The sequence below is a fragment of the Chenopodium quinoa genome, unplaced genomic scaffold (assembly GCF_001683475.1).
Source record: "Chenopodium quinoa cultivar QQ74 unplaced genomic scaffold, ASM168347v1, whole genome shotgun sequence".
Lineage (NCBI taxonomy): Eukaryota > Viridiplantae > Streptophyta > Magnoliopsida > Caryophyllales > Amaranthaceae > Chenopodium > Chenopodium quinoa.
The window spans coordinates 2,282,595-2,426,773 of NW_018744080.1; the positions used below are offsets into that span (position 1 = coordinate 2,282,595).

The following is a 144,179-nucleotide window of genomic DNA, read 5'->3' on the forward strand; positions in this document are numbered from 1 at the left end:
TCGCTTAGACAGCGGAGGGGGAGAGAGGGGGCTAGTGAGGGGGTCTGCCATGAAAGGGGAAGGGTTGGGCTAGGGCGGTCAACGCCGGACTTGGTGGGTGAAATTCGACTTTCCGGCAAGTGGTCCCAAGTCACAAATTGAAAACAAAATTTGTACCCTCTAGACAACTTTGGTTTTAAAAGGTCCTTTTAAACAAAGAAATGTATTTAAAAGGTCTTTTTTAACAAATTTTCCTATTTTTTTACCCTTGCTATAATTGTATGCCTTTATTTACTTTTGTTTACTTTATATTATTTTTCTTAATTATATATATTCTTTTGATAATAAAAATTAACACTTATTAAGTGTTAAACTTGTTTAAACATGGTAATTTTATTTGTAATTTTTATATTATTAATAAAATATATTATTGAGTTGCTCACGAGCTTATCGAGTCGATTTAGACGTTGCTCAACTTGTGCTCGTTAACAGCACATCTCGAGTCGAGTTGAATTCGAGTCGAGGTAAGTCGAGTCGAGTTTTGACCGAGCGTTGACTAAGTCGAGTTTGAGTTGCTCGCGAGCTGCTCTACTCAATTAGCACCCGTAGGCCTATCCTACGATACTGCTTTTATTTTAAGGTTGAGACTTTAATTTAATTTCCCTTAAGTATCCGTAGGTTTTTTTTTTTTTTTTTTTTTTTTTTTTTTTTTTTTTTTTTTTTTTTAAAATGAGTTTAACAACATTGTAAATTGAAAGTTGTTAGCTTATTCATCCAAATGAAGCTATAAAATCAGATACATAAGAGTCCTTTTCTTGAATATTCGATTGCCGTATAATTAGCCAACTTTTGAAAGTACAAGTGTTGTGTTAGAAAATGATGATTCAGTCAACACGGATTTACTCCATCTAACAATTGGATAGAAATTGGTTTTCTGTTTTTTAGTTTTTTGTTTTTAAATGTATATTATATATGTCACATAATGAATTAAAAAATATTTAGACTTATTAAAATCATGATAATTTTGATAAAAAAATGGAAATACCTTTTTCTTGTTTCCTGTTTTTGGTTTTTAGTTTTCAAAAAAACAGAAAACTGAAAACAAAAAATGATGCCAAACAAGCCCGTTTGTTTTTTTTTTTCAAGCAACTATGACTAGCCTACAAGTACTCATACTGTCATACATGATACATGTCTTATTAGTTATTATAAGATTATGTGGTTACATAGTTAAATGTATATATCCTTTACTCAAGTTTTATAATTAAGAGATTTTATATCCAAAATCAACATTTGACTATATAGTACAATAAAGGAGTATATTAAAACTAAAATTGCGAGCCCATATGGTCCCCGTACGGCGGTATAAATATATTTGTAACATTTTAACTATTTTACTATTTAGATGCTAACTATGTATATATAATTTTTTAAGAATAAGAACTTCGGTTATATATAATTAATAAAACTCGTATACAAAAATTCAAATGATAGTATTGTTTTATATGTTGTTAGTCTCAATATATATTTTTAAATATTTTTTACTGATACAAAATTGCATATATTAATAATTAAACATGTGAATTCATATATGTACATTCTGTTAAATATGGAAGAGAAAATATAGAGAGATTAGGGAAGATTGTTACGTTGTATTTCATATTCCATCTAGTACGGGATATATATAATGTACATTACCTAGGGTTCCATCAATGGATAAGACCAAATACCCAACTCTAGAATATTCTAGATTGTACATGGGATAATAGTCATCCTTATTTAGATTTTATCATAACACTCCCCCTTGGATGACTATATATTGAATAAAACAATAACTAACATGTACTACAAAACCCGTACAAAATAATACACTATAATGCGCATAAGATGCTGCCTCGTTAAAAACCTTACCAGGAAAACCCAGTGGGAAAAACCATGGTTAAGGAAAAAAGAGTGCAGCACGCATTAACTCCCCCTCATGACTACATCACTTGAGATCTTTAAGATGACGCAATCCAATGTCGTAAGCTAACTTTTTGAATGTTGCTGTCGGAAGAGCCTTAGTAAATAAGTCTGCTAAATTCTCACTTGGACGAATCTGCAATACATTTATATCTCCATTCTTCTGAAGATCATGAGTGAAGAAAAATTTGGGTAAGATGTGCTTTGTTCTGTCGCCTTTGATGTATCCTTCCTTAAGTTGAGCAATACAAGCAGCGTTATCCTCATATAAAGTTCTTGGTGCCTCTTTCCCAGATGATAAACCACAAACTTCTTTTATATGTTGAACTACCGACCTTAACTATACACATTCACGACTAGCCTCGTGAATTGCTAAAATCTCAGAATGATTGGAAGAAGTAGCTGCAATAGTTTGTTTCATGGAACGCCAAGAAATGGCAGTACCACCATATGTGAACACATATCCAGTTTGTGACCGACATTATGAGGATCAGATAAATAACCTGCATCTGCAAAACCAATCAAATTTTCTTTGGACAACTTTGGGAAAAATAAACCCATATCCTTCGTACCTTGAAGGTAACAAAGTAAATGTTTAATTCCATTCCAATGCCTTCGGGTTGGACATGAACTAAACCTTGTTAATAAATTAACTGAAAATGATATATCAGGTCGTGTATGACTTGCAAGGTACATTAGTGCTCCAATTGCACTAAGATACGGTACTTCAGGACCAAGAATTTCTTCATCATTTTCCTGAGGTCGAAATGGATCTTTCTCTACTTCAAGTGATCTTACAACTATAGGGTTGCTCAATGGATGTGCTGTATCCAAAGAAAATCTTGTAAGAACCTTTTCTATGTATGTTGATTGATGCACAAGGATTCCATTCTCTAGGTGCTCTATTTGTAACCCCAAGCAGAATTTTGTCTTTCCTAGATCTTTTATTTCGAACTCTTTCTTTAAATAATTGACAGTCACTAAAATCTCTTCAGGAGTTCCAATGATATTCAAATCATCAACATACACTGCAATTATAACAAATCATGATCCAAATTTCTTCATAAAAATACATGGGCTGATAGGATCATTCTTATAACTTTCTTTCAACAAATACTCACTTAGACGGTTATACCACATACGCCCAATTTGTTTCAATCCATGAAGAGATTTGTTCAATTTAATACAAAAATGTTCTCGAGAACTAGATTTTTCTGCTTCCGACAGCTTGAATCCTTCTGGGAGCTTCATGTAAATGTCATTATCCAGTGGGCCATTTAAATAAGTTGTGACTACATCCATCAAACGTAAGTCAAGTCCTTCTCTTATTGCCAGACTAATCAAAAATCTAAAAGTAGTTGCACCCACCACAGGAGAATATTTCTCCTCATAATCAATACCAGGTCTTTGTGAGAATCCTTGTGAAACTAAGCGTTCCTTATATCTTACAACTTCATCCTTTTAAAATCTTTTTCGCACAAAGACTCATTTATATCCCACTGGCTTTACACCTTCATGTGTACGGACTACATGTCCGAATACATCTCTTTTTCCAAGAGATTTTAATTCTGCTTCAATTGCTTCTTTCCATTTTGGCCAATCATTTCTTTGTCTACATTCTTCAATGGATTTTGGTTCATGATCCTCATTATTATCCATAACATCTAATGCTACATTGCACGCAAAAACATCATCGACGTCGATTTGATTTCGGTTCCATGTAATTCCAGACATGATATAATTTATTGAAATTTCTTCATTATCAGGTACCTGAATTTCTTCTTGTATCATATCTAAAGTCTCTTATGGAGATCCTTCGGAAATTTTTTCTTCTATTTGACCATCATCAATCAATGCTCCTTTTCTTTTCCGAGGATTCTTATCTTTGGAACCTATTAGTCTTCCACGTTTCTGGCGTGGTTTAGAATCATTAGCAATTTTATTTTGTCCTTCCGGGACATCTATTTTAAATGGAGCATTAACAGCTGGAATATGTGACTTGGTCACTCTTTTTGGGTCAAAAAAGGAGTCTGGCAATTGATTCGCTAAACTTTGTAAATGAATTATCTTTTGAACTTCCAGTTCACATTGTTTAGTTCGAGGATCAAGATAGGATAATGATAATTCATTCCATTTAATTTCATTTTCCAGCTCTCTCTTTTCTCCCCCTAATGTTGGGAAAAGTGACTCGTTAAAATGACAATCTGCAAAACGAGCCGTAAATAAATCCCCTGTTGTAGGCTCAAGATATTTAATTATTGACGGGGATTCAAACCCAACATATATCCCCAACCTCCTTTGAGGACCCATCTTAGTGCGTTGTGGTGGAGCTATTGGAACATAAACCGCACATCCAAAAATTCTTAGATGAGAAATATTTGGTTCCTGACCATAAACCAATTGTAATGGGGAGAACTTGTGATAACTTGTTGGCCTAATGCGAATTAGTGCTGTTGCATGTAATATAGCATGTCCCCAAGAAGAAATTGGGAGATTGGATTTCATAAGCAATGGTCTAGCAATTAACTGAATACGTTTTATTAATGACTTTGCTAGACCGTTTTGTGTATGAACATGTGCTTCAGGATGTTCAACATTTATCCCAATGGACATGCAATAATCATTAAAAACTTGAGAAGTAAATTCACCAGCATTGTCAAGCCGAATAGTCTTAATGGGAGTATCTGGAAAATGTGCCCGTAACTTAATCAATTGGGCAAGTAATCTCGCAAACGCCAAGTTACGAGTTGATAACAAAGACACATGTGACCATCTAGTTGATGCATCAATTAAAACCATAAAATATCTAAATGGTCCACATGGGGGATGTATGGACCCACAAATATCTCCTTGTATACGTTTAAGAAAACTAATTGATTCAAAATTAATTTTAGCTGGTGATGGGCGAATAATCAACTTGCCTTCCGAGCAAGCAGCACATGAAAAATTATTATGAAGAATCTGCTGGCTCTTCAAAGAATGTCCACATGAATTCGTAATTATTTTTTGCATCATCATTGAACCGAGATGGCCTAACCGGTCATGCCAAACAACAAAATCATCAGTAAACTTCTGGTTTACTATAGCATGAGCTTCAATAGCATTGATTTTTGTGTAGTACAAACCACTAGAGAATGTAGGTAGTTTCTCCAAAACATGTTTTGAACCTTGAGTTATATTTGTGATTTGAAGGAATTCGTTATTTTCTTCATTGATTGTCTCAATATGATAACCATTGTTGCGAATATCCTTAAAACTTAATAAATTTCTTTGAGACAATGGGGAGTATAAAGCATCAATTCTTTTAATTTCAGTTCCCCAAGGCAATTTTATAGTGGCTCTTCCGGATCCCTCAATGATATTTGTACTACCCGATATGGTACTAACATTAATCCTTTTCATCATCAAATGAGAGAAATATTTTTTATTTTTAAGTATTGTATGTGTAGTTGCACTGTCAGCAAGACATAATTCTTAACCATTCATAGCAAATTGAACTTGAGTAATATCCATGTTCTTCATGAAATAAAATACATGTCAAAATATTAAGCATAAAAATAAAGATGATAAAACAAATAAATCAATAAAAACACTCAAATAGTTCATAAATTTATGAAGCAAAAATCCTTATTACAACGAAAGAAATAAACTTAAGTAAATCACTAGAATAAGCAAACATAAGTCTAATACTTAAAACTGACATAAAACAATATAATTTTAATTATCCCCTTCTGGGGCAGTGAAGAAATCAGCAACTTCTAAATGAGTTGTACTGCCAAAATCAAAATTATTCCCTTCCGGGGAAGTAAGGAAATCATCAACATCAAATTGATTGGCATTGCCAAAATCAAAATCACCTTCACCATCTTCAACTTCTCTCCTTTTTTCAATGATTCTTGGTAAAGTTCAATAAGATGCTTTGGAGTTCTACAAACCCGAGACCAATGACCTTTTCCTCCACAACGGTAACATATATTGGTATCACTTTTCTCTTTACCATCCCTACGTTCCAACTTCTGGTGGGAATGTGAGTTTGTGAAATGACCTCCACGACTTCTACCATATCCACGTCCACGACCCCGGCCGCGCCACTGGCCACGACCACGACCTCTACCTCGACCACTACTGCTGGAATGGTCTATGCTTTTAGTTTCTTTCCCGTTATGGGTTGTCACATTCGCTTCAGGGAATGGAGTAGAGCCAGTAGGACGTGATTCATGATTTTTCATTAACAGCCCGTTATTTTGCTCAGCCACAAGAAGACAAGATATTAATTCAGAATATTTCTTAAAACCTTTTTCTCTATATTGTGTCTGCAGGACAATATTATTAGCATGGAAAGTGGAGTATGTCTTTTCAAGCATTTCTGCATCAGTAATATTTTCTCCACATAATTTCAATTGTGAAGTTATTTTAAACATAACTGAGTTATATTCACTAACAGATTTAAAATCTTGTAATCTCAAATTCAACCATTCGTAACGAGCTCTAGGGAGTATCACTGTTTTTTGATGGTCATACCTTTCCTTTAGATTACTCCAAAGGATTTGAGGGTCTTTCACATTTAAATATTCATTTTTGAGCCCTTCATGGAGGTGATGGCGAAGAAAAATCATGGCTTTAGCCTTATCTTGAGGTGTTGCCTTATTAGCCTCTTTGATTGTTTCACCAAGCCCTTTAGCATCTAGGTGTATTTCAGCATCTAACATCCATGATAAATAATTCTTTCCGGTAATATCAAGGGCCACAAATTCAAGTTTGGCAAGATTCGACATTATTCACTATATAAAATAACATTAAAAAAAATAAGTATATATAAATAGTATCCAAAATATGTACTAAACGTTATAATCATGCATAAATAAACCTGATACAATTCATGCATAAATAAGAACGAAATAGAATATGAGAACGTTAGCATGGAGAAAAATAAGAATGGAACCTTAAATTATATATCATGCCTTGTATTCGTTATACATGTTGATATTCCAATAAATAAGCATCAAAAGTAGATAAATGTTAAATTATAATTGTTACGGGCTGCGATCATACTTACATGATAATAATAATATGGGATCTAGATAAATGTTTGGTAATCCTACTCAGTTGACTAGCAATGGTGCTGATAACGTGTTAAATATGGAAGAGAAAATATAGAGAGATGAGGGAAGATTGTTATGTTGTATTTCATATTCCATCTAGTACGGGATATATATAATGTACATTACCTCGGGTTCCATCAATGGATAAGACCAAATACCCAACTCTAGAATATTCTAGATTGTACATGGGATAATAGTCATCCATATTTAGATATTATCATAACACATTCAAATTTGTTGCAAGTATTTTGAAACAAATAGAGTAATATCCACTTGTGTTGTATGGGAGGATTTTTAATGAACTACCACCCAAGCTAATGCTTCCGGTGAGAATCAAACTCGTGACCTTCAAGTCACCGGTCGATCCCTTAGTTTGCTATAAATCAATATTAACTTGGTTATCACAAACTACTTGGGAATAAGTGTATGCGATTTGTATATGCAGTCTAGAGGTGGTTATTGGACAGGGTAGTCCAATGATAATAGGGTCAGGGCCAAGGTTATAGGGCTTTTAATGGAAAAGGCTATTAATGGACAGGGCCCTTATTGGGTAGGGTCAATATAGGCCAACATGTTTTTTTCCAATTTAGTTGATAAAGAAAATGCATAATGTTAAAATAATTATATAGATTAATTTGTATTCATATGTATTTAATAATGGCTTTGTCCAATATTTATTTTAATTGATATTTAGTAGGCCCGTCCATTATCTACCCGCGGCCCGCATTGTCCCAACCCTATATTGACCCTATAAAATATGACCCTCTTTGACTCTGACCCGCAACCGACCCGCACCGACCCTGACCCGACCCACCCAATAACCAGGTCTAATGCAGTCCATATGAGTCTCATTAGGGAAGTCAATATGATAATAGTGCAAAAGTTTAGACTAAATTTTCGTCATTTCTATGTCACTTGTTACAAGAACCTTAGATTTTAATAGTGCAATACTCGTGTTTGACAAAGAACTTGCAAGTAAATAGGAATCTACACTTCATACAAATTCAAATTAAATCCATTTCAAACTCAAATTCATAGTCTTACAAATGTTTACAAGTCCAAATTGACTGTTAAGAAAAGAAAGAAAAGGCGGTATTAACAAGCTAAGATATGATAAATACATTTAATTTGTCACACAGATGAAATTCATCCTTAAGCAATATACTCAGTTTCTTCTGAGGGAGGCAGCAGAGATCAACACGAGTACGATGAAGAGGAAAGCAGCAATGAATGAAGCAACAACAGCTCCACTAACGCGCTCACAGAAGCTGCCAAATTGTTGGCAGATAGCCCCCCAGTTGATCTTGTTGTTACCCTTGTGTGCCAAGTACACTATGGCTGCTGCAGCTCCTGCACCTGCGGATATCAGTGCTACTGCTATCTGAAACAGAAATATTATACAGAGTATCAGGTGTCACACTTCAATATCGTTTAATGAATTAAATATGTAATTTTGTTACTTCACCAGGCCAAGGAACTTGTTTAAATGGAATGGTTTAAGTATTTACCGTGTCGAAGATGATGAGTAGCATTCTCACCCCTGAAGCCTGTGGTCTCACAATGCTGACAATGGAAAATGGCAAGGAGAGAACAAGGTATGCACTTGCCACTGCATTTGCAGCCACAAAAAATCTGCAGTTTTCACCATACATTATTATTATACACTATACAGCAGAAGTAGCTACTACAAACATCCTCAAATAGTATACGTGACTATAAATGTTGTGGAAAGGGTGTATGATACATGAGTACTAGAATGCACTTACGAGAAAGCAGGGAGATCGTCGTATCTAGCATGAAACTGGAAGAATTGAGTGAAGAAATTAAGCGTTTGATCACTGGTTCCCATTGCAATAGCAGCACCAAGAGCAGCAGCTAAAGCAGCCAGTCTTAGAATGAAGTCGAAAACAGCGAGCCCTCTATTCACAGCTCCCCCTCCTGATCCCATAACTTTAACAGCTTTCATGTCCCCAAACTTTCCTCTTGGCTCCGACTTTGGGTCTTGGATGTGGATGGTTGATGATTCGAGGTGCGACATTTTCTTCTGTTCTCTTTGGGATGGATTATGAATATTATGTAAATTTCGGAAATTATATCAAAAATGAAGATGAGAAATGTTGAGTAAATTGCTTATGGAAGAGTGGAGTACAATGAAGAAATATATAGTTGATATTTGATGGTGGGTTAATGGGTTAGTTTTTTCGTTTGATGGTGGCAAATTAGGTGATGGGGCAGCTAGAACAACAGCAGTGGTTGCTCAAACTTGCTCCATTCATAAAATGTTGCTATTAGCCTGTTATACTACTACTCTAATAGTATTATTTTGACATAAAGAGTACTCACAAGTAGAGTAGGTGGTTCCAACCACTTGGCCAAGGTTTCCGAGTTCATGGCGTTCGATACTCCTCGGCTCGTCCTTTGTCCTTGAGACTCCCCCTTGCTATTTTGGCTTAGCTCTATTTTAATCTTATTACTATCCAATACACTTACATCATCCTAGATTGTGGCAAGATCCACATGGATTCAGAAACGATAGGTAACTATGTTTATTTTGTAAAACACTTTTAGTGCGTTGTTTGGCAAAATTTCACTTTAGGCACAGTCTCCAAAGTACATTTGCAATGTAAATATTTCAAATTTTGTTTATACAAAATTTATAAAAATGTGATTTTAAAAACGACCACTAAACGAATCCAGCAAAATTTTACATATCTTCGTCCTAAGAGTTCTTCCTCTTTGAAATCTTGGCAAACAATCTTCTATATTACTCACAAGATATAAAACATACAATCAATATCGTTATGTTAGGTCTTATTTGATTCATCTTAATGAGAAGATTATTAATATTCACTTTTTAAATTTTTTTTTACTAATATGCTATTAAATTAATCTTTAGTAAAAATAATACAAAATAGAAAGAATTTTTAGAAACGAAGGGAGTTCATACGATAAAAGTTTAAAAATTTTACTCACTCACAAAATAGGGATCGAAGGAGTTAATGTTAGTGACATCTTTGGTAAACCGAACCCATTACTCGATATCAATTTTTGGAGGAACTAGAAATGGAGGAAAGTTGTGTATTTACTAATGCATAACATTGATTAAAATATTATAAAAACACATATTTTTTGGTCGGATTGTATCACGTGATAAGGGACCACATGCTGATTGTTCCACTGGAAGTTTATACAGTACCATTGAATCCTCAGTGGTACTATTTACGTATAAATTTAGTACAACTGAATGCATATATAATACCATTGTATGCACATATAGTATCACTGTATATTCAATGGTACCATTTGATCATCCAATGATATCAGAATATTTATTCGTTTGTACATATACATAATTACATGAATACCCTTTGTTATACATTTCTAAATGCCTAACATTCCTCCCTTTAAAATTCCTCCAATTTTTGGTACACAATACTTTTATTGACTACTTACTACAAAGTACTCCGTATGTACTTAGCATTAAGCATTAGCATATTTTTATAACTATAAATCTATAAACGATTCCAAACCAAAAAGAAGCCTCGAGCTGAGCACTAAATTATCTTTGTTTTTTCTTCTTCATACACAGTAATTTGGGAGTATTATGGTCATAAAAATTACTACATCTGTTTCATATTATTTGTAAGTTTGGAATATTTACATCTTATAAATAATACTCAGAGTTGTAAATAATATGAAATAGAAGTAGTATATCGATAATTTTTAGAATTTAATATGCACTAAAAAATCAGTACAAAATCAATATATCTGAGAACAAGGAACTGATTTCTATAGCTGGTTGATCCAAGCCTTCCAAATATGATTAGTAAGTTAATAGTAGAGCTTAATTTTCACTATTGCATCATTCAGTACAAGCACACCTGACTCAAAACTTCCCATCTGATGTGAATTAAGAGCCAAACTGAGCTTAGAATTTTTAGTTCGACAAATTCAAGCTTGAGCGTGAGTTGGTGCAAGCTACAGCCAAGATACACCAAGATTGAGCTCAGATCATCACCAACCGAACTCTTTTGTATTGTTCTTAAAAATAATGAACAAAACATAACCTTGTTCTGTCTGCCTCTCTATATCCTCAAAGTCCCGCATGCAAAATTGCCATGCTGATATGATGCAGCTAATCAAACTTCAATGATTTATCAAGACACCAGCAATTGTTCTTCAGGCAGCATATTACGCCTTTATTAAATATCAAGTCTTTACCCAGATGAGGATGCAGGGATTAGAGCCATTGATTTAAAGGGTAATCTGAAATGCAACCCATAATGACCACTGACGACCTAGTGTTTTGACAAGGTTTGAAGGTTGCGGCTAAGGCAGTGGTGGGATTCCGTGGTGAGTGTCCAAGAAGGCCTAATGATAGCAGTAAGCTTTGTGTGTAATGTCTCTTTCCCTTTTTTTTTTCTTTTCAGGGTTAAATAGCCTATATGAACAGTAAAGGGAAGGAGGGTTAGAATTATATGGTCAGGGTCTCAGGGATGAGTGGAGAACCTGCAGTGATCATCAACTGGTGGAGGAATAGGTGGCAGACACCTCCAAAGCCAAAAACTTGTAAAGTTACAGGGTTTACGTATCGTTGAATAAGCTTTTCACGGATTTGCTTACACATCGTACCAGTCATTTCAGTGAGATACTACATGTCTACACTGAAGAGGGCAAAAGTGACAATAACTTTAACTTCATACATAAAAGATATTTACAGGTGTATTGCAAAAGCAAAAAGATTCCATAGCAAGCAATTTTTCTATTGAGAAGTCAAGCATACAAGAAGTTTCTGGCATACTTGTCTCAACTGGGGTGATGGATCAGAAGTAGATACATGTAGCAAAATGGATCTTGCCTCAAGTAATTTCCCTGAAATTCTTTCAATCACCGCATCATCACTGGCCATAAGGGATGCCATCAGCTTGGCTCCTGCCATTTTTTCCTGAGAATCAAATAACACAAGCATAAGAGTTCTTAACGAACAAGTAAAAAACAGAATCAATGTAATTTTTTTATTTTAATTTTTTTTTCCCTTTGAATAGCCAGTGCCCATTCTACAATGTTCATCATTTGCTGAATATTTTTATGGGCTTTCAGGTAATCCATCCCATATACCTCTTTCGGAGAAGAAATAGGCAAGAAGAATTTCTATCAGGATACATATATATTTATGTACTCTAAAGAGATTAAGAAGTGATGCGGGCGAGTATAAATGAGCAGGCAACAGCATAAACTCAATTGCAGTAGACACTAGACAAGGACATGGAAGAAAATTAATATTTGTTGCTCTCACACTTTCACTGTTTTTTATTTTATTTTATTTTATTTTATCCGATGATAATCTGTGGTTATTATAATGTTTGTTCTCAGACAAATGACCAGAGAATAAGTTCTTAGTACATTGCTGATTACAAAATATAGTGAACCATCTTCAAATATCCTTGAGAAGAGATAGACTAGTTACCTGTTCAGCTTCTTTTCTAAGAGAACTGAATGAAATTTTGAGAAGATCATGTGCATAAGGAACAATTCCCAATTTTAAATGACATGCAGCAGAAAACAGGACCTGAACACAAGCAGCTCTGATCTCTGCATTCTCTATGTCCTGTAATAATTTGTACCAGAGAAGATAGTTTTACCACTTCCTCACAATATAAGTTCAACAAATAAATTGAGAAGAGGATCAACTATTAAATCAAACAAAAAAGCAAACCTGAGTTGAAGAAATGAGACGTGGAAGGGTCTTTCGAGCAAAAGTGTTTTTGACAGATTCTGGCATTTTTTGGCAAGCACTAATGAGGACATTAGCCATGCACAAACGAAATGAGATGGATATGCAAGTCTTGTGTGCAGTATTTTCAACTAGTTTGGAGCGGAGACCAGCTTCATAATTATCCTTGATCAAATTATCAATGACAAACGAAAGGACAGAGCTTCCAGAGATAAGAGCTCCAGAAGTTTGGATCATTAAGGCTGCAAAAGCACAAAAGCCAATAAGGCTGAAATTCAAAGGGTCAAAATGATCTTCATCCCAAAAGTTTTAATTAAACTTAATTACCATTCTGGGTATCAGACGTCTCAGCTGAGCCTCTCACTGTTTTTGGAGCTTGCGATTCCGCGCATATTATTAGGGCTAGACAGTCGATGCACCCATGTTGTACTTTGGAAACTGCAGAAAGGTTGGAATCTTAAACTCGCGTCAAAGCATGTAGAAACATAAGGAAGAAAGTGCATACCTTCATCCCCATCCACAGAAGGCCACAATAGTACAGCTCGCAGTGTTCTTATAATCTTGCTTACGTCGGGATGAGAAGCTGAGTCCCACCCTCTAATCTACCAAATAAGAAGGATGAACTGTTAGCCCAAATTAAAAGTATACCAAGATTCGGCAGGAAGGAAACATTTATTACACTTTCTACCCCATCATCACCCCCACCCAAAAAAGTTAATCAAAGAGTACTGTTAGGGGGACTTGGTCATACATTACAACAAAATGATAAGGTACACAAAAGATGCACAAATGAACAGCAGGCTAAAGTATACTTCCTATTTGAGTAGCTATACATACGTGAAAGCTAAATAGAGCATCAAGAGCAACATTGAAAGGCAATAAAAAGCCTTGAAGATGATTAGCACATAAAATGCGCAAATCATTGAAAGGTTGAGAAATTTTTACCGACAGTGAGGTGCAAACAGCAAACAGACAAGACTTCATCTGCATGGCATCCTTACTTTCAGCAGTGCGTTGCAAATAAGAAAGAGCAACAGGAAAGAGAATCTGGAGACATACAAAGCAGTGGGTACCAGAGATCAGCAGGGGGTCAGCAACTAGGGTAGTAGGGTGAAGGCATCTCTTGTACAATAAAATAATATAAGGTAAGCATGACATTTTACATACTTGGGGATGAATGCGACCACAGAGTTCAGCAGCAAGTTTTCTTACATCTTCATATTCAGTCTGACTAAAAGCCCTGACAGAAATAATAAATGTTAAATTAAAAAGCAGAGATTCCTAAATTTTGGAAAGAGAGAGCCACGAGCAATAGCAAAGCAGTACTGATCTTTGACTGACCTGTTAAAGAGCAAAGTGGCAACACATTCATAATCATGGACATCAATATTATCCGTACCTGGTACCCCACAAATGTTAGTCATGTCAACTAGAAGCTAGACTGCAAGAAATGGACTTAAAAATTTGCAAATGCCAGTACAGAATTCAAACAAAAACTAACTGTATTATTACAATATTACAAATCCAAATAAAAAGTGTTGTTGTCACAAAATCCAATATCAAATTCAAATATCTCTTCATCTCTTTGAGGATTATCAGCTCTTGACACGATAAATGTAGCCAAATACAAATAAGCAGAGAGAATCACGTTTATAAAATAGACCACGTTGCAGATAAACAATGATCCCAAATCAATTCTATTGAACACCTCAAAACACACCAATATGTTGATGACACTACATGCTTCAGCAGCTCAGCGTCATTTCTATTCAAGGCCAGGAAATCAATATATGCCCAGAGCTATTAGTGGCTTTTATGGTACAAATCTACACCCAATCTAGCACTTCTAGCTACTTTTTGTTTGCAGTTTAATCACACAAGAAATGCCACCCATTCACCATTACTGACCCTTTTAGAATCTTCACTGGAGTTGGCACCTAGAAAGAAAAACTAGCTCAGCCAGATGGGAGCATCATGGATGTCTTCAAAGTTAGGACAACAAAAACGGCATCGAAAGGACAAAACTCTTTCCACAGTATTGTACAGCAATTATCTAAGTGGGAGCTATGGCAATAAACAATCTTATTCCAATCAACTCTCACAAAATATGGATGGATCCATAAGTGTTAATGTCAGGCCAAACAGAAACATAAAGCTTATGGCAGGAAAGAATTTATTCAAATTTGACAAGAATTCTTTTTACATTAACAGCACAGATAAAGGAGTACAAGCAAAAGAGGACAAACAAGTGACTTCGCCCCACAACAATTCAAAAGCCAAAGATACGTGTGAAAAGACCCAGGAGTTATGACCCTTCTCTAAAGCCACAAACCCACAATTCCTCATCTGTCTAATCTGGTTTGATAGTTTCTCCTATATAGACCAAACTTAGACTGTATCTGTCTATTAATATATAAGTAAAAACACTATGAAGTAGGGTCTTCTCAGATTTCTAGTAATGGGTTTTTTTCTAAATACCAAATTTTCATATTAGTAGAAAATTCCAAATATTTGGCAATATATAAGCGCAAATAAGAAGATAAAGTCTAGTCTAAAATTTTTGTGGCCTTATACCAAGGACAAAGATGTGTCACTCTAGTTGCCACTTTTGCAACCCATCTATATTGGTGCAACCCGTATTTGCTCTTGATAAATCAATGACAAAAGGAGTGAGAATCATGAGAAAAATACCACAACCAATTTTCCAAGAGTGCAATATTTTTTGGCAATACTTTCCTAAAGCCTAAAATATAAGTATACAAGAAATTACAAAAGAAAGAGGGAAAAATAAACCCATAGATCACTGTCCCTGCCTTCATACTCACATTTGTAGGTAAATTACATAACCACAATCAGATCCTAAAGCAGAATTGAAAACAACCCTAACCACCTTTTTCCAGTTAATTAAACTCTAATTGCCTTTTCTTGTTGTCTAGAAAACAAAGAATAGAAAACTTACCATTTGCAACACGTTGTTTTAAAGCCTGACCGTACATAGTCATACAGTTGAAGTCATCGAAAACCCGCAGAGGAAGCACTTTAATTACAAGTAATGGGCAGAGGCGATCAAACAGCATGTTTTCCACTTTATCTAAGGCATCATTTTTACATGTCTTTTTATCTACTGTAGCATGTACTGATCCAATCATCCTGTTGAGGAGCAAAACAAAAGTTTATCAGCATAGAACACTTCCAGCGAATCAACCTAAAAAAAGACAACAGATCCCAGAATGCACCAAACAATAATGTCACTTTCTGGCAACCATTCAAAAGTATCAAACATTGAGAACAGAACACGCTTTAAACATTATAAAGAAATGGGTTGTTAAACATAGTTGTTGAGAAGCATCAGAAACATTTTTCTTACGGTATTTATTGATTAAATCAAGAATCATTAGGTGTAATTAAATGTTTGCTATCTCTATTGCGGGAAAATGTCTATCAATTAGACAGATCCAAAAATCAAGTATCAAACATAGTCGTACAGTGATGTTACTTGAAGTTCGTCGTCGTTGTCCGGGCATTTCACGATGGGTTTAATTCTGCTATTCTGATCCAGCCATTCTAATCCAGCCAGATTGTATTATGGGGACCACACCTTATGGTCGTCTTGGGGGTAGGGTGATCCCCTTTGGTCCTCTTCTATTTGCTTTAGTTTCACAACCCCTAGTGTGTAAAATCAGACACTTTTAATGTATGTCTTTGAGCTTGGTATTTGGATGACGGCACTATTATTAGGGACACGTCGGGAGTGGGAAAGGTTCTGCAGTTGATTATGGAGGAAGGGCCTTGTTTTGGGTTACATCTTAACATGGAAAAAACTGAATATTGCTCGACCTTTGCGTGGTGTTAAGTTGTTGGTGGTCTCGCTAGTTCCGATTCCGGTTTTAGAGGTGAGCTTATGATGCATAGGGGGACCAAGACCATTACGCTTATGGACAGGGTGACTAAGCTTGATGATCCTCAGTCCGAGCGCTGTTGTTGCTTAGGTCATGTACCTGAGTTTCTAAATTCTACTTTGCTTTACGTACTTGTCCCCTTGGTACTTTTGAGGTGGCACATCTCACATTCGACGAGGCTCTTTGATCTTCCTTGGAGCGTATCGTTACTGCTTCAGGGTTTGGCGATGAACAGTGGCAGCTTGCCACTTTACCTTTTGTGTATGGCGGGCTTGGTGTTTATTCCGCATATAATGTTCGTCATTACGCATTTCTTGTATCTCGATTACACTCTGGGTTACAGACAAAGCTTCTACGACATGCTAGTGTTGTTTGCCTTGGTCGAGCCTTTAAGGATGCGTTGAGTCAGTGGATTTTGACATTTTGAGTAATCCTTGTGAGGTCGCTGCCCGAAACTCATGAAGAAATTGGCAGATATATATTTCACAAAGGTTACAGCTTCTGCAGAATCCACCTTCTCTTTATCTCCTCAACAATTAGCATTGTGGAAATCGCAGCAGAGAGATCACACCTCTGCTTAGCTTCAGGCAGTTCTTATTTTGGGGTTGGGTCAGACGATGAACGCAAAGACTTACCGATGTGTGTTGTGCTACCGCTTGGAGATTCTATTGTTCTATGTCTCAACGTCGTGCTTTACTTGTTCTCGGGTTTTTACTGGAAATAATTTCGGCGAACACGCGGTGTCGTGTACTGGTATCATAGGCATTAAACATCGGCATAATGTTGTTCGGGATACACTTGTTGATATTTGCTATAAATCTGGGTTTTCAACAAGAAAGGAGGATGATTTAGGGTTGTCTGGAGGCAATGACGGGGCCCTCAGACCTGCCGATATGTTACTTTATTCATGGGATCGTGTTGGTGATGTATGTGTCGGACTTCACAGGGTCTTCTCCTTTAACACAAACAGGGTTATCTGACTTTGTTCCTTGACGGGTTGTGGCTGATGCGGCTCATTGGAAACGGGTTAAGTATGAAGCTCGTTGTCGGGAGATTGGATATGGTTTCATTCCCTTCTCCTTTTCTTTACTTGGGGAATTAGGGAAGGAGGTTGTTGCGTTGCTGAAACGGATTCAAAGGTTCTCAACGACGTAAGACATTGAGGCTCGTGCTGCAGCTCATATCTTCACTAGGATAACCTTTGTTATAGCTAGAGGAGTGGGGGCCTAGATTGTATCTCGGCTTTCCACTAATTTTTTTGTAGGTTGTATGACTTTTGTTTTTGAGATATAATAGTAATAGTAACAACAATAACAACAACAATAACAACAAGAACAACAACAATGACAATAACAATAACAATAACAATACAAAACATGCCCACAAATAAGTACACTCTCTATTATGAGTATATCTAGGGCAACGCCTAGGGCACGTACTAGTGAGTATTTAAAGACATTCAAAAATTCCTTCTTCTCCCATTTTACCCTCTAGGCTAAGCAAATCTAGTCAAAGACCAACCAAGTGGAATTCATATATGATATTGTGATCCACAACATCACCTCTAGTAGAATTTCAGCAGAAGAAAACAGATCACCAACAGAGTACATCCAGCGTCATTAATTGATTTTTCAATCAGCACTGATAAAATTACTAGAAGATGTGGTAGGATAGCACTGAAAGCAGTGTACACTTACTAAGCTTTTTTTTATTAATCTGTCAGGTTATGGTGGTATCTACAAGAGTATTAAAAGATAACAGCATTCATATTGATGTTGTTTGAGTTTTAGCAAACAACCAAAATTAGCGACAGAAAGTGATCCTTAAAATGAGGAGTTGAGGATGAAGACAGCTAAATATATATATGGAGTACTTACTCTTCTTGTTCCTGCATTTGTACAAGAATTCGCCCAAGGACAAGGTCTACAGCATCTGCCAGATATTCACTTACACAACTTAAGAATCTAACAAGAATTGCATTTGTTGGCTCAGAAAGCATCTTGTCTACAAGTGGCCCTACCAACAAGTTCCAATCTTGAACCTGTCTCCATAAAAGAATTAAAAATAAAAAACAAAGAAAACAAAAAAGTTTTTCAATTGATGTCTCAAACAATTATACAAAGTACATCATCATCATCATCACTTACTATTACTATTACTATTATTGATGTCTCAAACAATAACAATAAATAAATAGAACTCCTCCTTCTACCCTAACTCACTAATTGAGTGATTCTCCCTCACAATTGTCCATCCACCATCTCTTCCCACATAACGACCTCTCCATTTCTGCCGGAAGCACACCACAACCCATCAATTTTTTATTTTATTTTTTTGTTAAAAAAAAATGCGGCACGACCACCCACATACCTTCCACAAAAACGAACCCTCAACCTTGCAACAACCATCACAAACCCAATCAACATGATGGTCAATCAAGAAAGCTTATTCATAAACCCAATCAACTAATTAAGAAATCATAGCAGATTAAAACCAATCAAAAGCCCCAAAATTATAGCTGCCGGCCTGCCACCACTCAAACCACCGCGGCTCCATTGTCTACTTCCCTGTGATGAATCAACAACAAGCCGCACGGCCACCACTCAAGGTTGTTTGTTATTCCAGTGAAGAGGGGTGGGGGGAAGGAAAGCAGTCTGTTATGGTAATAAACATGGAAACTAAGACAATCTGTTTATACATTGTGAGCTGTTCAGTTTTTCCAGACAACCAAGCACGATTTTTTATAAATAGGATGTCCACTATCTGTGAAAACTTACGGCTTTTGACCACTCCGGAATTAGCCTGAATACTTCATCAGGGTCATATTTTGTTGATTCTGCAAGATTGACAAATGTGTGAACGTCAAAAGGAAAACTTTTGAAAAGCATTTAAACAGGACCAAAAAAAAAAATAGTTATGCATCGAGGGTTAGAAACTAGGAATTAAGGTATGATCATAGTGGAACAAAATTTAGGATACAACAGTAAGTGAGCAGCTTGCAGATAAGCTAGTTAAACCTGGTCAGTAGGAAAAAGCGCCAGATCTAATTAATATTCCTAATTTGTAGTTGGGGTCTCTATATCTAGCACTAGAATTTCATACCACACTACCACAAAATGGTTACAAAATGATACTTTCAAAATAGCACTAGGTTTTCATACCACACCCCCACAGGCAAAAGGGTTACAAAATGATAGGTTTAATAGCTTTAGGCTATAACTCTCTAACAATGGCTTGAGGCCATAACTCTCTAAGCTTTCCCAATTCAAATTTCCGGCTACCCTCTCAATAGCTCTCTTCTATTTTTGTATTTACATTCTCCATCCCTAGGATGATTCTAGACTGAGCATTTGTCTCATGTGCACAGGTGGCATCACTTGATTCTTTGCATATTTTCCCTTATGTACAACAGTTGATGACTACTAACATACTAAACTACCCATAATACCCCTTTCCTAAGACAGTTCATTACATGATCACACAATTTTTACATTTTATGTTATCAATATGCTATTTTTATAAATTTGCCAGCAGATGAATTATGAAAACAGCAGGAATACCTTCCTTCACGCCTCCAGAACCCTCATGATGATTGTATTTATTGTTGAGGTCGCTGAAAAAGGGAAAAATTTCCAGGTATGAGACACAATTAAAGCGTACACATTAACCATTACAATACAACCAATAACAAGTGATAAAAACGATATTGTAATTTCAAGGTTCATCGATAAATCAATAATAATGTCACACTATTTAGCTGCATATAATTTGAACACTGCTTTCAACATAATCTAGAGTCACAAATAAACATCCCGTGACTGTCTCAGTTCTAAATTACCTTAAAGAATCGAGCACCATCCTGATAACCTCAAACTTTGTGTTGTGAAGCCTAAGAACTTGGGCAAATGCATTGATTGCGGCTGATTTCATAGTCCCATCAGTCGTAGAAATAATGCGGACTAGTGCAGGCAACACTAAAGATGGATCTGCAAAAGGACAGAGTTAACCAAGGATCCAGTTTTTTTGAACAATAACAACAATCTCAGTAGGGTCCAGATTAATAAAACAGACCAAAATGCAACTAAAGCTGAAGGCAAGGTAGGAAAAAGTCAAGAAACCTTTACCAAATGTGAAACATCTTAATGAAATCAAAAAAAGAAAAATCTATACCATAGACCATCTGCATCAGCACTAGATTTTCAAAGAGGATACACATTCTAGAGCATATTGTACATCTCTGATCTCATCTGTCATTCAAGTTTCGTTTATGGCAACCTTTATCCACTTTTTTTATCATCTCCTACCCCACTTTTTGGATCCATATTAATTTAATAAATCCCTCTATCACTCTCCTTCTACAAGAAAAAGTATTCACACAGTTCCCCTATGGCCATATTGGCTTGTTGAGTTCTTTTTGGATACTGATGCCGCAGGATTATAATAGTTAGTAAATTTATTTTACATTTATGGCGTACTTTTACTTCCATAACTGTTATGTTCTTAATATTTAGAGAACCTTTTTATATTTCTTACCTTTTGCCTCTTCTTTGAAAACAAAAGGCAAGGTATGTAAACCATGACCTCAAACCTTATGTGAACAAATCCACAAAAGTAGATAGAACTATGTGTAATTCCAATTGTACACCATATACCCTTTGCAGTACATATGCCTCTTGCATCATCAAATTAATTAAGTTCACTCTTACAGTTCAAAATAGAGGCACTATCTTCACAATCAGGTAGTGCCTTCAGCTGTTAACAAAGTGAATACCAAAATCGGTTTCAAAAATAAAATAAGTGAAACCAAAATCAACTTTCATTATCACACTGTCGATTTCACCCACTGATAGGCCATAAATTAAATATTATGTTTCAATTAAGAATGGTAATGTACATCGCCAATAGCAGGAACACCTACAGGGACCCTTTTCCCACACTAATCCAGATTTTGAAAGTCAAGCAAAAGTTCCTTGGATGCAGATACTTTTTACCCTTATATATGCTGCTACAGTACTAGATGCCTAGATGCAATCTTAGTCGAGGAAAATTGACATTAGATGTTGGGTTTCAAGAGCTGTAACAGAACTGATAGTCCTCATCAATGTTAATCACACTAATCAGCACCTAAAGGAAATTCAAAACTCACTTTATCCATCTATTTCGGCACCCACCCACATTTTTACTCCATCACTCTTACTTAATCCACCTTTTTCTTACAACCACTGAAATTTTACATATGATATAATACCTGTATAACTAAAGTAATTCAAAAAAAAAAAAAATGGAGGTAGTATGAGCAAATTAGTATTTAATGAAAAGGTTTATTTTTGCAAGCATCTCCAGGAAAGTGTCATCATATTGCGCAAAAGAACCCTTCAAATTCAACTAAGAAAACTAGGAGTTCATGAAATTGACACCAACCTATAAGTAGAAGCAAACTTGTAGCCTTGGAGCGTATTAAATTATCTTCATCACTGAGGCAATCCAACAGTTGGTTTGCTATGTCTGGCCTAAAACAGAAATTGTGTTTAACCAAAATAAATGCATAAATATCAATAAAAATGCATCACTAATAATATATATTGGCATACCAGAATGAACTGGCAGTCACTTTTGTCGAGTTTGATGACAAGCGGATGAGTTCGGAGATGACATCAGCAGCGTTACTCCTCTGACATATGCTTCCAGAAGCTAATCGTTTAAGGACTTCATTAAGGCACCAATCATCTGAAGTTCTGGAAACTCATCAACACACAACACTTCACAACATAGATGTGGTGGTAAAGTTGGAAACAGACAATGTAATAGCATGATGAGATTATTACATTGAGCAAAAATCAGCAATGAGAGCAGTGACAGCTCTGGAAGCACCATCGCGCTCATCCAGAAGGCCCAGCAATGGCATTAAGAACTCCTTGCAATCTATCGGATCATTGAAATTACTTCCAGCAATCTTAAGGATAACAAACCTAAAGATGCAAACTGCAACATTTACCACATCTTCATCTGCACAGTGAAGCTTCAAGAAGCAGAGAATTTCAACAACTAATTTAAAAACAGTAGAGAATAGGGAGCTGGGTGAGAATGAAGACTTGCAAAGTGCCATAATTTACCCAAAAATTTCAATTTTCAAAAGCCATAACTAGACAATTAATGGGATTAAAAACACAACAAGATCATCCAGAATACTCAGTAGTCATACATGTGGATCAACTTGCAACACACTAGTTTTACCCTTAGAGCCATTAGAAAACTATTCAGTGTAGCTAGTGCTTGTAATGATAATGTAGTTAAGTATGAAAAATTTCATGCCAATGTCATGGTAACATAAATTTATTAGTGTTACAAACAAAATCAGAGCCATGATCACAATGCTGGGATTAGCTAACTGAACAAAGAATTAATATCTTGTAGGCTTCAGTGAAGATCATCACCCTCCATGCCCTTCTAGCCCAATTTCTTTATATCATTCCCAACTCCCTCTCTATCCAAGTCACCTTTGATCTCCCTTGGCATCTTCTAAGATCCCAACTCCCTACTTTCCTTACCAGCGAATCTTCTGCCCAAACCAACGAAATTGGTTCTCCGTTATTTTATCCTCGCAGTCCAGAACTCTTACTGTCCTCCAAGTATTTACATACCTAATATTATCACTTATGATGTTCCCACACATTTATCTCACCACATCCATTTTTGCTACTCACATCTTAATTTGATATCTCCTAGCAGCCCAACAATCTGACCCAAATACATCACTGGTCTACAAGTCGTCCAACAAATCTCCCATAATCCTTAAAGGTATATTATGACTACACAATATCCTAGCCGCTCTCCAAAAACTCAAACTTTACATCTTCCTTGACTCCCTCTAGCAACTAAACGAAATTTCTAGCACAAATTAATAAACATGTCATTATAAATATAATGAGAGGTTTCTCAAAATGAGAAGGATTTTACATGCAAATATTTTGTAATGACAATGCATATATTTTGAACTAAATGTTAAAAAAAAACATTTAACAATGTGCATATTTACTTGTGCAAAATGTACATAAAATTTACCTTTTTCCAAAAAATTAGAAAAGTTGAAAATTAAATTTGCACACTTGGTAGAAAATTTATCCTTCCTCCGTTCTTTTATTATTGCACCATAAGGGTTTGGCACGATATTTTTAGTAGTGGAAAAAAGGATAAGAGAGAAAGGTGGAAATACAAATATGTTCATGTGATTGTACACTCAAAATAAAAAGTAAGTATTGAAAAACAGACAAAGTATATAATAAGTAGCATGGTAAAATAAAACTAAGTAAAATGAGTAGAATAAAAAAATACCTCCAAATGAGGAAGAGAAAACTGCAACGAACTAGCGTGGTGTTGGTATATAAAATGGACGGAAGGTTGATTTGGATAGATAAAGCTCGAAGCTTTCGTACAAACGTCAATGGCTTTAGGCCATCACTCTCCAAGAACTCTCTAACTTAATACTTTCTGCCTAATTTCTCTAGCTACTGCCCTCCTCTATTTAAACTATTACAAGTACTACACAAATGGCCAAAGGCCTTAATTGCTATTTTACTACAGCTTGTCCCGTAGCTAAATTACCCATAGTAAAACTCTAACTAACCAGCCTGCTAAACAGTGGACCGTTGCTGCTATTCTATTGCCTCTGTTGTTTCTGAATCTGTCCCCTGCCGTACACTAAGTAGCTGGTGGTGGGTGCATTGCAATACCGCCCCCCAAAAGAGCCACCTCGTCCTCAAGGTGGGAGTCAAGAATTCATCGACATCGCAGCCAGCAACTCCCCTGCTGCCGTCCCCTCTAGTGCCATCAGCTCGCTTGCGTCATCCATTTCATCTTCCTCCACGATTAGAACGCTTAGACTCTTGGCTGTGCAGACGTGAGTGGGACCCGTCCACCGGCCGTCGCACTTGAAACAAAGGCCTCTCGCCCTTTTGTATTGAAGTTCCTTCTCAGTTAGGCGCCGCACCTCCCCACTAAATCTGGTTGAGCTTGGGTTGGTTCGATTTTGGTAGGAGTGGGTCGGGTGGTTTATCGAAGCTATAGAGGTTTGTGGAGTTTGGGTGGGGTTCGTGGGGGTGGTGTAGGATCGGTTGTGTCGGTAGTGAAAGGTGTTTGAGTTTGAGTTGAAGGGCTGTGCGACTAGAGTTGAGGTTTGAGCATTTTGTGGGTTGGGGTTTGTGGAGTTAAAAGGCTGGTTGTGTGTTGTGTAAGATTGGGCCTAAGAGGGATAGAAGCTGGGCTTCTATTAAAATCAGAATAGGGTCCTGACTTGGTAAAGGCTCCACTAGGGTTCTTCATGTGGCTGACCCGATTTCTCTCTTCTACCCGAATCGCAAGATCCATGGCATCCTCAAGGGTCCGCGGGTTTAACATCCGTAACTCCGCCTTAATCTCCACCTTAAGTCCGTTCACGAAGTGGCTCTTCATGATACCCTCCGGGATGTCAAGTAGAGGTGAAGCCCTTTCTATGAACAAGCGCCGGTACTCCACCACGGTGGTGGTTTGCTCCACGGCAAGCCACTGCTCATGGAGGCTCCCTTCATTCACCGGCCGAAATTGAGTTAAAACCCGAGTTTTGAGATCCTCCCACCCGATTAGTGGTCGGTGTCGGCCTTTCCATTGGTACCAACGCAGCGCGTCGCCGTCCATGGCCACCACCGCCGCTTGGAGCTTCTCCACCTCCGTTAGCCTATAAAACTCTAAGTATTGCTCTCCCCGAAGAATCCAACTGTCGGGATCGGCGCCGTCAAAGGTCGGCATGTCCAGCTTGCGGTATTTCCAGCCACCACGACCATTGGAGTGATCAAGGGGGTGATTCCGAAATCCCTCTCTCTGTCCGGGGTCCCAAGTTCCAAAATGGAGCCCGTTGAAACCACCTGCACCCTGCGACGGTTCACTAAAACCCCCTGCTCCAGATAACTGCTCAGCCTCCTCCTCTGCCGTTCTGGGTGTTTTTCCGTGATTTTTCAAAGCTGCAACCATTCCCCTGATTTCCTCAAAAAACTGCTCTTGCTGATTCTTCATTAAAGCATTCTGTTGGTTCTGGTCATCTCTGAACTGATTCACGCGACCTTCAATTTTCTGGGTTGCTTCGTCAACGGCAGCCGTGTTCTTGCGGTTGGACTCTTCAATGGCTTCTCTATTTTTGCGGGCTGCCTCTTCTTGATTCTTGTTGAATCTCTCCGTCAAAGTGTTTTGAATGGCTTCCATTCCTTCGCGAATCGTCGTCATCAAGATGTGCTGAATGGAGTTCTCTCCATCCCCTACCTTGTCGCTGATTTCCTCTAAACGTTCCTCGAGAGCTGCAACTTGTCCCACGGTCACTGTCGGCGCCATTGGAGGCATGTCGGCTTTGATACCAATTGCAACGAACTAGCGTGGTGTTGGTAAATAAAATGGACGGAAGGTTGATTTGGATAGATAAAGCTCGAAACTTTCGTACAATCGTCAATGGCTTTAGGCCATCACTCTCCAAGAACTCTCTAACTTAATACTTTCTGCCTAATTTCTCTAGCTGCTGCCCTCCTCTATTTAAACTATTACAAGTACTACACAAATGGCCAAAGGCCTTAATTGCTATTTTACTACAGCTTGTCCCGTAGCTAAATTACACATAGTAAAACTCTAACTAACCAGCCTGCTAAACAGTGGACCGTTGCTGCTATTCTATTGCCTCTGTTGTTTCTGAATCTGTCCCCTGCCGTACACTAAGTAGCTGGTGGTGGGTGCATTGCAAAAACTCTTCAAAACAAAAAGTGGGTCAAACAAGAGAATAACGGAAAAATTGATCAAAATAATCCCAACTTTCCTAGGTTTGCTCAAAATAATCCCAACTTTGGATTATTTTTAAATAATCAAAACTTTGAGGGTTATTCGCTCAAAATAGTCTCATGTTACCGGTAACCTTATAAAAAGGATTTTTTTTATTTTTTGGGTATTAGGTACACGTGTCATAACCTGATTAGTTGAAAAAAAAAACTTTTGAAAAAAAACAACCACATTTACTACCAACATTCCGACAGCCGCCTCCTCCCATCGCCCAAAACCCCACCCCTAACCACCGCCGCGCCCAGAACTCCTCTCCCCCGCGCTGACTCCGGCGCTGCCACTCCCTATAGCCCCTAAACCACCAAAACCCCCACCCGAAATCCTCCTCACTCATACCCACAACACCTAAAAAAACGCAACCCCACTGCACAAACCCCCTAATCGGCCCTCTCCCACTCTCGATACGCTAGTCACTAAGGTGGGTTGGACAAAATAAAAAACAAAAAAACCTAATTTAAAGTGGTTAAAATAAATAAATAAATAAATAAAACTCATAAGGAGTAAGTTAATTGAGCAATAATAAGTGTAGTATGGAAAAAATAGTCTAAGCATGACAAAAAAAAAAAAAAAATCCTTGGTTAAGCTGTTACGCAAAAGTTTAATCTTAAAAAAATCACTTAAGTGAGAAAAACAAATCTTAAGCTAAGCAAAATAAATAAATAATACATATAGCGAAAATATGTTGGGAATCATGGAGCCTTAATTTATAAGAACAATAAAGGGCCCACTGAAAGGGGGAAAAAAGAGGAAAAAGGAGATTGAGTAATGCTTTATAATGCCAAATACCTAATACATCATACCAAACATTTACTACCTCCATCACCGAAAGTTCTAAACACAAACTATTTAAAAATAAGGCATTTGGAAAGAGGGTGATGGTGTGGTGAGTGGATGTAAGAAAACATTAGGTCGAGAGAGAGGAAGATAGTAGAAAGGTAGGCAGACATAAGAAAAAAGTAGATGAAGTAAGAGATAATGAGTATAACGGTTATATATAATGGGGGGTGAGTTAGTAAAAGGGGCTTGTCAAAAATGGAATAAAGTAGGGGGTTGTCATCTAATTTGGAGCAGGGAAAGGATCAAATAATCTATTGAATCCACTATCATAATATTTTAAGTTTACTATTAAACTTCTAATATACCCCACTACCATAAAATTTTAAGCACCAAATAAAATAGTCTGAAAATTGTAGAGGCTATTGTGACACTTAATCCCGCCCACCCCCATAGTATTTCCCATGGAAAAAAAAATCGACCGTTTCGTTATGTAACGCCCGCTTTGTAATGGGTTTCAAACTCTCCGTTCTAAAAAAGGTTGTTATATAACGCCGAGTTCAAATTCACACCCAAATCGGCGAGTTGGCCGTTCTGTAACGGTTTACGCCGTTCTGAAATCATTACATTTGCTAGTTATCGTTTTGGGCATGCTGAAATGCTCGGAAACAACCTTCCATTTCTTCGTATCAGTGCTAACATGGCTATGGAGAAAGAAAAGAAGTGAGGGAGCGAGGGATTGGGGGTTGAAGAAGAATGGAAATTGAAGACGGAAGTACAATTTATAAAAAAAGTAAGTAAAAAAGTTGAGACAAATAGTCACATGCTGCCCCACTTTTTGTCTTTTTTCAACATTTTTACTGCAGTTATGACAGCTTTGTTCCATCTTTTTTTTTCACCCATTTATTTATTTTACCTTTATGGTGAGTGTGACCTATTAACTACCCCTCTTTACCCCTTTTTTTAAATGTAGTCTGGGGGCTCTCTACTCTGAATTGAAATATAATGTTTGTAATAGTTTTGGGCATAATATGGTATAAATACAAAGCACGTGAACTAACAAGCTAAAAATTCTACTTCTGTGTTTTTTTTTTTTACAAAAATTCACGCCGCAAAATCCGCAATTTGTTCTATTGAACAGATACATTCCGTTTCCGCGACAACGCGGCCACATTTTTTCCATGGTATTTCCATTCCATTTCAAGTCACGCATACTACAGCACACCAACCACATACCACCACCAGTTCCCTACTAGCCCCATACCAAACACAACCGTCTAACCACTACCACCACCTTCACCAGTTCAGCCCACCGCCACTACCACCATCAACCTCACAACCACTACTAATACCTAGAGGCCACACATAATAAAATAAACCTCCATAAAACCACACCCCCCAAACACCTTGCCACTCCATAGCCACCCTCCCAACCACCCATAAACACATCCCACTCTCTCAAAACAACCTACCCATCCCAAAGTCACCCACCCACCCACTGGAAAAACCTCCCCCTTCCACCAAAGAGGAACAATCAGCACCCAAAACCACAACCCAAAAATTTTGAAAAAAAAGGTGAAATTGCTTAAAAATAGTAACTTACCTTTTTTTTTTTTTGAATCGTTATTAGTGGCTTTAGCCGATTAAATTTGACCATATTTTCATAGACGAATATAAGCATTAAAACCTCTGAGCTTTAATGGTGGTTATGAAACAACAAAAAAGGAGAAAAAAAGGGATGGCCAGGAGGCGGCAACGGGGAGGCCGAAGGCGGTGGTAGCAAAGAAAAGCATCACCATAAGAATAGGCGAAAAGGTGGTAGTGCAATGATGAGAAAAGAAAGAGAGGTGAATGGCCAAACACTATCAAACAACTCTATCAAAGGGTTTTTCTTTCCTTGCCTTTCCTTCCCTATCCCTTTCTTGATTCCATTCCCTCCACCCCGTGGCCCGTGCTAACCAAACACCCCCTAATAGTGTTAAAAAAATAAAAAATCAAAGAACAGAGGTATTATAAGACCCTCTTCAATGGTGAGACTTGAGGGAGTTTTTTTTAGGAGAGAAAGTATTTTTTGCAAAGGATACCAATAAGTTAGTAATTAAACTTAGCAACTCCAAAAAAGTGTGGGCCCTTATCAATAAGAAAGTTGCTACCAACTCCAAAGGATACCAACTCCAAAGGATACCTATAAGAAAGTTGCTAAGTTTAGATACTCAACTTTGAGTCTCATTTTGACAAAAAGTGTGGGCCCTTATCAATATTATAATATGTTTTGTAATTTACTTAAGTTTTAACTTTATTTTTTTGACTAAAAAAAACTTAGAATATGATTTGGTGGTCCATAAATTGAAAGTGACATTAGTATACTTTAGAAAGTCTCACCATTGGGAAATTAGACTTTACATGAGTTGCTAAATTGAGAAGTGGGTTGGGTATCATGGAAGTAAAAAACAACTCATTTTGTATTTCAATAATCAAAGTTGAGTCTCACCATTGGAGATGGTCTAAGATAGAGGAAAAGCGAAAAGGGAAAGGATATAGCAGTTGAAGCAACAATTTAAAATACCTCTCACAAATATAGGGTTTACAACAATACATCTTACCAGTGATAAAAGAGCACGAGAAATCCGTTGTCCATACAAAGAAGTTGTACTTTCCAGAAATTTTTGGTCCAAACGACCCAATAAAAGGGCCAAACAATTTAAGAAAAACTTCATTGTCTCTACACATCTATCTTTGTTTTCCACATGATCCTTCAGATTGTCCTCATTATAAAACTGCATAAATCATGTCAAACAGCCTGATATTACTACAGGTAGGACAGCCTAGAAGAACTAACTGAAGCATGATAAATAAAAAGAAAGAATATATTTTATCCTAGCAGATTAACTGTATATTCTACATCCTGGTTCTGTATACAATGAAGGTTTCACACGCAGAAACAGGATTATGACATTGTGCAGATCATGAAGTCATTACATGTTAATTGCATGCGCACAACATGCATGCAGCCTAAGGAAGAGGGTGCACCATTTACAGGAGAAAGAGTGTATATACTATGTTCTATTTTGATGCTCAGACTTGTCATTTTAACCTTGCTTACAAGTGTTGACCTTGTCCTTTTATTTTGACTAATTAATGGTTATCTAATTTACATTACCAAGCACTCCCTCCGTCCAATAATAGTTCAAAAACTTATCTGCGCTAAGTGATAATAAGTTAAGATGTTATCAATTACAAATTTTGTTTTATAAGAAAGTGAATGCTTTAAGAAACAGGGTATTTTATTTGATCGACAATTTCTTGAGGTAAAATCCACACACACATATATACAAATATCTCTATTCGTAGTATATAAGCCAAACCTGAGGTGATGGTGTCTTCCTAAAAGGCCACAATACCCTTCATAGCCCAATGTTAATGTTGGGAAAAAAAAAAAAAAGTCAAGATTTATTCAAGACGAATTCTTTCGAAGTTCCAAATTATAGACATAATTCAGAAATAAAAATCATGATTATAATTATTGATATGGAAGCAAATAAATATCTTAAAATTGAAAATGTATGAAAGTTTCAAGCTTACAATTTTAGTATTACTTCAGTAGTTATGTAATTTCAATGATTATTACTTCAATTTTTTTAACCATTGCTCCACTTCCCTTTTAAGGGCGTTTCACAAATATAGCACATCTATTTTAAGAAAAGAAATATTTATGTTCACAAGGCACATCCCTAATATAACCTTACTTTTCAACACTTGATTTTTTAGTTATATATACAATCACATGAGCAATTTTGTACTTTTACCACTCTCATATTTTTTTTCCACTACCAAAAAACTTGTGCCCAACCCCTATGGTTTAATAATTAAAGAATACATGATTTAAGAAAATCGATTATTATATTTATCAAACTTTTAGCAAAAAAATTATATTCTTCCTATGTAAAGAGACTCAAGATTTTGCAACATTAGTTTAATTGGCTAATCATTCTTTTTGTTTCTCAATTATAAATTATTTCATGAAAGTTAATGAAGATACCAAGTTAACTATCACATTGAAATAAAATATTTAAACCACACTAAACATTAACCATCATATTTGACAAACACTCAAATTAAATTTCGTAATCTTTGTATGTGTACAAACTAGATACTCCCTCCGATTTTTAAATGCATCACTTTGACTTTTGCACTAGTCATATACAATGTTTGACATTATATCTTTGCTATTATAAAATAAATAAATGTTATCATATAATACATCATTAGATTAGTCACATTTTCTATTTTCATAAGTAAATTTTGTTACAAATTATACTAATAGACAATTACATATATTGTTGGTCAAAATTATATCTCATCTGTTGGTCAAACTAATAATAATAACAATAACAATAATAATAAGGGAGTATGTTACTCCCTCCATCCCATAATGTTTGTGTTTTTCACGGTATTTAAAAAATAGGAAGAAAAGGTGAATAAAGTACAATAATAAAAGTGAAGAGTACATAGACAAAAGTTACAGAGAGAAAGTGGAAAAAAGTACATGTTATGTGCAAAATTCAAGGGTGATTTAAGAACTACAATGAATAAAGTTAAAAAAGTGAGGATATAATAGTCTTTACATACTATCCAAAGATAGAAACAACAACATTTTGGATCTCCAAAATAGGAAAACAGTAGCTATATTATGGGACGGAGGGAGTATTAAATTTTGGTAGCAATTTTTCATATAATGTTATATTATGATATCTTATAAGCTTACACAAACTCTTTCTGGGAATTTATGAGTATAGAAGAACCTATTGTATTTTTACGTTTGTATACTTAGATTTGCAACTACAATAATAAATAGGAGAAATCCACTATTTAACATTTAAATAACAATTTAGACTACACAATATGATACTATCTTCGTGAAATGCAAGAAAAGCCACAAAATTATGTGATTTACCCATAAAAACCACTTAAACAAGGAAATGTAATGTTATACTACATCCGGTCCACTTTACTTGCAACTATTTCCTTTTTGGGGTGGTCCAAATTACTTGCAACTTTTCCATTTATTTCCTTTTTTAGTAAAGTTTTTTATGGAATTTTACCATTTTACCCTTATCTTTATAATAATTCAACTTTATTAAACTACTAACCTTATCAGATTAAAAAAGTAAACTGATTAATTAAATTAATCATTCCAACCAAAATTATACCCCAACCCTTCTAATTCAACAACTCCCCAACTACCTCAATTGAATGCTCCTCATTCAATTCATCTGATGAATTGGTTGGAGTTCATTTATTCTGGAGAATTCTCCGGAATAAATCTCTCCCACATAAACCCTAGTTGTTATTTTCTCTCTCCTCACTCGTCGAATCCCATCCTGTCACTCTCTCTGTCTCTCTTCCTTGGTTTGTTTACTTTGAATTCTTGTGTTCGTCCTTTCTCTGTATCCAATTCTGAGGTCCGTCAATGGCTTCTCCAACGGACAAAAACCTAGATCTAACTTGCCATGAAACCCTTGAATCAAGTGCTTCCAGCCGCCGATCTGGTAGCGTTACCTACAAACCCCAGCGTTGAACGAGTGTCATGAAACCCATTCGCCGTGCTTCTGTGATTGCAAGGAGGCGGATCCGGGGGGCGAAACTCGCTGACTATGACAGCGATGAGGAGACGCCGAAGGTGGTGGTCTCTGCTGTGGCCCATGATGAACCACCGTCTGAGGGTTTAGGGTTTAGGGCTGGTGAGGGTTCGTGGTTGCTGCGATTGTTTCGAGGGTTCTGGGTCGGAAGTCATTGAGGCTTACCTATAGATCTACTACCCTCAGTTCAACCCCCCTCGTAATTGAATGCGCAGCGTATACTCTATAAACCCTAATTTTTTTATAAGCTTATCTATTTGTGCTTGTAATGTGCAATTTGTTGTTTTGAAGTTGTGTGTTGGGTTGTTGTTGCGGTTTGTGTGAGTAGTTCATTTTGTTGCATGACTGTGATTTTAGTTACATGAGAAGTTCATGCATGACTGTTGGAGTAACTGTGGGTAGTTAATTTTGTTAGCCTCTCTGTTTTGGGATGGTGGTGTTTGCTAGAAATTGAATTATGTTTGTGATAAAACTGGTATTTTTTGGACATGTAGGTTGTTTGATAGAAGTTGATTTCTGTTTTGGGATGGTGGTGTTTGTTAGAAGTTGATTTTTGTTTGTGATAAAACTGGTATTTTCTTGGACATGTAGGTTGTTTAATAGAAGTTGATTTCTGTTTTGGGATGGTGGTGTTTGCATTTGTTGGAGTAGTTCATTTGCCTATATGTTTGTTGCATTGGTGGAATTCACAGTTGGTCTATTCTACTTGTTGAGATTGAGTCCCCTGCTGCTTTAGTCAACCACTTGGCATGGAAGTGTTCAATTTTGACCCTTGTATTCTACCTCTCATGCATTGAGTCCCTTTTTTGTTAATGCATATCCTTTTTGGTTTTCCATATGATGATGGGACTCATCTGATAGCTACTTGGGTGGTCTAGATGCTCCATAAACCTTGTCAAACTGGTTTTTGTTGAGGTACCAACACTCACTAAAGCTTTAACTGAAAACACACCCCTTCTGATGGAAATAATAGGTTCTAAAAAATAAACAAAGACAGAATTAAACTTGTAAATGTTTGTTTAATCAAAATATATGAGCTTGACTGATTACATGACTGCCAAAAAAAATAAACCATTTGTATCTAGCAAAAGTACACATAACCTACACATAATCTAACTCAAAAAGTTGTTTGAATAGGAAAAGGTTATGTGTGGCAGTTAATATTGAGTCCCCTAATACTACCCTTCCAAAAGTTATGCACAGTTATCAGTCTGCATCTACTTCCATGTGCCCTTCATCATCTCCTGTAATTGTGACTGTGTCTAAAAAATGGACAACCTGAGCAATGAGATCCCTATCTACTTCAAGTAGTTGTGGTAGTAGACCTTGGCTGTCCAAACTTCTCTTCTTCATGTGTGGGGGAGAGAAGTTATTACCACCTTGCTTTTCCAGTATCTTAATCATGCAGGATTGAAGTGTGATCCATGTGTACTAGTATAGGATCAAATTCTTGAAAAGCTCTAGCCACTTCCTTGATTAAGTCATCTAGATTCCTTAGAAAAGATTGATATTGTAATGATTGAATCACACTAAACAAGCCTAAATTTAAAACATTTGTTCTTTTGGTACCTGATGAGGCCTAGTATTATCCCATTGTATGATGATGTCCTTCGGTAACTGTTGTGGCCATTTTTCATAGATTGTTGGGATGACATGTGTTAGCAGCATCTCCCTTATGCACTCTTTTGTGACACTTTGAATTGTCTTTGTCTCTAGAGTCCCTGCATCTCTATTCTTGCTTTTCTTTTTGGCTCTTTCATACTTTACAAAAGGGAAAAGGCCATATTTTCCATCATGTATCATGTTGTTTTCAGCATCAAACAATGGTTTCCCCATCATTCTCATAAAATTGCATTGATCTTGAACCTCCTTGATTGTTGAGCCCTGTATGGATCATCTTGTGTTGGCAGTAGGTAAAAGGTTCTTGTTTCTGGATTAATGTAGAATCATTTCTCATCTAAATGTATCCATTGTTGCATATCAGTGAATGTTGGGTCCCGTACTGCTGGTACAGGATTTATTAAACTTAAAACCAATTTAAGTCTTGACACTTTGTGCTTCTCTGTCAACGCTGGGTGATTTGTGCTTGTGTGTGTTCGCAGCCTGCCTTGCTGCCTTAGCCTATGCAATGCTGTTTTGGGTATTTTCAGTGCAGCAGCATATCCCCTTTCAGTTGTTCTTTTGTACAATGGTACAGTGTCAGGAACTCATTTGTGTATTCTTTTGCTTTGCGTCCTGTCCTGCCTAATTTTTTTGTATTCACATCAACAACAGTACCTTGTGCTAGAGAATGTTTTATTACCTGAAACCATCTTGTTGTTGTAGATTTGTGCACTGAATGTTTTCTTGCCAAATTGGCTAAAAAGCCTCTTGGCAGTGAGTCCCCCTCCATGTGCAACATAATCTCCTCAACAATTGCTCTTTTCTGTTATCCTGTCATCTCTCTTGTTGGTTTGCAATTGTGTTGTAGCTCTTCTTGGTTTGCATCATCATCTGCATCATACCCATCTGCATCATTATTTTCATGATGTTGGTCTTGTTCCTGATGTGACGACCATTGATACTCTTCTTGGATGAATTGTTCTTCGTTCAAATCATCTTCCATGAGCTGGTCCTCTTGAATTAAATCATCCATAAGTTTGTGTATGAACTCTGCCATGAGTCCCTTCTCTTTTTTAAATTTTTCAGGATTGCTTTTTGGTGATGAAGTGGTGGCTGGTGGTTTTTGGACGGTCTTCAACAGAGCCTATTCCTGTAATTATTGAAGCTGTATCTACTAACACAGCTTTAGGAATTAGGATTTAACTAATTAACTTTTAGCCGGTTGTAATTTGTTAGGGCTGCCTGTATTTTGGATTTAGTAAACTAATTTCTGATTGTACTTGAATTAATTCTCCCCCCTCCCCCCTCCCCAATTCCCCTAAAACTGATCTTTTGAAAATGGGGAATTGGAAGGGAAGCCCTGATTTTATATAGGGAATTTTATTTGAATTGAATGCAAAAATTTAAATTTTGGGGGAAATTGGTTAATAATTTAAAATTTGGGGAAATTTTGGGAGGGAAATAAGGTGGGCAAAAACATTTCCCACTACTTGCTTTTGCTGCCAGGAAAAAGGGTGGGAATTTCCCATTACTTTCACAAAAGTAGTGGGGCTTACAAAAGTCAAAAAGGGGACCACAACTATTCCCTCCAATTTTATCTCCTAATTACATACCCTTACTTTTTCTAATTCACCCCTTGAAAGTTTTGCCTCGGCCTCCGCAAACACCCTCAAAGTTGCTAGTAAAGTGGACCAGAGGTAGTATTCTACAAAGTATTTGCATTGTGAAGGCAAAGTATGATTTCCTTAAATGAAATCAATGCAAAATTTTGTGTGATTTTCGAAAAGGTAAATGTTGCAATTGGCACTATTATTGTACATGAATTATGAATTGTATGAGAGCCCTATAATCTATAACCACAAAACACGTGTTATTGCCATTTCACGCACACGAACACACGCGCACACACTCTGATTATGTTACACCCACTATGTATCATATATGGACAAGATATGTGGCAAGGAGATCAATCCAATTACGACATAATGACATATCATTTTGAATTTATCTACTTAACCCTCTCTCTCATCCTTCACCTAACCACCATGAATCCAATGATTAATTTACATGACTATTTTTTTTCTAAAAAACTAAAACGCTCCCTTTACCCTTTTCCTCTCTACCCATTTTCATTCTCTCTCCTTTATTAGGAATTCTCGCTAATATTAGATATTTTCCTAGGATCGTTTTTAAAGAAAAGAAATTGATGTATCTATGACATGATTCCAATGTATCTACATATCTATATTGTACTTTGAATGTATCAATAATGTTCTTACAATTACCTAGAGTGTTCAAAAAAAAAATATAGCTTATCCAATTTTACAAACCTTTGACTTTGTGAGTCTTGATCTCTAAATTTATCCACCTTTATGTCATCCTAATATTTGTAATTAAAATATTCTAGTAAAACTTTTGACACAAATCACTCAACTAAAGCATCATGAAGACAAAGCATTTGTAATTTTTGACCGACACTACTCATATTATACTACCTTGACTAGGTACTTAATTTTCTTTCATGATTGTTGAAGTTTTGATTTTGGGTACTAATGATTTTAATGGCTTAATGGGTATCACTGTATCATGCTATTGGGAACGAGGAGATATAATTTTACAAATTAGGTTGGAATCAAATTAAAATTAATTTTGAGTTTACAATGTTGTTGGATACTTAGTTATAGCTCCTTTGTAAAATTATTTATTATGCGTAATACTAATGATAATTCTTCTCACCCTTCTCATCTCTACACCTCTACAGGATTTTGATGTTTTTTCATCTAGTTTTGATGTATTTATAGTGTCTTATCATTGTATCCGCAATGTATTTGAGAGAGATCCAATGAGAATAAGTCCCTATGTGACGATGTGAGTACACTTACAGATGAGAATAAATCCAGGAAGTTTAGAATAGATCTAAGACCTAGATTAGCCGTGTTCAATATAGGCAAATTTGTAAATCAATAACATAATACTAAAACAAACACCAGAAATGACACATGTCACTTCTTGGTGTCGTTTTTCCTACAAAACCACTTTCCTAAATCTAACTTGATTTTTCTTTATATTTTTTTTATTGACAGCTTATTTGAGACAATAATATTATATATATTTACTTTATATATTATAATAGAAATTAAAGATTCTTGTTAGTAATATAAATATTACTACAACCAAATGAATTTAATTTATAATACGAAATTTTATAAAAAAAATAATAATAATAAAAATAAAAAAATTATTTACGTTATATTGCATCAAATTGACTTTAACATAGGTCTATAACTATAACTATATATTAAATTATATTAAAGGTGAAACATGGAATGACATGTGTACGTCATCTCCTTTTTAAAAATTTCCTACTCTTTTCTTCCTTTTTTTTTTTTTTTTTTTTTGTTTTATTGTAGTTGTCAATGATTCTTAGAGAATATTTAATACTATGCAATAATATTTCCCTTAATATTTGGTAGTTATACTCCGTTTATACACATTCAACAAAAATATTATTCTTTTAATTAATAATATGCAATAATAGTTTCTTACATGTTTCGTATAACTTTGTGACTTAATGCATGATTATTTTTATTAGTTGTGCAGTTGTGCATGTAACACTCCCATTAATTTCTTTAGTATAATAAAATTTTATATTTATTTTTGTTATTACGAATTTATCATCTATTTTGCAATTAGATAATTTTTATAATTAAATATAGTGTAAAGTTATTAATAAATAGTAAAAATTACCGTGCATGGCACGGGACCTAATCTAGTTAACAATAATTCCATTGCCAAAATTAAAGACTTGGATATATGTAAGTTCATGAAGAGCTTGACGACATCAACACAAATTAAAAAAGTTTACAAATGCAAAACTTTTGATCACATGAATGATTTCAATTATCAATTAAAGAACCCATCACACAACCATACTCTAAATGAGCTATTAAAACCAAGCAAATCTTCCTTCTCATTTAGATTAGTGACGATTTCAGAATACTAAGTTCAGCTTGAAACAGTCATATCAGCATAACCTTTGATTTGCAGCAAAATAAAGAAAGCCAAGAAACAATAAACAAACCTCGATTCCAGATAAATACTGTTCTACTAACTCATTGACACGTTGGTAAAACTGAATGTCTTCCAGAAGAGATAGCATACTGTAATGTTTCCAACAAGAGGAGAGAAGTAGTACTCCAGTTGTTTGAAATTGAGAGCCTATTTACATTTAACAGACTTAGAATCAGATACAACAAAAAAAAAAGCAAATACAAAATATGGAGTCAAAAAAAAAAAATATATATATATATATATATATATATATATATATATATATATATATATATATATATAATGTAAAAGGTTAGAAAGCAGAGATGGTACACCAGACCTGACTCACGACCCTCAAGTCGAGTGCTACTACTCTCTATCTGCTGCAACCACTTAAGAATTTGCCCTAATCCTTTCGCATGTAATGTCCGACTCTTTTGGCTCCACTTCACATATAAATAAACAGCATTGCATCAACAAAAGGCATCACATCACATATATCTATGAACACGAATATTGGACTAACCGACTAAATGACTGCAGTAAACGAAATTGTAGACTTGTATTTATAAAAAAGTCATTACGAATGTATGACCACAATAATGTTCAATAAAAGGTGAATCCCACAATTTAATGTCAGCACGATGATACCTATACGCTGCATGCTAATTTGTATTTCACATTTGTTATGAACCGACTTAGGGGAGGGGCATTATGGGTAGTTTAGTACTGTTAGTAGTCATCAAGTGTATTATAAATAAGGGAAAATATGCAACAAACCAAGAGATGCCACTTGTGCACATGAAACAAAAACTCATTCTAGAATCATCCTAGGGCTTGAAACCATTCACATAAATAGAGAGAGATGAGAAAGGATTAGGCAGGCAATTGGTGAGAGGGTTTTGGGAGTCTTGTTACCCGAAGCTATCGATCACTACCTTAGTATTGTTAGTAGTCATCAAATGTAGTATAAATAAGGGAAATATGCAATGAACCAAGAGATGCCATATGTGCACATGAGACAAAAGCTCATTCCAGAATCATATTAGGGATTGGAAACATGTACATATATAGAGAGATATGAGAAAGGATTAGGCAGGAAAACTATGAGTTTATTCCTATAAGAGTTGTGACCTCAAATCACTATTTGGAGAATGGCAGCCTAAAGCTACCGTTACAATAAATCTTTTGCCTTATAATAAAAGACTCGATCATTCTTCTTAACTCTTCTTAATTCTTTGATAAATCTCAATTGTGAGCTTGAATCTATTCACAACTCACATCATCATAAATAGTCAAAGAACCCACTATCCTCCCTTTTCCACCCTGGCATATTCCCAACCTCCCTCTTCTCTATGGATGCCCCATTCCTTTTACAAAAAGGCATCATAGTTAGCCATATAAGATAGTGTTGGCAAGGAATGAACAAAAGATATGAGGCCTTTAGACACTGCAATTGTGCTTCGTCCACAAGATTAGCACCCAATATTACTTATACAATTATTTCAATCAATCTTGTTGATTGCAGTATTACCAATTTCTTCAAACTGAGAGAAATTTCGTAAGAAGAATACAAGGCTGAGTTGTAAACATACTGACTGAAGTTTCTGAACAAGAACAATGAGTTGATCCAAATTCTGCCAGAGCAACAATCTTCCATCAATGCTGATGGAGGCTTCAAAAGACATATTCTTTTGTTCTATCTGCTTCTCTTCAAAAATGCTGATTGGCCTATTAGGTTTAAATGCTCCTTTTTCATTTAAATTGCCAGACTCCAATAGTTTTTGTGTCAATGCTTCAGTGAGAACTAATATACAATCTGCAGCAGCTGCTGAAAGCCGAGTTGGCAGTTCAAAACCATCCTGCAACACACTAAAGGTGGTATAGTTTAGTGACACAATATGTATACAAAAAACACTATTGTTTTACTTAAAGATTAAAACAACTAACACCGTCAAATTCGAAGGACTACAGTTTAATGGAACTTTAGTTAGCAAGGGAGGTTAAGTGTCATCCCTTAACTTTGGAAAGCTCTTGGCAGTCCACATACAAAATGAGGCACTATAAGGACAGTTAAAAAATTAGGTACTATAAGTCCACACATAAAATGAGGCACTATAAGCTCAATGCGCTTCTTTTAAAGTGGGCGCAATATAAAGCCAGTTAAAAAAAATTAGGCTGAAGTTTGGTTCAGGTGGCGCCTCGTGCGCTTTTGGTGCACTTTGTGTACTTTTTGTGCGCCTAACCAAAAACGCCTCGCCTAGACCACGTTAAGTGCATACCCCTCATCGGCTAAGGCTACACAAATCTATGCTGAGAGATATGGACTCTCCATTTATCAATGAAAACTGATATGTAAATTATGACACCAGCAGTACATTTAGGCCATGTTTTGTTCACCTTATTTGCACTTATTTCAGGTTAATAAGTTCATATAAGAGTTAATAAGTTCAGATAAGGGTTAATAAGTTCTGTGATAAGATAAGTTCAGGAAAAATAATCAGATAAGTTGTGATAAGGGTTAATTAGGACTACCCAAGTTTAATTTATAACTAAAATAAGTTCATTTAAGGGCTAACAAGTTCAGATAAGATCAGATGAGTACAGATAAAGTTAAGTTCAAATAAGTAAAAAATTAGGTGAATAGAACGCACCCTTGATCCACAATATGCAATGGTGAACAACATACCTACCGTTTTTTACCATTACTGAAAGATGTCCAATACTCGATGAAAGGATCTTCAATAAAGCTTGATGGTTAGATTTGAAACCTGGGATGGAGAACATAAATTAATTATTGATTAATTAAAGTAAAGCAATATACAAATCCTACTACATAATACCTCCGATTCAAAATAGATGCAACGTTTAGAGTTTTGCAATATTCATTTATTAACTTTGACTATAGTAATGAGAAGTTTCTTAAAAAGGATGAGATGGATACATGTGTAAAGTTTTTCACTGATTATACTTTTTTTTAACATCAAATGTACAAAATTGGCTTACAGGTTATTAATTTTTTTTCAAAATTTATGCACATTGAATTTGAGTCAAATTTTTTTTTTTGCACGGTTAGTAAAAAAAAGTTGAAAATAAAATCCTTCTCATTTTAAGAAACTTTTTAATAGTAAGAAGGATGAGAAGGATTTTACGTGCATAGAAGAATGAGAAGGATTTTAAGCGCATAAATTACATTTCAATTTTCATCGGTTTCACAATATAATACAAAAGTCAAATCAATGCTCTATTGTGAAATGGATGTGGTATTAATTTTCCAATTAGCTAACCTATAATAAACAAGCCCATTAAAATTTGATTATAAATGCCCGTTTAAATTTGATCTTATTCGTTTACCAAGGCTCATTTATTAAAAGCTTGTATATATTATTGTAGTTTGGCTCAAGCTCTATCTCGAATTAAACGAGCTACTCGTGAGCTAAGCTTAAAAAAAATACCTAAACAAGCCAACATAAATCTCGGTTGAGTAGGAGCTCATCTATTTTATATTAAGTGTAAGTCAAAAAGGCTAATACTCTTCATATAAAGCCTAAGTCCACTATCCAGCTTTTTAACAACCCTAACTATAGCCAATAGAAAATTACATTAAACACCATAAAGACAATTATGAAAAGATGCAAAGTCACACTTAAATATAGTTCTTTGATGGGCCAAGAATGCATCAGCTCCCCTGCCTTTCTCTCCAACTCCTCTGTGAGAATGACATAAAGGCAGAGAAGAATGACAAATTGGGGAATGTAGTCTAAATGTCTCAACTAATTGATTTTCATACATTACAAAAAGCTATAGTTAAAGTTGGAATATGAATATTAAAAAAAGTCAATTTGCGTCAATTATTATGGAAAGGAGGGAGTGAATATTAACATTTTAATTAGCACATAATAGATATAGGATCTAGGATATGCAGCGCTATTGTCATCAAAAGTAAGTTAACATACAACTCAACATCTCTACTATAAAAGTATAAATTTAATGATTCAATTCACTCGGTAAGCTGGCATAAACTAATAACACTTTTTTATGTAAAAAAGACTAACCATTCTTTGAAAAGCTTGTCATTTTTGTATCATACATTAGAAGCGAGCGTACAAGCTTGCACCAACCAAGTGCAATATATCGATCTTTTCTCCTTGATATAATATTGACAAGATCCTTTGCAAGTGGCAAAAAAAGAGCTTCATCTTGAAAGAGCCAGTTCATGAGAATCATTGTCTGATTGGGATGCTTCGACTCCTTGCACCTCAAAAGCTGCACGTAAAATAGGGTAAAGATGAATCAAAGAAACATTTCTAAAGCCCAAAACATATGTGTAAAAGCTTAAATTTTTGGAACAAGTTTGTTACTGGAACAAACACAAAAGTACGAAACGTACACTCAACCAGAACCAACAAACCATAGTTCATAATTGGTCAGTTATTGATCACAGACTCAGCAAATTGCAACTAACCCAAAAAAAAATGAGGAGCCTAAGGACTACCATTAAAATATGTCATTTATAATGCACCAGCAGAACCACCTCCTTACAAACCAAGTGAGCACTTCATTAGTGAAGTAGACTATAGAGAAAGCCGGTCAATCGAAATTCCAGCACTTAAAATTCGGTGCGAGGGTCAACTCCATAACAACTTACACTAGTCACACTCTAATAATCTTCTAACTCAATATTCCAATATTCTTCTCTCACCTAGCATTCAAAATTTGACAGATACAGAGACAAAACATCTCCACTCACAGCAATAATCTATCATTTTCATTTTAAAACTGCTTAGCCTCTTCTCTGCAATGTTTCCCGTTCTTTTCTAATCCAATCCTAAACTCGCCAAACGCAACCCTTAGCAGCAAGGCAACATCAGCTTTATAATCAAACATAACAATCTGAATTAACATTTGCTAAAGCAATCTTTATTTTCATAACTATAGTAATCATATTACTTTCTACCATCCATATGACACCAATTCCGCAACACGAATCACAATTTTCAATCAATTGAAGAACAATTAAAATGCAAACATTAAATTATGGAGATATAAAATGCATTACATTTTCAATCATAGGAATAAGAACTTCGTCTAATCGCTTTTCTTCATCAACAGCGTCTCTCACATACTTGTTCAAAACGCGCAGAGATTCATCTAGTGTAACTGCAACAGAAAATAACAACCAAATCATCAAATTTCATACAAAATTCCAGAAAAAATAAAACGAAATAAATAAATAAATTCTATTAATATTACCAGCAAAGGTTGATTTTGGAGCTTTGCCGAGTTTAACAATGGCGTCTTCAAGTTTCTTCGGTCGAGAGATAAGCAGCGTGTTCATTACTCGACCAACCATTGAAGAGATCATTGAATTGGATTCTGATTGCCTTAAAACTGGTTCGTCTTCCATTGATAAACAGGCAGCAGAAATCAAAGGTTAGAATTTGGAACCCTAATTATGCTGATAGTGCTGAATTTGAAAGCAGCGAGGGAAAGTTCTGGAGATTGGAAGATGGGGAAGGTTGAAGAAAGAAGAAAATGTTAAGTCCGGTGGCTATAATATATGGAATACTTCATAATACGGAGCAACTATTTGTTCAGATTTCAAAGTACTCCTTGCACTCTATACTTCCGTAGAATTTACAAATTTTGAAAGGATTTGTTAACGAATGCCCCGATACGATGGATAACATTGTGGTTTCAGCACCATTTGCAATACTCATATACGAAGTATTGTTTTTGGGCTCATGTATTATGCACATATTAAGTCTTACTTTTGGTCCATATTTGACATGACTATTGTGGCTTCTCTTACAAGCTTTAGATGGGATATCTTGGAGCTAACAAGTGACCAAGTAAGGGAGATTGTAGTTGAGCATATCATACACACAAAATAGAGAAAGAGTGAGGGTTCATGTGAAGAGCTTCCAACTTCAGATTTTTCTGAGCAGCCTATACAAAACTGGTTGTTGCCGGAGTTTTCACCGTTGGATCGTGGTCAAATTTTGACAGCTTACCCCTGACATCAAGGGCTTCATTTTGGACGATTGAATCGTCGTTTTGAGGTCTGGTTTGGTCAGAATCGTTTTTGGACAAAATGGCTATCGTTTGGACAAAAAATTAAAACCAAATCCAACGCACTATTCCTAATTCTGTTTGTCAACCAAATAAAAAAGAATTATAAAGTTTAAGCAAGAGAATTTGTCGCAAACACAACATATTTGAATACTTTGCAAACATCACAAAAAGCAACAGAAACTTGTGATTTTCACAAAACCAGACCAAAGTCAAAAACTTAGAGAAAATAAACAAGGAAAACCATAAAACCCCACATCAGATTCATTTGAGAACTTAGCTAGTAATGCTCAAACCTCTCTTTCCACCTTGCTCTTCACCACCATTTTTACCCAAGAACCCGAATCAATTACACTTCGAGCAACACTACCGCCATCTCTGCGACCTCCTTCTCTCCTTCACTCGCTCTCGGGCGCTTCCGAAAGGTCTCCAAATCCATGCCCACATTCTCAAATTAGGCTTCCAATCCATCCCTCTTGTTTCCCACCATTTGATCAATTTTTATTCAAAAACTCAATTTCCCGCCTTTTCCCGCCAAATTTTTGATGAAGCCCCTTTTAAGGTTTCTACTACCTGGAGCTCTGTTATATCTTCTTTTGCTCAGAATGAGCTCCCTTGTGTTGCTCTTGAGTTCTTTTGCAGGATGGTTGGAGCCGGGTTTCGGCCGGATGATCATACGTACCCGAGTGCGATGAAGTCGTGCGCGATTTTGGGGAGGGTTGATGTGGGGAGATTGGTTCATGGGGTTGTGATCAAGACTGGGTATGAGGAGGATGTGTTTGTGGGGAGTTCTATGGTGGATATGTATGCTAAATGTGGAGAAATTTGGGATGCACGGAAGGTATTTGATAAAATGCCTGAGAGAAATGTAGTTTCTTGGACTGGAATGATTTTTGGGTATACTCAATTGGGTGAAAATGAGGAGGCACTTAGGTTGTTTAAGGATGCTGTAGTTGAGGGTGTTGATGTTAATGATTTTACGTTCTCGAGTGCGGTTCATGTTTGTGGTAATTCAACCCTTTTGGAACTAGGGAAGCAAATTCATGGCTTGTGCTTGAAGAAGAGTTATGATTCGTCGGGTTTTGTTGGGAGTGGTTTGATCTCGTTGTACTCGAAGTGTGGGATCATAGAAGGGGCATATCGTGTATTCGATGAGGTGAAGACAAAGAATGTTGGATTATGGAATTCTATGTTGATTGCTTGTGCTCAACACGCTCATTCTTCGAAGGTGTTAGATTTGTTTCGTAGTATGGAAAGTGAAGGAACAAAGCCGAACTTTATCACCTTCTTGTCTTTGCTTTATGCTTGTAGTCATGCAGGATTGGTTAAGGAGGGCCAGTTTTACTTTCATCAGATGAAAACGTATGGCATTGAACCAGGGCATCAGCATTATGCCACCTTAGTCGATTTGCTAGGCCGTGCTGGAAAGTTGCAGGAGGCGCTTACAGTTATCAAGGAGATGCCCATTGAACCAACTGAGTCTGTTTGGGGTGCTTTATTGACAGGCTGCCGACTACACGGCAACACTGAATTAGCAGCATATGCTGCAGACAAGGTTTTTGAGTTAGGAAATGTGGGTTCTGGCCTATTTGTACAGCTATGTAATGCCTATGCAGCAGCTGGGAGACTCCAAGACGCAGCCAAAGTTAGGCTGATGTTAAGGGATAGAGGGATTAAGAAGGAAACAGGTTTAAGTTGGCTTGAGGAAGGCAATAAGGTTCACACATTTGCTGCAGGGGACAGATGCCATCCGAAATCCCAGCAGATATATCAGAAATTGGAAGAAATAGGGGACGAATTGGAGCGAGCTGGCTACATTGCTGACACTAGTTTTGTACTGCAACAAGTGGATGATGATACCAAAAAACAAACAATTAGGTATCACAGTGAGAGGTTAGCGATTGCTTATGCATTGATCAGCTTCCCACCTGACAGGCCTATCCGGATTATGAAAAATTTGCGTGTATGTGGCGATTGTCACACTGCAATCAAGTTTATGTCAAAGTGCACCGGAAGAATAATTATTGTGAGAGACAATAACAGATTCCATAGGTTTGAAGATGGAAAGTGCTCGTGTGGAGACTACTGGTAATTGTATTGTAGCTGCAAACGTGGCGTTCGTTGTATAGATTTTCTCACTCTCCACATACATCTATAACAATGTTTCAACGAAACAATTGTGGAGTTATTTCAATTAAACAACAGTTCGTAAACAAAGCACCACTGACCATTGTGCCTGCATTACTGTGTTTGTCAAGCAATTGATTTAATTACACAAAATGCATTGAGATGAAGTAGTTTTTGCTTTTATCAATTAAAAAAAAATGAGTTATTTGGTATGTTAAGCATAGCCTAAACCTTCCATCTAGCATAAAATGTTGGGGTTTTTCCCCTACGAAAATGATATAATCATAATATTTTTGGGGGAAAATTGGCTTAAAATAATACCAACTATCAACGGTGTGTGCAAAATAATACAATCTCAACTATTTGTTATTAGTGGCACTACCTTTTTATACTATATGTGCAAAATAGTACATCAATCTCCTAAAATGTATTTTGATGAATATTCCATCTATCTTTATAATTTATTATTATTTTTTATATTAATTTTCTGTTTTCTTTTCAAAATACATAGTATTACGTTAACAATTTTCTTTACAATCCAAATTAATAATGCCCCACCCTTTTGTTAAAAATCAATATGTAATTAATTTTTTTTTTTCATAATACATATAGTAATTTCTACATCACACAATAGTAAATAGAATATTTAAATGCCTTATTATTATGTTGATATAATTAGTTTCAAAATATCCGAAATTTTCCCACATCCACCAACCATAATAATGTAGGGAATTTTTTGGATTTTTAAAACATTTTTTGAAACTAATTAAATTAAAAATACCCTATTTACTATTGTGTGGTAGTCTAGTAGTAGAAATAATCACTACATGTATTTTGAAATAAATTATTTAAATACATATTAACAATTTTTAAAAAAAAAAAAAAAAAAAAAAAAAAAAAAAAAAACTAACAAAGGAGTGGGGCATGCATTATTAATTTGATTGTAAAGGAAATTATTAATACAATATGTATTTTAAAAAAAAATTAATAAAATAATAGTAATAAATATAGATGGAATATTACTCAAAATACGTTTTTGGTGACTTTCGTACTATTTTCCACATATAGTATAAAAGGTGGTACCGTTAATAGCAAATAGTTGAGTTCGTATTATTTTGCACACACCGTTGATAGTTCGTATTATTTTAAGCCAAATTTCCTATTTTTGGATGCTCTATTTTAAAATAATGTAAAATCCATTCTAAATCGGAGTGTAGTTCAAAAGGCTAATTTCTTCATTCAATTAGAAATAACCAAATGAGCATAATATAACCTTAAGTGCACCAAATTCTAGGAGACTAGGTACAATATGTTTATGCTACAGTATGTTTATACTACAAAGAGAACGAGAATACGAAGTCTGTCTTTATTTGATTCTCAATTTTGTCATTTTGAATGCGGTCACATTTCACATTTTCATAAATTTTTTTTTTTGAAACACACATTTTCATAATTATTAAGATACATAAAATGATTTTTATACCCTTATTTTTTGTCCTTATTAAGTCATCTTCCCATTTTACCCTAACATTTGTCATAAAAATGCGTCAACTGTTGATTAATTTAATACTCCATCCGTTTTTGAATACTTGCTTCACTTTCCTTGTGCGGCCGTATTTAAGTATTTGCTCCATTTCCTTATTTGGAAAGCTTTTATAATATTTAATTCATTCTCACAACTAGTGAGACCCAATTTTACTACTTTTAGGTTCTCTCTCCTCCAATTTACCTTCCACTAACCTCACTATCTCTATATTTTATTACTTTCTCCAATTTCTCGTAAAACTCCACGCATGGAAAAATGGAACAAGTATTTAAAAATGGAGGGAGTATTTACACTCTTGAATCTATCAATTTATCTTTCCCATGTACTTTAATTATTTTTTAATTGAAAATGTCTCTTTCCCATGCACTTTTATTACTTTATTAATTGAAAATTATACTTTCATTACTTCACCTTAATTCCCGTGATTTTCCTGTAAAAAGTGACAAACAAAAAGAGATGGAGGGAGTATTATTTTCATTGTCTTTATTTTACACACTTTGACTTTTAACATTTTTCAAAAATTTAACTTTGACTAGCTTTAGTGATGTATCTTTACGATAAAAAAAATAATAATGTTGAATCTTGTGCGTCTCAATTTATATTTTCATAATATCAACTTTAAATAATTTCACTTATTGATGATTGCAAATAGGCAAAAGTTAACGAACGTCCCAAGGGCATTGATTAAGATAACTAAAAGTAAGAATCATCAAATTAAAATGAACATTAATAACATCAATCGACACGTAATTTTGACATGTACTCCCATTAATACCATTTTAGGAAATGTTTTAAATGCTTAAACATCACTTGTCAAACTTGTGAGATAAAAAAAAGTGTGATATTAAAAATATACATAGTAGAAAAGAGGATATAATACTTTGGGAAATAGTAGAAAAATGGAAGACAGTAAAATGTTGGTACATGTCAAAAAAAAAACGAAAAAGGTTCGTTTTATCCGAATATTGAAATTAAAATAAACAAAGAAAATAACAATGAGAAAAACATTTCAGCACCGAAAGTAAAAGAGTTGAAATAGATGCAATGATACTATAAAATTAGTGGTTTCTTTTCACAAAAGGAATGAAGTAATGAGACTAGAGAACGATTTAGAGCCAACGTTTTTCTACCCTTCTTTTTTTCATATCCCTTTTTATAAAGGTGCAAGTTAAGATAGTAGTAGAATAATTCTACCTCAATAGTGAACAACTATCACCTCAATAAATTCTCAGCATTTAACTATGCTATCCATTACCAAAGTGATTGTAAAAAGGCAACAACAAAAGGCACCATCTATCTCGAAGTTTATCTATATGATCGCGTATTGAAACCTCCTCGAAAAAATTAGAGATAAACACACCGTATAACATCCCAACATGTAACAAATCCTATTTCATCCAAGAAGACGTGACTAAACTGAAATGATAAATTCCAAACAATATAGTACTTCATGTAACTACTGGTTGAAAGATTAGATTAACCAAGCTAATGAGATTTTGTAATTTAATCAGGATTAGAAATTGTTTGACCAAAAGAAATATGAGAGAAGACAATTATTTCACAAGATAGCCAAATTATACCAAAGTATAAAGAAAAGAAAATTTTAATTTGTCAATAGGAAAGAAATCAATTGCAATGAAGATGTACAAAAATAGCACCATGTTAATGGTTTACAGAATGAGGCAATGAATTCAATGGAAAAGAGATGGAAGATACATGAGATATATAGTTTCTTTAATGAAACATATTGCTAAGCATACAAAGCAAAATCGACTAGGCCAAGGCCAAGCCTTTCAAAATAATGGCCGAGAAGCACCCTGGTTCATAAGAAACATGGTGCAACAAGATTTTACCCTTTCTAACTACATTAGCAAGAATAGTCAGAATGAATATCATTCAACTAACAAAATAGGAAAAAAAAAATAGCATACTTCTATCTGCTTACCTTGCTCCATTCTTTCTGCTACCTATATCTTGCCTCGTTGCTACCAATCAAAATCCAGAAAGCAAAGGACAAGTAATATTATTCATTAATTAATATCTTTCTGCCATATCCACTACTTCAGCTTGTGCATTCGAATAAGAACTGTCAACCACTGATGAAACGGAACCTCCAACCTTCTCTTTAATGTCAGTAGGTGATTCTTTGACAAGTGACTGAACCCAAGAAAGATCAGGCTCTTCACCATTGTTGCCAAGCTCAAAGGAAGAAGATCTCCTGAGTTTACCCAATTCCTCTGTGTTTGTACCCCAGTCTGGCTTACCGTTGGAGGAACCCCATCTTGACCAAGAATGAACAGGAGAGCCCACAATGGCACCCAAGCTGGTTCCAAGATCCCGAGAGCTAAGACTGCGGAACTGATGAAGCTGTTGCTCCCGTTGAGCAAGCATAGAAGCCCGAGCACTCATTGGGGAGATGGGTTCCACACTTCGAGGAGACATTCTTCCTGACAATAATGGATGGTCAGCAACACCCTTAGGGGAGAAATTTGTATTGATTGGAGAGAGCATGCTTTGCTGCTGCTGTTGAAACTGGTTGAAAACAGCAGATTTATGAGTAGGCGAGTAAAGACATGAACCCAGTCCTTGATCATTGTACCGCGGAGACAAGCTCTCAGCAGAAAAAAGATCATCCAGGTTAGAAGGGTTCAGAGTTTTTGAGCGGTTAGAGCGGTTTAAAGAATTAGGGGTCATAGAAAGGCAAGAAAATTCACTCAGGAGCTGTTGCTGTTGTTGCAAGTCATAATCTTGCAGCATATTATCAAACTCTTCAGCTGCAATATCTCTTGCATTAAGAGATGACCTTAACCTACTGGACTGAAGATTGCTGCCTGGAAGACGCAAAGACGGAACATTTGGCTGTGGCCAAGCCAAGGAAGAATGAGAAATTCCATTAGCAGCTGAAGGTGACATTGATGGAGTGAAAGCAGAAGGAGACATAAGAGATGAGGGAGATCCTGGCATAAAGTTCATAGCAGCAGCAAAATCCATAGAACTAGAAGCGCTTGAGCGGGGTGAGGGAACAGCAGAACCAGTAGACACATAAAGAGGTCTCAGTTCTTCAGGTATATGAGCAAAGAAACAAACTCTTCTAGCGCAACTTGGGCCATCCTTGCAGAGACGTGTTCTATATTGAGCTGGATGGAGCCAACACTCAAAAACCCCATGAGCATATTCACACATATCCCCCCTTCTACAAGCTCCTTTTCGAAAATCAGGACAAGGAACACAGCTGTAATGGTACTTCCGCGGATCTCTCCTCCTAGCATTTTCACCAGGATGAACAAAAGGGCATTCTGTCCAATCATGAGAATAGGCACGAGAACAAGGACGGATCTTGAAGGAGTACATACGGAATTCATCAGTTGCATAAATGCTGTTCTTAATATCAGGTATGGATGGATCAATGGGGTATTCTTTCTTCTCAGCTGCGTAAGATGTAGCTTGGATATCATCAAACTTTGAGTTAATTGGTGAAGGTGGTGAGTCTGAATAAGATGACGGAGATCCGTTTACTGGTGAAGATGAGAGTGGTGGTGAGTTTGAATTAGAAGTGGCGCTTGGCAGCCTCAAAATGCGCTCACTAATAGAGCCATGACCAGCTAGGAGTTCTTCAAGAGCACTTTTGACATCATTTTGCCTCGGTGAGACCATAATAACATCAAAAGGTCGATTTCCATTGGCATCTAGTGCATTATGATCAGCACCTGCCTCCAGAAGCAACCTCACAACATCAACAGCATTCACAGAACCACCAGATGCAGCACAGTGTAGTGCAGTGCTTTTATCCTCACCACATGACCGGTTAACATCAGTAACGGAGAGAGAAATAATCAATTTCAGAACATCCATACTGCCGTAAATTGAAGCAACCATCAAAGGAGTTCTATGCTCATAGACCATCTGTTTCGAGCCTTTTTTCCGGACATACCACAACCCAGGCTCATCAATTCCAGCCGGATCATCTTCAATCAACCGTTTAAATGCTTCCACATCATTATTTGCAGAAACTTCAAGCAGGCTTGAAAATGTATCTAAGGTCTCAACAGTCAAGTTATTCATGTCTTTGACAGAAGTCAACTAATAAAGAGAAGGAAATGCAGGCCAGAATTCAACAGGTTCCAATCACCCAACTTTACAGCGCATGATATGACTATCTAGACCTCCATCTGTAACAATATAAATCACAACCATAATTAAACATCAAACCCATGTACTCGGAAGCATGGAGAGAAACACAGAGAAAAAGTAAAAGCCGAGTGCTTCAAGCAAATGAACCTATTTTCATCCACATATGGAGATTATGAAACATCACCAAAACAATGAATTCTAAGAATTATTTCAGGAACAAACTTTATCCCACAAGAATGTCTCACAAGTCATGTACATACATGTAAGAACAAGAGCAGATGGATAATTAGTATATCGCAAAAATCCGAAATATTAATAAACAATCAAAAGCAACCCTGCGCCCCTTCTTCCCCCTCCAAATATGCAGGCATCAACAAATTGATCCACAATCATGAACATAAAACATTCAAAGAAAAAGCAAAAGGCAAACTTTGCAGCAAAACAAATAGCTTTTCTAGTTTAGGGTTTCACCTCATCTTGCTATCAATTACACTCATTTCAGACAGTGGGTCACATGCAATAAATCCTACTGAAACTGTACTATTCATCAACTATTCAAATTGATGAATTCATGGGTATGTGACCAAATTCTATAATCGGAAAAATTCATAAGCCCTAAAATTTAAAACCCAAACCAAATCCAAAACACTATGCCTAATACTTTTTATCAACCAAAAATTAGAAAAATAAAATTTAAGGGTTTTGGTCACAAACACAAGCATACTTCAATACTCAAATTCGGATGAACATGCAATAAAATAAAGCTTATTGGCCCAAAAATGAAATGGGGTTCTAATTAATTTTCCCTAAAAAAAGTTGAAACACTCAGCAAACATCACAAAAAGCAACAGAAACTTCTGATTTTCACAAAAACAGGACCAAAGTCAAAAGATTAGAGAAAAAACAGGGAAAACCATAAAACCCCACATCATATTTTAATAAATTAATCCAACCCAAAAAAACAGAAAAAATTAAATTAACAGAAATTAATTAATTGGAGAAATTACAAAAAAGCAAGAATAAACAATAAAAAAATCAAATACATGCAAGTAGAGCAAAGAACAAATCAAACCCATTAATTCAAATAAAACCCAGAAAAAATTGGTCCAAGTATAATAAAAATTAGACAAGTAAACAACTGAAATAAACTATCCAAGTAGAAAAAACCAATGATCAAAGGGATGATAAATTTGATTTTAAAAAAATGGGGAAAAAATCAAAGGAAGACAAAAAAGTTACCTTTATTAATTAATATAGTTTTTGTGAAGCTACAGCAGCAAAGAGAGAGATCGCATATGAGTAGAGAGAGAGACGAAGAAGGGAGTTAAGAGATCTAGTAGAAGTAGAGAGAGAAAGAAGAGGGGTTAAGAGTTGAGAGATCTAGTAGTAGTAGAAGAAAGAAGAGAGAGAAAGAGAAGAGGGAAGCACGAAGCAGTAGAAGAAGAAGGAAAATGAAAAAGTTGTGAGTGAAAAAAAAGAGAGAGAGAGAGAGAGAGTGAGAAGAGCGCGTCTTTTCTTTTTCTCTTCTCTTCGTTTCACCATTTCCTATGAACAAGGGCTTATTTAATTTTCTAAAAAAAATTATTTAAGAGAAAAAAGATATATACAGTCCTTAAATAAGAAGCTAAAATGAAAAGAGAAAAATTAAAATAAAATACTCCTATTTACTCGTGAATTCGTGAATTGTCGATTAATTCCCAACTTAATACGGAATACTAAAAAAAAGAAATATATTAAATGCTTATATTCAACTAAAGGGTGCATATAACATTACCCTATTTAAAATCATTTTTTACGAGTATTTTTTTGTATTATATTCTCCGTTTTTTATTAATTACAACACTTGTAGTTACTCTGTATTTTGTAAATTTCTACTCCCTCCATCCCTAAACTAAATGTCTACTTCTAAATTTACACAGGAATTAAGGAACTTGGAGTATCCTTAAAATCTATAATTGGGAAGTACAAAAGGAATTAAAAGACATTTAGGGTCTGTTCTCATTGACTGAAATCAGCTGAACTGAACTTAGTAATTAGTGATTTTTAACTACGGATTAGTGATCTTTGATTATTTATTGATTATTTATAACTTATACATATGTGTATATACATATGTACATATTAAAATATTTATGAAAAATATACTTTATAATTATAATATTTATGGAAAATATATTATAAACATGAAACCCCAAAACATTTTAAACACATATACTATATAATTTAAAAATAAAATAGTATTATGACAAAAGAACACAAAACACTTTGTTGTTTAAATTTTTTTAAAAATAAAATATAAAAATAAAATAAAATTACGTTTTCCGTTGCAAATAATCGTTGCTTGTTGTACTCTACACAATTTTATTCGTTTACATGAACTAGGGATTCCATTCACGCACCAAGTTGAAGTCATGGAGCGAAGAGAAGATCATACTATGTACGATCCTAACAGAAAAGCAGCTATGGATATTGTACGACAAGACATAACTGATCAGATATAGGAGTCAGTTCAGAGGATTGCCGAGGTAATGGAGGAGCTTGGTGGACAAGAAGAAGACGAAGAACTAACCGATTATGAAAATTAGTTTAAGTTGTGTAGTACTCTAATTTTCTCAATGATGAGTTTAACAGTAGAAATGTGTATCAAAAAAATAAAACCATTTGAACAATGAATTGTATTATTATTATTATTATTATTATTATTATTATTATTATTATTATTATTATTATTATTATTATTATAAGATCTTAAAAGAATGAAATTATTATCGTCGTTGTAATAAGAGCTTAAAAGAATGAAATTTGGCTTTATATCATCAGCAATACCATTAGACATAAACTGAACTGAATTTCAACGTATGATAACATGCCCTTATTATTGTCTTTGAATAAAACAAAAAAAATGACATTAAATGCTTGTACATGTCAGCAATCTTTTAAGAATAAAAAGGATCAATTACATTTGTTTATACAAAAATAAAAGAACCAATCAAATTCATTTAATATGCTGCACATGGATTGTAATTGTTCAAATGGTGGAATAAAAATTTAAGAAGAAAAATGAAAATAAAAGGACCAAGATATTATGTGCAACCATTAAATGCCAAAAGCAAAAATGAAATGTTAACAATTTGGGGACATTTTGGGAAATAAATTTGGAGAATAAAGATAATTTGGTAAAAAAAAATAAAAAATACTCCCTCCATTTTATTTTTATTTTTTACATCACTTGGGTTTACACAAAGTTTTGGGAGAGTAATATAATACGGAGTATTGTGAGTGGGTTATAAATTATTATAGAAAAGGTAAAATGGTGGCCATGAAAGAGAAAGTATGTGAGAGAGTATATATTCTTATTATTTAAGTGGGGACCATTGAATAGAGAGAAATAATAAAATATTTTATATAGGGTTTAAAGTAAGAGGGAGAAGTGATAAAATATAATCCCTCTGTCCCTATTTGATAGTCACTTCACTAGTAGAAAATATCAAAAAGGCACCCCCTAATTGCCACTGGTTCAGTCCAAACCGTAGTTAAAAATGTTGTTAACAAGGAAGCTAAAACAGAGTAAAAGGCACCCCCTAATTGATTTTTAAAAACAGGGAAGCTAAAACAGAGTAAAAGGCACCGGTTCAAATCAAACCGGTGCCAAAAACATAAAGGCCATCGGTTTGAACCGGTGCCCTTGTGAACCGGCCTTATATTTACTAAAAAAAACGCGGCTCTCCTCATTCCCCTAACCCTAATTCTTCATTCCCCTCTTTCTCTCTCCTCTCCTCCTCTTTCTCTCGCCGTTTCTCTCTCCTCTCCTCCTCCTTCTTTCTCCTGCTCCCCTAACTCCTCCTTCTCTATCTTTCTCTTTCTCGATCTCCTTCTCCCTCACCTCCTTCTCCACCACGAAGCTAAGAACATCACTTTCACCACCACGATGTCCTCCTTCTTTCTTTGATTCGAAGACCAAAACTTTCACCACCACAAAGTTCATTTTAATCGAAGACCACCACATGCAACACCATTTTAATCGAAGACCGCCACCAATTCGAGGTTTAATCGATTTTATTCCGTTTTCTTTTTTATTTTTTCTTGGTTGTTGTTTTAATCGGTTTTTTAAATCGATTTTTTTTACGTTAATACATATTAATTCGTTTTTTTTTTTCTGGTTTTTTTAGTTTAATCGATGTTTTTTTTATGTTAATCGATTTTATTTCGTTTTTGTTTTTTATTTTCTTGGTTTTTGTCTGAATCGATTTTTTAATCGTCTTTTTTTTATTTTAAATGATTTAAATTCGTTTTTTTTTTCTGGGTTTTTTTAATTTTAATCGGTTATTTTTTTATTTTAAGTGATTTTAATTCGTTTTTTTTTTATATTTTCTGGGTTTTGTTTTATTTTAATCGATTTTTGTTTTTTATTTTCTGGGTTTTTTCTTTATTTTACACGATTTCTTTATTTTCTGGGTTTTTGTTCTTGTTTTTATTTTTTCTTTTTTTTTAATCGATTTTTATTTTTATTTCCTGGGTGTTTGATGTTTTTTTCTCAGTGTTTCGATTTTTTTTAAGGGAATCTGGGGGTTTCGAGTAATTATTTTAATCGTTTTTTTTTTGTTGTAATTGGTGCAGGTATATTGATGCAAGAATCAAGATGCAAGTTTTATTGTGATGTTGTAATTTTTTTTTTGATTTATGCTGTAATTTTTTTTTTGATTTATACTGTAATTTTTTTTTTGGATTTATACTGTAATTTTTTTTTTAAATTTATATGTTGTAATTTATCTATATTGATTGATATTCGATTTACATTTTGTAATTTATCTGTACAATAAAATTACTAGATTCGTATACTTTAATACCAAATACCCAAATAATTTTATGTGTAACAAAATACCAATAATGTAAAAAAAAAATAAAAAAAATAAAAAAATAATAATATTTGGGGGGTTTTTGGCACCGGTTAACCGGTGTCAAAAGTAATTAAAAAAATTTCTGGATTTATTCTTGGCACCGGTTAACCGGTGCCAATAATTATTTTTGCCACCGGTTTGAACCAGTGGCTTTTCACCCAAGTATTTGGCACCCCCACATTGGCACCGGTTCAAACCGGTGGCATTGAGGGGGTTTGAACCGGTGCCAATTACGTTTTTTCACCTAGTGCTTATTCCATTTTTGGTGCCCTAAAATGTTAGTCACATTTATTTTTTTCAAGTGTCATTAATATTAAGTTTTTACCAAAATTCTCTCCAATTTGCAAAAATATTTGTGCAAATTTAATTTTTCCATGTAAATTTTGTTTTCTCATGTACTTTAATTAGTTTCTCTCTCTACTTTTTTGCATACCCAATGTAAATTTACATTTTCAATGTACTTTTGCTACTTCTTATTCATGTTTATTAATTCCTGTGAAAAGATTGCTCGAAAGTAACTATCAAATAGGGACGGAGATAGTTGTATAAAGTTATCATGTTTATTAATTCCTGCTGAAAAAGAAGAGCTTGAAGAAGAAAAAGTTCAATGAAGAAAGAGCAAAAGACTGAAGAAAGCTGAATGTTAGGGAATTAAATAGTTAGTAGTGATGATTTGTCTTTTTTGGTTTAGGGAATTGGGTAAATTAAGATTTTATCTACTTTTAAGTAGTCTTGAATGATGTAAAACTGATTTATAAACAAGTTTTACCAACATAAGCCTACCCTTTTTTATTATAGTGATGATTATATTTGAATTAAAATTCAATCTTTTGTTTGTTTTTACTTCACATACCTTGTTATATACAACCAGTGTTCATTTGAAATATTCGTTCATTTGTTAAATGAGCAAACAGATGCTTGCTCATTAAATGATAGATCAATGAATTCTTGCTCATTTGATAAATGTTCAAAGAATTTCTTGCACATTTGATAAATGAGTAAATAAATGTTTGCTCATTTCAAAAATGAGCAACTATTTTTGCTCATTTAAGAAATGAGCATTTACCCTTTTGATTATTTGCTAAATGAGCAAGGAATTACTTGCTCATTTGATGATTGAGAAAAGATATGTTTGCTCATTTGACCTGAGGAGAGCTGATTTTGGACTGGGAGATGAAACAAGAGTGCAATTGTTCCAAGTTCATATAATAGCTAATTTGCTCACTTGCCAAATGAGCAAATAATTATTTACTCATTTGACAAAATGAGTAGTTAACTATTTGCTCATTTGATAAATGAGCAAGGAATTATTGCTCATTTGAGAAATGAACAAATATTTAATCACTCATTTGAATATGTTCTATTTTCAATTCAACAATATTGCAAAGCATTAAACTATGATTAGTACAAAATTAATAATATATTATTAAATATAAAAATTCAACAAAATCTTATTTGTATATAAAAGTACCATTACACTTTTTTTGGACAATTTCTAATATCATGATGACTCAATTCACCACAACCTCTACATAATCTCTTCTTTTTTTGGTTTTGTTCTACAACCTTTTCTTTTTCTCCCTTAAGCCTTTTTGCACTTCTACCTCTTGTTTCAACATTTGACACATCAATCTCAGTCGCTTTCTTTTTTGAAGTCTCTTCATTTGATACATGAACTCCAGTCCCTTTATTCTTTGAAACTTTTGGAGGTTTGACAATTATTTCAGTTGTCACACTAGCTCCAATCAATAGCTCAATGTATTGCTCTTTGTTTTTTGCACTTCCAGCTGTTGTTTCATTATTTCTTGCAATCCTCTTTGCTTCCAAATCCTTTCTTATTCCTTGAAGATTTATCACAAGGTCTTGAATATCTTCATCTTTGCCTTCTGCCAAACTTACACAAGTGTGTATCTCTGACCATAAATCATTTAACAATTTTTTCTTGTCTATTATATTAGCACATTGCTCCAACAGGTTTCCTCCAAAGTCAAAAATTGGTTTCTTTAATGCCATAGTAGTCCACCTGTGTAGCATATACTGCTCAGGAATGGTTTCAAACCTTTTTGCTTTCCAAACCCAAATCATATGTCTACATGGAATTCCTTGCCTATAAAATAGCTTGCAAGAACATGTGGTGTCATAGTTAGTTGGATTAAACACAACCTCAAATGTTCTAGTCCGATTTCCTTCACTTACTGTTGCAACTTCCTATTCATTTTCTTTCTTCAATTCATTGACACCACAAGAAAAACAAGCAATTTCAACCTCGTATTGAAATTCATAAAAGACAGAGTTAGTATAAAAATGTGAGGCATGTTTTTCTATCCCTAGTGGTGTTTTGCACTCAGGATATTTGTGCTTTGAATCATTATCATTCTGACCTTGAGTGTGTCTCTGGGCATAAATTGCAGCTTCATATCTCAAATAAAACTCAACAAGTGACACATGAGGATTGATAAAGGAGCAGAAAAAGTTGTTTTCACTTTCGGATCTTGATGTTGTACGCATTATTCCTCCAAGGAACACATCTCTGAAATAGGCCGGAATCCACTAGTCTCTTATCTTGTACATATAACCTAACCACTCATGTTGTTCCAAGTGGTATTCAATCATAACCTTGTTCCACCTTTCTTCAAACTCAGCGGGTTCAATTTTAAGGTGCCAAACGCAAGCACATAATTTTTTTAGGAAACCAGTTTCTTCTTGCATGATTGATTTCTCTACCTTATCTGGTAACCTTTTCATTATGTGCCACATACAGAACCGATGTTTAGTTTTCGTAAACACACTTCTAACAGCAATTTTCATTGTTGGATCCTGATCTGTGATCATATAATTAGGTTCATTCCCACCCATTGCCTTGAGCAATGATCTGAACATTCATTCAAATGACACGATATCTTCCTTTGCTATGAAACCAACAACAAAATTAATGCAATTCTTATGATGGTCAACCCTTATAAATGGAGTAAACACCATGTTGTACCTGTTTACACATACAAAATAAAGTTTAAATGAGCAAATAATTTAATACTCATTTGGAAATTATCAAATAATCAATTGCTCATTTGTCAAATGAGCAAATAACTCAATGCTTATTTGTGAAATAAGCAAACAATTCTTTGCTCTTTTGTCAAATGTGCAAATAATTGAATGCTCATTTGTCATATGAGCAAATAACTCAATGCTCATTTGTGAAATGAGAAAACAATTCAATGCTCATTTGTCAAATGAGCAAATAATTCAATGCTCATTTGTCAAATGAACATGCAATTCAATGCCCATATACATACTCTTATCAAAGAATATTATACTTATGGGGATATTCAATTTTCACATAGAAGTAATGAGCAATTAAACTAATTTTATTTAAAACAAAGTCATTAATTTAAGCCATAGCTAGTAATAACACATAAATGAATTACCTATTGGTTTGGTATGTGGTATCAAAGGATACCATATCACCAAATAGAGCATAACTCTTTTTACAAAGGGGGTCTGCCCACAATGCTCTACAAAGGCAATAATCTTCATCCATCTCAAAATCAAAGAAAAAAGCGCTCCACATTAGCTTTTTGTTGGTAAAGTTATCCACGAACATTTGAGCATCGCTTCCTTGAATGTATGCTTTTAAATCTCTATGAAGATTTTTGAAATCTTCCTTAGATGCACCAATGTTTTCATATCCTCCAACAATTTCCTTCATCATTTGAAAATTTGTAACGGGACCAATATTCACTTATTTAAAGAACAAAACAGTTTATCACATGAGCAAATAATTCAATGCTCGTTTTTAAAATGAGCAAACAATTCAATGCTCATTTGTCAAATGAGAAAAAAATTATTTGCACATTTGTCAAATGAGCAAACAACTTTTATTAGAACATATAGAGAATTCATGAAACATAAGAGAATTTGAAACATAAGAGAATTCATGAAACAATTCAATGCTCATTTGGCAAATGAGCAAACAACTTTTATTAGAACATACATAGAATTGATGAAACATAAGAGAATTCTTTTTGGAATAGATTGCAGCTAGGTGTATAAAGTGCATGAGTATGTCCCTCATGAAATTGTGTCACTATGAATGTGTTATAATCACAATGCTTTAGGACAATATGTGCCTTGCACCCAACACGAGTAACGAGTCTCTTCCTTTTAATTGAAGCTTTTTCTTCATTGTTTTCCCCTTCCTTGTTATTTAATTTTTTTTTTCTACAGTAGTCTTTCTTCTCTCTTTGTATCCTTCCTTATTGCACAAGATATACTGATATTTCAATTCTTTGCTTCTTCTTTGTCTTTTAGTTGTAGACTTCCTTGTATTGAAACCAGAAGCAAATGCATAGCCTTTATAAAATTCAAGGCCCTCTTCAAGATTATTAAACTTCATCCCTATAGCTGGTTTCAACTCATTGGGGCATATTGGATGTCATTCTTTTGTTCCTCCAGAAGTGATCAAAGGTGCTACTCTAGGAGAAACTACTATTGTAGGAGTAGTTGGCACATTTGTGATGGTACTTGATTGACTCTCAACTTGTTCGTTGTTGCTCATCATTTGTGAATATGCACCTCCTTAAACACACACACACACACACACATACACTCTCAATAATTAGAACTGGAATCAAATTCTTAAATAAACTTACACACACAGATATAGATACACACTTACACACACACACACACACATACATACACACACACAATAATTTCAGAATCTATAATTAGAACCGAAATCAGTTTCTGAAATCAGCAGAAAGAGGAGGGGCAGGGGGGATAGGTTTGCTCATTTGTCAAATGAACATGCAATTCAATGCCCACAGACACACTGTTACACTCACTCACACTCACACTCACACAAACACACACACATACATACACAATTCTGTATACTGAGTGTTTTTACCCGAAACAGTGAGTACTTATAGATCTTTGAATTACTTATGAATGTAATTAATATTTGCTCATTTTAATTGTAGTTACCTCATTTTAAATGTTCTATTATACATATTTAGGTTTGCTCATTTTAATTTATTTGCTCATTTTAAATTTGATTGAAAATAAGAACATAATAACAACATTCAATTGAAAATAAAAACCTACTAACAACATAATATGAGCATTCAATTGGAAATTTCAGAACATTTTTTATCATAAGTTTAATATGACGTCATTACAATCACTATCAAGTTTAATCTGATATTATTAAAATCTCTATCAAATTAATCAAACCTAAATAATTGATTCAATTCAATCAAATAATTGATGCAATTAAACATTCAATTCGATTAATGTAATTCGAAAATTAACATGTAATTCAATTCGAAAATTAACATGCAATTCCAAAATTTTCAGAGATGTAAAATCAAAATATTTTGAACATTCAGATTAACATGCAATTCAAAATTAAAAGTACGAACAAACCTCAATGATGGATGAAATTGCGACCGTTGAAATTTGCAGAAAGAAACCGTTGAAATTTGCCGAAAGAAGAGCATACTCAGTGAATCGCCATTGATAAGTAAATCGCCATTGATGAGCTTTGATTTGCAGACAGAATAAAGGAGAGAGATAAAGTAGAGGCTGAAGGTTAGTTTGTTAGGCAGGCTTATAATCTCAGCGGTTGGATTTCATCTAATCTAGCGGCCAAGATTTGTCCTCACATAAGGTGTGGGTTCTCACATAAAGGGTGGTTCTCACCGAATCCCGACCCTATATATATATATATATTTACCACCCCTTAAAACATCAAATTGATTTTACCATCTGTTTTTGTTTATTATTTTAAATAATCACCCTTAAAATTAAATAAACTTATATTTCACCACCTCTAAATATTTTGTTCCATTTATTAAAATAAAAGCATAGATTTTCGTGCTAAAACTTAGGGCATGTTCTCATTGGCTGAAATGAGCTGAACAGAACTGAATTGAACTGAAATGAATATTTTATAAGAGAAGGAAATTAGGAACTGAATTGAACTGAACTGAAATGAAAATTTTATAAGAGAAGGAAATTAGGAGCTGAACTGAACTGAACTTATTAGAGCTGAACTGAAAATAATCGTATGAGAACAGACCCTTAGTTTGTTAAGGCTTGGGGTCACTTTGGTCCATTTGAATCAAATTGAGGTCAATATTGCAAAAATGTTAATGCAAAAAATGTCTTGTTTTGTGTGTCGATAGTTACCTCAATTTGTGTGAAACTCTCAAATAAGGTATTTTCATACTTTTTTTTTTTTTTGATATTTTGACCTTTAATCGAAGCCAAAGGTCCAAAATGACCCCCCAAAACCTTAATAGACCAAGTTTCAGCGCTAAAATCGATGATTTTTAGTTAAGAGGTGGTGAAATCTAGAGGTAACGAGTAGTTTTAGCGGTCGAGTAGCGGGCCGGGGTAGCTGTCATGATAACGAGTAGCTGACAATTAGTAGTGAGTAGAGGTTAGCTGTCAAAGTAACGATTGATAGTATGAGTTTACATATATTGTTTAAATAGTAACCAAAATTTGAAAAACGATACCCGCTACTTACGCTAATATTTTAACGTTTGAAAAAAAGCTACCTAAACGTTACATATACCGCTAATTGCTACTTGAACTGCCACCTTACCAAACACTCTCCCTTTTTTCTAATAGTGTTTTGAATAGTCAAAACGGTAACCGCTGCCTCAAAACGCTACCTCAACCAAGTGGTAATTTCTGCTTTTGTTGTTTTAAGGGGTGATTATTTACAATTTTTTCCAAAAAAATTTAATAATTTATGAGTATTGACCAAATTATAGAAATTTAATCTTATTGACAATTGATTGATTAGAGCAACTCCAATTGTTATAGTTAGGGAGTTGCTTGCAATTTTCAAAATTTTCTAGCTACTAGCTTGACCATTGGAGTTAAAAATTAAAATTAGCTTGGCCAAGCATAAGCTACATTGCTTGAGAAAAAAAGTTTGCAAAATTTTTGGAGATTAACATATTAAAATAATTAAATTTTAAAGCTAATTGATAAAATCAAGCTTATTTAATTAGTAAGCTAGTAGCTAACCATTGGAGTACAAAATAGCTACAAAGAAAATTAGCTAACAATCATATGTGGCATGGCAAGCTAATTTAACAATTAGCTTACCATTGAAGATGCTCTTAGCTTTGAAAACCAATTTAGGCAACACTATTAGAGCAACTCCAACGGTTGTAGCTAGGGACTTGCTTGCAATTTCAATAATTCCCTAGCTACTAGTTTGATCATTGGAATATGGGTTACCCTATTAAATTTATTAGTGTTATAGAAATTACTCCATTTTGTTTACTGATAGCCATACAACGTGGTCAGCCTCACAAAAAATGCTTTGAATGTATAATTATATCATTTTCTTCATTCTTGAGGTAAAGTAATGTAATCTTAATTTATATATTAAGGTTTACATATTATTTGGTAGGTATCTTTTGATTAATTAATTTATAGGAAATTTTCACTTTTGCTACTATTCAAACACCCTTATTTCACTTTTGCTATCTATCTAAAATTTTAGTTTATTTTCCTACCACCTAAAATTACATATCTTAAATTTCACTCGGATTCCGTTAAGTTTATTTAAAAAAAAATTAAAAAAAAAAACAGCCACCCTTAATTGCCCAGCCCCTCCCGTCAGCCACCCTCCCTCCTCCTCCCTGCCGATGCCCAAAGCTTCGACCGGCGTCGGCGACCTCACCCTGCTACTCTCTTTTCCCCACCTATGTAGCCCACTCCCCCTCCCTTTCCCCTTCTTGTTGCCGCGACAATCCTTCACATCCAAACCAAGAAACCACCTCCCTCCCATTCACCCCACCAGAATCGGCCCTCCTCCCTATTCCCACCACCGAAATTGACCCCCTCCCCTTACCCTTTTTGGTCACCCTAACCCTAAACCACCACACCGAAACCACCATAAGCGAAACCCTAAAACCTGTTTGGGTGGTTTCAGGCTGTTTTTTTTTTTTTTTTTTTTTTTTTTTTTTTTTTTTTTTTTTACGGTTTGAGACTTTGAGGTGCCGGTTTTAAGGGGAAAAGAGAGTGGGGTCAAGTTGCCGACGCTGGCCAAAGTTTTAGGCGCCGACTGAAGGTAGGAGGGAGGATGGCTGACGGGAGGGGGCTGGGCAATTAAGGGTGTTGGTTTTTTTTTAAAAAAAAAAATAAATTGGTGGATGGTTTTTTTTAATTTTTTTTCCGATGGTTGATGGGAAGGTAGTTAGGGTGGCTAAGGAGGGAGGGGTGGCCGGAAGGTGACAGTGAGGGTGGCTGGATCTCACTAACGGAAATAATAACTGAAAGTGTTAAGTGGTAGTAAAATTTAAGATATGTGATTTTAGGTGGTAGCAAAATAAAATAAAAGTTTAGATATATGAGTAGTAAAAGTGAAATAGGGGTGTTTGAGTGGTAGCAAAAGTGAAATTTTCCTAATTTATATGTTTGTAAACAAGAGAATAAATTAGGTGTGGAAATCCGATAGCCAAATTTAAAAATAATCAAATTATGGAATTCTTATAATCAATTTTATTCAAACACAAATTTTAAAATGGTTTAGACAATATTATTTATTACTCCCTCCGTCCCCAAAAGAACGACCCATTTGAGTTGATTACGCGGGTATTAAGAAAATTAAATAAAAAGAAGTAAAAGTATATTGAAAATATAAATTTACTTGGGGTTTGTAAAAAAATAGAGAGAGAAAGTAATAAAATTACATGGAAAATCAAATTTTTATATAGGGAAGCTAATTTTGCACAAATATTGTAGCAAATTGGTGGGTGTTTTAATGCAAATGGGTCATTCTTTTTGGGACTAAAATTTAGGCCAATGGGTCGTTCTTTCGGAGACAGAGGGAGTAGGTTATAACATCTTTACATTGATAAAAGTATATAAATATGTTGGGTGTGTTATTTCAAAACATTGTCAATATAGACTAGGATTTTGTTGGATACATGTCAATTTATTATTTTTATATTTCTTTTGTAATAAGTATATTGAGATATTCAAGTTTCAGTAGTGTATTGAAAATTATGGAGAAAAAATAAACAAATTAGACAAATAAAAAGAAACAAATTAAGGTAGTATATACAAATAATGTCACAATGTTTATTTTTACCATACTCTGTATTACTCCGTAACTTTTTGTAGTTTCTAGCAACATATTATTAGTGATCAATATTAATCATCAAAGTTTACATTAAAATACCCCTCGTATCTTACCTTTAAATAAAATTATCATAGTTTTATTTTGGTAATATAACAATTTATCACATTTAACCTTAAAAAAGGGATTAGCAAAATTTTGAAAAAAAAAACCAATTTGATTTTTGATTTTTATTTGATGTCGGCATAGCACATAAAATAAAGAATCTTAAAGGTAGAATAATTAATTCCAAATTTTGGATATTTTTACTCCAAAACTCCAAGCAACTAAACAATCTACAAGCTAGTCTTGAAAAATTACTTTACTCGGTAAAAAAAGAAGTCGGTAAGTAGGTCATTTTATGATTTAGTTAAATAGTTTGGTCGAGCCGTTTGATTGGATGTATATGTATAAAAATAAAATAAAATTTGGTTAGTACAAACAACAGTTTTTTAAGAGCCAAAAGTTCTTTTGTTTCATTTAGTTGAATATAAATGGTCTATTGTCTTTCCAATAGAATTAGAAGACATGATAGTTTATGTATAATTTTATATAAATAAATAAAAATTTGTTTAAGCACGTATGCAGTTTGTCGTTGTCGCTTTCTTGCATTAAATTTTAAATCTAATGTGTGTTACTCCCTATATTTTAATTTTTATTTTATTTTCTGGTGAAAATCTAATGTGATTATGTCTACATTCTGAGTTTGTACCAATCACTTGTCGCATGCATGCGTATGATTGAGATAGATTAATTCAGTGGCTACTAGCTAGTTTTCGGCTCCGAGCAATACCTTATATAGTCATATTACTAGTTTAGGTACTGTGCGATGCACGGGGATTACTAATAAAATATATGAAAATAAAATAAGTTTTATTTTATGTGACATTTAACCTAATTTTTTCTATATAATTTTTCAAGAAAATAGACCAGTAACTTATAAATCAAAATAGACCATTGAAATTTGTTAAAAATGGAAAAAAGACCTATTGATTTTTTTTTACTTTACAATGATTTTATTATTTCAATAATATAGAAATAAGATCTTTAAAATTTGTATGCATAAGATATACTACCTCCGTTTTTTTTAAGTTGATACCGTTTAACTTTTATGATAGAGTATATAACATATTCCTAGGTCTCAACCATCAGCTTAAACTTTTGGTTGAGATGGTCCACTAACATTTTACATTATTCACACACTACACTTTGACTCGTTTTTGTGATTTATAGATACGATAAAATATAATCGTGTGGAATATTGTTTGAATCGTCTCAATGTATATTTTATTAATATCCATTTTTTTTTATAATTTTACAATGTTGATAATTAGAGATAGTAAACGTTAAAAACATGTGTTGGCAAGCGTGATAATAGAAATGTGTTAATTAAAAAAAACGGAGGTAGTATATGTTTGTCCATTTGCCATTCTCATAAAACTGTCTTCATAAGCAAATTCGACTAAAACTTGAATAACAAAGAATGTTAACAATTGATTGTATCATGCCACCCAAATACATAAAATGAGAAAATTATATACTTATAGCGGTTCAATTTTGATTATTTATAATCTATTATTATAATTTCATAGTAATAACAAAGAATGTTAATAATGGATTGTATCATGCCACCTCATACATAAAATGAGAAAATATTAGTAATACTTAAAATATTCTTATAGCGGTTCAATTTCGATTAGATTATCTAAAAAAAATCTTAGGTCTTTTTCCCAAATATTCCCTACCACATACAAATACGATAAATATGAAAATATATGTTGAGTTGTTAAGGAAGAAATATGGTTGCAAAGTAGCACAACTTGTTAAATGCAAAGTATTTTCTAAGAAGTCTTGACCCAAATAAATTGTGTGAAAAGATATGTCTAAATTCGTAAATTGTACAATACATTTTTCCAAATATACATCATATACAATATAATATAAATGATGTGAATAATATAAAAGAATATTTAATTTAATATATATGGTTAAAATATATATGTCTGTAAAAAGTAATATAATATTGTGTATATATATGTAGAATATTTTCTCAAAAAACTTGACAAAATAAGATATGTCATATCGATTTTTAAGAAATAGTTATTATATTTTTAGATTCTCTAATATTTGTATCTCAGATCTATTTTTTTTTTTATTTTTTTTTTCTCCATTTGTCTAATTTGCCGGTGTGTATTTTAGTATATAGTATTACATGTTCATTGTTGGTGTGTATTTTAGTATATAGTATTACATGTTCTTCATTTTCCGTTTTCAAATATCATTTGTAAGAGCTTGTTGTGAAATAAAATTGCGCACTTGCTCTAATATACAACATAGCTTATTGCATAATTTTATAGTTATTGAACTTGCGGTTGTAGATTCAATCCTTGTATTAAACCATTACAAATTATAAATTTAGTGGTGTCAAAATACTCAAAAGCTGAATCAAAATTGATTCAGATCCAAATTTTGAATTACATGGACATTGGACATGATTATTAACTTATTTTTATGATCTTAATTGTTCTTGTTGTTTTTTACTAAGATCCTGTTCTTTTGAGCTTCTAGGCAGAGTACAGCAGGAGTCAGCAGAACAGAGCAGAGCAGAGCCAAATCGAGCAGATTTTATTATTATTATTATTATTATTATTATTATTTTATTATTATTATTATTATTATTATTATTATTATTATTATTATTATTAGTAGTAGTAGTAGTAGTAGTAGTAGTAATAGTAGTAGCAATTATTATTATCGCATTATTATTATAATCATTAAATATTATAATTAAATATTAATTATTATTATTATTAATAAATATTATTTATTTATTATTAATAATTATTGTTATCTTTAAATATTAATCTTTATTATAAAATCAATTATTATTAATTATTATTATCATCACCGTAACCTCACGCCACACCCAACCAGCCACCACCCTAACCTACCGACACCACCCAACCAGCCACCACCCAACCTGTAGCTGCCGTGCTACGAGCCACCTCCCCTCCCTTGCTGCTGCCTGTAGGTCACCACCCCTCCCCTACGACTTCTCTGCTACGAGCCACCACCCATCCTCTACTGCTGTCCTGCTACAAGCACCCTGCTCAGCCATGGCCAGAAGCGCAACCTGGCGGCGGGGAACTCCACCGTACCAGCCACGTAGCTTTAAATCTAAGGTTACAATCGTCGATCGTCATTTCCTTTCACATGAAACATTGGGGGCAGACGTCCGTACCCAATAGTTTGTGAAAAAGTTATATGCCCCTAGGTTCAAGATGCATCCAAAGGTATTTTCTGCTCATTTGATTTTTTTTGATTAATTTTAAATATTAAAATGAGCAAATAAAAAAAAATTAAATGAGCAAAACAAAAACTACTCTTGGTTGCACTTAACTCTATGTGTACCCATATATAAAAGGTGTTGGCATTTTCCATTTTAAGAATTCCCCTTTAATGATTACGTTTAAATTATACCTTTGGTTAAAATCATATTTTATTTGCACATTTCTCTTATACATGCAACTTCCCATGCAACTATAGGTACCCATTTATCAAAATATTTTCATAATTTAATGACCAAACATAACCTTATTTTACCTACTTTCAATGCAACTATTCTCATTTTCAAAGTTAATGTTAATGTCTTAATACTTAATATATCATATATGCAGTGGCGATTCTAGTATGGGTTCAGCTGAACCCATACTAGATCTGGAAAAAAACGAATAAATTTTCTATAAAAAAATAATAATTTATAAAGGGTTAAATTTTAAATTATGCGCATAAATATAATACACAACATGTGGACTGCTGGTTAGAGCATTACTTTTAAGGAGAAAAGTCAGGGGTTCGATACCCACAAACCCCAAATCTCGGTTTTTTTTTCCTTTTTGTTTTTTTTTTTTTTACAAAAAAAACTTATCTCAAAATCTCCAATTCCCCCTAAAACCCAATTATACGAAGCATCACCCTCACAGTCTAACACCCTTCAATTCGTGAACTTTTTTTCATATCTTGAAAGTTTGTATCTGTTCTTCAATTTAAGTTTAGCTTTTAATTTTTAATTTTATTTTTAAGTTTTAAATTGTTATTGAATTCAAAATTTGTTATATAATAATATTTTTAGTGATACTGTTAATTAAAAATTTGAAGTTGTGTTGATTGGAATTGTAAAGTTGTTAATTAATAAATGGGTATTTGGGTAAATGATGTGAATTGTGAAAATGTGAAATCAGAATTCGTGAAGTAGAAAGTAGAATGTTAATGTGTATATATTTTGGAATTGTGTTTTATAGTTTGGAGATGAAAGGATTAGAATATTTTTGGAAAGAACGTGTGTCAAAATCGCAAAAATCGTAGAAAGTCGAGTTTAATTGTAATTTTGTTAAACTTTTTATTGTGTTTTTTTTTTTTTATTGTTGTTGTACATGACATATATTGTGCACACTCGAATTAGCAAATGCAAATTTTATTTTGAATTATATGATACTATTTGATATCCGGTATTTGCTTGGAGAGTCCGAACCCTTAACAAGCAATTCCTGGAATCGCCACTGCATATATGTGACATTTAATCATTGCTTTTCATAATCTTATTTTCTTTACCAATCATGAAAATCACAAGCAAACATAATCTTCTTTCAAGAACGGAGGGAGTGGTTTTTTTTAAAGGGTATATGTAAGCCATTAGGGTTATATATAAGCATTAAATATACATTATAAAATAAAATTAAGTTAGGAATTCACGACAAAATCACGCGCAAATTGGTGTAATTAAAAGCTTCTTATACATAGCCTTAAGGGTTATGCTTATAATATCATTTTTCTTTTTTTAAAAGTGAAATTACTTAATGTAAAAATTAAAATTTCTAATTCTCTCTCTCTCTTTTTAAAGAGAATTCTGTTTTCTTAACTTCAGTTCAGTTCAGCTCCAATCAATTCAGTTACGTTCAACTCCTAATTTCCTTCTCTCATACAATAGCTCCCAAAACTTGATTGGAGTATGAACTAGACCCGACATAATTAGACTCAACCCAAATCCTATCCAACGACCCGAATGGGCACCTCCAGACTCGAGCTGATCATTTTGGCCCGACCTAACCAATTTGCGTTTCTACCCCCTCTTTCCTCCATTGAAGCGTACTCTGAATTCTTCATTTCTCTCCTCCATTGAAGCTGCTTCTGAGGTACGGAGCATGATAGTTTATATATCTAAATTATCGAATATCAGTTTCACAATCAGTTCTACACTTTCGTTGGTTTGATTAATTGTTAGTATAGTTAATTTAGGGTTCGGATTATTGAATAATTACCCGACCAATTTAACTTAATTTTTGGAGTTTACTTTGATAACTAGATAATTCATATTTTGGTGCTAATATGGTGTAAGCTTTTGTTGATACAGGCCTTTAATATCAATGTTTTGGTTTCGTTAATTTTTAATTGAATTTACTGATTTGAGTTCAGACATTGTATAATGTTTATTTGATAATTTGTTCTTAATTTTCTTATTATTTTAATATTTTTTTTCGCAATACACTATACACATAATGACATAAATGTTGTGAAGTGGGTAGATTACTCTTATAAATCAAACATCTTTGAATAAAATCTTGGTCAGTTTGGGAGTAGGAATTTCATTTCAAATTATGGATTTGGATTAATTCATTTGTTTGGAAAATTCAAGAATTTGCATTTGTATTTGCTTCAATTCCCTGACATTGAAAATTGCGACAAATTTAGTGGATTTCAAATTCTTTGTGAAATCCTGTCATTTACAAATCTCGTTCCATGAGTTTAATTTAATTTCTTTCCTTACTAAGATGATCTTAATTTGGTGTCAAACTAATTTGTACCTTTAGAAATGATTACTTCAATTTATTTCATTTGTTTTGGCAGGAGATGGCAGAATTTTTCTTCAGGAATACGATAGGTGAAATTAGGCCAACAATGTTTTTGAGTAAAATATGTTTGTGGGTTCTATCACTTGCTTCAGATTTAGTTTCGGGTTAACATGTCCTTTTAGCCCAGATTGCATTGCATTGGTTTTGATCCTGTACTCGTAAATGCCTCACAAAACCCTCGGTACAAAAAAATGTTTTCCAATTCTCTCTTTTCCAAAATTATCAAACAATCAAATTCCTCGTTCTTTCATCATCTACTCCCACAGTTCACACTTCACAGGACATTCATTGATGCCAGAATCAAATGGGTTCGAGATCCATTCCTCGATTTTGCAGTTGAGCGAGAGAAAAACCTCCGCCATTGTTGCTCCCTCAAAAATCTTCTCCTTTCTTCCCCTTCTTACTCTCTCCCTATCTCCCTTGCCTCCCTCCATAAGTCTCGCTTAAATCTCCCTTCACACACCACTGCACTCTACTTCTTCCATCGATACCCTTCTCTTTTCACTCTTTCTCCTCCCAATGTCAAGCTCACCCCTCAATTTCTTACCCTTCACAAGGAAGAGCAGGAGATTCATGATTCAATGTTGCAAAAAGAATCCGCTGTTCAGAGGTTAGTGAGATTTTTAATGATTGCTCGAAGTTGTAGAATTCCTGTTAGTGTTATTGATGATTTGAAATTTGATCTGGGTTTGCCTGATAATTATGTTCTCGATTTTGTTTCGTATTTTCCCGAGTATTTTAGGTTGTGTAAGTTAAAATGTAGGGAAATTGGTGACGTGGGTAGTGATAATTGTGAGAATTTGGGGGGTTTTGAAGTTGGATTGGAGTTGATTAAATGGAGGAAGGAATTGGGGGTGCCGATGATTTTGAGGAAGGAGTTTGAGGATGATTTGGGGTCTAAAAAGGGGAGGGTTGTAAAATTTCCATTAAATTTTCCACCAGGATTTGATTTGCAGAAGAAGGTGAAGGATTGGGTTGATGAGTGGCAATGTTTGCCTTACATTTCACCTTATGAGGATGCATTTCATTTAGCGCCTCGAAGCGATCAAGCTGAGAAATGGACTGTGGCTGTGCTCCATGAGATTCTGAGTCTATTGGTTTCGAAAAAGACTGAAATGAGAAATATCTTAAGATTAGGGGACTATTTAGGTTTTGGGCTGAGGTTTAAAAAGGCAATTGTTCATCATCCGGGGATATTTTATGTTTCAAATAAGATTAAGACCCAGACAGTGGTTCTTAGAGAAGCTTTCAGGAAAGATCGGCTGCTAGAAAACCATCCTTTGGTGGGTATGCGGCACCGGTATATTTACCTTATGAACAAATCCAGGAAAGGAAGAAAACCTGTTAAAAACTTAAGTTCTGGATAAGGCTTGCAGATGAGTAGGTCTGATTTTGACAGAGGCACGAAATGTGTTTCAGAAGAATGAGAACAACATCAACACACGTGACAAATGTGTTTCAGAAGAATGAGAACAACATCAACACATGTGACAAATGTGGTTTGAATGTTGGATTTTGGTTATTGGTTATTGATGACAATTTTATCAACACAGGGGTGGGAGTGAGGTGGAGTGCATAGAGGTGAACATATGCGATGACTGTGGTTTGAATCTTAGATATTGGTTATTATGCCAATGTTATCGCTGCAGGAGTGGGGGTGGGGTGGTGGAGTGTATAGTGGTGACTGACGTAGATAACATGGATGTTACAAGAGGCCTATTTACTTGTGGAGTGTAAGGTGGTAGTCAGTTATGCTATGGCCCTGGCCTGAATTGTTTACGTCTGAAATGGCCAGTTTTTTCTCGATAATAGGGCATGTTACATACCAAGTTTTTGGTTTTGTGCAACCCTCATGCGCTTTAAAAGAAGACCTTGAGTAACAGAGCAAGCATCTAAAATTTGTGATGCAGTTGGGACTTGGGAGAGATACCGCCTAACCGAGGTCAGTGCAATTACACAGAGGTTAAACCAACTAGCGGAGGCAGAAGCCAGAAATTCAAGTCAGAAAATACTTAGCTGGTCCTTGTAATTGCCATAGAGTTTGTAATATACTCCATAACCTAATTTATCCATCATTCTTAGATATTTACTCTTTAAGTTTATGTATATAAATAATGAATTTTGGTCATACACATAATTCTGGCTGACCTAACAAAAATCTGTGCTGGGGATTTACAATTTTCTGGTCATAGATGCATGTCCATAAAAGTTACATTCAATACACAATTACTACCTCAGCTTCTTGTTTGTTGAACTTTTGTACAGTTTTTAATGCACACCTCTGAACACAACTATCTTCAAGTACGAATTACTATATACTAAAACAAAATTAACATTTTGAAAGCAAATGAAGAAAACCAAACATGATTATGTTACTACATTCAATACATGGTCTCTTGTTAGCTTGCTTGCTTGAACGCTTAAATCCCAAAAGTGGGGTCGGCTACATAAACCAACACGAGGACTTTTCAGGATGTCATCCATCCTAGTACTATTCTTAATCGTTGTGGCTCATGTCAAGCGATGTGACAAAGTTATACACTAACTATTAGTGGCTTACCCTCCTCCTTTATTCAGGCTTGGGAAAATTCACTGACGAAGTGGCTTACCCTCCTCCTTTATTCAGGCTTGGGAAAATTCACTGACGGAGTTATATATGGTCTCTCCTCAAATAAAGATAATGGGACAAACAAAGAAAAGAGAAAGTAATAGTGTAATATATCGTTGAAATTATCTAATAAGAATAGCTTTAATTTTTTTTAATTAACCTTTCCACTTAATTAGCACCATCACCATAATACGTTAATGGTAGATATATTCTTAAAATCTCAGACAGTGGAGGACAAATCACTTATGATAAAGCACAACTAGATCTTAAACATTAAGAATCGATCTCATTAAGGTACAAGTACAACTTACATGCAATTAGTAGTTTTTTTTTTTAAATTAAAAAAAGAAAGGAAATTAAAGCATATATTTTTCTTGTTTTGATGATAAAAAAAGTGGCTTTTACTTTATATTAAAATCCATAATCAGTACAGTACTAAAAATTTAGCATACGAGATTACAAGTACACACAATGACTCAATGAGAACTTTATTCATATTGTCAACTTTTCTCAACCGATTGTATGGGGTATATTCTCAAATGAACATGCAAGCCATTCACAAAGAAGTCTCTAGGAAGAAACTACTCAAGAAAGGAAAAAGGTTATAGATAGCCTCCTTTTAGTACACCTACTATATTATTGTTCATAAGGGTGTGAACACGATCAACAATGGAACTTATTTATATGTATGCCCATCTTATTGTACTACTTGCCTCTAAAGCTGAGCAAGGCCGGGGTGGGTCAAGCAGATCTATGTGTTATTCCTAAATAGGCCAAGGACTACATGTCATGTTCATGGTTTAACCCAGTGTGTTTGTGTCAAACTTCGAAAAAACTAGTCATGCACAACCCATGCATAATCCATTGCCGCCGCATGGTTTGTGCTAGACTTACAAATTTACAATGAGTTCATACTAAGTCGAGCTAATTTCTTATTGGGCTAAGTGACCTGCATGCTACTAGCTTGATTCATATCCAACTCTACTTGCCTCGTTTATCATTTTCAATTTGCGTTTACTCCACCTTATTGTCTTATACTTCCTCCGTTCTATTAATATTGCAACAATGGACTTTTTGCACTATTCATCACTCTTGTTTGACCATATAATATGAGTTATACGTTAAGCAAAATATAGTCAAGTGAGATCTTGTTGGATTCGTCTTATTTAATATTTTCACAATAGCAACTTTTTATAATTTTTACTCTTACACAATTATAGATATTTAGCATATAAAATGTGTTTTGGGATGCGTAATTTCCTCCTTGTTGCAATATTAACAGAACAGAGAAAGTATAAGGTATGATAAGTGTTGATATGTGTAAAAAAGAAAATATAAGATAAGATAAGATAAATACTTGCATATATAATTATCACCCTCAATAAACATACAAGTATATATGAGAAATGTTAAAGCTTTTTGGCTATGAAAAAACCCATTTCGAAGAGCAATAACCTCGGCAAAAAAGGTTGAGCAAGATCTAAGGTCATGAGTTAATTCGACTAGCTAAATGGTCACCCAAGTGGTACCTAGTGACTACCCTAACCGCTCTGAGTATGAACAAGCATCTTTCCCTCTAACAAGCTTTTTACAAATATGGAGTGACATCTTTTGGTATGAACAAGATTGGCGTGTTCTCATGCACTCACTTTGTTGTATACCTAACGGTTTCAATAAAAAAAAAATAAAAAAAAAATACAGAAATTCTAAATTATTGCCTAGAGAGAAACATCAATAGACATCATGAGCATACCCAAGAAAATAGGAATCAAATCGGGAGAAAAAGTCAAAAATTGAAAAAAAAAAAAAAAGTTCGAGCGAACATTTTGTGAACTTTAAAACAATCATTCCCTTTTCATTTCTTATCATAAATGGGCATACGACTAGTTGTTTGAAAGCTATCAAAACAGGGTATCTTCTTTATCTTGAATTACCTCAAGATCAGTTATATATAGAGAGATATAAGCATTAAAATCATCCCTTTTCACTTCTTGATTTCAAGTCATAAACAACAATTGGTGACTCGGTGTGTTGGATCAACGGTGTGCTCTAGCTAGGAAAGGCTTGCGCTCTTGTTATTGTCGTGCAAAACCTCTTTTCTTGGATCCTACTAGTCTGAGATCCGTATTCAACAATTTATGAAGGGGTTGTTTAATACTCTAATCTCAATAAATTTATGGAAAATTTGTCAAAAAAACCTTCTAAATGCCACATTCTGTAAGAAAAAACCTTTTAAAAGGATCTTTGTTAAAAAAAAACCCACTGCGATCACAATGTTTTTATTTAATGAAACCTCTCCCCTCTTTTCAGACATTGACTCGAATTTTCAGTCGTTGACCCCTCATTTTCCCTACTTACACCCAGCTCTTTTTGTATTTGCACTCCCTAGTTTATTTCCATCTTATTTTCCCTCAAAAGTTGACGCCCCCTATATTTCTCTCCTTCCTCCATGGATGCTCTCCTCTCTCTCCTTCCTCCATGATTACTTTGCTCTACAATCACATCAATTTGGGTTTCTATATATCTCTATGTCCTTTGGTGCAAGCCATTAATGTTGCTACAGTAAACTAAGGTAAGTGTTAATAACATAATTTGTCAAATTGTTACTGCAAGTAGTGTAAAAATTGTGGCTTTGAACTCACTTAATTATTCACTATGTAAAGTCACATCCGCAATAATTCTTCACCATTTTACCTGCAAAATTAGCAACAACAACACAACTATTGGAGAACAGAAAGCAACGCACAAGAAGAGAAGTATTAGAGAAGAGAGAAGAACACGGTATTGAGTACTACAATGGTGAAGTAAGCACTACAATTGTGGAAGAAATAGATTAAGAACCCTAATTTACCTTTCAATTGATTTGATTTGGGAGAGATTTGCCCTAATTTTTCATTGGAGTGATTTGGGGAGGCTTGCCTTAAGTTTAATTACCCAACAATAGGTTGCAAGTAGGTAAAATAAAGGGTCAACGCCTGAAAAATCGAGTCAATGTCGGAAAAGAGAAGAGAGGTTTCATTAAACAAAATAAGTGATCGTGGTGATTTTTTTTTTTAACAAATATCCTTTTAAAAGGTTTTTTTCTTATAAAATGGGGCATTTAAAAGTTTTTTTTTTTTTACAAATTTTCCTGGATTTATTTATAAAAATAAAATGAAATAATCTAATGTTTCAAATAGCCAAAAAAATCAGTGAAAATTACCGAACATCCAATTTGAAATACCCAAAACATAAATTCAATTCGAAATTTAAAATTTTGAATCAGGCCAACCAACCCACAAATCAGTTCAACCCGATCGACATAATCGTATTTTTTGCCCACCTAGACAATTATGATAGTCCGACCCGGTGCCATATTTACCACGGAATATCGGCCGTATTATGAATTATTCGGTCATGCCTAGTTCAAAGACAGGCAACATTCTTCAAAAAAACAAAAGTCTTAAATCCCTCGTGGGTCTTCGTCTTCATCCTGGGTCCAACTTTACAAAGCTGACAGCTGACTCCTCGAAAGATAAATTGCCTATTTTTTATTAAAATAAAAATCAAAAATAAAAATCAAAAAGTAGAACTGTACTATACTACTACTACTAGACTCTGCTTTACTACACTTGAGTAATAATGCAAGTCGACGTCCTTCATCCTTTTCTCTCTCCTCTCAAATTCACTCCACAAAATCTTTGCTTTTTTTTTTTCTTGGATTTTTGAATAGTTCATCATAATTTCTTATCTGGGTCAAATTTGTATGGTTTGAAAATAAATCCCATTGCCCAGATTTTCGTATTTTTAATTGATTTTTATTGGGTCCACATTATTAATTTCCAAAACCCCAGATACCAAACCCCATCAACAAATGAAATTTTCAAAAACCCAGAAAAAATTCTGTGAAAAAACCCTACATTTTTGCTTCAGTATATCAATTTTTGCTCTAAATTTGCTTCATTTCTCATTGAGGAATTTATACAAACAGTTGGTGGGCATTGTGTAATTAATTACTCCGTTGAAAATTTCTGGGTTCAGATGTCATTTTCAGGCACACAAATTCTTCACCAGTACAAACTTTTTCCTCTTTAGCTGGTATGTTTTTTCTTATTGATTGTACATCTTATTGCCTAATTTATTTTGGAAAAATATGGCCATTAAAACCATAGGTTATATGATTTGATTGGGATATTGTCAATCTTAGTTTGCTCAACATTATGCTAATGAAAAGCTTTTACTCCAAGTACAAATTAAGTGTACAACATCCATTGTAAATCTCAGAGTAATTTGTGCCATCTTAAATAGTAAAATGCTCAATAGTTGCAGTTTTTTGGGTAGTTCAGCATTATTGCTTTGCCTATTTCTTGTGTCATTGCTGTTTTCAGTTGCTGTATCAGAAATTTCTCTGGGTTCAAAGCTGTCTGTTTCTGATTATAGATTGTGGGTTTCTCCAAATGGGGATTTTGCTTTGGGATTTTTCAATAATTCAGATCATGTAAATCAGTTTAGTTTAGGAATTCGGTTCGATTCGGACACTATACCTATTGATAAGAAGGCTGTAGTTTGGGTTGCTGGTGCAGAGCTAACTGTTAGTAATCAATCCTATTTACAACTCACACAGAGGGAAGGATTAGTTTTATTTGATCCTTCGAATGGCGGAGTTGTATGGAAGAGTAACACGGCTGGGAAGCCTGTTGCTTCTGCCTCCCTGCAGGATGATGGAAATTTGGTTGTTTTGGATGGAAACAAGGATTTGGTGTGGCAAAGTTTCGATACACCGTCTGATACACTCTTGCCAGGCCAGTTTTTGTCTGTCCACAAAACTCTTCGTGCTCTGAGTGGAAATTCGCTTTCCAGTCACTATAGTTTATATTTGAATGACTCGAGGCAGCTGCAGTTGAGGTGGGAAACCGATATGGTATACTGGGTAGGTGGAAGCCCTTCAAATGGGTCACTTAGGGCTTCCTTAAGCTCAAATGGTTCCTTCCAACTTCTTGATGAAAGATCTGAAGCTTTTTGGTCTGTATTCGTGGTAGATCACAATGACAATGTGACATTCCGGTTTCTTAGGTTAGATGTTGATGGAAATCTTCGAATGTACTCGTGGGATGAAGATTCAGTATCATGGAGATCAGTGTGGCAAGCTGTTGAGAATCAGTGTAATGTTTTTGCAACATGTGGTGATCATGGAATTTGTTCCTTTGCCAATAATAGCCTCCCTACATGCAAGTGCTCATTTGGGTCAACAATGCAGTCAAACTCAAAGTGTTCAGCTCCTCAGCAGATATGTGACACTAACGTTAGTATGGTGGAACATATGCACACTTCAGTTTATGGAATTTATCCGCCAAACGATACAGTCAGTGTAACCAGTTTAGACCTCTGCCGGAATTCTTGTCAGAAAGACCCACTTTGCACTGCTGTGACATACTTGGAAGATGGAAGTGCACAATGTTGGATTAAGAAAACACGGTATATTACTGGTTATTCAGATCCATCCCTGAGTTCCATATCCTTTGTCAAGACATGTCAGGATCCCTTACCCGCCAAGCCTAACTATCCTGCTGCTGCTTCTCTTCCGCCGCCTTCTTTCTTGCCCTCTAATAACCAGTCAAGTAGAAGCCATATTCGTTCTGTAATTGATGCCGCTTTGGTTAGCTTCTGTCTGTTTTGTATGCTTCAGATAGCTGTTGGAATTTGGGTCTGCAAAAGAAGAGTGGCAAATGTCAGGAAGCAAAATAGTTTGCCTTCTCATGGTTTATTTTCTGCTGGCTTGGTCAGATGGACATATGGTGAAATCAAGGAGCTAACTGGGAACTTCAAGGATCAATTAGGGCCACGCTCATATAAAGCCATGCTTCAAAACAACCAACTTGCACTAATCAGGCGGCTAGAATTACAAATTGAAGAGAGAAAATTTAGAGCAATGGTTTCATTAATTGGAAGCATTCATCATAAGCATTTGGTGAAGGTGGAGGGTTTTTGTTGTGATCCAGGGCACCGATTTTTGGTGTATGAGTTTCTAAAGAACGGCTCACTAGAAGACTTCATGCATCGTCCTGCATCATTCAAAAAGCTTACTTGGAAAAATAGAATGTTGATTTGTCTCGGTGTTGCAAAAGCCTTATTGTATTTGCACACTCAGTGTAGGGATTTTGTAAGCCATGGGAATTTGACTTGTAAGAATGTGATTCTGGATGAAAACTTGGAAGCTAAGGTCACAGAATTTGGCCTACAGAGACTAGATGGAATTGACACTTTTGCTGAGAAAGATGTGGAAGACTTTGGAAAGATTGTACTGTATCTCATATGTGGGCGCCAAGAAGTCCATGAAGACATTTGTGAGTGGTCTTACAACAAATGGGTTAGCGGATATGGATGGAGAGTTGTGGATAAGAGAACTGAAGGTGACGTTGACTTTGACGAGCTAGAACGTGCTCTTAGAATTGCATTTTGGTGTTTGCAAGTCGATGAAAGAATGAGGCCATCAATGAGTGAGGTTGTGAATGTTTTGGAGGGCACATTGACAGTTGATCCTCCACCGCCCCCATTTTCTGACTCTAGAGCTTTACTGGAAGACAGATCAACAGATTCAGAGGTGGTTTAAAGATTATTCTCCTGCCAATTCCATGTATAGCAGCACTAACTTTGTGGCAAGGAAACTGTAAAATTTTAAGGATTACATTGGTTAGGATTAATCTTTGATCACATTTAGGGCTAACAAAATTTGTTTAGTATTTGGTCAGTGAAAGACTGACAATTGATAGCCTTGGTATGTTTTAACACTCATTTTCAATAATGATTTTTGTTTTTGAAATCTAATTCTTTCGTTCCCATTGCCTAATTCCTATGCAGTAGTTTTTTATTCCTATTCTTTTGCTTTGTGTTTCTGTTTGTTTTCCTTTCCCTTTGAATCTTTGCTTTGTGTTTTTGTATCACACGCACAAGCGTGTGCGTGTGCACACACACAGTGTCTATCATTTAGGGCTAATGATCTGTTGTCTATCATGTTGGCCATACTTGATTTGGTTCAAAGAATTAAGGGGTTAAAAAATACCGAGAATGAAGATGGTTGGTGTGGTCGTAGACTGGTGTTTGAGGGAGGAGGTTGGGTGGAGGTATTGTTACCCTTCTCACCAAACTGTAGTTTGCTTCTCACTTAAAATTATGCACTTGTTTTTCAACTTTTAACCAAGTATGTCCCTCATTTGATGGCATCCCTCAAGTTCCATCTGTTGCCTAACAATAAAGCCACTCCAAGTCCAACAATCTTGCCTAATTCAGTTAAGCAGGGTGAAATTCCAACATTATGAAAGGTCACATTTGATAAATGATGTTATGTTTGTGCCTGATTCCTCCTTATTTGCTAGCCTGAATTCCATGAAAACGACTAGTATGGAATCAAAACGATTCATATACAACTGTTGTATACCAATTGCCTGTTGGTGCTATGGTAATTGGAGCAGCAATTGGTAGGGATAATTGTGTGTTCGATCTCCTACAATAAGAATTAAGTAGGGACTGGAACCTTACTATTCAAAACCAAGCCTTGAATCCAAACTAGCCCAAAGGGTAAACCGGTGGAACACTAAAAACAAAAACAATTATTTATGTTAAATGCAGTACTAGGCCGGTTTAATAAATTTAATTTAGTAGAACTAGAAACATCATTATGCGACAAAACTCGTTTACCGTATGCATAATCTATAGATTATAGGCAAGCTGTTGGTCGGAGACCCGTGAAGAGTAGTTCTGTACTGTTGTTGTACTTATTGAGAGTTACAGTACAAATTCTGGTTGATGCAAATTATTGTACTTGTACTAGTAATGTTATGGCTTCGATGATTCTAGTTATTGTACCTTTGACTCCCATTTTTATTACTCTATACTCTATTGGGTAGTTATTTAGTTAAGTTTTATTGAGAGCTGAGGTATTCAAATCATGGCCACAAACTGCTTTTTACTTTGATAGTAGCTGAGCAGCACTAAAGGTCTGATCTAGGGATCACAATGGATCTGGACCCGACTCGGATCCGTGGATCTAGATTCGTTTTTCACAGATCTGGGTCTTTAAATTTTGGACCCGACGGATCCGGGTCCTGTTGACAAAAACGGATCTGGATCTGGGTCTGGGCTCTAGACCCGAATCTAGATCCGTGGACCCTTTTTTTATTTTTCCTATTAAAAAAAAACTAAAACTGTTTGTTTCTTTATTAAAAATGTATCAATGTTAGTAGATTAACCCTTTCAAGAGATGAATTTTGGATGCTCATATTATATACATCAATCGTTGTTTTTTCACTAGCTCATATGTAACATCGTATTTTTTTGTTGTTTATAATTTTAATTCAAAATATGAGTGTATAAGTTGGTTAATTTGGGGTTGAACTTAATAACCAACAACGTAAGTTTGAAATAATTTTTTTGACCCGAACATTACATTTATTGCAAAAAATTAGGCAAAATATATTGGACCCGTTTTGGACCCGGATCCGTTGGACCCGACGGATCCGGATTCAGGTCTTCATTTTCGACGGATCCGGGTCGGATCTGGATCCTATATACAAAAACGGATCTGGATCCGGGTCCATCCGGACCCGGTCCAGATCCGACCCGTTGCCATCCCTAGTCTGATATGATTACTGAACTGAGCTGAATTGAACTGAACTTATTAGAGCTGAACTGAACTAAATTTATTGGAGCTAAACTGAACTGAATATTTTATGAAAGAAGAAAATTAAGAACTAAACTGAATTGAACTGAAAATAATCTAAATAGAACAGGCATTCTCTTCAGCTAAATTTTAGTTCAGTTCAGTTCAACTTTAGTTTGTTCAGTTCGGTTCCTAATTTTCTTCTCTTATAAAATATTCAGTTCAGTTTTGTTCAAAACATACCCTAAGGTCTGATTTATAGGGAAGAAATTTTTTTTTTAAAAAAAAACATTAAGGAAAATATTTGGTAACCATAGAGAAGGTTTGGAGGATTAATAGGTTGATCAGATTAGGTTCAAATTTCATTACAAACGATACTAACCTTACAAAGTAATCCACACTAATAATCACTAACTTCAAAGAGAATCAGTAAAAATAATTTGAGTTCAATAAAATTAATTTCAATTCATTAAAAATAAATTAAATTCAACAAAATAGTTTCAGTTCAGTAAAATTAAGGCAAAGTGAAGATACCGCACTTTCAGATTGGTTTTGATTGGGTTGGGTAAATTCTGAATCATTGCTTATGCTTAGATAGATTAGTTTTGGATCATAATGGCCTGGGTGCTTATTAATTTCAAAATTGATTATTATGATTAATATTTAAGTTATTTTTGACATGACTAAATTGAGAACAAATTGTTATTAAAGGGGTTTTTGTAATGATGCACATGGAGTATATTGAATCAACTTAATCTTACTCCAATTATTGATTACAGGAAAAAAAAATGTAATATATTAAGGGAATGTTAAATAAGAAGCTAAAAAGGAAAATATTGAGAATAATTTAGCATTAATTATGTCCATTGGTTTATAATTCGTTATTTTTTTTTACTTGCAACATTTAATTTATAGCTATTCATATATATACTTCATTTCGACTAATTTTGATAATTTATAATCAAGAGAAAAAAATATACTCGTAGTCTTAAGGAACTTTATTAAATTCGTCTTGATTTATACTTCTATGATAAATCTAATTATTATAATTTCTTTTAAGGTTTTTTGAAAGCTAATAGCTATATAACTCGTCAAATTAGACTCGGGTAGATTTTTTATTTTATTTTGATATTTATATAGCTACAAGGACATGTGATGAGAATCGATCCAAAAATCGACTGAAATCGAGAAGAAAGCCCTAACCATATGAGATATCTTTCACTCTCTTAGGACTTGGGTAGATGGTGCCATGGTGGTACCATTTACATTCAATAAATTGGGTTGATTTTGTCATGTTGGCCATGAAATTAAAGGAAATTATGTGGAAGTAGGTCCGGACAATATACGTATATATTTGGGTTCAAGTCCCAATTACTAATTCAATTGTTGGCAGTTTGATAAAAAGGCCTACACATTTTATGAGCCTTAATTTATACGAGTACTTAAATTGTGATTATAAATCTAACTGTCTTAGTGGACTTGATTTTACGTAATGGGCTGGCGACTCTGATTTGTGTCCTATAATGAATTTGTTCACAAAACAGGAGGCGTTTGGTTTGGAGTTTCGGAATAGGGTAATAAAATCAAAAGGATTCTCAACTCTCAAGTCTCAACCTTATTAAGGGTTTGTTTAGTTTGATGTAATATGATTTCAATGAAAATAAATTTGTTTGGTTTGTAAGGGGTGGAAAATAATTTTCCCACAAAAATGACTTTCCTATTTTCCCTCCCTCCTTTTTTCCTCCGGTTTTCTTTCCTCTCATTCATCCTCATTTTTGCAATTGTGGTTTTTCTCGAAAACATATTTTATCATTTTTTATTCTATTGAAATAGTTTTACGTCAGACTAAACGAAATCTAATATTGTTTGATTAGTTTTATTGTTTTTTTCCACTCCTCTCACACCTAAAATCCTACACGTATTCCCCTTGAAGGGATTTTCATTTTCTTTTCCTAGGCTTACTATACATATGCCAATACCAACACACCCCTAACTATAACCACCAATAATTTCAACCACCCTACCGCCACCCACAACCTTATTACTCTGCTCGCCATCATTATTGTCTATAAGATTGTTTACGAAAGCAGATGACCCTCAAAATTCGAATTATTTAAATATATTCAAAGTTGGATTTTCTAATGTGAATAGCCTAAAATTGAGATTATTTTATACCATTTTTTTTTCCACTTATAGCTTTAGACTTGACACATATTTTTTTAAAAATAAAATATAGGATAAGAAACAAAATGAGGGTTATATTACGCCAAAAAAAAAATAATAATAATAAAATAGAGTGAGGGTTATATGATATAATTAAAAGTAGAGTTGGCCTGTAGGGTATATATAATTGTGAGTGGTAGGGAGACATAATAATAGTGATAGTTGAGTTAGTAGAAGAGAAAATTAATAAACAATAATGGGCATTTACTATATAAAGAAGTGTTGTAATTAATAGAAATGGTAGTACTGCCTTGTTCACTTCACCTCAAAAAAAATATAATTTCAATTCAGTAAAAAACTAAAAATAATATCAGTTCAACAAAGATAATTTCAATTCTGTAAAAAGTAAGGTGAGTCAATAGGGCCTAAAAGGAAAATGTTAAAAACTACTTAGATCTTCATATAAATTAATAATTCATCCTTTTTTTCCTTCATAATTTTGTTGTTTAAATTGATTGCCTCATTTTAATGTGTTCCTTAAACAATACTCTATTGCTTAAATTTGAAGTGAATGAAATAATTTAAGACATATCGAGTTCACACACACACATATATAATGTACCATATATATACTAAGGATCTAGGGCTTTATTTCCGTCAAATAAAGATTTGATTGACTTGATTTTTTGGCATAATCTTAAGAGCCAACGTGATATTAGACTATAAGTTCAAATCTCATTCAACTCAAATTCTTTCTTTAAAGTGGTTGAATCGATCATCTGAAGTAAAAATACTCAACATATATATATATGATTAATATGTATTTCTATTTATGAAGCTCAAAGTACATCCAATTGATCCAAATATATATTGTTGAACATTATAATGACAAACCGAAAAGAATGAATTATGAAGTCTAAATATAGAAGCATCATTTTCGGATAAGAAAAGCAAAAGAATGTGAAAGGGTGGGTGATTCATTGATATCATTAAACCAAAGTGCCCCATCTCCCAAAGCCCTTTTGTAAGTTAGTATGAGGTGTCCCTTTTTTTATTTTATTTTTGTACACTTTTTCTTACTGTTCCCTAAATTAGCATAAGTGCGACAACTACGTGTGTTAATTCTAGGGGTTCATTTTATTTGTCACTTTTTAAAGTATCGCCAATTTTCCAGAACTTTTGGACACGTGTATTCTTCTTTATTGGTTGATCTAATTTTGCAACGACATTGCCATTAACAGCCACATCATGAGACTTACACGTGGGGGCCTCTCAATGGAAGGTTTTATTTTTTTTCATTTTTAATTTAAAATTTTAATTTTTGCATGGACACGTTGCTAGTTTGTTTGCTGATTTTCTATTTAATTTATTCTAGTTACATTTTTTGAGGTTGCCCTAAAGTGCCATTAGGGTTGATAATAACCCTAACCTCCAATCCTTGGGTGGTTGTTAGTTACTTGAGCTCAATTTGACCAAAACTTGAGCATAATTTATTATTATTGTAGATTAATATGTACCTCAAATTAACATCGATGTATACTTATCTCTAATACCGGCTCTACTTTATTTGGTAGGCTTTTAATTTCTTTTTACTCATTCTCCTCCTCAGCTACCGCATAAACTTTAACAGATACTCAAATGTTTTTAAAAGTGCTCATAACATGGCCCCTGATATAGATAGTCGTGATAGTATATCTCCATTATCTATTACAACTACACCGTCGTGCTAAGAGAATAATTGGCTCAAGAAAAGAACGAGGAAAGTCCATTATTTGAATCATATACCATACACAATGAAAAGTAATATCGATCAAACACTTGGACTTCTAATTTTTGATGAATTGAAATTAAAAATACTCTATTGTGTTAAAAATTGACCTATCTAAACTTATATAAAATGATAACTTGTTTTATTTATTTGAACTTGTTGTAGTTCTATATTGGATTCATTGATTTTTACAAAATAAGTTGAATAACATACATTATTTAGAATAATTGTCTTGATGGAAAGCTATGTGATTATGTTTCTATGTACTCTTTGTCATAAATTAAATGACACAATTTTTAAAATTATACTAAAATAACCAAGATTTTTAATATAATTTCATTTTTCGTCCATTTTAGATGAATAACTTTGACACTTGGACATACTCATGAGTGTACATTTAATTAGACCAATCAAAAATATATTTTCATAATGGCTCATCTATTGTACCATGGAGCTCGATCTTATTTTGGTTGACCGAACAAAATTAGTCGGCCAAATTGTTGAATTATCGTCTCTAATTTTCAGAATTAAAACTCTTATGTTTGCAATTTACTATTGGAGTTGGTAGTAGATATTACTACATTTATGAAATATTCCGTATTAATTAAGTTCGAGATAAAAAAGACACCTATAGTTCAATTCCATGAATGTTTTTGATAGGTTGTATTTTGTTCACCAATAATAAACGGTACTTCAAACCTAACTCCAATACTAAACATATAAAAGTTGTTTACTAAATATGAAGCAATTAAATAAAGCATATGTTTGTACTAAGAGTTTAAATTATTTCTTAGAATATGTAAGACGTATTAAATTCATTGACTTTAAGGGTACGAGCCCAATTCATATGTAGCTCAGCTTAGAGCCTTTGAATATAATATTAAGCCATATAACCTACACAAAAGAAGGAGATATAAAACCCGAATAAGAATAGGAACTACTACTTAAAGATTGAGAGAAAATTATGACTCGATGTATAGTTATAATTAGAGAGTTTTAAATACGGAGTAAACAAGAAGAAGGACAGTACAATCAATCATCATATGATCGATCTGATCAAATTGCAGTTTATGTTTCTTAAAACTTATGAAGGACAATCAATCATATAATCAAAACTTTCTTAGTTTCTTAGTTCCTCAACCTTCTAAGCTTAGTAGCCTAGATTAGTGTAGCAAAACTAGCAAAGTGTGTGATAGAAATAGAATGTTGTGGACTCTTAGAGCAAGTAGCAAGTCTTTGATTGTGATTAATCATGGAGGTAACTCTTCCTCCTTGGATTTAATTTATTTGTAATCATCTTTATCTCTACTTTAAATTCTCCTACTTGCTTGTGTTGTATTTCTGTTTAATGATCAATTAATTTGTCTTTGAATTTTTCCTTGTTGCATTGGTAATCATAAATGACCCGTGCACTAACGAGGCCTTAAACTCAAGGGCTTGTTGTATTTTTCATTCATTGACGGTTTAAAAATGCTGTAGTAATTTGATCAATTAATCAAAGAACAGACTTCAGCATTGGAACAATTAAACCTAAGAGTGATTGTTACCAACTCATTATACTATGACACATTACTAGTATATGAGTTTTCAAAACAATTACAAAAAATCACATTAACGAAAATAAATCATCAAGAGATTCTTATATACACTCGAGTTGATGATCAATTGATCATGTAGTATATGCTGCATTCAAAGGTAGTTTTTATTCACTTTAATAATTATTTCTTATTTAATTAATATTAATAATCATTATTAATTAGGAAAGGAAAACATAACTTTGAATGTACATCTGGTTCGTATAAAAATCTTCACAAATCATGCATCCTACAAGTGTAACTTAGGCACCGTATTAACACAATTTATTTATTTATTTTTTTAAAAAAAACAAAGTTTATATATTCTTCTTAAATTTTTTTATTTATGATTCAACCCATAATCAATATAAATATTAATCCAAGACGTCTTTTTATAAAATGACAGCAGTGATGAAAATTAAAAAAATTCGTGGCTAATAACTATCGTTTGGGATTAGAAATGAACTAATGACTAATGAAGTTTAATTTGATGTAATAATGTGTGACACGTGACACAACTAAAACACAATAACAGTGAAGAAAACTCGAGCGTATAAAGACTATGTACGGACATTTCTTTCGGTGGTTCGGCCTTCAATTAATCACATATAACGATCCAAAAAAGAAACACCGTACCATAATTATGTTTAATCTAATAAGTTGTTACCTCAAACAAATAACACAGTAGGTCTAAAATATTAATTATAATAAACTTAGTACTATTTGTACGACAGATAAATATACAGAGTATTTTTTTAGATAAAATAAAGTACCCTACTGAATTAGCATCTCGTTGCTGGAGGCTCAAACTTGTGACTTCAAAATCATAAGGTGAGTTCCATCAAGCAAGCTTGGTTAAAACTAAATACAACTACAATTATAAAATCAACTTTTCTTTTACAAAATTTCATATGTAGTTGGTCACACCGTGATAACACAGGTTAATCTGTTAATTAGAGGTTACTCAATCGGTCAGAGGTTACCCGTTTAGTGTTTTGGTGTGCGTCAGTCGGCCACACGGTGTGGTTGTGACGGTTGTCAACCACATAGAAAACGGGCTGCTTTTCTTTTAGTTTAAATATATTGTATGTATTAAAAGATTAATAATGTATTTCCTTCAAATCTTTCATTTTTTATAGCACCATACCATTTAATTTGGTTGTTAAGTACTTAAAATAAATATTTCAATTAGACTTTTGCACTATTTACATATACATATACCATTATTATTGTTGCTTTATACATAAGAATTATAAAAATCGTCTCACTTTGTATCCTCTATATATCAAAATTTTAAAATAATCTATACTATTTAGTTATTATATTGGTCAAAGTTTTACATTGATGATTGTGTCAGTCAAAATAGGACAAATGTTTAGAAACAAAGGGAGTATGGTCTTTTCTATTCAATTACCAGACATACCCTAATTTTTCAATGGGGGACCAATTTTTACTTGTCGTAATTCATGTGATTTTCACTTAGGCCTTATTCACTTCACCTTTAAAAAATATGTTTAGTAAAATAATTTCAATTCAGTAAAAATAAGTTCTGTTCAGTAAAAATAAGTTCAGCCCAGTAAAATTAATTTAAGTTCAGTAAAAAACAGTAACTTTAAATAAAGAAATATAATAGAAATTATGTAAAAATAATTTCATTTCAACAAAAATAATTTCAGCTCAGTAAAATTAATTTCAATTCAATAAAAATACTTTAGTTTAGCCAAAAAAAAAAAAAGAATTCGGTAATAAAAATTTAAGTTCAACAAAAATAAGGTGAATGTACGGAGTCTTACAATACAATCCACATATATGCATACCTTGCTTTTTTCTTTTGAAATATTATGCCATAAAAATGTTACAGCAAAATAGAAAATAAATTATCAAAAATTTTAATTAATAGGTTTTGTTAGCATCTAATACAACAAACAAAAGCAACCTAAAATAATTTGTAGTCCACACATTGAACTAATTATTGTCTCACTCCTCCAACGTAAGATGAACGTCATTTCCTCACCCTAGCCACAATACCATACCCAAAACAGCCGGGACCATACTTTACTAAACCCACCCCACCTTAAATTAGAAATTAAACACCCCCAAAATACAATAAATAATAATAATATATAAAACAAAAGGTTTTAAATAGTGAAAATAAATCAAGTTTATTCCCTAAATTAAGGTAAAGGTTTCAACGTTGTTGCCTTTGGTCTTTGGAACATCTACACACAATATTAAGGTTTCATCGTTCTTCTTAAGCCGCCGCTTATAGTAGGTTTTCTACTTACTCTCTTAAGCATCTTAATATATTTTCATGCTACATGAATTTAATTTATTTTTGAAGCATAAGATTTGATTTTCATTTTCTTTTATGTATCCATTTTTTGGGTCTAGATTTTACCCAATAGTACATCTTATTTGTCTTTTTTTTTTTTTTTTTTTTTTTTTTTTTTTTTTATTATTATTATTTTTTTTTATTATTATTATTTTTTTTTATTATTTGTACTAATAGGAAGAATGGCTTCCATCCATATAGGATGCGGAGTAGTAAATATCGATTAAAACTAATATAATTCTTATTCACAATAGAGAACTTTAATCTCGATCATTACTTTTACATAATTTGATGTATATCTCTTTACATTACTTCGCCCTTTGGTTCATTTTATCTTTCCACTTTACAAGATTTACTACTTATAAGTATATATATTTTTTTTTTACTTCGGACTCCAAATGGTGTTGATACACCAAAAGTTTGTTATAGCTATTACCCCACTCGTCTTAATTTCTATATGATTCTTACTCTTCATACTGATTATATTTTTGTTTCTGGTTACCTTTAATTACTATACAAGCAACATGATTTATCATTATTATTATTGAACCGAAATTAATTAGTTTCATTACGAGCTAGGCCAAACAAGCTAATTAGTAGTTTTACCATATATTATTGTATTTTCAGGTACTTTATTTCTCAACTAGAACTAGCAAGAAATGAATCAAAAGTCTCAACAACAATACTTTGGCAACAAATCATCAACCAAATCTCATCATCCTCAAGTGATTTGTTGGTCATCAGATAATTTCTGGCAAGATCCTTCATCATCCTCTGATCTTTCAATAGAATGCAATTCAAATCATCATCAATATAATTATCTTGAAGATTCCAACAACAACCTCAAAGAAGAACAACAATTTCTCATGTCGCCCTTAGGTATATTATTCAAAGATTATGTAAGTTTATTGCTTATATTTGTTATTTTTCTTATATTAATTAATTAATCATTTTTTTTTATGTGTATTGTTATTAGTGTATTTATCCAAATCAGTATGTCACATCCTTTCTCTCCAAAAAAATATAAAATGTGTCACATAATCAATCATACATATTTGAATCATATTGTAATCTCAATGATTGATAAAATCCCTTCATTTTAATTAATATGTCGTTTTCATTTTTATTAGTTTTATTTATTTATTTATTTATTTTGATGGTAGATTGCTCTTCTACTATGTATGTATATTGTCGAAAATTGCTTGCATAAATTTTAAGAATATGATTTGAGAAATAATTTATGATTAATTAGTTCAATCATTTAAATATGTAGTGTAAAAGACACTAGTTTAGTTTAAAAACGGAGTTGCACAATAATACAAAAATGGCTCGATTAATTATGTCATTGGTAGGTAAATATGGTGAGCAACAGAAGCAAGAACAGCATGGTGTTTTTCCAATGGATCATCATCAAATAATACATGATTACAACATGCCAATCTCTCATCAAACAGGACTTCCTCAACATAATACTGTAAGTAATTGTTTATTGTGTACAAATTTTTTTGTTTCTAACAAATTACAATTAATTTTTTTTTTGACTAATGAAAGATAATTGGATGAAACATGTAGGGTGTAAATGGTTACCCTTTTATTTTATTTTATTTTATTTTATTTTTTATTTTATTTTTTAATTACATACCATATCATATTAGAAACAACGAAAAACCAATGTAATAGAGGCCACAAGTTTCCTCAATCAATTTTTCATATATTCGAATTTAGACAATATGATAGTTATGATTCACTATTATCTTATTGTTAGGTACAATATTTATAGTACCATCTTACACACACTTTATTATAATTTTCATCCTACACGTGGACGCGATTCAACACCCACTCACTTACTTCCACCTATATTCTTATGCATAGCATATGGAGAGGAGAATGTTAGACTATCTAAGATGAACAATTAACTTTATATCCTAATTAAACTTTTTTTTAACATTTGATTGTGAAAGAACTAACTAGTTGTACAAAAAACTCAAAAGTTATAACTACCTCATACATAATTTGTTGTTTGAGAGGCCCAACCAAAGGTTATATTTTACTTTAATATATTATATGAAGGCCCAAAACCTTTCTTTTTTTTTTTTTTTTTTTTCTTTTTTTTTCACTTGGATGGAAAATTAAGGACAAGAATAAAGTAAAAGGAGCACCAAGCCATATGCTCGAGTCCTTGAAGTATGGATACTTTATGTATGTGCATTCTATCACTCTATGCACATCTAATTATCTTGTAAATGTTCAACTTGTTGGTAACATTGTTATCACCCGTTTGATAGATGGTAATAACCACATACTTTACATCATCAATTTATTTGCTCATTGAGAATGTTACAAGTGAGCAAATAAACCAAAAATAGTCAATTAGAAACAATATAGTTGATGGATCATGGAAGCATGTATTTGAATAGTAATGACAAGAAAAAAAAGGGGATGGAACATTGGAACTATATATATATATATATATATATATATATATATATATATATTTTGTTGAAACTTCATTTTGTAAACATGTAAGTTATGATAATTAGAAGATATCATGTCACAATCTTGATATACTAATAAACTAGTGATAGTACATCATTCTATATATCTCTTATATATAAGTGATCATTTGGTTTTGTGATATATAGTAGTAGTACATCATTCTTTGAATTGGTTTTGTGATAGTGCATTGTTCATTCAATTGGTTTTGTGATCCAGACTCCTCCTCAAGAGTATCTCAAATCTCATTTGAGTTTTTTTTTGTAAAATTTAGCTTGGTATCAGAGCATTTTATGGATCTTTTCTAAAAACTAGGACTTTAATCAAACTTCTAGTTAGGGATTTAGCATTACGTTTGTCATTGATTGATAGCTATTTTGTTTTGCTCTACAATATTATTAAGAGTATTAACAATGTGTAGGAAACATTGTTGAACCATCATATTATAAACATGTGAACTGTCCTATAAGGCTATAAGTACAAGAAGAGACATAACACATCTTATAAGCTTGAGGAGTCGCATACTCTACCTCATTGTCAATTAATTATGGTGAATGAACACTCGTTTAGGTTTGTAAGTAGTCCAAATTACATTCTTTCTTCTTAGGCAATTCATCCATTTCATGTTCAACAATTTTTCCTTGAAGATTTTGTTTCAAATGGGAATTGGAAAGAAATTGAGTCCATACATTACCCTTCATCGGAGCATTATCAAGATCTTAATGTATTAGAGAAATCAACATAGAAGTTGAGTTTAGTATTATAAATTAATTAGCGATAATTAGCATTACTGAGCAATAATCATGATCACAATGCAGGGTTACTATGAGGGAATTCATTCCAACGGAGTACCTCTTCCCGGGGAAGCAGCAAATTATGAGCCCATTTATGTAAATGCAAAGCAATACCATGGCATTATGAGGCGAAGGCAATCCAGAGCTAAAGCCGAGCTGGAAAATAGGGCTGTTAAAACCAGGAAGGTAACCCTTTCGCCCATCCTTTTTTGTACTCAGTTTATTTTTAATCAAAGATTAGATTCAATGACATCTACTAAATTTCACATGAAATATTGAAAATCTAAAGATTAAAACACAAGGACTTTTGTATATACTTCTTCGATAATGAATAAGTTGCATTGTCATGTTGTTTTTAACCTCTAACACTTAAAAAAAAAAATTTAAATTAAGGATACACTAACATCTATCCTTATTATCAAGAACATTAATCGAGTAGTATAGAAATCCAATCATAAATCATCACCTGACTACTCTTTTTCACATTTATAATCTATACAAGTATATAGTAATATTAGGTTATGGATGGGTTGAAGAACATTACATAAGATTTCATTCAGACATTATTTTGATCAATTGGTAATATAGGCAATATTTTATGTAGGAACAATCATTCAAATTGAGGATAGCATGCATACATAATTTGTTTGTTTTTTTTTTTCTTTCTTTTTTTTTTTTTAAAAAAAAAAATCTCCATTCTAGTGATTCTGCCTTGTAAAAGTTTAAAAAGAGTACGACCATAAATATCTAATTACGTATTTGTTCTAGATATATTAGGAGACCCTTTTCATGAGGAAAATGATATACATACATTGTTTTAGTCCTCTACATATATAAACTTGGAAGTGTTATAAAAGAGGGTCTAGTTTAGTTAACCAAATAAGAGGTTATCATTGCTTAAAGCAATGATACATGATATCCATCATCTGAGCATGTCCAAGCATAATAATAAGGCCAGGGAAAATGTGAATATGCAGCCATATCTTCATGAATCGCGGCATCTACACGCGTTGAGAAGACAAAGAGGCAGTGGTGGTCGTTTCCTTAACACAAAGCAATCCGATGGCCCAACGTCTTCCAATTCTAGCAATCAATACTCCTAGCTAGCTCATCTTTGGGATATGCAACAACACTACTAGCTACCGAGTGAGCTTGTATTTCTTTTATTTTCGATCTTTCGAGGGGAAAACAAAGGCTTTTGTGTATATATTAACCAAGAGAGGAACTACCCATAATTTGCTTTCAGAGCTTTTACTTTCTTATGGTAGCTTTCCTTAAACAATCCCATTCTCCATTCACCCAAAAAAAAATGTTTCTTTCTTTCCTTTTTTTTTTTTTTTTTTTTTTTTTGGGAATGCCAAAAAAGTTAAAAAATTACTCTTCACATTATCACATATCATGCATAACAGCATAAGGTTTCAATATTGTATGATTTGGTTGTTGAATGTTGATCAAGATGAAGTATGGTTGTTACCTTTGCTACGATTGTACGTTCATGATTATAAAACACATTATTAATGGATGATATTTTAATATATTTCATAACAAAATTTTCACACTTTCACTAATTAAGTTCCTTGTGTCGCGATTTGATTTAAAATCTCACTTGATAAACTTTTGAATATATAATTTAACGCTTCACTATATTAATTTACTATATATTGATATATTTTACACTCTTCTTACCATATTGCAAAACAAAATTAAGAATAGTGAAAAGAGATGGAGAAAAGACATCTCAAGTTTTATTTGAGGTTAGCCCTTTCAACTAGGCTAAGTGACCAAGGCACATGGTATGCGCGTTTGGTTTATAATTTTCTCAAGTTAATCTCAACCCATCCAATGCACTTTGGGTATTGTTCCCCTTGCTTTCACAAATAAATTAAAGGTGGTCATACTCATCCATAGTAGTATGTGTAGTATTGGACGAGCCATCTAATCGCCACCACATTCTTACTAAATGAAGCTTAACTAATATGGAGTATGAATACTTTCAACCTTATGATTTCACCTAATAAATTATAATAGTTAAATTGCAAAGAAAGGACATGGTTTCTTATTAGGTGTTTTATTTATTATTTATTATTTATTTTATTTTTATTATTATTATTTTTTGAACGAAAGTTTCTTATTATGTTAAGTCAAATAGAAGTATTTATGTTTGAGTAACCAGGATATGATGCCAAATTTTAGACTTTAGGACCATCATCTCCTTGGTTCTTTCATATCTCTTCTCTTTTGTTGTAGTTGGGCCTTACTTTTTTGTTTATATTCTCTAGCCAACTAAAGTATATTTCATTTTCTCTTTCATTGGGCTAGACAAGCTCGTTTTGTGAGAGAATATGATCACTTAACAATACATGATTCGATTTAAAAACAAATTAAACTAGTGTGTGATATGGGCGATGTATCGAGTTTTGTCTTGGATATCAATAAGTAAATTCTAAACTATAAAATATAAACTATATACTACCTTCGTTACAGAATATGTGCAACGATTAGACATTTTCCCTCTCTGCTTTATGTCAAATCATTGCACATAACCTATAACGGAGGTAGTAATTAGAAATAATAATAACTATAAAACTAAATTTGTGCTCTCAAATTGATGTTTTATACAAAGTATTTAGTACATTATAATTGGACATGAAACATAATTAAAAGATAGTAAAGATGGTAAGAACATTTATTCATTTCTTATATCTTGTGTTCAAATCTTCTGATAAACATTTCTATTGCCGTGAAAACATATTTATAGTATAATGAATGATATGACATACAATACATGAGAAAAGTGATGTGACATACTTCTAATACATGTGAATAATGCCACGTGACACATATTCTATTTTAGGAATTCTTATTAATAAATAAAGTATAGATACTAATAGATGGAGTATTGAATTTTATATGTTAGTCATTAACTCATCTTTCATCATCTTTTTTCAATATGAGATGATTAGTCGTAAATTGCAAGTGAGTTCTCCTTAACAAATTGAAGACATTAACTAAGGGCATGTTCACTTCAGCTTAATTTTAATTCACTTCAGTTCAGCTCCAATCAGTTCAGTTTAGTTTAGTTTAGTTTAGTTCAGTTTAGCTCCAATCAGTTTAGTTTAGCTCCTAATTTCCCTCTCTCATGAAATATTCATTTTAGCTCAGTTCAGTTCATTTCAGCTTAGCTTCAATCAGTTTAGTTCAGTTCAACTTCAATCAGTTCAGTTCAGTTCATATAACTTGTTTGTTACGCTTTTATATATTACTTTCATCCAATCCTTTTTTGTTGGTCATTGTAACATCCGGATATCCCTACTTTCTATCTAATAATTAATTAAAAATAAAAGAAAATTTGTAAAAAAAAAAATATATTTACAAGCACAATTTCGCAAAAAAAAAAAAAAAAAAAAAAAAAAAAACTTTTTAGTTAAAAAAATCACTACATTTATTATTTTTGTTGAGTGGAAACCTATTTCCTTAAATACCCTCTATTTTTTTCCAATTAACCTATAACCCACCAAATTACTAAATAATTAGTTTTAATTAATACATACACACACACATATGATATATATATATATATATATATATATATATATATATATATATATATATATATATATATATATATATATATATATATATATATAAAACCACCACCCTACCCCCTCCCCTTCCCTTCCTCTTCCCATGGAATCAACCCCCTCTCCCACCGGACCCGCTTTTCGGATCCCCCAAACAGACGACCCTCCCTTTCCCCCTAATCACCGCCCATCAACCACCTCCTTGATTTTTTTTTAATTTTATACATCTTGATTGCAATTGATGCTTGTTTTGGCTTTGATTATGTATATATATGTGATTCTAGGATGATTTGGAAGCAAATTGCAATAATTTGGACTTGATTTGAGCATGTTTGAGTAAATAAGATCTAAAAATTCGAAGGGAGGTGGTGGTTGTCCGGTCCATCGGCGGTGGAAGTAGATCGCCGGGCGGGTCCGATGGGTGAGGAGGAAAGGGAGGGAGAAGGGGAAAGGGTGGTTGGTTGGTAGTTGGGGTGGTGTTTTTTTTTTTTTTTTTTTTTTTTTTTTTTTTTTTTTTTAAATTTATGTATAAATTAAATCTAATTATTAAGTAATTGGGTGGATTAGAGGTTTAGAAGAAATGGGAGAAAATCAGAGTCTAATTAATTTAATTAAATTATAATTAAAGAAATAGGTTTACTCTCTTGCAAAATAAAATGAACATGGTGGTTTTTTTTTTCGCAAAATGGTGCTTTTAAAAGGTTTTTTTTTCTGCCAAAATTTCCAAAAATATGTAAAGGAAACCTAAATTAGAAGTATCACCGCTTCACTTAACAACATATCAATTACTTATGTTGCAAAGTCTCAACTAATACATCTTAATAAATTAAGTAAGCTATTAACACAATTGTACAAACTCGTTATAACATACTAATCAAAACTCTTGAGCTTCTCTACAGTCTTCTTGGTGCTAGATCTTGATTGCTCACCATTAACAACAACTATGAAATGGATCGTCACAACTCACAAGGCCACCTTAAAGAAAAGATATGGCCATACATACACTGATACACATTGGAAATAATTGCACACAAGGGTAGCAAAAAATTGAGTAAAGTAATACTTTGTAAAATACTTCAATTAATATCAGCGGTTCATTTAAACAATGCAGTTGTAAACTATAAATTACACATATATCTTGAAAGTAAATTTTTTTTTAAAAGTAAAATTAACTTGACTCTCTTTTTATAATTAAAAAATGATCAATGCCCAGTTAATATTGCATATTAGCGAAATATGTTAATATAGTGGCAATATTGCAATTTTGAGAGGTTGCTGCTATTATTTTATTGCTAATTTGTTTTGCTGTTGAGTTGGCAGATAACTTCACGTTATCAACAAAAGTTACGATTCTTTTTAATTTTTTGATCTGCCTGTTATTCCGTATTCACAAACTCAATTGAACCTCGTTGTAGAAACACCATCTTCTTCCGCTCGCACCCCACCATCTTCTTCGTCCTGTTCTACTCACACCCACCATCTTTTTCGTCATCGTTCACCGTTTCGGCGCCTTCGCCGCCGTATTAAGCGAAAAACCCTAACATATATGGAGAAAGAAAGGGTATGGTTAACCCCAAATGGTAGGATTTGTCTTCCTCCTCCACTGAACATGTTTGTGAGCTTCAAATTCCATTGAAACTGGACGACGAAGGACGATGAAGAACACACTATCATTGTACTATTACAACCCCTATTTAAACGCCGGCATTTTGGAAGTTAACGGTCCTCTCACATGTTTACAATTTTGCCCTTACTAAAAAGGTAGAAATTACCAATTCACCCTCATATAAACGAGACTGGTTAATATGCCATATTAACCAGATTTTTCTCTTAAAAAATTATTCATATCAATATATATTTTTTCTGTTTTTTTTATTTGTAACACTTCTCATTATATTTGTAATTATCAACAAGTAAATATTATAAGTATAAATTAGGCCCTGTTCAGTTCATCTTATTTTCACTTATTTCAGGGTTAATAAGTTCATGAAAAATAAGTTCAGATAAGTTGTGATAAGGGTTAATCAGGGCTACCTAACTTTAATTTATAAATAAAATAAGTTCTAATAAGGGATAATAAGTTCAGATAACTTAAGATAAGCTCAGATAAGTAAAAATCAGGTGAATATAACACACCCTTAAATCTTTCCCTCAAAAAAAAAATAAAAATAAAAAAATTCTAACAAGGATTTACATGATTAATTTTTTTTTTTATCCTAGGTATAAATCATCAATATTAGCCAAAGTAGAGTATGTGAATAGTGTAAAAGTCAAATTTTTACAAATAAAAAAAGGAAAAGTTTTTTTTTTTTGGAAAATTTAACAAGGATAATCTTACCTTTGCTTCGTTCTCCCAAAATGCACCAACCTTCAAATTTGCCCAAAACAAACCTAAGTTTGTAATTTTTCTCCTGAAGCAATCCACGTGTCATGTCTTCATTGGTTATTTTTTTAACTTTTAATTTTAAAATATTTTGATTTTAGAAAAAATTATTGATGTTTATCTTATAAAATTCTGATAATTAAAAAAAACCTCCTTTTCCCCACCATTGCTAGCCCTCCTCCCCTACCAATAGCCGGTGCCCAACCTATTTCCCTAGCCACGTCCTCCCCCCCCTGCTAATGGCTAGCCCCAACCCAGCCCCCAACACCGGCGACCCCACCTGTAACACCCTAGATATTCCTTTCCTTTAAATTACTTGTTTTTCTCTTTTTAAAACTCAAAATAGGAAAATATAAGATATTACCGTCACCGTGAAAATAGTTAAGGCAATTACCAAAGACACAAGCGGAAGACTATCTTTAAAAACATTCAAACAAGATGACTTAAAAAGTCAACCAAACGAAAGTAAAGTCAAACCAAAGTCAAACGAAGTCAACCTACAACTTGAAACCATTATAGGCCCTTATTAAAACCAAATGAAACTTAAAAACCTTTGCATTAGTCTCATAAGCATAATAATTTATAATCAATAAAGCAATAAATTAAATCACATCATAGTCTTATGGAAACTAAGCATGATTCACTTTTCACTCATGCCCATCATGAACATGCTTTATCACTTGAAAAACTTCTTTCTACTTGTCCCCAATACTCGCCATTAGAAATGGGTCGTCGTAGGGCCAAAGTAAAGACAAGGCCAAACAAACATATATATACAAACACACAATCAGCAATACTGAGTACGTAAGAGTAAATAAAACACTCTAACATGCTTTCACTCTATCATCACACAACTTACCGTGTTGCACCTGTTTACAAACACATAACATGCGACATGACCATCCAATAAATAACTAATTTATTTATTTATTTATCTTGATTACGCATCGAACGGGTTTTCCCCCTAACCTGCCCCAATAAAGGGGTACTAACACGGGAGCTAACCGTGCCAGTATAATCGAACCACTCGTAAGTGGCGGAATTCGTACGCATAATTAAATAGAAAGTATAGCGTCCTGTACTCTTAGTAGAAGTTATGGTTAAATATAAAACCCCATAACTCCCCCCATATTTTCATACTCAAGGTATATACGTTACAAGAGTTTTGGTGCGTAATATCTTTCACTTTACGTTATTTACATATTATTAGACCTAGTGATGAATCTCAAACCATAATACAATCAATCATAATAATTATCAAACAATTAAATATACCAAATTAATTCTTGAATGGTTAGTGACCAAATAATATTAAATGTTGAACCCTTTTTAATATACCTCGGTGTCAAAGACACTTTAAGCGCATAATGCGCCACAATTCATATCCATCGGTGTTAGAAAAACCTTAAGTGCACTAAGACACCAAAATATAATTTATTCCTTGTGTACAAAGACACTTAAATAGCTCTTTTTTCATGCTTATAGCATCAATAAAAATTATATGAATCATAATAAAATTCCTTTTCAATATTCCAAACCAAATTAAACATTTAGTTTAATTAAATAAATCTTCAAACATGCCAATAATAAAAATATGGTTCAATGACAATATTCTAATATCACCAATTCTAATAAGTAATTTATTTTAACCAATCACGCTTCACAAATAATTCACCAAAACTATTCTCAATTCGATCAATCCAATTCAAATCACCAATATCATTTCAATTCAACCAGCAATTCCTAGCATGACACTAACTTGGAATTAATTAAGTGAATCCTAGCATGTTTCTACACGCTTTATAAATTTCTGAGTACGCGTACGTACTTCAATTAATCCCTTAAAGTGGCCAAATACACTACAACAACCTCTCGAACCAAGTCTCCTACACAAAGGGGCAATAATACTACATTAATTACCCTTGTATACAAAATTTCCAACAATTTAAACTCACTTTAAACAACTTATAATAATCTGAAAATTATAGTAAAACCCTTAATTAATCTCTTCCTTAATGGGTAATTAAACCCTTTTCATAAAACCATCAAAAGTAGTACTTTGGGAAAAATTCCAGCATTATAATTTAATCAAAAACCCATTAAAACTTCATAAAGATTCAATCTTTAAGCTTTATTATCACTCACAATCAATGGGTATATAAAACCCCCAAATCAATTGCAAGTTAGAACCCTAAAAAAATACTTTAATAATCAAAACCCCAACTTTTAATACTTTATAAAATCTGAATATAAAACACTTTATTATCTTAAATTTTCAACCTTTAATCATTAAAACATAATTATAAAATATACTAATCATGTTTAGACCATTAGTAAATTAAAAATAAGGAGGAGTGAGGAGGAACCACCATGGGTGGTGGCCGGTGCTCCACTGACGGTGACGTGTCTACAAGGTGGTCGACGCGAGGTGGCTGCATGGGGACTCATGCGTGGGGTGGGTGCATGGAGAACCATGCGTGAAGTCCCACGCATGAATGAAAGGAAAAAAAGAAAGAAAGAAAATAAGGGAAAGAAAGAAAAGAAAAGAAAAATAAAACTTACCCCTTTTGATTCTTTTGTGGGAAAATTTTAGGGATTAAAGGAGTATTTATAGTGTAGGGTTGTTTAGGGTAGGTTTGAGCTTTATAAAAATTGTGGACTTGAATAATAGAATAAGTAGCCCAAATTTAAAAATAGAATGATTGAATTTATTATGAAGATGGACTATATTCGGATTGAATACTTTTTAACCCAAAATATTAATATTTGTTTTATTTATAATCCAATAATTAAAATAGTTTGACTCAAAATATATTTTATAATAAATAAATAATATATAAAATACATTAAAAATACGGGGTATTACACCACCCCATCCCTTTTCCCATTCCCGTTGCCCTTACCCTGACACCACCTTTTCCCCCTATCGGACGCGACCCCTTCCCTTCCCCCATACCAGGAAATGACCCTTCTCCTCTTACCCACCTAAAATCGTTGCCTCGAACCTTAAGCCACTTTCTCTAAACCACCCTGGACGGGTAAAAATATAACCCTTAAACCATTTTTATAGTTTTTGGGGTAGGCTAGAGGTGGCATTTTTGGGTGGGGGAATGGGGAAGGGGTCGATTTGAGGTAGGGGAAGAGGAGGGGGTCGTTTCTTGTTAGAGGAAAAGGGAGTGGTGGTTTCGAGGGCAGCAGAAAGGGAGGTTTGGGCTGTCGTGGGTGGGGGAAAAGGAGGGGGTAGCAATGGGGTGGGGTGTTTTTTTGGTAAATTTAAAAAAAATAATTAAGGAAAAAAAGGACTGGTTGTTCAGGTCACAACTAACAAGTCATTTGGGTTTACCAAGAGAGAGAGAAATACAAACTTTGGCATTTGGGTAGCAGATTTGAAAGTTACGTTGTTGCATTTTGGGATAACGGGACAAAGGTTAAATTATTCTTATTTAATTTTCCTTATTATGTTAGTAAGAAGAAGGTTCATATTAAATCAATACCTCTCATAAGTTAGTCAGGTTATTTACGCGAGTCACCGCTTGAGAGTTAAGGAGAGAGGTAAGAGAATCCTACTCCTAAGTGGCCAAGTATATGTAGTTGGTTGTAATTTAAAAGTCAAGAGATAAATGCCCTACTCCCTAGCATATACGGCGGTTAAACTAAAACACTTAGGTCTTATTTTTTAGAATTGTATTTGTTCCGGATGAGCTCCGGTTCCGTAAGTCCTTGAGGGTTGGTAAAGGTGATATGTCTATTTTATATAGTATTTTACCCCCGTCCCTTGGTCATAATTGGTAGTGTTTTTGGCTCTTTAGAGCCACTTTTATTACTCATTGGTGTTTTCTAGTGTTTTCGTAGTTTTGGTCGAGTTTTGTAGGGAATTGCACATTTGGAGCATTTTCCCGGGATTTTATGAAGCGATTACGAGCATTGGAGGAGCACGACCGTTATATTGAGGCAATTGGACCGAGTAATCAAGCCCCAAGGAGGAAATTTAGTTTGGGACGATGTAATAGCCAAACCAGAAGTCCAAGATAGCCTAAGTAGCCTTGCCCGGCTCAAGAGGCTCCGCCCGAAGGCGCGCCCGGCCGGGCGGGGCGGAAGAAGAAGAGAAGCCCTCTTCGCCCGATGTCGCGCCCGACCGGGCGCGAGAGAAGATTTGATGAAGAAAAGGCGCGCCCGACCAGATGCATGTTTCTAGAAGAGAATTAAGCGTTGTGTTAGTTCGTTTAAGTTTAGGATTTTGGAGTTAATATAAATATGCTTTTTTGTTAAGAAAGCTTTGGATCTCCTTTCTTTTAGCTTTCTTTTCTACTTAGTTTTTAGATTAGAACTCCCTCATTGTTTTCTCTCTCTACAACTCTACACTTTATTCTTAATTCAGTCCATTATTTCCGTTAACTTTGGTAACGATTTCTTCTCTATTATTTCTAGTAATTTAATTTCTTTATTTCATCATGTATTGTTTTTATTTGCTTTGATTATTTTAGATTTAATTATGTGTGAGTAGTTTTCTTTCTAGGGTTTACGGGGATCCATAAATAGTATGAAGGGGTAATTTATTGTTGTTGATTGTCAATGCTTAATTAATTTCCTGTTGATTGATTTGATGCTATGCAACTAGACTTGCGCAGGTCTATTATGTTTGAGTTTTGCAATATTGATTCGAGATTTGAGAGATGAGAATTGATGTTTAAGCTTAGTTTCAATAGGCAGGTTAATTCATAAATGGTTAAGTCGAGATTCGAGAGATGTGATTTAATACCGGTAGATTAATTATCTGATTGTAATACGTAGTGAAAGCCCTTCATAATCTGATTAATTTATGCATTGATAATTAATTATTGTGTTTTTACCTGGAATATTATTTATTGGTGAACCTATGCCCTAGGTCTTTTATTCATTGATCTCTCTCTACCTTTAATCTTAGTAGTTTAGTTCCCATTCAATTTTAATAATTGGTTACTTAATAATTTAGATTGCTTTAATTAATTAGGAATAGGAAGACCAGTTTTTCTGTGGATTCGACCCTACTTACCTATCTACTTTAGTTAGAGGATTTAGGTAATACTTTTGATTAGGTGATACGACTTTAGCCTGTCAAAAGGTTTAACATCCAATCAAGCACCTACACAGTCAGCACAAATTAGGTAACCGGGGGATTACCCGGGGATAACCGCTCTGATGCTAAAGTTAGTAATATGATGAGAAGAAAGAATGAAGAGAGAGAAAGTATTTTTAGAGAGAGAGAGAGAAAGATTGTGCCTTATAATGAAAATATGCTTGGGTATATATAGGAAGGATACCAAGCTGGTGCCACCTATGAGCATAGGTAGCAGACCAACCTTGTAGGCAGCAGGTGCCTACGTGGTCTAAAGCAGCTTTCCACGTGGCCGAGAAAAGGGTCGTTATGGATGTTAAGCCGGTACGCCAATTAATATACGATTGGTAGCAAACCGCAATTTAATCAACAAAACGTTAACAGTGTCGGCACTATCCTGTACGACTAGCCCTCCAAGTGAGAGTGTTGGTGAAACCGACGTTCTTAATTTAGATATCACAATGGGAAATTTCCGATAGTGTTTAGTGTAGTTTTTTTTAAATTTGGGATTAAAAAAATCTCCGATTTGCCCCCAAAGTGAGCGAAGTACCGACAATACTTTGCTCAATTAAAATTTTTTTGAGATTTAAAAAATCTCCGTTTTGCCCCCAAAGTGAGCGAAGTACCGATAGTACTTTGCTCAATTGAAAATTTTGAGATTAAAAAATCTCCTCTTTGCCCCCGAAGTGAGCGAAGAACCAACAGTACTTTGCTCAATTGAAAAAATTTGTGATTTAAAAAATCTCTGATTTGCCCCCAAAGTGAGCGAAGTACCGATAGTACTTGGCTCAATTGAAAAATTTGAGATTAAAAAATCTCCACTTTTCCCCCAAAGTGAGGGAAGTACCGACAATACTTTGCTCAATTGAAAAAAATTAAGATTAAAAAATCTCCTATTTGCTCCCAAAGTGAGCGAGGCACCGATTGTTTTTGCTAAGTAAGGGAAAAATTAAAAAGAAGTGGTACACTCATCAATCATCAAATGCGGGTTTGTTCAAAAGGCGTTTTTTCCCAACCGTTGTATTGCATGCACAAACTGTCAAATTAATCGACATTGTTCACTGAGGTATAAATACCTTGAAAATGAGCGCTTTTCCTCATTTGCAATTCAATTTTTCGAAAAATTTCTCAATCCAACTTCAGAAACTTGCATTTAGGGTTCTTGTTTTGCGACAAAAAAATCATAATCTCAAGTCGAAGAAACGATTCCGCATCTCTCGTTTGTTTTGGTCCTACTTTTCTAAGATCATCAGTGCAAAAGTCAAATCTTCAAGAGGTAAAAAAACCCTAACTTTTCAATTTAATTTTTTCTTTAGTCTGTCAATCGGTGTTTGCCTTTGCGGTGGGTTTGTTGTTGTGTGTTGTGCATTAAGTTTATGCCTGAAATTGTGAAAAAATCGACTGCGGGTAAGGCCAGGGAGGCTGACCCGTTTGCACCCTTGTCCTCAGCTCCAGAGAAAGAAGTTGAAAAGTCTTGTCAGCCTATTTTCTCTAATATTTTAGAAGACGTTGATATTGTTTGCATTCCGATAAGCATCTGTGACCAAGTTGATTAAGAAATTCATATCTATGAGCACAATTCTAATTTTGGCAAGCTAGGTCATAAAACTACAACGATGCCGAGAACAAAACGAACTAGCTACTAGCCAGAAGAGGCCGAGGCCTCCGAGCGTCATCCAGGTAAAGAACCGATGGTAGAAGAGACGTCCGACATCAGGGGCGAGTATATTAGATCTGTTGAAAGTTCCACATTTACAAGTCCTAGACACACCTACCCAAGTTCAAAGTTGCCTTAGCTTCGCCCTAGACATGAAAGGTTGATACTTTCTAAGGGTTAGGTCCCAAATCTCAATTATTTAAATTAATTATTTGATTTATTATCTTCCTTGAAGTTACTAACATGTGTATTTTGTTATTAGAAAGAGATACGAGGCATCCAAGTAAGTAATTTAACTATTATTATTTTGTCATAGAAAGCATGCTTTGATTATTTTGAGTCCTAGTATCATGTTAGGATGTCTTTATGATTCCCAGTATCATGTTTAGGGTAATAACTAAGATTTCTAATATCATGTATGTTTATATGATTCTTCCTATTCTTTCTTTCTATCATGTTAGTATCATGTTAGGGATAAAGATTTGATCTTTAATGTTTAGTGACATGTTAGGATTTGTTATTAATCTTGTTAGTATCATTCCTAGGATCTTGCTAATGTTATTATGCTTTATTGAGAATATTATGATTATTGTCATTATTATGTTGCTTGATATTATATAATGTTTTTATTTCTTGATCACGCCCTCTCTTGCAGGTTTAAAGGGAATTTGTACTTGTAATCACGCTTAATAAGATAATTAATAATCTTGTTTAGGCTAATGTGATTATAATTTAAGTGATCGCCCATAATAGTTTTGTTTGTGCATTAATATTCAACCAACATAGATTAAACAGGTTTAGGGTTAACCTATTGATTGTATGTTAGTCAGAAAGTGCACATGAATATGATAAGAATAAAGTAGAGGCCTATTATTAGGGCAGGTTCAATCTCTTTTAGGTTAGATTTATACCTTCATCCCCGAATATCCAGTCATTGTTCCGACCACTATGGATTTAGCGATCTCATGGATCATGAAGGGGTGTAACCTTCACCCTGTGAACGGTTTACAAGTTCCTAAAACTTGTTGGCGACTCTTTTAGTCTAGCTTCCTTCCCTTTGGACGCCACCATGCTTAAGTGTATGATCACAGTGGGGCTCAAGTGTGAGATGCTTGAAATATTCCCTACACTAACCATTCAGGATATGTGCAAGGTTCAATAAACCCTGCCGCTAGCAGCTTGTTGACCTCTGCTTGTATAACTTCAATTTTTTCTATCAAGAAATTCCTTTTCGTACGCCTAACCGATCTTGCTCTTCTGTCTACATTCGATTTGTATACCATAACATCTCGATGAATCCCTGGCATCTTATTTGCCGAAAAGGCAAATACATCTGCGCTTTCCCGTAAGAGTTCCACCAAATGTCACCGCGCGTCGACATCCATGTCAGATCCAACTCGTACCACTCTTCCCAGAATTCCAGGCTGCAACTTGATCTCGTCGATTCTTACCCCCGGTAAGGGACGCGGAATTGTTACCGGCCGGGTATCAAAATTCTCCATTGCCAAGTGATGTGTGTATTAGTTCGCTCTCTTTTCTGAGTTGTTTGTTCAATGATGGGTTGTTGGCTTGGTTGTTTCAACGCCGACACATAACATTCTGTTGTTATGGTCTAGCTTCCCTTAACGCGCTCTGTCCTACCAATATTTGATACGTACACCATTGTTAGATGGTACGTCAAAACTACAGCCTCCACGTTGTGGATAAGAGGTCTGCTAATAATGGCATTGTACGCTAACGGTACATCGATTACCAGAAATTCTATCTAACATCCCTATCTTCTACGTCCTCACCAATTCTGACTTGTAAAACGATGTTACCTTCGGGCCTAACTGTGGATCCATTAAAACCAATAACAGGATATGACACTTGTGTCAAGTATTCCCGGCCTATCCTCATGGCATCGAATGCCTTTGCAAACAGGATGTTAGCAGATCTTCCCCCGTCAACAAATGCCCGCTTGATATTGGCTCCGTTAACCGTTAGTATCAACACTAATGGATCATCATGGGGGAAAACTATACCCTTGAAATCAGCTTCCGAGAAAGACACATAAGGAATTATAGCAGGTCGGGGCCGCTCTTCTATTCCTAGTGCGTTCACTATATGTCTGCATTCCGACAGACTCTTCTTTGCCCCGCTGACAGAGCCTCCGTGCACTGGTCCATCGGTAATGACATCTATTTTGATTTTATGACTGGATGGTGCATTTCCCTGTCGGTATACCTCTGTATGGCCTTGTCGGTAAGTATCATCCTGCATGGATGAATCGCCTTGTTTTCGGTACTCAGTTTGCCTTGGCTATGAGGGTTTCCATCGGCTCGATCCTGCCTGAGCTCGATATTGAGATAAGTGACTTTTCATGATAAGGTCATCAATATTTTCTTTCAGCTGAATACATTCTTCAGTATAATGGTCGACGTCTTTGTGAAACATGCATTATTTCTGTACATCTCGGCCCTTGGTTACCATTGGTGCAGGTGGACTCCAATCTTCCTTGTGTTGATTAATCGAGTACTTTGTATATCGCAGCTCAGGGTGTATTCAGCTGTGTTTAGTTTCTATATCGACCTAGACTTTTAGCTGGCCTATTGGCTCTCTACTAATTCTGCTGCTGTGATCTATTTATCCCGTCAGTACGAGTGTCGGGGTGCCATGTTAGCGTTCTGTTGCCGAGAGGGCTCTGAGTCGCTAACTGGTTACTGGTCTTCAAGAGCTCTTCGCTCTTTATATGCTCATGATCTTTGCCAAATGCCACACCCAGGTTCGGGACGGATTTTTGCACCATATAACTCTTAAAGTTATTGTCGCCCAAACCATTCATTAAGGACATTACTGCTATTTCTTGTTGTAATTTTGATATGGTATTGGCCTCGTTGTTGAAACGTCATATGAAGTCCCTAAGCGACTCGTCTTTCCTTTGCCTGACTGCCATAAGCTCCCCGGATGTTCTCTGCCTTGCGTTGTTGCTTATGTACTGGCCTGTAAATAACCCCATGATATTCATGTTTTTATAAGTTATTTTATCCCTCGTCCCACAGTCATTTACATGCATATTTGAGCTTTTCGGAGCTATTTTTGGTACTAATGTGCGATTTCTAGTGTTTTGTAGAGTTGGCATTTGTTTTGTAGGATTTTCCCGGATTTGCCGGTATTTTCTATGGTTTCCCGGCCACTACGAGATATTAGAGCTTGAAGCACATCATGACCGTTGATCGCAGCCCAAGACCGATCATATCGGTGATTAAGGGTTCGGTTCGTGAAATTGGTTCGAGCAATGGACCAAGAAGAGAGATTGGGCCCCCACATTTGAAGCCCAAGGAAATAGAAGTGAAGTTAAGTCACGGCCAAAGTAAGCCGGGCCCGATCGGGCGGCGATAGGCTCAATCGGGAAGCTTCCCAGAAACAAGCATACCTGAAAAAAGGCGGGCCCGATCGGGCGCGTAATTGCAGCCGTTTAGGAAGTTCGATTTGGCTAATTTGTCGAGCTTAGTTTTAATACTCTTTTATAATATTTCTTAACTATGTTTTTCATTATCCTTTTCTCTCATACTCAAACTCTAGAGAGCTTTTTAGTTGGTGTTTTATTCTTAAACTCAAGATTCTACCTTTTTAGTACAATTCCAATTCTCCTTCTTTTGGTATTCTTTCTTCTCTCTTTATTGTTTGTTTTCTTTCTTTAATATTAATCATGTCTTCTTTTATTTCTTTTTTTAGTTTAGATTTATTTATGCATGAGTAGTTTAATTCTAGGGTTTTGGGGGATCCATAATTAGTATGAAGGGATAATTTGTTATTATTGTTTATTGATATTGCATGATGATTTCTTATTGAATTGTTTTAATTCTTTACAATTAAATTATGAATCGAGCAGATGTGATTTGATTGTAAAAGTATAGCAATATTGAATTGATGAATCAAGCAGATGTTAATTTCATATTAAAGACTATTTTCAATAGGAACTTAGATCTAGTAAATTGCGAGAGCCTATCAGATCTATGTTGATTAATAAATTGCGAGAGCCTATTAATCATGTTATATGTGCAATGTTAATTATTGATTGTTATGTTTTATCCCGAAATATTAACTATTGGTGAACCTGTGACCACAAGCCTTTTATTAATTGATTAATCCCTGTTCTTAATCTTCGTAGTTTAATTCCCTTTTAATAGCAACAATTTGGTTACTTGATAGTTTAGATTATTTTAATTAATTAGGAATAGAAAGACTTGTTTCCTTGTGAATTCGACCCTACTTCCATATCTACATTAGTTAGAGGTTTTAGGTAATACTTTTGATTAGGTGATACGACTTTAGCCTATCACCCCACCAGGGTTTCGAAGCAGTCAACGGAACCAGGCTCCAGATTGGAAAACCAGTCTGAGGCGGCCCCCATTAATGTTGTAGGGAATTGAAGAATTTGCACCACACAGTGTCTGTGTCGGTATACAACAACATATGACTCTCGAAGGCTGCCACATAACTCTAGGGATCCCCTTTGCCATCATGAGTGCATGACATCATTTTGATTTTTTTTTTTCCATTTGTTGGTCAAGTACATCCTGGGTGAATGGGGATACTCTCGGTCTGACTACAGTTCTGGCTGAACATCTTGACGGTCCGCTAATGGCCTCTTGTCGATAAGACTCCGAGTCTCCTGCCTACATACCTTGAGAGGCCTAACGTCCGGATGGTACTACTATTTCTTGGGGTTGCGGCCAGGGTTGAGGATGAGGTTGTGGCCCTGCCTGATTAAACTGGATTTATTTCGAGGTTAACGACCATAAGTACTGACGGCGCCCTATTTCCCCCTGCCCTGGCAACTACCGTCTCAGCTTCCTTTCTCTTCCGAGACATTGCCCGCATGACCTTGGTCGTTATCTCCAATTCCTCCGGAGTAAATTCTTCCAGGGGCTTCGGGTTGGTGCTCGGTTTTGTTCTGGTGTTACTGGCATGTTTGCAGTATCTCTCTGAAGAAGGTAAGTTTCTTCTTCCACCACGATCTCGGGTATATTGTTTACGGTTTTACTTGCGTTGGCATTAATAATGCCGCTATCATAATTGTGGTTTTCAATTTATGGCACTGGTGTTGTCATTTCATTGTTTCCTTCCATGACTGCTGGAGGTCCTTTGGACGATAGAAGTTATTACTATCACCTCCTTTTAGCGCCAATTATTCCGGATGAGCTCCGGTTCCGTAAGTCCTTGAGGGTTGGTAAAGGTTTACCGTCCAATTAAGCACCTACACAGTCAGCACAAATTAGCTAACCCGGGGGATTATCTAGGGATAACCGCTCCGATGCTAAAGTTAGTAATCTGATGAGATGAAAGAATGAAGAGAGAGAAAGTATTTATAGAGATAGAGAGAAAGAAGGATTGTACCTTATAATGAAAATATGCTTCAGTATTTATAGGAAGATAACCAAGCTAGTGTCACCTATCAGCATAGGTGGCAGACCGACCTTATAGGCAGCAGGTGCCTACATGGTCTAAAGCAGCTTTTCATGTGGCCGAGAAAAGGGCCATTATGGATGTTAAGCCGGTATGCCAATTAATAGATGATTAGTAGCAAACCGCAATGTAATCAACAAAAGTTTAACGGTGTCGGCACTATCCCGTACAATATTCTTCTGCTCAGCTATGCTCTGAAGCTTAAAAAAAAGGACCTTATTTTGGAACAGATCAAAAATTAGGTTAGATCTCAAAATGATTATCTAACCATCCTTATCAATAGGAAGGAAGGTGGTTGTTTCCAATCCTATGACCTATTAGTACTAAAAGAAGAAGGAAACACAGCACGATACCAACGCACATGATTGCGGCAACACAGCAATGTTATGGTAGAGACTAAAACGTGAGGGTCACAATAGCGGGCTCCACTCCCATCTCTTTCCTTAACTGTGCGTCGTGCACTGCTCCCGTGAGTTTGAGTAAAGACTTGGAAATCTCCTACTAGTAGTTTTTCTTCTAGTACTGGATCTCAATTGGACCAATTCCAAACTGTCAACTAGTTGCTTAAACTTTTTATTTTTATTTTTGTTTAATTTATGAGTTAGATTTTTAAATAATAACAATGAAAATAATAAGCACTGTTTTATTACTCTCCAATTCCCTATTTCGTACTCATATATCCTTCCTACTTTAAAAGCATTTAAAACTACTATACAATAAAATCCTATAACTTTATAAGGTTTTAAAAAAAAATCCTATTACTGTACAATAAACTTAATGTACTTCCTCCGTTTTTAAATACTTGCTCCATTTCTCAATACGTAGAGTTTTAGGAGAAATTGGAGAAAGTAATAAAATATGCAGGTACTGATGTAGAAAAAAGAATAAAAAAATTGTAAAATGTAAAAAGTAGTTGAGAGACTTGAACGAGAGTGAATATGAAATTAATTAAATATGATATATGTTTGGTCCACTAGATAAGAGAAATGAGGTATATATTGTAAAAGCTTTTCAAATAAGAAAATAAAGCTGGTGTTTAGGGCCTGTTCTCATTGAATGAACTTAGCTGAACTGAACTGAATTGAGCTGAATTGAATATTTTATAAGAGAAGGAAATTAGGAGCTGAACTGAACTGAACTGAAATGAGCTGAGCTGAACTAAACTGAATTTCAACGTAAGAGAACAGACCCTTAAAATGACCGGGAAAAAAAATATGGAGCAAGTATTTTAAAACAGAGAGGGTACATATTAATCCTTTCCCTTTTTTTTTTTTTTTTTGACCTATTAATTTGGAAGAACTGATAATAATGTCTAGAACAAATTAGTTTGTCAACCAGTCCGTAATTTAGGGGTTTTAAGTGAATGGATTATTCATAGTCAAGATTCAAGAACATGTATACTAGTAAAAGGCGGCCGAAAGAAAATAAATAAAGGAAGGCGCCTCTTGCTTTTGTCTTTGGTACACAACTTTAGACCTAGTCAACTTGCAACTTGAGAAGGCATCAATGGATAAGCTCCTTCCACCTAAAACGTTAAAAGTACATCATCCTACGGAGTATAATAAATTATAAATATTATTATCCTCGAAAGTGCTAAAATGTCCATTATACACTCGAATATACTAGGTATTGTATATGATACACCGACAATCGATTTATGTTTGTTTAATCCCTCTCAAATTAAGATAATCCTTTTGTTTTGTATGTGGCATTAGGGCCAATGCATTAAGATTTTGAGAGTAGACTTGGGTCTTCAATACTTTTTCCAAATTAGTTATAAGAGATAAGTTATAATAGGATTACCATTTTTATTTTAATAGAAAGATATACCCATCTTCAAATTGCAGAAATTACTACGCGTTATAATAATATTCCCACTAATAAATTTTAAGGCGTATTCGAATTTACCTGAAGTTGGGATAATTTTGAAAGTTATCACACTTTTGGTTTTGACCTAAATAGAGTTATCATGACCCCACAACAATCTAATCTTATGCTACTTAACCAACCTAACACCAAATTACCAACTACTCGTATTACATTCATGAACTTTCAAGTAATTAAAGGACATGTATGTATAATCCAAACTAAAGATTCCACCCAAACAATAGCTTCTTAATGCATCATTACTAAAATCGTCAAACAATAGATGAATGAATGTATCTCAATCGAACTTTCCTAAAATCGACCATTCGAATTCTCGAAATTTTGTGGCAAGACTGGCAACAATTGCCACTCCAATTTTGATGGAAAAGAAAATAATGGTATGGAAAAAATGGCCAAAATTGAAAAAAAAAATAAGTTGGCTGTTAACTTGTTTAGAAGGATGTCAACTCAGCTTTCCGAACCCATTAGCCAATGAGAAAACGGAATATAGATCTAAACCTCGAGTCCGTCCGGGTGCCCCTCCTTTGAGTGAAGAGACATCCAGCACAAACCTGTTCAACCCATTAAACAAAGATTAATCAGAATATTCATGTCTAACATAGCTGAGTATATTCGAATGCAAAAGAGACTTACGAGTTCTTTGATGCATTTCCGAGATCTAACATTGTAGAATTTAAGTATATTTTGTTACCCACTTTTGATACCGAATTCACCATAGGAAAACCAATCTTTGGGACTGCATATAACAATTAAAATATTTCATCAGGCATAATGAGCTAAGGAAGACAGATCATACGAAGCTAACGTATCGATTTGGGAATTTACCAGATTGGTTTTTTTTGTCAGCAGATTTATCTAAGCCCAGGAGATTCTACAAGCCAAAATACTAAATTTAGCATTTCACTATCAACACAAGCTGACTTGAAAGAAAGGGTTTTTGAACCAGGAATAATCACCTTTAGAGTCTGGTAACAGGCCTCAAGATCATCATTGACCAGTACATGATCAAAGAGGCCAGGAGATTTTCCCTGTTCGAGTTCTCCCTTGGCATTGCGAAGACGTTTCTGAAGCTGCTCCTCAGTCTCAGTCCCTCTGTTTAAAAGGAGAGGTAAATTAGAATGAATCACAAAAGTAACTAATATAGGCATCCCAACTGCAAGCAGCTCTAGTTTACCTAGAACGGAGCCTCTTCTCGAGATCTTCATATGATGGGGGGCATATAAAGATAAAGATCGCATCAAGAGAACTAGCCCTCACTGACTTTGCACCTTGAACATCAATGTCAAGAATGCATCTCTGCGTAAAGAGACCAGTATAATTGTCTCAACGTTTTGTAGTATAGACGAGCAATAACTACTAATCTCTTTAAAGACGAATTGTTTACTAAATATGATGTTGTTTATACAAAAATGGGGAAGAAATAGAACATTCGTCCTCACCTTTCCTGCATCAGCAACAACCTCAACAGATTCGACACTAGTTCCATACAAGTTTCCATGAACTTGAGCAAACTCGAGGAACTTTCCGTCTTTTATGTCCTTCTCCATTACACTTCGCTCAGTAAAATGGTAATGAACCCCATTAACTTCCTTCTCTCTGGGAGCGCGGGTTGTGTGGCTCACAGAGAATCCGAACATAGACGGAAACTCCTTCATGAGCATGGCAATCAAAGTGCCCTTGCCCACACCAGAAGGACCACTGATCACAATAGGTTTCCCAGCATACCCCATCACTCCCTTACTCCAAGCCACAACATTATCACACCCTAAAACCTTTTTCTGTTGTCTAACATATGGTGTGTCCACCTATCAATAAATTGCACATTAATTAATCATAACTGCCTCAAATTACATAAAAACAAAATATATTCCAAGAACCATCAACATTGAATGTTACAACTAATATACCCTCTTATATTCATCATTCCACACAGATTAACTCAAATCATCATAATATTCTTCCAACTATATAGGATCCTCACCTCAAGAAACCAAAGATTATCATCTGTGGATGCACCATTCTTGATCACCAAAACCCGATCCTCGCCTAGCGGCAGAGCCCAAAGATCAGAGCTCAGAGATGGCTTTGTGCCCAAAACTGTAGGATATACCCTATAATGTTCATGACACTATGTTATTCAACCTACAAACATAACATAACATAATCAATCAATAAAACAACATTCATTTAGCTTACCAGTTTTCCAAGGAGTTGTCAAAAACCTTAACTCCAATGGACAATGTTGAATCATCATAATCCCCAATTAAGTACTAAAAACAAACCAACAAACAAAAATCAATAAAATCGATACAAAGTGAATTTTAAAAACTATTGGTGAAAGAAACAAAAATCATAGTATGACAAATTCCAATACCTTTGTTTTACCTACAATAGTTGTTGTTTCTCTACCCCTACCAAACAAATCAACCCCATTTCCATTACTTTTCTGCAGATCATCAAACAGAAAAGCTGGCGCTTCACCCTGTCAAAAACAACCCCAGATCAGATTTCTAAAAAATACAGGTAACCCAATTTGATCTCCCTATATTTCAACAAAAAAAATCATCTACTTCAGGTATGAACCATTTTATATTGGCGTCGGTAAAACAAACAATGATGTAGACGTCATTCGATCCCGGGTCTCGGGTAACCCGAAAAAATATAACAAATCTTTTAAAATGAATGAAAGTAAATAGAAACAATGAACTTACCATGGAGTAAATCTTCTTACTCCAACAAGAGACTCAAAACACCCCTAAACTGCAATAAAAACACAAAAAAATAGATCAAAATCAAATTCAATCACCCAAATAAGACCTAAAAATGACACAATGTAGCACGGAAAAAATCTGGGCAAAATTAACATAAACCCCAGATGGGAAATTACAGAAACAGAATAAAAAACTTACCCAAATCCTAACTATAACCAGAGGATCAAAGAAGCAATGTGTAATGAACCCAGTACCTAAAAACTTGAATTTTTCTTTGTTTTATAGAACCAAAAGATAGTTTTTTAAGAGGGGTTTTAAAGCAAATGGAAGAATGAAGAAAACCTAATTAAAAAAAAGGAAATAAAAACCCTAAACAAAGATTGATTGAAAAGGGGTGAAAGATGACAACTTTAAGTGAAAATCAAATCAAATAATATGAATGGAATTAAAGTAAGACAAACTTAGGATTGAAAGAATCAGAAAAGTGTAGGAAGAAGAAGTAAAGAGAAAAGAAGAGAAGAATTGGCATATTTGTAGGCAAAAGAGAGAGAGAGAAGAAGAAGAATAATTTAAAGTGAGGGAAGGGTTAACAGAAGGAGGTGGGGTTTGCTGGCTGCCTTTGTTTTTGGGTATTCCAATTTCAATTCCTTGTAGAAACACAACCCAGATTACCGGACTCCTTCCTCTTCTTTGGTGGGAGCTTTTTCTTTATTTTTTATTTTAATTTTTTTTACAAAAGAAAATAACTAATAAAAATAATTTATGGGGTCCTTGTTGATTTGAGTGGTTACAATGTTTTTTTTTTTTTTTTTTTTCATTTGTACTTGTAATCTTGTATATATATAAATGAAAAGAAAAATAAAAATGAAACAAGTTGACAATGGTAAATTATGGAGTATGAATAAAATTTATCACAAAATACTGCTATTTTCTTCGTTTAATTATTTCAAATTCATATTTTTTTTAAATATTGCAACATTGGAGAATTATGCTTTAGCTGTCTTAGCTTTCAGTAAGGCTGGCAACGCACAAAACAAAACGTGTGATAAGCTGGCAACGCGTCGCTTCAGTAATTAACAGAACTCATTAACGGCGTTAAAATGAAAGAAAACACGCAAATTTCAACAACAAATCAATTAATAAACTTTGATGCTTTTACTAACTCTATTTTATTACCAAAGACACATCAAAACTTTCAATTCAAAGCAACAAAGATTTTGATAAAATAGATAAATAAATAATTAATCAAATGTAATCTTCAGCTTACCATTGAAAAACTCATAATATGTATTGAAAACTAGAGTTAGTCATCAATGGTCCAACCCGAAAAAAAGTGCAAGTTTGAGAAAGGATTTTTTTTTTTTAAAAAATTTAAAACCTGAACCCGACCTGAAAAAATCCATTTTTACCCGATAAACCCGATGAAAATTTTACACTGCACCCTAGTGTACCTTCTCCTACCTACACACCCCTCCCCCAAGTGACGTCATTTGGTTCTTTTTTGTATTTACTTTTTTTTCTTTTTTTGTTATATACCATTGCAAGTTAATTCAATGTTTTGAGTTTCAATTCCATGTAAAAATTATTGTACTCGTATAAAATAAAGAGTGTGAAGAGATTTCAATGGTATCAATTATAATAAAGCAATTGATGATCCTTGTTTCAAAAAACTAAAAAAGCAATTAATGATCCTAAATTCCTAACTCACAAGCATTCAACTCAATAAGCAAATTGCAAGCCTAATCAAAGCAATTACGAACAAATTGCAGTTGTTATGGCAGCGGTGGTGGTGAGATGATGGTGGTTGTTGTGGCAGCGACAGCGAGACAACAGTGGTCGTGGGGAAGTAAGGTAATAGTGGTTATTGTGGCTTAATTAATTGAGAGGGAAGGTGCAAAGGATTAAGAAGTAGGGAAAATATAAAGAAACTCAAATCACCATTGATAAAGCTTGCTTCTGATTTTAATGAGAGGTGTATAATTTTTAATTTTTTTTTTATAAACAGTATACTCGTATAATTTTATAATTGAACATATAATATTTTAAAAACGAACATATTTATTTGATAGTTGTAAATGAACATACAATTATTTATAATTGAACATATAATATTTTCAAAATAATGAACATATTTATTTAATGGTTGTAAATGAACATACAATTATTTATAATTGAACACATAATATTTCAAAAATGAACATATTTAATTAATATTTGTAATTAAACATATAATATTTAAAAACTGAACATATTTATTTAATAGTTGTAAATGAACATACAATTATTTATAATTGAACATTTAATTAAGGAGTATTATTATAGATGAAAAATGTATAAAATTTATAATTTTTGTACTTGTGATTGAAAATTTTTGAAGTAAAAATAACTAATTCATGATATAATTGAGTGCTTTAATTAGTATTATAAAAATGAACTTTTAAGTATATGCACATGTTCATTTTAAAATTAATGCATTTACTTGTTAAAAATGAAATGATCATGAATAAGAATGAAAATGAACATTTATCAATACGTAAATTAACATTTATATATAATGAAAATAAATATTTATCAATATGTAAATTTACATTTATCATTTATTAAAATGTGAATGACGTTATACTAACCTATAAATGAACATTTAACAAAATAAAAATGAACATTTATAAAAATAAATAAAAAAAAAAAATAATAATAATAATAATAATAATAATAATAATAATAATAATGAAAATGAACATTAATTTGGTGAATTAGAGAAGGAGGTTGTTGCGTTGCTTAAGCGAATTAAGAGGTTCTCAATGACGCAAGACATTGGAGCACGTGCTGCAACTTATATTTTACTAGGGTAGGCTTTGTTATACCTAGAGGAGTGGGGGCCCAAATTGTATCTTGGCTTCCCACTAATTTATTGTAGGTTGTATGACTTTTTTGTTTTTGAGATATAATAATAATAATAATAATAATAATAGTAATAGTAATAGTAATAGTAATAGTAATAGTAATAGTAATAGTAATAGTAATAGTAATAGTAATAGTAATAGTAATAGTAATAGTAATAGTAATAGTAATAATAATAATAATAAACTACAAACTATAATCTTTGTTTCTCTTCTCTTAAACGGATTCCTTTGCTCTGCAAACAAAACTGAAGAATGTACTGATATAATTTACTAGTTTATCAATAAAAATTACTATAGTATAATACTTATATTGATATAAAATTTTCATGGCTGATGTTTCGATTACATTTTCGAAATACATCACAACAAACAAAATTAGTAAAACCTATGGTTTATACTCTTTTTCATTCCAAATTTAAACAAAATAACTTACTTTTTCATATTTTGCGTCTTGTTTATTGAATTTCATAGTGCTTGAAGATTTTTTTGTGATAATTTAAAAACAATTTTGCAATTAAAGCTTTTGATGAGAGAGAAACTTGCAGAGGAAAGGGTGTGGAGAGAGAAAATGTAAAAAAGGGTGAGGAGATATAAAATGAAAGTTAGTGGAGGGTGTGGATAGTACTCTAAATGATGCGTTTAGAGGGGGTGTAGGGTGTCCTACCTACACTAGGGTCTAGTGTTCACTAATTAAACCCGACACTATTTGTGGGTTTGTGCACAAGATTTTATTCATTTGGCCAGCCCAAGTTTTATCACCTTTGCTGAAAACACACCAAAATAAATCAAAATTAGGTAAACCATTGTGCATAAACGGGTAACATAAGGAGGTGACTTCATAAATAAATTGTATATTGCAAACTTCTAAATATCTCTCCCTTTTCATAATTATCGTTGCAATAAAGCATTGAATAAAGTTTTAGGAAAATTATATGGTGGGGACTACACGGGAAATTCTATAATATAAAGTGTAGTTAATGAGAATATAATTTATGTTAATTAGTTGAAGAGAGAAATAATAATAAAAAAAGGAAGTTTTGCATAAAAATACCTTTTGATACATACATATATATATATATATATATATATATATATATATATATATATATATATAACCACCTTTTTTATAAAAAAAAAAAGTTAGCTAAGTATTGAACAAATATTGCATCATATTCATTTTAGAAAAGAAAATATTTGTATTCACACTACAAATACCCTACATACCCTTACCTTTTTAACACTTGATTCTTTAATCATGTTTATATTCACATAAACAAATTTGTACTTTTACCTTTCTCTCTCTTCCTTTATCCCACCATTAAAATTTGTGTCCAACCCTTATGGTGTAATATTAAAAGAACGAAAGAAGAAATAGTTATAAAAGAGTAGCGTAAGTAGAGTTGGTACCTTTACAAATATTAGTTCCCCGTACCAGTTGTTAAGTAACCCTTCCCCTCAAAAAACTAAAATAAGGAGTTAATACCACAATAGGGTATGTACTAAACTTTGGTGAAAGTAGCAATTAAGGTACTGAAGATTCATTTTTTGCAAATTGGGTACTGAATCGAACATTACCTATTGTAATCAGTTGCATGCAATTTTCCTTAAAAAAAATTAAATAATGATTTTTCTCTGTCTTCCCCTCCTCTCCTCTCCACTTCCCTTAAAATTTCTCATTCCTTTTCTATGGTAGGTTAGCCCTTCCCAACACCATAACCCATGCTCACAGCTAGTCCCACAACCTCTTAGTTATTAATTCAACCCAATGAAAATTTATATAGTAATATCCACAAAGAATCAACAACTAACTCATATTTAATTATTAGTGCAATATTTCACTACCTTTATTTAAAAAAAAAAAAAAAAAAAAACCACCCTCACTACAACCCAACGCCCACCCCGTCTCACCCACTAATTACCGCTAGCCTTCTCCCAACCCTGGCCTCTTTCTCTTACACTTGTTAGCTAAACTCTTCCACCTCCCTAAACGACCAGATTTTGGACCTGTTCTCTTTAACTTAATTTCAATTCAGTTCAGTTTCTAATTTCCTTTTCTCATAAACAATAATTCAGTTCAGTTTAGTTCAATTCAGCTCAGCTCAGTAAATCAGAACATGCCCTTTATCGATTGAGAAAACCACAATATTCACCTTGAATGTCCACCCTAACCACCAAAATTAGGGATGTTCAGAGTTACCAATTGTGATTTGGTGCGGTTTAAAGTTTGAAAATTGCGGTGCGGTTTCTATAAATGACCAAACCACAATTTGCAGTTTGGTTCAATTTTTGAAAAACAGACCAACCTGCACTTTGATCGATTTTCAATTTAGATCATCAAGCTTCAAAACAATTTTTATTAAAATATATATGAAAGAACTTTAAAATATGATGCAATGTTTGACTATTAGCTAATTAAAGGTAAAAAAAAAAAGTTTAATATTTGAATAAAGTTAATAATCACAAAATAAAATAAAAGTTTTTTTTTAAAAATAAATATTTACAACTTTTTAAAAAATGTGATTAAATCACAAACCGCTCTGCACCAAACCGCTAAACTTTATTGTCGTATTTACTCATATAATAAGTAACCCCTAAAATTGAGAATATATAACCTCTATACCCCTTATTAGGTAACTCCTAAATATACTATCATTAACGGGCGTGTTCGGCAGTAGTTTTAGTAAAACACGACTTAGTAAAAAAATGAGTATTTGACAATGTATTGGTGGGAGTAAAGTTTAGTGGTTGGAGTAGTTTTTGTAAAAAAATTTATTATTAGCCGTTAGAATTTTTCTTCTATTTTTTTTTAATATCACAGCTTATACTATAGCTAGTTAGCAACTACTTTACCAAACACTCATATTTAATTATTTATTTTCACAGCTATAGTTGTCGTTGACAGTTAACGGATACACATACAACTAACAACTACTACCACAGCTAACAACCATCTCTACAGACTACAACTACATCTTGCCGATCACTCCCAACCTCTGCAATATTTGTTGTAGCCCTATTATGTACAACTCCCTTCGTCCCAAAGTAATGGACACATAGGGTTTTATTTTTCGAGATTTATATATCAACCTAGACCATAATTTATTAGTAGCGCATTAAATATAACTTTTATCATGAAATATATTTTTAAACAGGTAATAATATAAAGTTGAATATCATAATACGAAATTTTAAAATAATTTATAATTTTATAGGAAATATATTCAAGCTCAAAGTATTGCATTCACGTGTGTGCTAAACTTGATTGTGTCAGTTTTTTTGGAATATATAGAGTATGCTTTTTTATTTGTAAGCACTATAAAATCCCAACAAATTAATTAGCATTTTTTTTTTACTTAAAACATCACAAAAAAGTACAAAAATGGATTTAACACTTCAAAAACTAAAACTTTTATAGTAACACCATTAAAAAAACCCAAAAAATGGATTTCACAAACACTTAACTAATTCCATCCAAAAAACCATTAGTAGGCACCCACAATGTGCAGGTGTCATTTATCTATTAGGTAAACTAATAAAAAAAAAACTTAAACCCTTACCCAGCCACCACTGACAGCCCTACACCCCACCGCTGTCGCCAAGCCCAATTTGCTACCGGAACTCCCACCTTTACCCTCGAAACCACCAACCCTCATCCCTTCCTTTCCCCCTTAACCCTCTCCTACCCCCTTCCTTGTCGGATCTCCCCCTTCGTTTGACCCCAACCCTCCACTCTTTAAATCCTAACCAATCAGAAACATAAGCAACTCCTATTCCACCACCAAAAAGGCCACTAGCGGTTGAAATCGGCCAGGGTCGAATTTGACCCTAAATCGATCGATTTCGACTACTAGTTTTATTTTTATGGAGTAAGAAAATTATGGGTGGCTGCCAGTTTAGGGTTCATGGTGGGGGTTTCTACTGATTTGTGGGATTTGCTGGGGGGCTGTGGTGGGTGGGGTGATGGTCGGTGACTTTGATAGTGAAGGAGGGGGTTCTGGCGACAGTGGGGGTGCCGACGGTGGGGGGTATGCAATGGCTGCTGGCAATGGTTGTGGGGCTGGTTTAGGTTTAGGTTTTTTTCTTTTATTTATTTATTTTTATTTTTATTTTTATCACTTTTTTCTTAAAACAAATGCCTTATTGACACATTTCCATAGTGGGTCTCACTAATATCCAAAAACCAGTTAAGTGGTGGTGAAATCCAATTTTTGGATTTTTTGTCGTGTTATAATAAATGTTTTAGATTTTGTAATATTATAATCTATTTTTTAAAAATTTTTTGTGGTGTTTATAAGTCAAAAAAAACCAATTAATTATTATAATGATAATTATTTACACAAATAACCTTTTTTTTAAAAAAAAAAAATGGCTAAAATAAACTTGATTCGGTTTTTTTTTTTTTTTTTTTTTTTTTAAAAAAACAACTTGATTTGGTTGTTATTATCATATGGGATTTTATATCTAAAAGAGCGTAAAAACAGGGACATAATTAAAAGTTAAAAGAATCGATTGTAAATATGAAATCTATTGAAGAAACTTCCTATTGTTATTATCATATAGGATATTATATCAAGAAGAGCCTTAAAAAAATAGGGAGACAATTAAAAAAGTAACAATAACAAAACAAGGCTAATTGAAAATTAGTCAGCTGTAAATTTGCAAAAACTTTCATATGTGGATGCCCACATCGTGTGGCCAGTCACATCTTCTCTCTGTCTCCTCTTTCTCTCTCCTCTTTTCTTCTGTTCTTCAATTAATTCCCCTATTTCCATATTTTCTCCTTTTTAGGGTTCTATCTCTTCTTCAATCTCAATCAAATTAAAAATTGATTAAAATCGAAAAAAAATTAAGTGCGAAATTCAGTGAAAACAGAAATTCGCAAGAGAAAATTGAAGGAGCAAGAGAGAGTAACAAACTTGAAGAGAGGGATCTGAAAGAAGATGAGGAAGAAGAAGACACTAGAAGCAATGGTGGATTTTGATGTTGGTCTAACCTTGAAAATTGAAGGAGCGAGAGAGAGTAACGAACTTGAAGAGAGGGATATGAAGGAAGATGATGAAGAAGAAGACGCGAGAAGCAATGGTGGAAATTCTGGTGCTGCTCAAACCCTTACTCGATAAAATCGTGATTGTTATGCTATCTCGCCGTCAAGAATTTACTATCTGTTTTTTCCCTTATTTTCTATGTGAATCTTTGTGTTTTATTGGTGTTTGTGTTGTGATTATTGAGCTAATGAGGTGAAGGGGTTACTAGGTCAATCAAGGGTTGTTATTTGGTTAGGGGTTACTAAGTCGGTTAGGAGTTACAAGGTCATAGGTTACTTGGTTGGAGGAGTTACTTGGTTAGGGTTTCCTAGGCTGGTTAGGGGTTACTAGGTCAGTCAGGGGTTACTTGTGTGTTAGCTGGCCACACACAAAACTTGCTATTAAATATGAAATTTATTGAGGTAACTTCTAACAAAGTTGGAATAGAAAATTGTCCTAATAAATATATATATATATATACACTTTCTAATACTTGGTAAAAATATAATTTATAAAAATTATAAATAAAAATTAAAACCAATAAGGGACGAGATTTTTAGGCAATTAGGAGGGACAAATAGGTTTCATTTCAGTATAGTACTCCCTCCGTTTTTTTTAAATGCATCACTTTGATTTTTGCACTATTCACATACCATGGTTAACTAGATTTTTTTACCTTATAAAATAAATAAATGTTATTATATAATATACCATTAGATTCATCATAATGTCTAGTTTCATAGTATAATTTTGTTATAATTTTTACTAATTAACAATTAAAAATATTAATGGTCAAAGTTGCGTCTCAGCAAATATGCCTGTCAAAAAAAAAAAATTAAAAAATAAATGTGGAATAGGAGAGTACATTTTTTTGGGGTATGAAAATAGGAGAGTACATTGAATTTTGATAAACGGGTCTAGGCCATAGCCACTACAAGTGTCCACTTTACTAGGTGCAAAGAGTTTCCATCTTAAAACCATATGACAATGAGGGGAGTAACCCTTTAGCCTTATAAAATGGACACACTTTTTTCTTTTCTTCAATGTGGGATACACATTCAAAGATTCATTTTCACTTTTATACTTTTTCAATGTGAGACAACACTTTCACTCACATGTAGGGTTTCTCACGGGCTTAACACTCCCCCTCACATGTGAATTGTCCATAATACTAGCTCAGATTACAACACAATCCAACTTGGCTCTGATACCATGTTAAATTAATCTCAAGGTCTCAATAATATTCTCTGTAATTCTCATTTAACATAAACGACCACATACAATATTTATAGCTTATGTATACTTGGAGGGCAAGGCCAAGATATACCACAATATTCTCTATGATATCTTTTCACAATACAATATTGTATACATATCTAACAAAATATATTCACAAAATATATCTCATATCTCAATGTGTTGAGCCCCATAAGAAACCTCACATGTGAGTGGAAAATGTTTGCCCACATTGAAAGAGTATAAAAGTGAAGATGAATATTGCGATGTGTATACCATACCAATCAATCAATATAAACACACCATTAATGACACATCTCATCTCCTGATGTGTCCTTAGTGGGTTTTTTTTTTTTTAATTTAATAACAAATTAAATCTTTCTACATATAAGTATTAGTTACATACAAAGTATAATAAAAGATTTGATACAACTTTCCACAAAAAACATATTGACAACTATAACTTAAATAAATAAAGAAAAATAATATTCTTAATATAATTTGTGACATATGGACTAATTTTTTAGGAAAGATATATTTTGACTACATACGTTTATTACAACAAGATTATGTATTATGTTCTTGAATTTTTTTTTTAAACTATGTAATAGAAGCTACAAGCTTACATAATGAAATGCAAATTTTAAATCAACAAATGATATTTTTGTCATTTCCTTGAATAATTTATGATTTATAAATTCAATCAATTAATACTCTATGGATACTTCAATAAAATTTGACAAGTTAGTGTGATATTTTCCAGTCATTTTTGTTCTTCAGCATTCAATTGATATGAATATAATATACAAAAGTAAACAAATTTCATAGTATTAATTTTAAAAACAATTATTGAAAATTACTGTGCATAGCACGAGTTCTGCTGAATCCACGAGAAAATCCACATGTGAGTGAAAGTGTTGTCCCACATTGAAAGAGTATAAAAGTGAATATGAATATTGGGATGTGTATCCCACATTTAAGAAAAGAGAAAGTTGTGTCCACTTTATAAGGCTAAGGAGCTACTCCCCTTATTGCCATATGGTTTTGTGGTGGATATTTCTTGGTCGTATAAAGTGGACAGTTGTAACGGTGTGGCCCAGGCCCGTTTATCAAGATCTAACCTAGTTGAAAAAAAGAGAAAGTTGTGTCCACTTTATAAGGCCAATGGGCTACTCCCTTCATTGTCATATGGTTTTGAGGTGAAACCTCTTTGGACTTGTGAAGTGGACACTTGTGGCGGGTATTTCCATATGCAACTATTGGGTGCGTCCACCCGTACCCAAGTTTTTGTGCGTCTGAAGACGACAATGACGACAATGGTGAATGTTGACAATGACGATTGGTGATTTAAACCCTAGATCAGGTTTGTGTTTGGGCTGCGATTTTGGTTGGAAGTGGTGCAATTAAGGGCAGTGTGGAGACTAGTGGCTACCTGTGCTGCTCTGTTATAGTATGGTGGTGTGAGTGTGTTGCTTCGACAGGAGTTGTAGCGTGAGACTGTGAGTGTGTGGCCGGTTGGAGGTGGTGCGAATTTGGGGTGCAATTGGGCGACAATGATGGTGGCTATTAGTAGGTTTGGCCTGATGTTTAGAGGAGAGGTTGTGGCTGGACAGTGCACGGTGGTGCCATGCTGGGTTGGTGGTTCAATTGGTGGGTTTGGTGGAGTTGCGTGAGAGGAATTTTCTTTAGGGCAACATGAGAGATGCGTGAGTGGAGAGGAGAAAATGGTTGCATATAAGCCAAATAAGTCAACATATCAGCTATGGGGCAACATGAGAGATGTATGAGTCAAGAGGAGAAAATGGAGTAAAATATGCATATAAGCAAAAAAACATCAACATATCAGCTAATAAATGTCTGATATCAGTTAATATTAGGGACATATTCGACATTAATAAAAAAGTATTAGCCAACAAAAAGAACATATATGCTAACAAAAGATATATGTCAGCTAACAAGAGGAGCATTTCAACCAACAAAAGGTACTTATCAGCTAATAGAAGTAACATATTAGCCAACAAAGGATGCATATCAACCAACAAAAAGATGAAATCAACAAACAAATTAAAATCAATAAGTAAGCCAATAAAATAAACATATCAGCTAACAAAATGAAACATGTGAGCCAACAATTAAAATATACAAATCGGCTAACAAAATAAATACTCCACGAGTAAAGTATATCAGCCAAGTAAAGAAATATATTAGTCAAATTATGTCTGATATCAGCCAACGAAAGGAAAAAAAATATCAGCCAACAAAAAAATATATTAGCTAACACAAAAACCATATCAACCAACAAATAAAACCTATCATTCAACACATGAAACATATCAGCCAACGAGTAAAATATATCAGCCAAGCCTCCCGCACCAAATAGTTCGTACGTCCGTACACACGCAATACCTTTTCATTACCATATTGTTGGTGTTGGAAGTTCTTGATATAAAACAAGAGAGTTGGGGAAAAACAAGAGAGATAGAGAGAAAAACAAATGAAAGGGGAAAAGTCCCACATTGGTTGGGGGGAAAGGTTTTTCCTTGTTTTTATATTGTAGTGTCTTAGCACTACTTAGTTGAGGGAGTGGGAGGTATGTGTTACTCGACACACACACGCGTGCGCGCGGCGAGCCGGGTCGGGTTGGGCTCGGGCTTCGGGACTTGGGACTTGGGGAATGCGATGCGCGACCGTGTGTCATTGTTATCTTTTTAGAGAAATTTTATTTCCCTTTCTAATTTGTTAAATAGAATATTCTTTTTTGTCTGTTGGGATTATTCTTTTCTGACTGTTGGGATTACGGAATTAAATTAGTCATTAAACCCTTGATTGTAGCTGACTGATTCAATTCCTTGTTTCTTGCTTCTGTTGTTGATTGGTCGAATTAATCTGGTCGCTTTCTTAGCCAGATTCTTCCCTCGTTTTATGCTCCTGTTTCCCTTCTACTGCCTATATATACTCGTTGCTTTTCTGTTGACCCTAAGTTTTGATGATGACTCAACACTAGTAGAAAAATACAAAAAGGCAACCCCTAATTGGCATCGGTTCAGGCTGCACCAGTGCCAAAAATCGGCCTAAAATTGGGCGGGGATTTAGACCAAGAACAATGGCACCGGTTCAGCTCAAACCGGTGCCAAAAATAAAAAGGCCACTGTAGGGAATATTTCAAGCGTTAACCCCTAGCTTGAACCCCACTGTGATCATACACTAAAGTACGGTGGCGTCCAAAGGGAAAGAAGATAGAGCAAAAGAGTCGTCAACAAGTTTTTTAGGAACTTGTAAACCGTTCACGAGGTGAAGGTTACACCCCTTAACGATCCAAGAGATCGTCAACTCCATAAGGTCTTGAACCAAATAGGGTTCGGGGATGAAGGTACAAATCCAACCTAAAAGAGATTGAACCCGCCCTAATAATAGGCCTCTACTTTATTCTGATCGTATTCATGTGCGCTTTCTGACTAACATGCAATCAATATGTTTACCCTAAAGCTGTTTAACTATGTTGGTTGAATATTAATGCACAAATAAAACTATTATTGGCGACCACTTGAATTATAATCAAATTAACCCTAAACAAGATTATTAATTATCTTATTAAGTGTGATTACAAGTACAAATTCCCTTTAAACATGCATAAAGGCGTGATCAAGCAATAACAATAAATATAATATCTAGCAACATGATAATAAAAATAATAATCATAATAACAAATTATAATTAAAATAATCATGTTAAAGCATAATAATAGCAAGATCCTAGGCATGATACTAACAAGATTAATAACAAACCCTAGCATGTCACTAAACAATAAAAATCAAAGCTTTAACCCTAACATGATACTAACAATCATAAATATTAGGAAGAACATAAAAGGCATCATAACAATCATACTTGATATTAAAGTTACCCTAGACATGATACTAGGAATATCATAATAACAACCTAAACATGATTTCTACATCATAATATCAATTAAACCATTAAAGTACTTACTTTGATGCCTCGTACCTCTTTCTAATAACAAAATACACACGTTAGTAACTTCAAGGAAAATAATAAACAAAACAACAATTAAATAATTGAAAGAGAGATTTGGGACCAAACCCTCAAAAATTAAACCTTTCACGTTTAGGGCGAAGGCAACTTCGAACAATGCTACGTGTTTCTAAATCTAATGAATGCGGAATTTTTATATTTGTGAAAAGGCTAGTTTAGAAAAAAAAGAGAGAGAGTAATCAAGAAAAACTTGATGAGAGTTGGTGAGAATTGGTGATTGTAGGTGATTGAAAACGGAGTTTTTACGACGTCATTTATAAAGAAAATCAGCCAAAAGATAAAATATCAAAACAGAGTTCTGGCGCAGATAAGAATTAATTAGCGCCAACGCTGGATATTGGCGCCAGACGCCAACATTAGCGCCAGGCGCCAAGCGTAGCGCCAGGCGCTACAGCTGGCGTTTGACGCTGATTAAGAAATTCACGCATTTTCTTAAAATCAGATAAAAATTACCGTACAGGAGGATAAAATCGTATTTCCCTCAAAAAAATGTTCTTTGATTTTAATTAAAACTCTGAAAAGTCAACAAAAGTCAATTTATCAATGTTAATTGAATTAGGAATGAAAAGAACCTTCTAGAAGAATCTAGAAGACTAAAACAATTCCTAATTGCATTAGGAATGATAAATCTATATTAGGCCCTCCCCAAGATCATTGGGCCGCATATAAGGCTCAAACCGGGCCCAGTTCAGTAAATTGGCCATAACTTCCTCAATATTCATCGGAATTGGGCTTATAATATATCTTGGAAAGCTCTTGTCAAGCCCCATCCAACTACACTATTATTGGACCCATATCGTGGACCAACCAAACTGGATTGGCTGTTCTCTTAAAATAAGTTTTCAAAAACAGAGAGAAGAGAAAAGAAATTAAAACTATCCGCAACACTAAACTTTCCACACTTTCACTTCATTCGATTATGATTCGATGTGAAAGGCACTCATCACTGGGTTTGGTTTTGGGGAGACACAAATGGGTGTCTACAACCACCGGTTTGAACCAGTGCCACTGAACCGGTGCACCAAAAAAAAACCCGGCTTTGTTCCTTTATAAACCCTAACCTCCTTCTCTCTCCTCTCAGCTGAGCGCCTCTCCTTCTTCTCTCTCCTCTCTTTCTCCTCTCCGACCTCTCTTCTCTGTCTCTCTCCCCTCTTTGTCCTCTTCTTTCCAATAATACACATTCTGACCTGAAAACTTCTTCTAAGCCCGACCTTAAGACGCGAGGCGCCCCTCTCGCAGTAGGTGCTTCTTGCTCGCCTCGCTCTTGTGACATGCATGCTATGTTTCCCTCATCCACCTACCTCTACTCGGATCTCTTTCTAGAACCACCTCCTTAGAAAGAGCCTTTTTTTGTGACTCTATCTTCTAAGTGAATTAACGAGTTATAGGCGACGAACTCAATGGAGTGAGTTGTAGCAATCCTGCTATTTCTATCTAAAATAAAAAATCATCTTTGTCCTCTCAATCTCCGACCTCTCTTCTGTCTTCTGCCCACCACCACCGACTCCACTAACCACCGCCGCCACCAAGTCCGCTTATTTTCAAGTCAAATTTGAGGTTAGTGCATGTTTCTGGGTTTAATTACTCGGGGTAAGGGTTTCTGGGTTTAATTATTTATGTTATATGCCTTAATTTTTTTGGGTTTGATTGTTGTAATATTGTTTGAAATTGATTGGTATAATTGATCTTGGAATTATTTGGGTTAATTGATTTTGTCATTTTTTGCACTTAATTGATTTTTCGAAATTTCTGGTTTTAATTGATTTTCTGGGTTTGACGGGTTTAATTGATTGCTGGGTTTGATTTTGGGTTAATTGATTTTGTCATTATAATTCATTGTTTGTGCAGTTATCTGGGTTTTCTGGATTGATTTTCTCTTTCTCTTTCATGCATGAGTTTTCTAGGTTATTGTTTCTCGTACTTTTTTTTAGTTTTAATAATTTATGGGTTTTAATTGATGCATGTGTTAATACATGCAACAAGGATTCAAGACTTTGATTTTGGAATATTGTTTTGATGTTGTAATTTTTTTTTATTTTTTTTACTGTTTTACAATTTCAATTTATGAGTTGAATTTCATTATAATTCATTGTAATTTTTTAATTTCTTTTTTGTATGGTACAATAACAATTTACTTGTTGAATATAATGTGATTTACCATTGTTTTGACGTTGAATATAACAATTTCAAGAATCCGTATTTTACCATTTATTTTTGTTTGGTTTGTATTTCTGATGTTTGTTTGTATATTATTTTTATTATCATTGCAAGAAAAAAGTTTTTAAAAAAATACCAAAAAGGCACCGGTTAACCGGTGCCAAAACCGGTGCCAAAAAGGGGTGTAATTGGCACCCCCCACATAGGCACGGGTTCAAACCGGTGCCTTAATCCGGGTTTGAACCGGTGCCCTTTGCTATTTTTCTACTAGTGCAAGAAACCTAAGCAAACCTTAACTAGTTTAACTTCTGTTTTAGCTTTGTTAATGACAGGTTTATGCTACGAAATTCTGGAGTAAGAAGGGAGCATGGAACAAGGTCTAGGTCAGCTATGGAAGGATAAAGAAGACAATCAGATGTCGAGTTCCTTATTTAAGGAACTGAAGCTTCAGAGTCGAAGCTTCTCAGAGTTTCAAGGAGTCTAATGTATTTTTATCTTTATTTTAGGCTTCTTATATTTATGCTAAGTACAATCATAAATTAGGATTTAAGTGGATTTAATTTTATATATGATAAAGATTTTATTTTCCATATTTTAACTTGTTGATTTTCGAAAATATCTTTTTAAGTTAAAATATCTTTTTCTGAAAAGATTTTCTGTTTTGATCATGCCTATCTTTTTGGAAAATCGGTTTTTGGAAAATCTTTATATCAAGGTATGTTTACTTTGTCAAAAGTGTTTTGAGAAAATTAAAGAAGCAGTAAAACCACTTCCTAGTATTTCGTTTTACTTGCTGCCCAAGATCCCACTCCTTGCACTTCCTAATTTTAAGGGAGTTGTGGTTAAGTGGTGAATGAGGCTGAGGCAACGACAATTTTAACTTAGCTTCTTAATTCTTCTATAAATAACTTCAGTTTTATGTTGACAAAAGTACACTTGAGCATTACAATCTTTTAGTTTTAAAAAGAGTCATATTCAACTTAAGTCCTTGTGTGTCTTAGTACTTAGCATTTAGAGTTTAATCTTGAGTTGTATTGGGATAGAGTTTGGGGAAACTCTAAGATTGTTTATTGCTTTGAGTGAAGCAAGGAGAAAGAGAGAGTTAGAGTGATAAACTGATTGAGGGATCAGTTGAAGGGAGCTTGAGTTCGCTGAGGAACTTGAGTTCGTTTAGAGTCTTAATTTGTAATAGGTTGTTTGCCCTATTATTATTAAGAGTTGAGTTTAAAATCCTTTGTGGTCGTGGTTTTTCTTCTTGATTAAGGCCAAGAAGTTTTCCACGTAAAATCTCTCTTTGCACTTTTAGTTTTTTTTTCAGTTCCTTTATAAATTCCGTAAAAATTACTCTAGTTCCTCTACAATACAATTCACCCCCCTCTTGTATTGTTCATTCGAGTCAACATTTTCCCAGTCAGAATACACAACGTTAGGCTGTTAGGATGCGTTTTTATTTGGAACAAATTGATGTTGCATATGTTCTTGATGATATTATTGAACCTGATGATAAGGATGATTTGTCTGAAACTGATGTTAAATTTGCTAAAGATGATAGAACCTGTAAGGGAATGTTGTTGCATTATATGTCAAATAATCTATTGGATATTTATATGGGTTTTTATCATGCTAAGGATATTTGGGATGCTTTAGAGAAAAATATGGGACTGATGATGCTGGTACTAAACGTTATTGTGTTAGTTAGTGGTTGAGTTTTCAAGTTGTTGATGATAAGCCTATTATTGATCAGATTCATGCTTATGAGAATGTGTGTATTAATATGGCTGCTGAAGGTCTGTCTATTTGTGATTTTACCCTTGTGTAGGGAATAATTTCAAGCCTTATAAAAATCCCACTAGCTTGAACCCCACTGTAATCATACACTAAAGTACGGTGGCGTCCAAAAGGGAAGAAGATAGAGCAAAAGAGTCGCCAACAAGTTTTTAAGGAACTTGTAAACCGTTCACGAGGTGAAGGTTACACCCCTTAACGATCCAAGAGATTGTCAACTCCATAAGGTCATGAACCAAATAAGGGTTCGGGGATGATGGTACAAATCCAACCTAAAAGAGATCGAACCTGCCCTAATAATAGGCCTCTACTTTATTCTGCTCGTATTCATGTGCGCTTTCTGACTAACATACAATCAATAGGATTAACCCTAAACCTGTTTAATTTATGTTGGTTGAATTTAATGCACAAATAAACTATTATTGGCGATCACTTGAATTATAATCACAATTAACCTAACAAGATTATTAATATCTTATTAAGCGTGGTTGCAAATACAAATTCCCTTTAAACATGCAATAAAAGGTGATCAAGCAATAAAATAAATATCAAGCAACATAATAAATAATCAACATCATTAATAACAGTAATATCAATCATAATCATGTTCATCATAATCATGTTAAAGCATAGCAAGATCCTAGGCATGATACTAACAAGATTAATAACAAACCCTAGCATGTCACTAAGCAATAAAAATCAAATCTTTAACCCTTACATGATACTAACATGAATAAATATTAGGAAGAATATAGGAAGCATCGTACTTTTAATCATACTTGATATTAAAGTTACCCTAGACATGATACTAGGAATCATAATAACAATATAAACATTATTTCTACATCATAATATCAATTAATCAATTAAAGTACTTACTTGGATGCCTCGTACCTCTTTCACGTCTAGGACGAAGGCAACTTCGAATATGGCTAGGCGTATCAAGATCTTGTGAATGCGGAATTTTGTGTGAAAAAGTAAAGTTTAGAAAAGAATGCTAAAAGATTAATTTTATTGAAAATTGATGAATGAATGATGTAGATGAATGAAGAGAGTTGATGAATAATTTTGTAAATGAAGAGAGTTGATTATTGGTAATTCATAAAGTGATTGTTGATGATTGAAACCGGAGTTTTTGATATGATATTTATATAGAAAATCATCCAAAAAAGATAATTTATCAAAATAGAGTCTGAAGATCGAAAACCAACCTTGGCGCCAGCCCTGGCTCATTGGCGCCAGGACCAGTGGCTAGCGCCAGGCGCCAATGGCTGGCGTCTGGCGCCAATCCTGATTCCAGGCGCCAAGGCCTAGGGTTGGACGCCAATTTGGATTTCAACGCATTTTCGAAATTCTGATAAATTTCCCGTACTGGAAGATAAAGTATTATAATTTCAGTCGAAAATGCTATTTGATCTAATTAAAACTCTGAAGAATCCTAATTGAATTAAGAATGATAAGAACTTTCTAGAATGTTCTAGAAGACTAAAACCATTCCTAATTACATTAGGAATGATAAATCATATTAGGCCCTCCCCTGGATCATTGGGCCGTACTTAAAGCTCAAACCGGGCCCATATTAGTAAATTGGCCATAAATTCCTCAATATTCATCGGAATTAGGCTTATAATATATCGTTGGAAAGGTCTTTGAAAACCCCATCCAACTACACCACTATTGGACCCATATCATGGACCAACCAAACTGGATTGTCTGTTTTCTTAAAATAAAGTTTTCAAAAATAGAGAGAAGAGAAAAGAAAAGAAAAGAAAAGAAATAAAACTTTCCGCAACACTAGACCTTTCCACACTTTCGTTTCATTCGATTATGATTCGACGTGAAAGGTACTCATCACTGGGTTTGGTTTTGGGGAGACACAAATGGGTGTCTACAGAAGCCCCCACTTTGACTGATTGAGTTTGGAGAAATGCAAGTTTCGAAAACGAAAGCCAAAGTATCGATAGGGACGGAGAATGATTCAGAACGTTCTGCGATCCTAAATCAATCTTATAACGCCGATACCTGCAAAACTAGCATTAGTTAAATAGATAAAAGAGTTAAGAAACGCCTATCTTGCTCCGTCGAGCACACGTCTCTGAAAGTAACCGATTTGCTGCCGCTGTTGTTGTTGTTGTTTTGACGACCTCCTGCAAGCTAGAGAATGCCATCCCGCCTGATAACCGCTACGCCTTGTAACTGCTTCCAATTAGAAGATTGCTTCGCCTGAAACCACCTTCTCCGCTGTGATAATATTCCACGTCCAAAGGAATATCATCGAAAATTATTTCTCTTGAAATAATTCTCATCCGCATTACGATCATCTTCCATGCCTCACGAACTATGATCGAAGACAATTTCACCCGAAATTACCTTTATTTGTTTGTGACAACTTTCCGCAAGCTAGGGAATGATGTCGAAGACATCTTCTCTTGAAGTCATCCTCATTTGATGCGATAATTTCCCAAAGGAAAATACCGAAGATCCACGCCTGTCGATCCTTAAAAGTTTGCCTGAACTTTGCTTGTGCTATGCCTGTATGTCGGCGCTCTTTGCTCTTGAACCTGTATGTCGGTGCTTTATGCTCTTGAACCTATATGTCGGTGCTTTTTGCTAATGAGCCAATGCTTAGGCGCTTTAAGCTAAGTGAGACGATCTTTTTATCAAGTCGATCGCTTTACGTAATCAAGACGATTACCTAATCATGTCAAATTGCTTAGAGGGGCTAACTGGCGTACCAAGGAACCCAAATATATTGCAGAAGGCTAGCACAACCACAAAAGGTGGCTGACTACTTTGGCGTCGCTGAAAATCAATCAGCGCCAGACTTATGGCATTAGCGCCATGCGCTGATATTGGCGTCTGGCGCCAAGCACAGAATGTGACGCCAATGCCTAGGGACTGGCGCCAGCACGGGAATCACTTTAAATTCCCGTTTTCAGTTCATTTCGTGCTCTGGTTTGTTGCGAACGCTGCTCGAAAGAAATCGAAACTTCAATTGATAGTTGCTCATTCGTTTCTCAACCGTATTCGCTCAAATTTGTTGCAAATCAAAGCTCTTCTCATCCATATTCCCGATCTATGTAAGTTTTCCTCCAACTCACACCAGTTTTTATGAATTCTTGGCATGTTCATTCACGAATTTCATGAAAATTCGAAACTTATGATGCTCACTTTGCTTTGTTTATCAAGTTTTATGCCATGAAATTGCTTGTTTATGTTTGTATATTGCCTTGGGAGTAATTTGAGACTTGTTTGACTCAATTTGGTGAAGAAATGAGCAATCTGCCATTGTTGGACCTCCTAAGGTCGTGAAGAACAATGTGGCCCGTTCTTGATGTTTTTGCTAGAAATTCTTGTTCAATTTGTCACAATAATCACTATAGTGTTGCAAGAAATTGTTTGATTGCTTGAAAAAATGCTGTCATGCTCAATTTGAATTTGTGCTCTGTTTTAGTACTACGTACTCTGTTTTTGCGAACATAGTATCATACGGCTAGGCAAACCTTTAGATACTATAGAACCTTAATTTATGATGATTCTGCACAATGTAGCATGGCTAGACAACGAGGCTCAGATTCACGGTCCCGAAACACTAGACGAGAGCATGAGCCCGTGGAGGACGACACTACACCGTCCACTTTGCTTGGTCAGCTCCCAGAGTGGGATGAGCAGACCTTGTTCTTTGCCCCTGTCCACCACATTTCTGAGAGGGTGAGATGGGGAACCAAGCCTGGGAGGACACGACATCACGACTCTAGCTGCGATGGTCTAGGCGATTTGTATAGGATGCATATCGCTAGAGATCGAGAGACGAGACTCCTATGGGAGTCTTGTGAATTGGTTGCCCTGTTTGAGACCTCCAAGGCTATGGTTGCCTCCAGCGGGGGTCACCACGTAGTACGTGCTCTGGCGGAGTTCTTCTGGGACACCACCAACACCTTTCATTTTCCTTAGGGTGAGATGATGGTCACTCCTACAGATTTCAGTCTCATCACAGGACTGGAGTTCTCTTCTGTGCCGCTGCCATTCGACGGCGGTATCGACGTCTTTTCTCCAGAGGTCGAGGAACTGTTGGGGCCGATTGTTGTTTGGGCCCGAGCTGAGGTGCAGACGACTCAGTTCAGTGCTAGGGGGATTCGCCGCTCGACGCTGACACTGGCTCTTGATGACGATGCGACCATCCGAGAGCAGCGGGTGCGCATCTTTGTGCTGATGTTGTTGTCAGGGACATTCTCCCCTGATAGAGGTAGTAGAGCGTTGCTTTACTACCTCCCTGCTGTTCGCGATCTCCGGCGGATCGGGACTTATGACTGGGCCAGCTTGGCCTATACTGACTTCGTTCGCGCACTAAGGGACTCGTGTCGCCACCGGTCCTTTAGGACGAATGTTGCTTTGTCTGATTTCTGGAAAGTCGTAGAGGTAAACATTATTCCCTATAAAGTATAGCCCTATATGTTAGGCAACATTTACTCATGCTTTAGCTTTTTGTAGATCTGGTTCTATGAGTACTTTACTTCCATTGCGTCGGCGAGACCATCGCCGAGGGGGTATCCGGCGAGCGCCTCTTGGGGCGGCCACCATGCGGACCTGTCTACTGCACGTGTCCGGAGTCGGATCATCTCGGTACGAATTTCGGTGCTTATCTTGTACTTCTGTGACGTTTTAGACATGTTCTTACCTGATTGGTATTCTTATAGGGACCTGAGGTAGTATACCGACCATGGGGCGGTTGGACAGTCCCTGGATTAGCTGCACAGTACTCTGCTGAGCGTCGCTACTTCCTGGGGACCTATGGAGCAGTTGTGTACTTAGGAGAGAGAGTTGCTAGACAACACTCTTCCGATATTTTTGTTGTTCCTGATCCTCCACCACGTCACATGTTCGACGAGAGAGAGTTGTCGAGCATGGCTGAGGAGCCTGGTTCTCTTTGGCAGTCCCATGTGATCCTTGGGCGGAGTTATGCTGAGGAGCTACTTCCTTTGTTAGCTCCAGCCCCTGTGCCGGCCGAGGATGTGAGGGTAAGATCCTTAGCTTTTTATTTTTCGCTAAGTAGCCCCTAAGTGATACCTTGCTGATTTCTTTCTGTCTTAGCAGGATGGTCCCACTAAGTTTGTGCCACCCCGTATGTCCATCCATTATCAGGTGATGTATGGGCTGATTGAGGAGATGATTTCTCCGGCTCCTGAGGGCGAGCGCTTCGTGGAGCGGTCGATTCCTCGTCACCTGACTAGGGTAAGCCTAGTTCTAATTCAGAATCTTGTATTCGGTTATCATGCATTTTTACTGACTTAAATTTCCTCGACAGTTCTCACGCAAAGTGGTTTCGGCTATGGCACGATGCATAGATGCCTTCCGGAGCCAACTCGTCCGGATGAGGAACGCGGCTACCTGTCGTCGAGACGACGCTGTCCGAGAGGTAACTTTTCTTTACTTATTATTTTTGCACTATGCTTCAGTTTTCACCTTGTTTCTGATTTAATTCTTTTTGCAGGGTCAGCCGATTGCTTCTCACACCCGTACGAGGCCTGAGGGGCGGAGAGAGCCGGCGAGGTCTAGCTCGAGACGTCGTCGCACTTTGTCAGGAGATAGAGGTGGCCGTTCCGAGGCTGCTCGAGCCGACGTTGCTGAGGGCTCAGGGTCTTCTTCTGAGGGTGCTCCTGCTGCACCGTTAGGAGAGGCTACCTCGGCTTTCAGAGGTGGTGGGATGTACGAGGTTGGCTCGTCATCGCAGAAGCCTCCGCGGTCTCAGCCTCAGGTTGGCCTTGGCTGGAGCGGTCCTGTCTTGAGTTTCCCTCTTCCTACGGAGACTGGAGCTGATGATGAGGCCGCAGCTGGTGGAGAGGTGACTCCTCGGACGGCGCAGTTTTATGGCATGATGGGCCTACGTCCTCCGGCGCCGTAGTTCATGTCTGTATATGTATTTTATTTTGACTTTTTATAGAACTTTGCCTTTGACTTGTTATTTAGACACTTTATACTTTATGTTATTGTGAATTTATCTATTATTATGTTAGTGTATGTTAGTGTGTGCAAATGTGATAACAATTTTGCGCAAAAATTCCGTCATTTTTATTATTGATGGAGGGTATTATCCGACTCTCTCCCCTAAAAGGAAAAATAAAAAGGAAAAATAAAACGGAGAGAAAGGCTAATTTTTGAATTTTAATATAAAATCCAAAAAAGAAAATAAAAATTAACTAAAAATAATTGCTATATTTAATTAATTAAGAAAAGGATAGAAAGATATTTAGAAGAAATTAAAGCGGGGCCATAAAGTCATTAACCGACTCCAATTTAATATCAAAACGCAAACTGAGCACGCGCGACTGTCCTGCTGACTTGGCGCCAGCTGGCGCTAGCCTATGGCGCGTGGTGCCAGGCGCTACACCTAGTGTGTGGCGCCAAAAGCGGATGGGTGACGCCAATTCTGGGTGGGTGACGCCAATTGACGCTGACTCCGTATTTCATTCAGATTGAAAATCCTCGTAATTTGTGCATAAATAGCCCCCTGCTCAGTCGATTCTTCACATAATTCCAGCGAAAAAATTATTCTTCTCTTTAGAAAAAAATAATAATCATGTCTTTAGCCACTAAAACCTTCACCCAATATTCTCATGAATGGTGTCGATCTCTTAATGTTAGAGAAAGAAAAGAATTGGATTTATTTCACTTGGGGGGAATTTATGGTATTAAAGGGGTAAATCTAGACATAGACTTCATACATACCGCTTTAGAATATTGGAATATTGAAACACATTGTTTTAGAATAGGGTATGATGAAATTAGCCCTTTGCCAGAGGAATTTGGTGCTATTTTAGGCTTCCCTGCAATAGACCTGGTAGTAATCCCTAGAATAGATGCATATTACTATAAGGATTTTGAGCGCTTCTTTAACTTGAAGGAAAGGGATTTATCAAAAATAGTAAATGGCAATGTAGTGGACTTAAAAGAATTCGCACGCTATTATTTTGATAAACCGCTTTCTGAATCTTTTCACATATATAGAAGAAGGGCGTTCTTATTCTGCATGCTTAATCAATATTGTCTTAGTAGTGGTAAAATTAACGAGGGTCAATCAATTATAACCACTGTGCTAGAACAAATTGAATCAGGGAGAAATCCAATGCCATTGATAGTTGGAGAGACTATGATTAGTCTAGATGAATTGAAAAGGGACCCAAAAGCACCTCTTCGCGGTTCTCCAATTTTATTACAGGTAGAAAATTAATATTTTTAATTACAGAAATAAAAAAATATATTTTTGTATTGTAATATTAATTTATTTGCATTGGAATTTTTTTTTCAAATGCGGCTAATGGAAAGGCTAGGATTAATTAGCCCTCCGGACGACATTGAAAGTTATACGCCCACTTGCTTTGTGAGAAGAAAGAAGCGCATCCCTAAAATTGGGCGCCATGGGTGGAAGAAAGTCTTTGAATCACGTGATTTCAATATCAAGTGGGTCATCCCATGGTGGAAAATAAAAAGGATGGTTGGTGTTAACAAGCAACCTTTCTTCCGTCTTCCAAGCTTGTCTCGCATGACATATTATTACCCCTGCAGAGTAAAGAGACAATATGGCTTGCTTCAAAATATTCCTTCCGGGGATCTTCGTCCTCCCTATGAGTATCCCATATCTCAAGAAGTAGATAAATTTGACACTTACTGGAGCGCTAGACCTTTATGGGAAGTGATTACCCAAAAGGTTCCCCCTTCTTTACCTAATGATGTAAAGAAGTGGTTGCTAAAGAAGTCTTCAATTGATCAGGGTAGAACCGATGTGAAGAATCGTCTAGGTGACAGGGTGACACCGGCCAAGGAACGCTTAGGTGCAAGAATTGAGTTCAAGACACCTACAATGCCTAAGAAGAAAAATACTACTAAAGACAAGGGGAAAAGGAAAGCTACAGACAAGAAGGCTTGGTTGGAAAAGAAGCATGGGGTGCTAGCTGAAGGAGAAATAATCTATTCTAAAATTGAATGTAGGTCTTCTAAAGGATGCCTACTGGCTAAAGTAATGGATGAAGAGGAGGAGGCGGAAAAGAATTGGAAAAGAGCAAAGAAGGAGAAGAAAGACTAGACCATTGCTTAGCTTTAGATTTATTAGATTCTTAATTTTTATTTAAAGTTAATTAATTTCAGCCTTATTTAAATTCCATTAACAATGCAATTTTATTTCATTAATGAAATTTCAGCTTTCAATTAAATTGTTACCTTAAATTTATTTTATTAAAGCAATGAAAAACCGAAAAAAATTAATTTTCGGAAATCTTTCGAGTACGGAAGTCGAAAATTTTCCGAAAAACACCGGAATTCGCCCAGATTTTATGAATGAATTGGCGTCAGTAACTGCAGATTGGCGCCAGCTATTGAGGTCTGGCGCCTGTCTGGCGCTAATGGCTTTTGGCTGGCGCCAGACTCTGTTCTGTGACGCCAGTTGCTTTTCCGACTTTTGTTGACTTTTTGTTGATTCTGGAATGCGGAGATGTCGAAAAATAAAGTGGCCGCACCCGTAATGGGTTGCCTACGTATCCTTTCCTAAGGAATCAAGCCGAACGTAAGTCTCTTGAGTGTCCTACTCAAGTAATTATGGGTAGTATTTTTTAAGTTGGTCAAGATTGGTCATGTTTGAGAATTCATTGCCATCCATGTCAGTTAATTTTGCTGCACCACCTGACAGGATTGTTTTGACTATGTAGGGGCCAGACCAATTAGGTCTAATCTTTCCCCTTGGATCTAAAACATTTTTTCTTAGCGCTTTTAATACCAAATCTCCTACTTTGATATTTCTTATCTTGACCTTCTTAAGAAAATGTCTAGCCATACGAGTTTGATAGCACTGAGTGTGATGTAGAGCTTCTAGTCGTTTTTTGTCGAGTAGGATCAATTCTTCATATCGTGCCCTAGTCTATTCAACTTCATCGAGTTTACTCTCTAGCGCAATACGTAGAGATGGTATTTCTAGTTCGATAGGTTGTACGACATCCATTCCATATACAAAAGAAAATGGTGTATTTCCTGTTGACGTACGGATTGACGTGCGATAACCCCACAATGAAAAGTGAAGTTTGTCAGGCCAATCCTTATAATTTTCTGTCATTTTCTCGAGGATAGTTTTTAAATTCGTATTAGCTGCCTCGACTGCTCCGTTTGCTTGAGGTCTATAAGGGGACGAATGATGATGTTGGATACCATATTTATGTAGCAATTCTTCGCATTCGGCTTGAAAGTGAGTTCCATTGTCACTTATCATCTCATGTGGGACTCCATATCGACAAATGATATTTCTCTCGATAAAGAGTGCTACATGTTTTGCGGTGAGTTTAGCGTATGATTGCGCTTCAACCCACTTTGTAAAGTAATCAATTGCTACTAGAATAAATTCGTGGCCTCCTGTCCCTGGAGGAGTGATCTTGCCAATTATGTCAATTCCCCATGTAGAGAATGGCCATGGTGATGTGTAGG

At 34.5% G+C, this 144,179-nt stretch overlaps 9 protein-coding genes and 1 long non-coding RNA gene across 12 annotated transcripts; 5 read left to right on the forward strand and 5 right to left on the reverse strand.

The window, feature by feature from the left end:
• Window positions 1-5,699: 5,699 nt before the first annotated feature.
• On the reverse strand, window positions 5,700-6,716 carry LOC110691361. The gene has a single exon (XM_021868279.1). The coding sequence runs from the start codon at window positions 6,714-6,716 to the stop codon at window positions 5,700-5,702; it is 1,017 nt and encodes a 338-aa protein (XP_021723971.1).
• Window positions 6,717-7,996: 1,280 nt separating this feature from the next.
• Window positions 7,997-9,238, reverse strand: LOC110691644 (casparian strip membrane protein 2-like). Its single transcript, XM_021868597.1, has 3 exons — window positions 8,810-9,238; window positions 8,552-8,675; window positions 7,997-8,424 (listed from the first exon to the last, which is right to left on the reverse strand). Exons 1-3 carry the CDS (start codon window positions 9,079-9,081, stop codon window positions 8,209-8,211), a joined length of 612 nt encoding a protein of 203 aa, XP_021724289.1. The 5' UTR covers window positions 9,082-9,238; the 3' UTR covers window positions 7,997-8,208.
• Window positions 9,239-11,632: 2,394 nt separating this feature from the next.
• LOC110691464 lies at window positions 11,633-44,263 on the reverse strand. Its single transcript, XM_021868404.1, has 24 exons — window positions 43,844-44,263; window positions 43,650-43,750; window positions 42,646-42,856; window positions 41,280-41,361; window positions 40,186-40,462; window positions 38,931-39,036; window positions 38,622-38,758; window positions 29,903-30,076; window positions 22,502-22,695; window positions 22,268-22,411; window positions 22,098-22,186; window positions 20,515-20,662; window positions 20,237-20,289; window positions 19,454-19,512; window positions 18,554-18,717; window positions 15,737-15,927; window positions 14,119-14,176; window positions 13,945-14,017; window positions 13,723-13,824; window positions 13,283-13,379; window positions 13,105-13,215; window positions 12,760-13,019; window positions 12,511-12,651; window positions 11,633-11,988 (listed from the first exon to the last, which is right to left on the reverse strand). The coding sequence occupies exons 1-24, from the start codon at window positions 43,995-43,997 to the stop codon at window positions 11,806-11,808; spliced, it is 3,309 nt and encodes a 1,102-aa protein (XP_021724096.1). The 5' UTR covers window positions 43,998-44,263; the 3' UTR covers window positions 11,633-11,805.
• A 469-nt stretch (window positions 44,264-44,732) lies between these two features.
• Window positions 44,733-46,967, forward strand: LOC110691465 (putative pentatricopeptide repeat-containing protein At5g52630). Its single transcript, XM_021868405.1, has one exon. The coding sequence runs from the start codon at window positions 44,949-44,951 to the stop codon at window positions 46,752-46,754; it is 1,806 nt and encodes a 601-aa protein (XP_021724097.1). The 5' UTR covers window positions 44,733-44,948; the 3' UTR covers window positions 46,755-46,967.
• A 2,985-nt stretch (window positions 46,968-49,952) lies between these two features.
• Window positions 49,953-53,923, reverse strand: LOC110691466 (zinc finger CCCH domain-containing protein 30-like). Its single transcript, XM_021868406.1, has 2 exons — window positions 53,706-53,923; window positions 49,953-52,504 (listed from the first exon to the last, which is right to left on the reverse strand). The coding sequence occupies exon 2, from the start codon at window positions 52,395-52,397 to the stop codon at window positions 50,370-50,372; it is 2,028 nt and encodes a 675-aa protein (XP_021724098.1). The 5' UTR covers window positions 52,398-52,504; window positions 53,706-53,923; the 3' UTR covers window positions 49,953-50,369.
• Window positions 53,924-56,107: 2,184 nt separating this feature from the next.
• LOC110691645 lies at window positions 56,108-57,270 on the forward strand. The gene is made up of 2 exons (XR_002505326.1): window positions 56,108-56,510; window positions 57,084-57,270. It is a non-coding gene; the product is annotated as an uncharacterized LOC110691645 (long non-coding RNA).
• A 13,920-nt stretch (window positions 57,271-71,190) lies between these two features.
• Window positions 71,191-74,653, forward strand: LOC110691467 (protein ROOT PRIMORDIUM DEFECTIVE 1-like). Its single transcript, XM_021868407.1, has 2 exons — window positions 71,191-71,704; window positions 72,417-74,653. The coding sequence occupies exon 2, from the start codon at window positions 72,613-72,615 to the stop codon at window positions 73,786-73,788; it is 1,176 nt and encodes a 391-aa protein (XP_021724099.1). The 5' UTR covers window positions 71,191-71,704; window positions 72,417-72,612; the 3' UTR covers window positions 73,789-74,653.
• A 3,513-nt stretch (window positions 74,654-78,166) lies between these two features.
• LOC110691469 (G-type lectin S-receptor-like serine/threonine-protein kinase SD3-1) lies at window positions 78,167-81,833 on the forward strand. Its single transcript, XM_021868408.1, has one exon. It carries the CDS (start codon window positions 79,321-79,323, stop codon window positions 81,616-81,618), a length of 2,298 nt encoding a protein of 765 aa, XP_021724100.1. The 5' UTR covers window positions 78,167-79,320; the 3' UTR covers window positions 81,619-81,833.
• A 9,071-nt stretch (window positions 81,834-90,904) lies between these two features.
• On the forward strand, window positions 90,905-98,890 carry LOC110691470 (nuclear transcription factor Y subunit A-4-like). 3 transcript variants are annotated; one of them, XM_021868411.1, is made up of 5 exons: window positions 90,905-91,437; window positions 92,129-92,380; window positions 92,854-92,975; window positions 94,816-94,977; window positions 98,657-98,890. In XM_021868411.1, the coding sequence occupies exons 2-5, from the start codon at window positions 92,161-92,163 to the stop codon at window positions 98,696-98,698; spliced, it is 546 nt and encodes a 181-aa protein (XP_021724103.1). In that variant the 5' UTR covers window positions 90,905-91,437; window positions 92,129-92,160; the 3' UTR covers window positions 98,699-98,890. The 3 variants fall into 3 exon arrangements, with proteins under 3 accessions (XP_021724103.1, XP_021724102.1, XP_021724101.1); XM_021868410.1 differs by lacking the exon at window positions 98,657-98,890 and adding an exon at window positions 95,769-96,146 and having other exon boundaries at window positions 90,907-91,441; XM_021868409.1 differs by lacking the exon at window positions 98,657-98,890 and adding an exon at window positions 95,769-96,146 and having other exon boundaries at window positions 90,908-91,437.
• Window positions 98,891-114,968: 16,078 nt separating this feature from the next.
• Window positions 114,969-118,269, reverse strand: LOC110691471 (guanylate kinase 2-like). Its single transcript, XM_021868413.1, has 11 exons — window positions 117,755-118,269; window positions 117,557-117,605; window positions 117,220-117,327; window positions 117,042-117,115; window positions 116,827-116,956; window positions 116,285-116,650; window positions 116,020-116,141; window positions 115,802-115,937; window positions 115,671-115,716; window positions 115,479-115,581; window positions 114,969-115,396 (listed from the first exon to the last, which is right to left on the reverse strand). Exons 2-11 carry the CDS (start codon window positions 117,557-117,559, stop codon window positions 115,288-115,290), a joined length of 1,197 nt encoding a protein of 398 aa, XP_021724105.1. The 5' UTR covers window positions 117,560-117,605; window positions 117,755-118,269; the 3' UTR covers window positions 114,969-115,287.
• Window positions 118,270-144,179: the final 25,910 nt, after the last annotated feature.

What these genes read in the sequence shown, in the direction of transcription:
- LOC110691361 (XM_021868279.1), bottom strand. Translation starts at nt 6,716, where the DNA reads ATGTCGAATCTTGCCAAACTTGAATTTGTGGCCCTTGATATTACCGGA.
- LOC110691644 (XM_021868597.1), bottom strand. Translation starts at nt 9,081, where the DNA reads ATGTCGCACCTCGAATCATCAACCATCCACATCCAAGACCCAAAGTCG. An exon ending in GACGATCTCCCTGCTTTCTC is followed by an intron (nt 8,676 to 8,809) that starts GTAAGTGCATTC and finishes TGAAAACTGCAG; the next exon opens with ATTTTTTGTGGCTGCAAATG. An exon ending in TACTCATCATCTTCGACACG is followed by an intron (nt 8,425 to 8,551) that starts GTAAATACTTAA and finishes TTTCTGTTTCAG; the next exon opens with ATAGCAGTAGCACTGATATC.
- LOC110691464 (XM_021868404.1), bottom strand. Translation starts at nt 43,997, where the DNA reads ATGGAAGACGAACCAGTTTTAAGGCAATCAGAATCCAATTCAATGATC. An exon ending in TTATTCCTATGATTGAAAAT is followed by an intron (nt 42,857 to 43,649) that starts GTAATGCATTTT and finishes TTTTACGTGCAG; the next exon opens with CTTTTGAGGTGCAAGGAGTC. An exon ending in CTCGTGCTCTTTTATCACTG is followed by an intron (nt 22,696 to 29,902) that starts GTAAGATGTATT and finishes TGCTTCTTGAAG; the next exon opens with CTTCACTGTGCAGATGAAGA.
- LOC110691465 (XM_021868405.1), top strand. Translation starts at nt 44,949, where the DNA reads ATGCTCAAACCTCTCTTTCCACCTTGCTCTTCACCACCATTTTTACCC.
- LOC110691466 (XM_021868406.1), bottom strand. Translation starts at nt 52,397, where the DNA reads ATGAATAACTTGACTGTTGAGACCTTAGATACATTTTCAAGCCTGCTT.
- LOC110691467 (XM_021868407.1), top strand. Translation starts at nt 72,613, where the DNA reads ATGTTTTCCAATTCTCTCTTTTCCAAAATTATCAAACAATCAAATTCC.
- LOC110691469 (XM_021868408.1), top strand. Translation starts at nt 79,321, where the DNA reads ATGCTCAATAGTTGCAGTTTTTTGGGTAGTTCAGCATTATTGCTTTGC.
- LOC110691470 (XM_021868410.1), top strand. Translation starts at nt 92,161, where the DNA reads ATGAATCAAAAGTCTCAACAACAATACTTTGGCAACAAATCATCAACC. An exon ending in GACTTCCTCAACATAATACT is followed by an intron (nt 92,976 to 94,815) that starts GTAAGTAATTGT and finishes ATCACAATGCAG; the next exon opens with GGTTACTATGAGGGAATTCA. An exon ending in GGGCTGTTAAAACCAGGAAG is followed by an intron (nt 94,978 to 95,768) that starts GTAACCCTTTCG and finishes GTGAATATGCAG; the next exon opens with CCATATCTTCATGAATCGCG.
- LOC110691471 (XM_021868413.1), bottom strand. An exon ending in GAGAAGAGGCTCCGTTCTAG is followed by an intron (nt 115,938 to 116,019) that starts GTAAACTAGAGC and finishes CCTTTTAAACAG; the next exon opens with AGGGACTGAGACTGAGGAGC. An exon ending in CCTGTTACCAGACTCTAAAG is followed by an intron (nt 115,717 to 115,801) that starts GTGATTATTCCT and finishes TTTGGCTTGTAG; the next exon opens with AATCTCCTGGGCTTAGATAA.